The following is a 118,781-nucleotide window of genomic DNA, read 5'->3' on the forward strand; positions in this document are numbered from 1 at the left end:
GCCCACTCCCTTGACCCACCCCTTTGAGTCGACTGACCCCTTTAATTATACAGCCACTTTACTGACCCGCTCCTTCAAGTCTATACCCTAGTGAGCCTATTCCTGGACTTGACCCCCGTAGGGTACACTTACAAAGTTACAAATTATACAGACGCAAAATAATCCTTTTCAAGCCCACAATATTGGGGAGACATACTACTTTACAACCACATTTAATAAAGGAAAACAAAGAAATTGGTTCGATTCATATAAATGAATCCTAACCTTTTCCCTATTTCTCCGCATTGAATCTGAAAAGCAAAAGAAGAAAATAAGACTCACTTCTGTTCTCGAGCTATCAAAAATTGTTGCAATTGAATAGGGTCCCAAAATATATATTCGGTGTCTTGCACCTTGACAAGACACTTGCATGGAAATTTGAAATAAAAGGATGCCTCGAGGGCTAGAACTCTTGTTCTTCATTTCAGGAATTCTTTCCTCCTTAGTTGCGTAACTCTTTGAGACGTCAGGAAAAAATTCTAACTAGATCTCCACAAAATTTTGTCAATCTATTTTTAAAATAAAGTTTCATTGCCAACACTTTATCTGTCTCGCTCATGCATGTTATTACCATGGTGGACCGACTCTGAATAACATCCTGGGTATCTTCCAAACACCCTGTCAAATTTATAGCATACATAGTAGCATAGTAGATGACGGCAGATAAAGACCCGAATGGTCCATCCAGTCTGCCCAACCTGATTCAATTTAAATTTTTTTTTTTTATTTTTTCTTCTTAGCTATTTCTGGGCGAGAATCCAAAGCTTTACCCGGTACTGTGCTTGGGTTCTAACTGCCGAAATCTCTGTTAAGGCTTACTCCAGCCCATCTACACCCTCCCAGCCATTGAAGCCCTCCCCTGCCCATCCTCCACCAAACGGCCATACACAGACACAGACCGTGCAAGTCTGCCCAGTAACTGGCCTAGTTCAATCTTTAATATTATTTTCCGATTCTAAATCTTCTGTGTTCATCCCACGCTTCTTTGAACTCAGTCACCGTTTTACTCTCCACCACCTCTCTCGGGAGCGCATTCCAGGTGTTACCAGGTGGTCCACATCATGGTTGGATTGTATTTTCTTCTGCGGAATATAATAAGCCTTGGCGATTTTTAAGAATCCACCGGATGGCTCAATTCAATGTCAAATAGCACATTTGCACGCCATTGTAACATAGTAACATAACATAGTAGATGACAGCAGATAAAGACCCGAATGGTCCATCCAGTCTGCCCAACCTGATTCAATTTAAATTTTTTTTTTTTTTTTTTTTCTTCGGAGACTGCTAGAAACCTCTGCTAAAGGCAGAGGTAATCCCTTCGGATAATCCGCCATTAAAGGTGTGCAGGCTCAACCGCCGGAAAACAGTTTAGCGACCGCGCTAAAGTTTTGAGAATCTTGTCCTTACCCTGTGCTTCCACTGGATCTGAATGCAACTTACCTTGAGCAACAATTGAAAAAGGTGTGAGCTCATTTCAAAATCCCATCCCACCCCCTTCCCTAGGGCTTTAGATACCTTTGGGCTGGCTCTGCATTGCAGTAGTCCACTCCCTCCAGCACATTAAAAATTCCTACTGTTCTCCCAAGGGAGTTCAGAACAAGTTTACATTAATTTTATTCAGCTACTCAAGTATTTTTCCCTATCTGTCCTGGTGGGCTCATAATCTATCTAATGTGCCTCAGGCCATGGGGGGATTAAGTGATTTTGCCCATGGTCGCAAGGAGCAGTGTGGGTTTGAACCCACAACCTCAGGGTAAATTCAACCACGGCACCACTCTAGAAATCAAAATGTATTAAAAGGGAGACAAGAATAGGACAATCAAGCCATTGTGACATCACCAATGAGGTTGGCTCTTAGGCATTGGTGGAATGAGGCGTTATGACATCACAATACCAGCTTTGGTTGTCAGAGGCTGAAACTTTTCACACTATTTATTTATTCCATTTTCTATACTGTTCAAGTTTAAGTTTCAAGTTTCAAGTTTTATTAAATTTTGATTTTACGCAATATCAAATATTTCAATGCGTATTACATAATTGAAATGTACAATAAAAAAACTGGGGTGACAAATACAAATACAAATAAGACAAAATTATACAAACTAATCATTATGTATTATTAATACAAACTGAAACACGTGGGTAAAGAAAAAAAAAGGAATTACAAGGGAGCTCAGAAAAGTTTACATTAATTTATGAATAAGTTTAATTAATTTATTCAGATACTGCAGCGTTTTCCCTGTCTGTCCTGGTGGGCTCACAGTCTGTCTAATGTACCTGGGGTAATGTGGGATTAAGGAACTTCCCAGGGTCACAAGGAAGTGTGGGTTTGGACCCACACTCTTAAGGTGCTGAGGCTGTAGATTTAACCACTGCACCACACTCTCCCTGTTCCTTTCAGACTTACACTGTCAGCTCATGGAACCAGGGACACCAAGGCTAGGTTTACCTTCTCACCCAGGTCCACTGAAACAGGGTGACCCGGTTTCTAGTTTTTCACCATTGCATGCAGAGGCTTCTGGTTCTGACGACTCTTGTAAGGGAAATAAAATGGGACAACACCCCACATACAATGGAGCAAAACAGGACTGGATGCATAGACAGTGGAATGAAGCAACCACAGGGGCCATGGCCCCCTCTAATATTTTGCTCAATAGTAGCTGGAGATGGGTTTATTTGGTTCCTCACACTCAAAAGTTTTTCTTTTGCCTCCCCATCTGAATGAACTTCTTTGATTTGATGTGAGCTAACCAGAACCCTTTGGTTCATAACTCCTAACCACCTCTGGAATAAAGCTGCAAGAACAAACAGAAGAATGAGATCATGTCAAGTCTGGCAACAAGATCCAAAAGCCTAAAATGAGGTGGGGGAGAAGCAGTGGCTTGCTGGAAATTGGGAAGGCTCTTTAATCTTCTCCAGGAGTCTGGGGTCTGGAGAAAGTCGTTGTCTCTCAGCAGGGGGCTGGGAGGGAGGGGGTGAGTTTTGGAGGAGGAAGATCGACCAACAAAAGACCAGACTTGACCTGCCAAATGCTCCCCCATCAAGGCCCATTGGGTACCCCATGGAGAGATAATCTCAGGGGAATCCATTCATGAGAGCAAGAAACAGAATGACAGACAGGAAATCATTCTCCAGGGAGCTGGTGCTGCCAGCTAGCCCATCCCCAAACACTGCCCTCAGGCCATCTAGCCTTCCCACAAGACAATTCAGCCTTTGGTATATGTTTAACAAGATAATAGAGCTATTCATTCCATTTCTGCTGGCAGGGGCCTTCAGTGCAACCTGCTCTCCCACCCCCGACACCCAAGGAGAGGTGGAGAGGGAGGAGGGGCACAAGAAGGGTCTTGGGTTCCTTCAGTTTCTGGCTGGCTTTACTCCATAGTGCCCACCTATGGAGGGGCGGAAACCAAGAGGTATTGAAAGGTTTCCATCTGAAACAGAGTCAATGAACTGGTCTTCCCAACCTTCCTTCAGCTTCTTCCTGTATTTCAAAATCTAAGATGTAAACTCTCATTTAAAGGAGACCTGCCTTTCTTCTCTGGCTGTGATCTTGCAAGCTGGGTAAGGAGACCTGTCTTTTGTTTGGGCATTGATTCTTTCCTTCCGCCCCCCCCCACCCCCCCCAAGAGTACAGGTTGAGGAGAAAGCAGGTCTTCTTTATGCAGTGCACAGGATCAGAGGTCAAGCACAAGGCTTCTTTGATGCCTGTTTGGAATTGACCTGTACTATGGTACAGGAGTTAGGTCAAGCCTTTGCAGCAGTGATTCAAGGTGAAATATATTCATAGAACATAGAAACATAGAAATAGACGGCAGATAAGGGCCACGGCCCATCTAGAACATAAGAATAACCTTACTGCGTCAGACCCAAGTCCAGTATCCAGATCACAATGTCCTACTGGTACTTCAAGATCTCAGCGCAACCTTCAACATCATTGACCATCCACGACTCTTCCATGCTACCGATCCATGCCAGATAATAAGCTTTGAATTTACAAATCACAAGTATACTAATTGGCATTGGAATTTATTTTCAATCAGCTACCCATATGCAGTGATTAAGTGGTGGGTTCTCCCATAGGGCTTGTCCCTGGTAGGATTACATTTTTCTGACCATTTGTGAGATTGAAATTAACGCTCGAAGCATTTGATATTTTCATCAAGACACTTTGGACGCATGCTATGATTATTATACCGTGTTATTGTGTGCCAAATGCTCAGAGGGCTCCAGCGCAGGTGTTAATGTGTGCGGTACAGATGGCCGCAAATTCTATTGAGATGTATTAAAATGGGTATTCCTTCCCAATGCCCAGATTGGAATGCTATAACACCCAAAATTTCTCAGCAGGTCCAGGGGCAGTGTAGAAGGTTTTGAGAAGAGGATTTCTTGTAAATTCTTCACATCAAACTGCCGGTTTTGTCTTTTTTTACACGTGGAAGGAGGCTCTTGAAAGTTTTACGACAGACGGGAAATAAATGCGCACGCATACCTGAGCAAAACCGGAAGTAAAGCATTTTATTTGACAAACAAGAATGCTGTTTTTGATATTATAATGAGGTGTTTCGGTTCTTATTCTTTTTAATGCATGTTTTAATCTTTTAATTTTTTTGTAATATTTGTAATATTTTATTATGTAATACAGTTTGTGTGTTCTGAAATGTCTCAGCTTTTTCCTGTTGTGAACCGCCCAGAACTACTGGTAGGGCGGTATATAAGAAAATAAATTATTATTATTATTATTTCCATTCTTGTTCTTCCGCACCTAAATATGAGCCTTGCAACAATTTCATGTGCTAGTAATATTTGTGAAGATCAAAATTTAAGTGATGAAGGATATGTGCTGAGGTGTGCCGACACCTCCATTTTTGTCTGGGCATGTGCAGGAGGGCTGTGCTAACTGCAAAACCTTTGTGCACATATCAGGCATGTTCCGCCCCTCTGCCACCCCCACTAGCCAATGTTTTCTGTTCAATAGCGCAATTTAACTGCGCATAAAATTTAAATATGACTTGCTTCAATTGAAAATGTTTTTTTGAGTCGTAGGCCAATCTGCGCGTGGTTATGAGTATCAGCCCCTAAGTTTGCACTTGAGGCATTAAAGCAGTGCAAATACAATTATGCAGAAAAATTATGCACCTATGGCCAAGACCACCCAGGTCATGATAAATGCCTTACTGGGATATACTGAATCTCCATCAAGTCCAGTATCCAGTTTCCAACGGTGTCCAATTCTGGTCCCAAGTACCTAGCTAGATCCCACATCGTAAAACAGATGTTATGCTGCTTATTTTAGGAATAGAAACATAGAAACATAGAAATAGACGGCAGATAAGGGCCACGGCCCATCTAGTCTGCCCACCCCAAAGACCCTCCCCTACCTTTCTCTGTGAATAGATCCCACGTGTCTATCCCATTTGGCCTTAAAATCAGGCACGCTGCTGGCCTCAATCACCTGAAGTGGAAGACTATTCCAGCGATCAACCACCCTTTCAGTGAAAAAGAATTTCCTGGTGTCCCCGTGCAGTTTCCCCGCAGTGGATTTTCCCCAGCCATCTCAAAAATGGCCTATAGACTTCTCTTTTAGGAAATTATCCAAACCTTTTTTAAACCCTGCTAATGTTAATTTTATTAACTGTTGTTTGGCTATTTTGTCATCATGAGAGCGAAGTCATTGAGGGCGCACTCTTTTCCTGATAGTATAGACACCTATTTGAAGTGATTCACACCATAGTTTGTGCATGCACTATTGGAAAAAGAGAATGCACTCTTTGCAGATTGTATACTTTTGCATAACAATGACATTGTTATCGGCAAATGAAAACCAAAGGAAATCACATGTATTTTCTGCTAGTTTTTGTTTGTTTGGCATGGGATATATCCCATATTGTTGCAAAAGGAAAACCCTCAGATTTAACCTAAAACTTTTCCAAAGATGTTGGTGTCCCAGAGTTTTGGAGATACCACCACACAGGTTGGTAAGTAAGATTAAGATAGTGATTTGTCTGCAGGGGAAAGGGGAGGGCTCTACCCAGGCAGCTCCCCCCCTCCCCAGCTCCCTCCTGGTGTGTCCTTCCCCACTGGGGTCCCATACCCTACTCCGCCCGATTGATCTTGGCTTTGATGTATGAAGACCTGGGGGATGGGAGCTGGGAGGGGAGAGTCCTGATCAGATTAAGATGAACCTGGAAGATGGGGAGGGGGAGGGGGTTGAAGACAAGAAGGTACATGGGACTGGGAGGGCATCTCCAGTCCACCTATCAGAAGAGGGATAATTAACATGAAAACACCTCAGTTAATCAGGAAGATGAGGGGTGATTAGTGGTTCCTTTGCAATGCCAGCCCAGGCTCTGCTGCTGTCTCTCAATCTGGCTTCATTCCTGGCAAGGAGAGGAGTCCAGGCCAAGGGTCTCCACAGTACTGGAGGAATTCCATGGCCAGACACTATGGCCAAGAAGTAGGGCGGCCCTATGGCTTCTCACAGCAAGGGTTCACACTGGGCCGTGAGCTTAGCCAGGAAGCCAGCACCAGCTTCTTGGTGGATGGGTACAGCACCCCCTCTTCACAGGCCTTCAGCTTCAAGGTGGACTATAGCAGCCAAGAAACACTGCAAGGGCAACATGGAGATTTTCACCAGGCAAGGCCAGGGCCGCACAGCTGGCCCAGACCCTGGTACCCTTTCTCAGCGGCAGAGACCTGGAGTCACGGTGGCGTGGGGCCCTATGGCTCCACCCAGTCCACTCACACTTATGAGCCCCCCAAGGTGGAGATCAAGGTGGAAAGGGAAGATGGAAATCGCGGAGAGTTCAACCATCCTGCACAGATGTCACAAGGAATATTTTATGGCCTCCATCCATGGAGTACCAGTTTTATCTCTCCTCAGGTGCCTACATCTGAGCTGGTGAGTGGAGTCCCCCACTCAGCCAGGACAGCAGGGAGTACGACTAGCCGACAGATGGCACCGTCCCAGCCAATAAGCCCCCAGGAAAGCGCCGAGGGCAGCCCTCAAAGTCACAGGAGTGTCAGCAGCCCAGACTCGGAGCGGAGCACTAGCAAAGAGGGCACCAGCGAGAGTGGAGATGAGGTGAGAGGGTCTTCTAAGAAAGGAGTGCTGAAATTTAACTCGGCGCGTGCGATTCACTGTTGTTTAAATCTCCAGGTGCGAGGTTAGATGTGAAGTGGTATGGCAGACTGACACCTGTAAAGAAACGAAGGGAAAGTTCTGGAAAAAGCTGGGACTGCGTGTAGGAACCTCAGTACCGTAATAGCAGGAGATGTTGCAGGGCAGGAGTGAGTTGCTTTGACAGAGCAGTAAATGTGTTAGGGTGGGGGGAATCTCAGTACCGGAATAGCAGAGGGTTGGGTAGGTGGGGGGGGTGTTGCAGGGCAGGAGTGAGGTGCATTGGCAGAGCTGTATATATGTGTTGGGGGGGATTTCACTATTGGAATAGCAGGGGGGGGGGTGTTCAGAGCAGGACTGAGGTGCATTGACAGAGCAGTAAATGTGTTAGGGTGGGGGGGAATCTCAGTACCGGAATAGCAGAGGGTGGGGTAGGTGGGGGGGGGTGTTGCAGGGCAGGAGTGAGGTGCATTGGCAGAGCTGTATATATGTGTTGGGGGGGATTTCACTATTGGAATAGCAGGGGGGGGGGTGTTCAGAGCAGGACTGAGGTGCATTGACAGAGCAGTAAATGTGTTAGGGTGGGGGGAATCTCAGTACCGGAATAGCAGAGGGTTGGGTAGGTGGGGGGGGGTGTTGCAGGGCAGGAGTGAGGTGCATTGGCAGAGCTGTATATATGTGTTGGGGGGGATTTCACTATTGGAATAGCAGGGGGGGGGGTGTTCAGAGCAGGACTGAGGTGCATTGACAGAGTAGTAAATGTGTGTTGGGGGGATAATCTCACTACCGGAATAGCAGGGGGTGTTGCAGGGCAGGAGTGAGGTTCATTGACAGAGAAGTAAATGTGTGTATGTGGGGGGAGATAATCTCATTACCGGAATAGCAGGGAGTGTTGCAGGGCAGGAGTGAGATGCATTGACAGAGCTGTATATGTGTGTTGGAGGAGGGATTTCACTACCGAAATAGCACGGGAGTGTTGCAGGGCAGGAGTGAGGTGCATTGACAGAGCAATAAATGTGTGGGGGGAGGGGGATGATCTCACTACCGGAATAGCAGGGAGTGTTGCAGGGCAGGAGTGAGATGCATTGACAGAGCTGTATATGTGTGTTGGAGGAGGGATCTCACTACCGAAATAGTATGGGAGTGTTGCAGGGCAGGAGTGAGGTGCATTGATAGAGCAATACATGTGTTTGGGGGGAGGGGGATAATCTCACTACCGGAATAGCAGGGGGTGTTGCAGGGCAGGAGTGAGATACATTGACAGAGAAGTAAATGTGTGTTTGGGGGGGATAATCTCACTACCGGAATAGCAGAGGGTGTTGCAGGGCAGGAGTGAGGTGCATTGACAGAGCTGTATGTATGTGTGTTCGGGGGGGGGGGGGGGATCTCAGTACCAGAATAGCAGGGTGGTTTCGCAGAGTAGGAGTGAGGTGCATTGACAGAGCTGTATATGTGTGTTGGAGGAGGGATCTCACTACCGAAATAGCACGGGGGTGTTGCAGGGCAGGAGTGAGGTGCATTGACAGAGCAATAAATGTGTGGGGGGAGGGGGATGATCTCACTACCGGAATAGCAGGGAGTGTTGCAGGGCAGGAGTGAGATGCATTGACAGAGCTGTATATGTGTGTTGGAGGAGGGATCTCACTACCGAAATAGCACGGGGGTGTTGCAGGGCAGGAGTGAGGTGCATTGACAGAGCAATAAATGTGTGGGGGGAGGGGGATGATCTCACTACCGGAATAGCAGAGGGTGTTGCAGGGCAGGAGTGAGATACATTGACAGAGAAGTAAATGTGTGTTTGGGGGGGATAATCTCACTACCGGAATAGCACAGGGTGTTGCAGGGCAGGAGTGAGGTGCATTGACAGAGCTGTATGTGTGTGTTGGGGGGGGGGGGGTTCTCAGTACCAGAATAGCAGGAGGTGTTGCAGGGCAGGAGTGAGGTGCATCTGTATACGTGTCTTTTCGTTCTTTGAGATAACTAGACAGAGCTTTTTTGGCTGTTCCAACTCTTCATTCTATTGCCAAAGTTGCAACTTGATCACGTATGTTCCAAGTAGCCGGACCTTTACTATGATACTTGGTTCAAGAGTCTATCCGACTGACCTCTGATATTTTGGCATTGCAGAAACGTTTTAAAGCCTATGTTTTTCGACTTGCCTTCTCAAATTTGGTTACTTTGTAATCTTGTAATTGCTTGGCTTTTTATTTTAAGGCACATGTGTAAGTTGTTTATTGTATGCTTTTATTTTAATAATCTGCTATGTTCTGTTTTCTTATGTATGTATCGTTGTTATCCGGACTATATGTGTTTTAAATACATAAATAAATCTGTGTGTGTAGGATCTCAGTACCGGAACAGCAAGAGGGTGTTGCAGGGCAGGAGTGAGGTACATTGACAAAGCTATATGTTGTGTTCAAGGGGGGGGGGATAATCTCAGTACCAGAATAGCAGGGTAGTGTTGCAGGGCAGGAGTGAGGTGCATTGACAGAGCTGTATGTTGTGTTGGGGGGGAGAAGAATCTCAGTACCAGAATAGCAGGATGGTGTTGCAGGACAGGAGTGAGGTACATTGACAAAGCTATATGTTGTGTTCGGGGGTGGGGAGAATCTCAGTACCAGAATAGCAGGGTGGTGTTGCAGGACAGGAGTGAGGTGCATTGACAGAGCTGTATGTGTGTGTTGGGGGGGGATCTCAGTATCGGAATAGTAGGGGATGTTGCAGGGTAGGAGTGAGGTGCATTGACAAAGCTGTATGTTGTGTTGGGGGGGGAGAATCTCAGTACCAGAATAGCAGGATGGTGTTGCAGTGCAGGAGTGAGGTACATTGACAAAGCTATATGTTGTGTTTGGGGGTGGGGGGAATCTCAGTACCAGAATAGCAGGGTGGTGTTGAAGGACAGGAGTGAGGTGCATTGACAGAGCTGTATGTGTGTGTTGGGGGGGGGGAATCTCAGTATCGGAATAGTAGGGGGTGTTGCAGGGTAGGAGCGAGGTGCATTGACAAAGCTGTATGTTGTGTTGGGGGGGGGAGAATCTCAGTATCAGAATAGCAGGATGGTGTTGCAGGGCAGGAGTGAGGTACATTGACAAAGCTATATGTTGTGTTCGGGGGTGGGGGGAATCTCAGTACCAGAATAGCAGGGTGGTGTTGCAGGACAGGAGTGAGGTGCATTGACCGAGCTGTATGTGTGTTTTGGGGGAAGGATCTCACTACCACAGTGTCTCTCAAACATTCTCGAGCCGGGGCACACTAAAGATAGTGGCCACGGCTTAAGGCACCCAGAAGTGCACAGACGTCGCCATGATGACATGACGCATATGCATGACATCATCACATCAACTTCTGCGCATGTGCAGAGGCCATCCAGATGGGCCCTGAGATGCCAGTAGGGGGTGCCAGCAGAGAAGAGGGCCGGAGAGAAGGAGAGGCACTGGCGCCAGCTGATTGCCTACAGAAGTGTTTCTCAGCTACTTCAAGCTAAGTACCCCCTAAGTCTAACAAATATCAACTGAATACCCCAACCACAGACCTCCCTAGGCCCATCCAAGCTCTGCCCCTGATCTCATCCCCTTTACTAATTATAATGCAATTGTTTCCATTCATTTTTCATATACACACAAATATACACAGCAGATATAAATTCTCAAAACACATTTCAATCACTATATTGAAAATAAAATCATTTTACCTGCCGGCGATCCTCTGCAAACTGCTATAATTAGCTTCAAAGGTGAGACCGGGAGGCCAGGGGGGAAGCTGGACGACGCTAGATAGAAGGGGGAAACATGCAGTCCTTTGGCAAATCAGGCAGCACTGGCGCCATATTGCGTAGGGAAGTCAGCTGGCAGGTGCCTCTCTTCCTTCTCAGCGTGCCGCAGCACACTTGGAATCTCAGGAGACACGCTAGTGTGCCCAAGCACACGGTTTGAGATACACTGCACTACTGCAATAGCAGGGAGGTGTTGCAGGGCAGGAGTGAGGTGCATTAACAGAGCAGTATATGTATGTTGGGGGAGCTCTGTTCTGAAATAGGCAGGGTTGTTGCAGGAATGAGGTGCACTGACAGAACTGTGTGTGGGGCATCTTAGTATTGGAATAGCAGGGGATGTTGCAGGGCAGGAATGAGGTGCATTGCCAGAACTGTGTGTACTGATCACAGTAATAGAGCAGCAGGGCTGGAATGAGGTGAAAAATGTAACTACTCCCTCCCTCTCCATTATACTAAGTCCCCTCTTTCTTTTTACTAAGCCCTTCTCCTTTCCATTGGAGTTCCTTTCTATATTAATTCCTGTAAACCGTGTCGAGCTCCACTTTTGTGGAGATGATGCGGTATATAAACTTAAGGTTTAGTTTAGTTTAGCTTAGTATGAGGTGCATTAGTGAAGCTGTGTGCAGCAGAGCTGGAGTAAGATGCATTGGAAGAGATGTGTGTATAAGTCTCAGTAAAGGGACAGCAGAGGGTTCTTCAGGGCAGGAGAGGGATGCATTGTCAAAACTCTATGTGAGTGTATACCTCAGAATTAGAGTAGCAGGAATTTTGCACAGTAGGGATAAGGTGCATTAGCAGAGCTGCGTTTGATGGTCTCGGTACTGGAATAGCAGATGGTTTGCAAGGCAGAAGTAAGTAAGATGCATTGGCAGAGCTGTGTGTGAGGGTCTCAATATTAAAATGGGGCGGATCCTGCAGGGCAAGTCAGCTGCACTGGCAGAGTTGTGTACATCTGCTGGAACAGCAGGGGTGCTGCAGGGCAGGAGTAAGATGTACTGGAAGAACTAGGAATATGGTGTTCTCAGTATTGAAATAGCAGCGGTGCTGCAGGGCAGGAATGAGGTGTTTATGTTTATTAAAAACTTTAGATACCGCATGACAGTCAAAAAGGTGCATTTCCAGAAATGTGTGTATGTGATAAAGAGGATGGGGAAAGGCTAAAGCGGTTAGTACTCTTCAGCTTGGAAAAGAGAGGCTGAGGCTTCATCTAAGGCAAGGCAGATATTGGGTTGTATCAATAGAAGTTTCGTCAGCCGAAAGCCTGAAGTCATAATGCCGTTGTACAGGGCCATGGTGAGACCTCATCTGGAGTACTGTGTGCAATTCTGGAGGCCACATTACAGTAAAGATGTGCGCAGAATTGAATCGATTGAGCGGACGGCCACCAGGATGATCTCGGGGCTCAAGGGTCTCTCGTACGAAGAGAGACTGAACAAATTGCAGCTCTACACTCTCGAGGAACGTAGGGAGAGGGGAGACATGATCGAAACACTTAAGTACCTCACGGGACGTGTCGAAGTGGAAGATGATATTTTCGTTCTCAAGGGACCCTCGGCCACAAGAGGGCACCCGCTCAAACTCAGGGGCGGAAAATTTCATGGCGACACCAGAAAGTATTTCTTCACAGAGAGAGTGGTTGATCATTGGAACAAGCTTCCAGTGCAGGTGATCGAGGCAGACAGCGTGCCAGACTTTAAGAATAAATGGGATACCCATGTGGGATCCCTACGAGGGTCATTAGGGCATAGACAGGGGGTGGGTAAGCAGAGTGGGCAGACTTGATGGGCTGGAGCCCTTTTCTGCCGTCATCTTCTATGTTTCTATGATGGGTCATTTGGCCTTTATCTGCCATCATGTTTCTATGTTTCTATAATCAGAAAGTTCTATGACATCACAATGCAGGTGTAAAGAGCCTTAGCCTATAGGAAGAGGAGATGCAAATGTTAAGAGCCTTAGCCAATAGGGAGAGGAGGAGAGAGTGGTTGATCATTGGAACAAGCTTCCAGTGCAGGTGATCGAGGCAGACAGCGTGCCAGACTTTAAGAATAAATGGGATACCCATGTGGGATCCCTACGAGGGTCAAGATAAGAAAATTGGGTCATTAGGGCATAGACAGGGGGTGGGTAAGCAGAGTGGGCAGACTTGATGGGCTGTAGCCCTTTTCTGCCGTCATCTTCTATGTTTCTATGTTTCTATGAGGGGAGATATGATAGAGGTCTAAAAAATCCTGAATGAAGTGGAAAGGGTACAGGTGAACCGTCCGTTTATTTTTTTTTCCCCCTAAAACTAATAGGATTAGGGGCCATGCAATGAAGTTACTAAGTAGTAAATTTAAAGCAAATCAGAAAAAAATATGTTTTCACTTAGGGCGAGATTCTCAAAACTTGAACTCTGTCGCTAAACTGTTTTCCGGCGGGTTTAGCCTGCATGCATTTTAGCGGCGGATTATCAAAACGGATTATCTCTGTCTTTAGCGAGGTTTATAGTCGTCTCCGACGATGGCATCCTAATGTGCTCTCTAACATTGAAATGAGCCCTCCAAGTTTCCAAGTTTATTATATAATTTGATTAATTGCCTATCACAATTTCTAGGCGATGTACAGTTTCATAAATAATCACATATGGGGAACAAATCAGACAAACAATAGTCATATCGAATTAAAAATAACAAATACAAATATTTCTATATATATTGCGAAGATCTGCAAAGGGACCTAACGACGCTAGAAAAATGGGCCAAAAAATGGCAAATGAACTTTAATGTAGGGAAATGCAAGGTCATGCATGTAGGGAAAAAGAACCCAATGTTCAGCTACAAAATGGGAGGATCACTGCTAGGGGTAAGTAACCTTGAAAGAGACCTGGGAGTGATGGTGGACACGTCTTTGAAGGCGTCGGCACAGTGCGCCACAGCCTCAAGAAAAGCAAACAAAATGTTGGGTATCATTAAGAAGGGTATCACGACCAGGACAAAGGAGGTCATCCTGCCACTGTATCGTGCAATGGTGCGACCGCATCTGGAGTACTGTGTCCAATATTGGTCGCCGTACCTCAAAAAGGACATGGCGGTACTTGAGGGAGTCCAGAGAAGAGTAACTAAACTGATAAGAGGTATGGAAAACCTCTCATATACTGACAGACTGAAAAAGCTGGGGCTGTTCTCCCTGGAAAAGCGGAGACTTAGAGGAGACATGATAGAAACCTTCAAGATCCTGAAGGGTATAGAAAAAGTAGACAGGGACAGATTTTTCAGATTACGGGGAACCACAAGTACAAGGGGGCACTCGGAAAAATTAAAAGGAGACAGGTTTAAAACAAATGCCAGAAAGTTCTTTTTCACCCAGAGGGTGGTGGACACATGGAACGCGCTTACGGAGGCTGTGATAGGCCAGAGCACGTTACAAGGCTTCAAAGAAGGTTTGGATAGGTTCCTAGAGGATAAAGGAATTGAAGGGTACAGATAAGAATAGCGGTAGGTTATAGGGATAGTCTGGGACCATTGCTCAGGCAATGGGCCTGATGGGCCGCCGCGGGAGCGGACCGCTGGGCGAGATGGACCTCTGGTCTGCCTCAGCGGAGGCAACTTCTTATGTTCTTATGTTCTTATACATAGTTTAACTTATACATATAATATCAAAACAGAGGGAAAATTATTAATGGGTTGCAATCAATATTAATTTAATAACGTTTAAGGAAAAAACAATAGGAAGGGCAACAGATAAAATTTATAATAATATATAAAGTAGAAAGTAAAAAGAGACCGAATCTTTGAGATTTATTCACTAAAAGCATCTATAAAAAGGAAACTCTTAAGTTTGGACTTGAATTTATCTAAGTGCTTTTCCTCTCTAATAAATAGTGGGAGGTCATTCCAAGATTGGGGAGCTGTTATTGAGAAAATGGTGTGACGCCTCGTATTGATAACTTTCAGTGAGGGAATGGCCAATAAGTGTTGATCTTGGGATCTTAACTGTCTTGAGGTAAGATGAGGAATTAAAACTCTAAAAATCACCGAGGCATGTTTGAAGAGCGGCGTCGGCTTTTGGCGGCAAAAAGCAGCGACTGATCCGGGGGGGTACCGTTACTTGTGTTTTGACTGTGGCTAATGAAAAAATAAGAGTTATCCAAATATATTTTAAAGTGGACGGTAGTAAAATCTGGCTTCTTTTGAGTTTTGGGGGAGAGACAGGCATGTTTCTTGCGCGCTTGTTAAAAGCCAACATTTCTTCTTGAGCGCACGTATGATACCCTTGTTTTGTGTGTTTCTGGCTGTGGGTCTTGATTAAATTTTACATTAAAAACAAATTACAAGATTTACCTGAATTATAGTCTTTTTTTTGGAAAGAAAGGCATGCTTTATTCACGATTGAAAAAAGTCATAGAAACATAGAAAAAAAAACATAGAAACATAGAAAAAGATGGCAGAAAAGGGCCATAGCCCATCAAGTCTGCCCACTCTAATGACTCACCCCCCCTGCCCACTCTAGTGTCCCTCCCCCCCTGGCTTTACCCTCCTAGAGATCCCACATGTACATCCCATTTACTTTTGAAATCTAGCACGCTGCTGGCCTCAATCACCTGTAGTGGAAGTTCATTCCAACGATCGATCGACCACCCTTTCGGTGAAGAAATACTTTCTGGAGTCTCCATGAAATTTCCCTCCCTTGATTTTCAGCGGATGCCCTCTTGTGGCCGAGGGTCCTTTAAGGAAGAAGATATCATCTTCCACCTCGATACGGCCCGTGATATATTTATACGTCTCGATCATGTCTCCTCTCTCTCTTCGTTCCTCGAGTGAGTACAGCTGCAATCTATTCAGCCTTTCTTCCTACGGGAGATCCTTGAGCCCGGTGACCATTCCGGTTGGCCATCCGTTGAACCGACTCAATTCTCGGCACATCTTTTTGGTAATGTGGTCTCCAGAATTGTACACAATATTCCAGATGAGGTCTCACCATGGATCTGTAAAAGTCGACATTGCTTCTCCCCCTCCTCTCCCTTCCATTCGTCCAATTTGCTTTTTACTGCGTATTTATGTGCTCATCAGCGATAGGCACATGCAAATGTAGGAAATCTTCACTGCTGTCCTTCGATCTTATTTGCATGCGTAATTTTATAAGAACGTCTCGGGTTTTTAGATTCGGTATCAATACGACTTCGGTAGCAGACCGTCGCTTTTTAACGCGGGTTTTTGAAAATCCTGCCCTTAACCTGTAATTAAACTCTTCTTTTTTCTTTCCTTTTCTATTGTTGAATGGAGCTCTTTTTCCAAACTTGTTCTGAAATATATATTGTAAACCGCTTGGATCCTATTTTGGCTAATATGCGGTATATAAAGTTTTTAATAAATAGAAACATAAACAATTATCGCCAGATAAGATAAAAGCGTGTAGTTTAACAGAGTTTGAGAAAGGTTTGGACAAATTCCTAAAAGAAAAGCTTGTAAACCCTTATTAAGATGAATTTTTTTAAAAAATCCACTGCTTATTCCTGGGGTAAGCAACATGAAATATGTTCTACTCTCTTGGGATCTTGCCATGTACTTGTGGACCTGAATTGGCCTCTTCTCTCCTGACTTTTTTTTCTTTCCTTGAATATCTTCCCGCTACTTATCACAACACCATAGAATATTTTTACCTCTGATTATATGTATCTAACGATTTTCTGTTGTGCTTGAATAATTGTTTTTACTCATTTATTGTTCCACGATTATGGTATTGATATTGATTGTTTGTTTCTCTCCTTTTTTTGTATTTTGATAAAATTTTCAATAGATTTTCAAGAGAAAAAAAAAAAAAAAAAAAGGAAAACTGGATACTGGGCTTGATGGACTCTTTGGTCTTCTCTCCCAGTATAATAATGCTTGAATACTTACGAGTAGTACTGGAACAGCAGGGGTGCTAATTCAGGGCTACTACAGATCATTTTTATAGCGCTATGGGACCTACACAGCGCTGTAAATATTATATGCAGGCACTTTGTGAGCCTACTAAGAACAGAGAATCTGAGCTTTTTTGTTGTTGGTTTGGTACTTGGGGCTTAGAGAGTTAAGTGACTTGCCCAAGGTCACAAGGAGCAGCAGTGGGAATTTTACCCAGTTCACCAGGATCCAAGCTGTGTGGGGTGATCTCAAGACAGGGATAGTAAGGGGAGGATAGGGAAGGGGGGTGCAGGGCAGGAGAGAGGTGGTCTGGCAGGGATGTGTGTCTGTGTCTCTGGGTGTGTTTCAGGGTGGGGGTAGGGATCTCGGCCAACTGAGCCCTAAAGCACAAGTAGAGAAGTGAAAGCACTCGCAGCCACTCATAGTATCGAATCACACAAATATGTTTTTCGACTGAAATATCCTGATCCCTTAAGCCACCTTGCTTCTGCTAATCCAATAATAATAATGAAATAGTCTGTGAAATCACCACAGGTTGTGCTGTCATTTGAGGCTTAAATGATTAAGCCGAAAGGTTAGACAAACTGGGGCTCTTTACCCTGGAAAAGCGGAGACTGAGAGGAGACATGATACAGACGTATAAAATCATGAAAGGCATAGAGAGGGTGGAGAGGGACAGATTCTTCAGCCTGAGAAGGGACAGATTCAAAACGAATGCAAGGAAGTTTTTCTTCACTCAGAGGGTGGTGGACACCTGGAACACGCTTCCAAAGGAGGTAATAGGACAGAGTACAATACTGGGTTTCAAAAAGGGACTGGATGACTTCCTGGAAGCGAAGGGGATTACAGGGTATAGATAGAAGGTTACTCTACAGGACATAAGCGAAAAGCGTATGACAGTTTTAGGGTATGAGCACTATCAGGTCCTAGACCTGAGGGGCCGCCGCGTGAGCGGACTACCGGGCACGATGAATCTCCGGTCTGACCCGACAGAGGCAATTCTTATGTTCTTATGTTCAAAGAACCGGCACCATTAGACAATAACCAACACTCCCTAAGAAGCAGAAAAAACCCCCCCTAGTACAGGGGTCTCAAAGTCCCTCCTTGAAGGCCGCAATCCAGTCAGGTTTTCAGGATTTCCCCAATGAATATGCATGAGATCTATGTGCATGCACTGCTTTCAATGCATATTCATTGGGGAAATCCTGAAAACCCGACTGGATTGCGGCCCTCAAGGAGGGACTTTGAGATCCCTGAATAACGCTGTCCCTCCTTTCCTCTAGGGCAGGGGTGTCAAAGTCTCTCCTCAAGGGCCACAATCCCAGTCGGGTTTTCAAGATTTCCCCAATGACTATGCATGAGATCTACGTGCATGCACTGCTTTCAATGCATATTCATTGGGGAAATCCTGAAAACCCGACTGGATTGCGGCCCTCAAGGAGGGACTTTGAGATCCCTGCCCTAGTATATGGCCAGACTGTGCACAGTACAGTTGGGCTGCTGCTATCATTTTTCTTGCCCTGCCTGAATGATTATTGAAAAGTGGCCTAGCGATTAGCACTGACCTGGGTTCAAATCCCCCCTACAGCAGGGTTTACTAAGGAGTATCCCCTTGCCAGTCAAGTTTTCAGGATATCCAAAATAAATATGCATGCGGTGGAAGCAGTGTATGTGAACCAGTCTCATGCATATTCGTTGTGGATAAAACCTGAATGGCAATGGGGTACTCCAGGACTGTCCTCCTAGCAAACCGTGACTCTGGCCAAGTTACTTAACCCTCGTATATTATATGTAAATTGACTTGACTGTAACCACAGAAAAGCAGTACAGTATATCAAATCCCTTCATAAGCTTACTGAGACACCAATAGGAGTGTCTGAACAGCGGCTCACGACAGGAGCTCTTGCCATCGGTACCTGTGGCGGGATCGCGATTGATGTGGCTTCCATCCGCAGGTGACCCCCACTGCCTGCCCAAAAGTAAACAAAAAATTTAGGTTGACTCAGAGAAAGTCCAAAACCCCAGAAAAACTGCCAGGTTTTAGAAAACCGTCCAGACACCTGGATATCCCTCTAAAAAAGAGGACATGTTCGGGTAAATCAAGATGTATTTGACTTGTTTATAACCTCTCTATCTCCTTCTTGCCTGCTCCCGACTCGCTAAGTTATATCGATTGATTGACTTATTTGTAAATTTCGCTGTAGATGTACAGTCTCTTGTCATGTAAACCGCTCTGAACTATTCTGGTACTGCGGTATACAAAAATAAAGTTATTATTATTATTTGTAACCCTAAGACTGGCACAGCTATGGCTTACACAACACAAATCCTAATTATGAAAAGGCAGCAGCATTAATGTTACATTATGCCATGCAATGCCAATATACCTATTACCGGGAAAACAAAACAACTGGACAAAGCAATGTACTAGAGAATGATGCGGGGACAAATTTTTTCACCTTCCCCATTCCTGCAAGCTCCGTCCTCATCTGCACAAGCCTCTTAAGTAGCAACATTCTAGAGCTCAGAATGTGATGTCATCATGCCTCATTCCACCAATGCCTAAGCTCCGTCCTCATCTGCACAAGCCTCTTAAGTAGCAACATTCTAGAGCTCAGAATGTGATGTCATAATGCCTCATTCCACCAATGCCTAAGCTGCGTCCTCATCTGCACAAGCCTCTTAAGTAGCAACATTGTAGCGCTCAATTATGATGTCATAATGCCTCATTCCACCAATGCCTAAGCTCCGTCCTCACCTGCAGAAATCTCAAACCCTTTAAAATCATAAGTAGCAACATTCTAGAGCTCAGATTGTGATGTCATCATGCCTCATTCCACCAATGCCTAAGCTCCGTCCTCACCTGCAGAAATCTCAAACCCTTTAAAATCATAAGTAGCAACATTCTAGAGCTCAGATTGTGATGTCATCATGCCTCATTCCACCAATGCCTAAGCTGCGTCCTCATCTGCACAAGCCTCTTAAGTAGCAACATTGTAGCGCTCAATTGTGATGTCATCATGCCTCATTCCACCAATGCCTAAGCTCCGTCCTCACCTGCAGAAATCTCAAACCCTTTAAAATCATAAGTAGCAACATTCTAGAGCTCAGATTGTGATGTCATCATGCCTCATTCCACCAATGCCTAAGCTCCGTCCTCATCTGCACAAGCCTCAAACACTTTAATATCATAAGTGTTCGAGGCTTGTGCAGTTAAGGCAGAGCTTTCAGGAATGGGGCAGCGACAGCGACAAAACTCGTGAGGACGGCATGGGGAAATTGAGTTCCTGCGGGGACGGAGACAAATTTGGCCCCGTATCATTCTCTGCAATATACATCTGAGGAATTTGGGAAAGTCCTTGTCTGACCTTCTCATACTTCTCTAGAGTTGGGAGTGGTCCCAGAGGAGTGGAGCAGGGCAGATGCTGTCCTTTCTCAAAAGGAGGAGGTTTGGAACTACGGAGCCAGTTAGTCTGACCTCTGTGATGAGCAAATGAATGGAAACGCTTCAAAAACAGAGGGTCGGGTTGTTTCTGGAATCCAATGGCATGCAGTAGCTGAGAGCAGAGAGTTAGATCTAGGAAGAGTTTAGATTGTAGAAAAGCCTTTGACGCTGTTTTATATAGACAACATAAATAAACTGAATGCCCTTGAGTGGAAGGTGGCCGAGGATGGTGGTAAATGAAGCTCACCCTAAAAAACGGATGTTACCATTGGTGTGCAACAAGGATCAGTTCTTGCTCTACTGCTTTTAAACGTTTTTGTAAGCAATATTGCTGTAGGGCTGTCTGATAAAGTTTGCCTCTTTGTTTTGACGTGTGATAGTTACTCCAGGCGCAACTGTGCAGTGCAGAATTTTCCACCCGCTGTGCAGAATTCTGTGCAAACCTTCCGTTCTATCCCTGTCCCCTCCTTCTCCCTCACGTGGGTCTGGCCCCCCTCCCCCGGTGAGATCAGACATACCTGCGGGCCTCCCAAGGAAGTGGCGGCAGCCAGCCGGCAGAGGCAGCGCTGTGAACGGGCAGCCTGCAGCCGACTCTGTCAAGGACTTCCCTCTGCTGCATCACTTCTTGTAGATAGATGACACGCAGGGCCAGATTTTCCTATAGGCTAACTAGGCTTCAGCCTAGGGCCTCAAGATCAAGAGGGGCCTACATTCAAATTGTTAGCAAAATTAAAATTACACTATTCTAAAAACAGTGAACACTAAAACACTGAACCGAAAATAAGGAGAAATTCTACGCTTCGGGATCGGAACCGGCCGCAACGGGGCGCCGACTCGGCTTCTCCCTTTCTTTTTCTCGGCCTGGGAGGAGGATCGGGGAGGGAAAGACGTCAGTCCGGAAACAGCTGGGCAAAGCCCAGCCCCGCGGGGAGAGAGGCAAAACGTGGATCTATCAGGACAGGGTGGCCCAGACTGTCATCGGAGGGGGGGGTGAGGTGAGGAAGGACGCACTGGGGGCACTATGGACATAGGAAGGGGCAATGTTGTGTGTTATGTTTGATTAGTTATTGTTACAAGTACTATGTATGGTGCTGAGAATAAATGTCCAAATAAGCGTTCTCGACTTTTTTTTATTTATTATCCGTGTCACATTTTTTATAAAGGTTAGTACCAATAACAACATGTTTCATTTAACATACTGATATATATCACTGTAATGAGAAGGCCCTGGTAAGGCTGTCTGCAAGCAGCCCATTCACGGTCGCCGCCACTGCTACTGCTGCTGCTTTGGGAGGCCCGGCAGGTATGTCTGATCTTGGGGGGGGGGGGGGCAGATAGAGAGAAGCCAGATCTGTGTAGAGGAGGGGAGGAGGAGACGGCAACAGGGATGTTAGACCACAATTTTTATTTTTTTTGGGGGGGGGACATGGATGCTAGGCCCATGGTGATGGGGAAGAGGGGGTTTCATGGATCCTGGACTGCAAGTAGGGGGGAGATGGGGGGAGGTGTGCATGCCCTGAAATGGCCTATGCTTCTACTAAGTTCCAGCTGTCATACCTTTTCATCTAGCCACTCCCTGCTGCCATACCACTGAATATGAATCCAGACAATTCACGGAGCTACTGCCTCATGCAAGTACTGTATATCGTTTGCACATTGGGTTGTGTCAGCCTTGCCCAGAAGCTGAAGACAATATGGTTCTTATAAAAATAGATGGCTCAATATCAACCATCCACGATATAGTTAACCTCAGCCTGACATTCTCTCAGAACTTAATCACATTTCCTTTTTAATAATTCCTAAAAAAAAAAAATGGGGAAAAAACCTCAGTGTCCAAACAAGTGTCTCTAAAAAAACGAATACCCCCCACGGACAAACTTGTCTCAATTCAGTTCCATTCAATATTGAGATAAGAAGACACATCCTTATAAAAAAAAAAAAAAAAAACTCCACAAAATCTGTAATATTATCCAATGTACTTTCATGCATTCAAATAAATGCTTATATCTAAACAAACAAGTGCAAAGGGTGAAAGTCACTTATCTTATTTCCAGTCCAGTAATCCGTGGCTAACCAAACTTGAGAGCAGACTTGATTCCAAGATGGAGCATGTATCACTCTATTCCCGGTGCACAAGAAATCTTACAATGGAAGTCTTGCTATAGCGGTGGTTGGGAGCCTACAAAGTTCTTTTGCTGATTTTCAGAGTAATTCATTATAAGATCCTCCTCCTCCTCCTACTGTTTATCATGTCTATAGCACTGTACATTTTGACATTTGATAGACAGTACCTGCTTGGAAAAGCTTACAATCTAACTTGGACAGACAGACATATAGGGTTGGGGATGCAGAACCCAATGCGAGAGCAGTTAGGAGCTGAAAGCGGTTTCGTAAAGGTGGGCTTTTAACTGGGCCTTGAACAAAATGCCAAGGATGAAGTGTAGCTCTCCAAATGTTATATGCAGGCTAGAGAGGATTATCAAGCTCGGGCATGCCCAGTGGGGCCCGGGCACTGCACGTGCTCAGAAAAAAAAAAAAAAAATCTCTCTGAGCTATTGGAGAGCTTATCCGCAAATTGGGAGCTGTTGGGACAACACCCATATGTGGCTGACTCATCCTGCTTGTCCTAGGAGAAATATCTCTCTCTTTGGTGTCAGGTCAAAAGCGCGCCGGGACAAAGGCGCGCGCAGACAATTGAGCGCAGCGCGGAGGTGCGCGCCGCAGAAAAGTACTGTGTTTATGGCTCCGACAGGGGGGAGGGCGTGGGGGGGAACCCCCCCACTTTACTTAATAGAGATCGCGCCGCATTGTGGGGGCGTTGTGGGGGGTGGGGGGATTGTAACCCCCCACATTTTACTGAAAACTTCACTTTTTCCCTGTTTTGGGGGAAAAAGTTAAGTTTACAGTAAAATGTGGAGGGTTACAACCCCCCACAACGCCAGCGCGATCTCTATTAAGTAAGCTGGGGGGCTCCCCAACAAAACCCCCCGTCGGAGCCCCTAAAATCTGTACTTTTCTTCGGTGCGCGCCTCCGTCTTGCGCTCAGTTGTCGGCGCGCGCCTTTGTCTTTCGCAGAGTTGTCTATGAACCCTCTCTTTACTTGAAACCTTACAATTCTTACATTTGTTCTGAGTATGTATAAGCTGTGATTTTCACTGCTAAGTTAAACCCCAGTAAAGGAGGAAAAAGCCTCAGATCCCCGAAAGCTTAAGTGCAAAACTGAAAAAGCATACTAGAGGGAAGATACTTCAAGGGCTAAAAAAAAAAAACCCTCCTGCTTGAGCAAATTCTGGTGTATAATCACATTCTCGTTCAAACCTTCATTATCTCAGTTCATTCTTTAAATGCTGTGAACGTTAATACTCCAATCACTTATTTTTGCTCAGCTGGATCATTCAATGCACTAAGTGCCGTGTGCTGTTCTTTCTGTATCCCCCCCCCCCCCTTTTCCGAAACCGCAATACCGTTTTTTAGCGCAGGCTGGCACGCTGAATACTCTGCGCTGCTCCCGACGCTCATAGGAACAGGAGCAGCGCAGAGCTTTCAGCGTGCCAGCCTGCGCTAAAATCCGCTATCGTGGTTTTGTAAAAGGGGGATGGGGGAGGGGGTTTATTTATGTTTACACTTGGTCTTTTTACTAGTTATGCTGTTAACAAAACTGTAAGTTTTCTATTGACTTATACCAGCTGTACTCCGCCTTGGGTGAATCTCTTCATAAAGACGGTAAATAAATCCCAATAAGTAAAAATTCTGAAACCGACAGTTGCTCACTGCTCAGTGTCTGCCTCTGGGATCCAGTTTCGCTTAGAACAGTGGTTCTTAACCTTGTTGGAGGTACTGAACCCCACCAGTTTCATATGCGTGTTCACTGAACCCTTCTTTATTGGAAAAATAAAATATGATTTTTACAAATTCAAAACATAGGTATACAGTGAGGGATAAAATAATATCAATTTTGAAAACAAAAAAGTTCTCCTATATTTTGAATAATAATAATTAAATTTACTGCAAATCAGTGTGACTTCTGCTGTTGATTGATAGATCAAGAAACCGAGTACACGATCAGTCTTGATCAAAATCACTGAATAACTGATGATTGAACGTGACCGTAGCACTATATGAGTCGGAGGTGTGTTTTGACCTCCGCCGAACCCGCGAGACTGACTCACCGAACCCCTGGGGTTCGGTCGAACCCAGGTTAAGAACCACTGGCTTAGAAGCTCTGTACAGGCAATGCACAGAGCTCTGCGATTCCCTCTTCATCTCGACAATCTTGCGGTTTCTTTCCTGTAATATTTTTCTCCTCCGTTCACAGGACGCCACCATCACCACAGCTCAGCTGGAGCAATTCGCCAGGGAGCTGAAACAGAAGAGGATCACGCTGGGTTTCACCCAGGCAGATGTGGGTCTGGCGCTGGGGGCGCTCTATGGTGGGTGTTTATCTCATTGGAGTTTTAATTGAATAAAGTGGTATGGTAGCCGGGTTTAGTTCCTTTAAAAGAAAGGAAAATGAGATATCTTTTTTTAATATCCTAACTTATGCATTTTTGACTTTTGAAAGCAGAGTTTTCTTTTTCAGGACACTTGTCTCTGACTCTCGGAGACAAGTCACTTTGGGGATTGTTTCCTAAAGATTTAGCGCACGCTAACGGAGTTAGCACGTGCTAAGTAGGCCATTTTACACCAATGGCTTCTTAGCATCTAGGCTCGAATTCTCTAAATGGCGCCGTTGTTGGCGGCTACATTTCCGGTGCTTACCTTTGACGTGAATGGCACCTCCAGAGATGCCTACCTGCGCCCCCACTTTCGGCATTAGCCATGCCTACAGTGGCGTTAGGCATGATTCCGGTGCCATTTTTTTTTAGGCGCCTTAAAGTTTTTTTAAAGTACCGTTTTAAAGGGCATTTCCCTCTTAACTTAGGTACTGGTAGGGTGCTGTTTATAGAACATGGGCCTTAATCCGCACCAAGCTTAAGTAAAAGGTCCCCTTTATTTCCCTGAAGCACAAAGCAGTAGAAGGAAATCAAAAGATCTCACCTACAGGTTATTTTAAAACTTTTGTTTCTGTCTTACATCTGCTGCACTTGGGAGTGCTGCTGCTTGGTTCGCTGCCCTAGCCACGAGTCCAGTAAACGTATTGCACCTGGGAAGCGCAGTCTTGCAATGCTGTTTATTGGGGTGACATTGTTTGCAGCTTTTTGAATCGCGCATTTAAAGGGTCTGTGTGCACTCTAGAACAGTGTTCCTCAACCACCGGTCCATGGACCAGTGCCAGTCCACAGAAATTTCCTGCCGGTCCACAGGGCCAGCATGTGCATCAGGCCCAAAACAGTGTTCTTCAACCGCCAGTCCATGGTGCAATCGATGCGGCGTTATCTTCGAGCCAGCTCCCTCTTCCTGATTCAGTGCACAAAGCCACGGGCAGTGGCTCCTACGGGCATCCTGCGCCTGGACCGGAAGCCTTCTCTCTGACGTCGCAACGTCAGAGGGAAGGCTTCCAGATGAGGCACGGGACGTGCAAGATGCAATTAGTACTATTATGGGGGTGGAGTCTGGGGTGGAGATTGGGTAGAGATGGGCGGGGTCTGGCCCACGACTTTTATCCCCGTGTTCTTCAACCGCCGGTCCACAGAATAATTCTTTTATTTCTGCCGGTCCATAGGTGTAAAAAGGTTGAAAAACACTGCTCTAGAACACTCCTGAATATAATCAACTTTGGATAATACCCTCTTTTGTATGAAAACACTTTATGCCGAACTCTTAATCTCCTGCTCTATGGATGACTGTGCTTGGCCTTAGTGTGACTCACCCCAAGTCTTGGTTTTTATCCACCCATAATTTGGTAAAAAAAAAAAAGTATTCATTAATTCCCTCTAAGCAACCTAAAATGTTATTGATGGGTTATGCTTCCTTGATAGTGCTGGGAATTTCTTTCGTGAGTTGGGATGTGGGTGCAAAGTATCAGTGGTTAGGGCTCTTCAGCTTGGAGAAGAGGCGGCTCAGGGGAGATATGATGGAGGTTTATAAAATGCTGAAGTCCTGAGGTTCTAATCTTACCGTGCCTTTAACATTCGTCCCTAAACCAGTTCTAACCAATGCACATAATGGCTTTTCATGGTCTTTTCCATGCCCTGTAGCAACCTCCGAGAACAGTATGGAAATGTATGAGATTAGCTCATTAATATTAAAATGAGAATTCCGGGCAAAGCATAAAATGAAGTGCCGACATCTAACGCTCCCAAATTACCAGCAGGTCTGGAGGTGCCAGTAGGGTTGAACTGCATGTGTTAAATGCACCAAGCTATGAGCAGTGCTAGAGAATCACTGCCACACCAGTGACCCCTTTGCATTTTTACAGGTCAGGGAGGGGGGGGGGCGGTCTTTGGACCTGGATGGGGAGAAGGGAAGGACATCCTGGCCCATGGGAGCCTCCTGGAGCAGTTGATGGGATGGGAGGGCATTTGGTGGCCCCACGGATGATGGGGAGGGAAGGAAGAAGGGAGATGCCGGATGGGAGGGCATTTGGTGGTGGGGAAATTGGGAGAGGGGGTTGGGAGATGAATTGGAGACCCTCTCCTTAATTTCTGCCCTGGGTGCTTGTGTGCAGGGAGAACCACCATATCAAACATACCATGTGCCATAATATGGCTAGCATTTACTTCTCACATCGCTATGGGATGGCAGCATGGCAGTTCATCAGGTTGACTGACACACAGAACGTCTACTAAAACAAATAGCACTCTTGGACACTTCCAAACATACTTCAGGACCAAGTGCTGGGTGCCTTGGCTCCTGGAAACTCAGGCTCCGCAGTTTTTTGTACTTAAAACACAGGATAACCAGTGGGAGGGGGAGTTGGGGAGTTTTGCCTTCTCTCCTGGCTTTTTCCTTGTGTTTTTTTTCCTCTTTTTGCTCCCTGGCAGCCCCAGCTTGGTTCTGCAGTCCTTGACGTCAGTTCCTCTCCCTGCAGGGAAGATGTTTAGCCAGACCACCATCTGCCGCTTTGAGGCCCTCCAACTCAGCTTCAAGAATATGTGCAAGCTGAAGCCGCTGCTCCAGCGCTGGTTGAATGATGCCGACGCTAATGAAAATTTGCAGGAGGTATTGGGCCTGGCTCTGTCACTGTGTGCATGATCTCTGGGAGTTATTCGATATTTTAAAGCCTAGTTCAGATCCTAGTTCTCTCATTTTACCATGTATGTGCAACCTTAAAGGGTCTCACTTTGTCTTCCTGTATCAACTTCTGTCACAGGTTGTGTGAATCTCTTTATCTTGCGGTGCCTCCGCTCTAACCCTTTTTCTGTCTTTTTATAAGAATGTCTGCTTTATGGATCTCTGTGTTTTGACAGCCACAAATCTTTTTTTGTTCTGCCATCTCATGTCTTCTGGTTAAATAATATAATTTTTCCATCCAGTTACTGCAGAGTGATATTGTAAGAGGAAGATTAGAATGTGTTGCAGTTAGCCAGTTTTGTTTCATAAGTTCCTTAGACAGGAGCCTCTCCTAACTTTTTCCTTCTTGTTCTGTCTCCCACCCCCTGCAGCTGTGTAATATGGAGAATGTTCTCCAACAGGCGAAAAAACGGCGAAGAACAAGCATTGAAAATAACGTTAAAGGGATGCTGGAATATTTCTTTCTTAAATGCCCGAAACCTAATCTGGTGGAGATCGCACATATTGCTAGTGAGCTCAGCCTGGAGAAAGATGTAAGTAGCAGACCTATGTTAAAATACCTAAAGGCCCAGATCTAATGATTGTTCTCCCCACCAAAAAAAAAGTATAAATTTCAGAGCTTCTCCATGGCAGAAAGAATATAGTCTATATCAGGGATTTCAAAGTCCCTCCTTGAGGGCCGCAATCCAGTCGGGTTTTCAGGATTTCCCCAATGAATATGCATTGAAAGCAGTGCATGCACATAGATCTCATGTATATTCATTAGGAAAATCCTGAAACCCCGACTGGATTGCAGCCCTCAAGGAGGGACTTTGAGACCCCTGGTCTATATGCTTCAGATTCCAGTTTATGTTTAAAAAAAGTACGAGTCAGCATGTTGGCAGTTTCAAATCAGCCAATAGCCACCCAAGATTTTTACATCTTAAATTTTCTAGAAGTGAAAATATTCCAGAGATTAAAATAAAACCAAAACCAACCAACAACCTGAAAATAGGACAGAGCTGTGGACAGAGCTGCACACAGTATTTGAGGTTTAGTCACACCATAGAGCGATACAAAGGCATTATAACATTCTTCATTCTTCCTTTCCTGATAATTTCAAACATTTGATTTGCTTTCTTAGCTGCGAAATTTGGGGGTTGTTCAAAAACTAGACTTTTGAGGGTTTTGGGGGCTTCCTATAAGGGACCCCTCCTCCAACACCCCTTTTCTTAATTTTTGGAAGTTTTATATAGCTCTCCCAGGCCATTTTCTGGCACTAAAACGTTGCCAAGGCGGCCATCTTTGATTTCCTGATTTTATTTTAAAAGCCTCTATCTGCCGCAAAATTATAAGACTGCACTTTAAATATGCTAAGAACTTTTCTAAAAACATTGGACCAGTGACGATTTAGGTGTATAAAGCACTGGGCTTAGCCTCCTCTGGTCCCTCTAGGATCTTAAGAGTCTCAAGAAGCTCATTTGTTGTGGCCATAGAGCCCTCCAATGGTGACTTGGTGTCGGCAGCAAAGTGCAAATGAGGAGATGCCTTTGAACTGATGAGGGCACAAGAAGTTCCCCTGCAGAGATCTTCAGGAGATCCAGATCACAGATTTGACTCTGATTTATTTTCAAAATTATTTCTAATGAGTCAATAAACAAACCAAATATAGTAGACACTAAAATCAAACAAGACTCAAATTTCTCCAAGTTACAAAATGGTGTCAACACATCACACCCCCCCTCCCATCCAACCTTCCCTCCGGAGTCCCATGACCAGAAGACTAACTGTAGAAAAGAAAGGAAAATTTGCTTTGAAATACAAACAAAATAGAGTAATATGACACAGCATTAGAAACCAGTTAACAATTCAAAATACGACTCCTAGCCAATAGAATCATAGTAGACCAGAAAGGCTCCCAAGTCGCCTGGAATTACAAGCCCCTGGTAGAGGCAAAGTTAGTAATGGCACGACGTTCCCAAGATAATAAGTAAATCAATTCAGTCCTCCAAATGGACAGGGAAGGTGCATCTTCGTGACTCTGATTTTGTAAGTTTGATGTCTGAAGCTTATGTGGTTTAAAGCGTCTGTATAGTCTGGAGTACCTCTGGTGGCAATGCATGTGGATTTACCTTCGCAGCATGCAGTTCCCCAGTGGAAAGCTTTACCGCAGGAACCAGGGGTCCAGTCTGAAAAGGACTGGGATGATTGGGGGTCAGGATCAATGTCTTTACTCCCTCAAGAAGGGGATCATGAACAGATCGGAGAAGGTTATCATGCCACTGTACCGGGCCATGGTGCGCCCTTATCTGGAGTACTGCGTCCAGCACTGGTCACTGTACATGAAGACACGGTACTACTTGAAAGGGTCCAGAGTAGAGCGACTAAAATGGTTAAGGGGCTGGAGGAGTTGTCATGCAGCGAAAGATTAGAGAAACTGGGACTCTTCTCCCTAAAGCAGAGGAGATTGAGAGGGGACATGATTGAAACATTCTAGGTACTGAAGGGAATAGACTTAGTAGATAACGACAGGTTGTTCACCCTCTCCAAGGTAGGGAGAATGAGAGGGCACTCTCTAAAATTAAAAGGGGATATATTCCGTATGAACATAAGGAAGTTCTTCTTCACCCAGAGAGTGGTAGAAAACTGGAACGCTCTTCTGGAGTCTGTCATAGGGGAAAACACCCTCCAGGGATTCAAAACAAGGTTAGACAAGTTCCTGCTGAACAGGAACGTACGCAGATAAGGCTAGTCTCAGTTAGGGCGCTGGTCTTTGACCAGAGGGCTGCCGCGTGAGAGGACTGCTGGGCACGACGGACCACTGGTCTGACCCAGCAGCGGTAATTCTTATGTTCTTCAGGCGAATCTTCATAGTAGATTCTGGGTTTCAGGTAGGTGATGACCTAACAGTGTGCAGACCTTTCAAACCGGTGGATTTGATGGAGGTTATTACAGCATCTTTGCGGGAATTAAACATGGAACACCCACAGACTTCCAGAGCTCAAATTTCACTTATGAGCAGCTCCAAGACCCAGTCCACATTTTTTTTTTCTTTTATTTAATCCAGAGAGAACGATGATGCTGACGGAACCCTGAAAGGCACCAGAGGGTCTTCTGAGGGTTGCCAAGGCTGACAAAATTGTGCCCAATGTCTCCTGATTTAAGAGCATAAGAAGTTGCCTCCGCTGAGGCAGACCAGAGGTCCATCTCGCCCAGCGGTCCGCTCCCGCGGCGGCCCATCAGGCCCATTGCCTGAGCAGTGGTCCCTGACTATTTCCATAACCTACCTCTACTCCTATCCCTGTAACCCACGTCTATTTCTAGAAGCTTTTTGCCCCACCTAAGATAGATATGTTATTAGCGCAAGTAATGTAATGTAATGTAATTTATTTCTTATATACCGCTACATCCGTTAGGTTCTAAGCGGTTTACAGAAAATATACATTAAGATTAGAAATAAGAAAGGTACTTGAAAAATTCCCTTACTGTCCCGAAGGCTCACAATCTAACTAAAGTACCTGGAGGGTAATAGAGAAGTGAAAAGTAGAGTTAGAGGAAAAATAAAAATAAAATAAACATTTTAACAAGACAGCATTGATCTAAATACTTTGGAAGGTAGAAGAGAGGAGAGAAAGGAATAGAAGCAGAAGGGGGAGCCGTTGAACAGTAGAATTCTGGAGAAATTTAAATGATAGAAATAGAACAAAACAAAGACAAAAGGCAAAACAATAGATAAGATTAAAGATAAATCATAAGCTGGAAAGAAAACTAAAATAAAACTTTGTCTTCAATCCACGGTTTCAGCGTCAGTGATGAAGTGGAGCAAGTAAGTTTAGGAGGAGCGATTGACGTTTCCAGAAAGGGCTTCTTCAGGGAAGAGACTTGGCAGACAGTCCCAGGATGCCTATGTCTCCTCCCCTGCGATGTTCTCCCATCCATGCATTCCCTCCCAGACACACTGCCCGTGCCCCAGCCGCTCCAAGGAGGCTGCCCCAGATGAGGCCCACGGTGAATGCAGGATTCTCTCCTCTGCGGGAGTAAGCTTATTCCCCTTTCTAGTGGAGGAGCAATACTAAGGGATACACAGGACTTGGTCCTCAAGAGACAGTTTGAGGCTTTAGCTCTGGGTCTGAAAGCACTTGCGGCAGCAGATTCTTTTATGGGCATGCCTGCCATAACATGTTACGATGGACTCCATTTATGGAGACCACATACAGCCAAGTGTTACCGTCAAGGGTACATTATGTAGCAGATGCCCTATATTTTTCTACCCACCCTTCCCTGACCTGGTGACATCTTTCCCTCCTCTCTCTCTCCTCCCCCACCCCCATGAGTACTATATCTGGTCCTCACCCTTGCATCCCCTTTTTCCGTAGCTCTCTTTGGTGACTTGGCAGCAACAGCGATTAAGACAGGCTGCCGGCATTGGGGCCTTCAATCTGTGTGTCCTGCTTATGCCAAAACAGGATGTTGAAACAAAGCAGGTGGGACTCACAGAGGGAAGGCCCCGATACTGGCTGCCTGTCAATCACTGCCGCTGCTGTGGGGAAAGTCCTCCTTGTGGCAATAACCTTTAGAGAAGGAATAATCAAAAAATGCTGCTCTGTAGATCTTAATGTCATAAATGGAGTATACGGTATAAGAAGACGGTCAAGAAATATTGGTGCATTTGATAGTCGGATTTTGAATGGTATTAATGCAATTTTGTAGAGGAGGTTGGTAACCAATGTGCTTTTTTCAGAAGTGGTGTCACATGATCATTATTTTTTTGAATTGGTGATAATTTTTATTGCCGTATTTTGTATTATTTGCAATCTTCTCAATTCTGTGTTATGCCTTTATATAGTGTATTACAATAATCCAACCTAGAGATAATTAAAGAGTGAATTAGAATGTTTAGGGTATCTGGTTCTAACATTTTTGTTAAAATCTGATTAGTCGCAATCTGTAAAAGCAGTTTTTTTTACCACTGAGCTGATCTGGTCATGGTATGTGGAGGTGGTGGAACAAATGGACACTGCTTTTGCATCCTTGGTGCTTGCAGCAGGCTCATCTGCCCTGTCCTAGACTCAGAGGACTGCTTTGGTACGTTGCACTTATCAAGGCTACTGTACCCTTTGAAACAGAAGGGAAGATTAGATTACCTCGATAATCTTCTTTCTAGTAGAAGAGTACAGTAGACATGATAGTTCTCCCTGCTTGCTCCTCAGACATATATAGGTGTCTTGAGTTTTGTCTGTGAACAACCAAGAGATAATGAAGATGCATAATGTTCTTCGGTTAAACATGTATGAAGAGTACCTGTTAGCTCTATAGCGAAACCTTTGTTCATGCTGGTTACTCAGGTAGAGGGCTTGTTTGGTTCTACCTTGCTATGTGACCATTGGTCTAATTAATTGTCCTTGTTGCAGAGCAGGAAAGACTTGAATTGTCAGGGAGTTCCCCGTGGCCTCCTTGTTATTTTTCTTTCTTGGAGGGCTAGCCATTGTTTTGGTACGAGCTGAGGCACTGCCCAGTGACACAAGGAGGTGAAGTTCAAAATGTAAATGCCTTCTGCAATCCTCATGGGTGAAAGGAAGAAACCCACTTCTCTAGATTACTGTACCCTTCTACTAAAAAGATTATCAGGTAAAACCTAATCTTCCCTTTGATGCCCAGTCAACCAGTCTAAGATCCTCTTGTGATTTAACGACTTTAAGTCATCAGCAAATTGAATTACCTCACTAGTTATTCCCATCTCTACATCATTTATAAATATGTTAAAAAGCAGCGGTCCCATTACAGACCCCTGGGGAACCCCACTATCTACCCTTCACTTTTGAAAATACAGACCTTGGATTGCAAGTAACTTGGTATGCAAGTGTTTTGCAAGACAAGCAAAAACATTTTATCAAATTTTAACTTGATATACAAGCAAGGTCTTGCATTACGAGCACATATTGTATACACGCACAACTGAGCCGATGGTTCTTCTCTCTCTGACGCTCCGGGAGTGTAGTGACTGTTCTAAATGAGCGAAGTCTTGCAATACAAGTACGTATAGTATTTTGTATTAATGTTTTTGGGTTGTAGAATGAATCGTCTCAGTTTCCATTATATCTTATGGGGAAATTCACTTTGATATACGGATTGTTTTGGATTACAAGCATGTTTTTCTGAATGAATTATGCTTGTAAACCAAGGTTTTACTATGCTGACCATTTAACCCTACTTGTTTTCTTTGTTTTCTTTTAACCAGTTCTTAATCCATAATAAGACATTACCTCCTATCCCATGGCTTTCTGATTTGCTTAGGAGTCTTTCATGGGATACTTTTGTCAAATGCCCTTTGAAAATCCATATACACAATATTGACTGGCTTACCTTTATCCACTCCTTTAAAAATGTAGTAGTTTGGCGAGGCAAAATGATTTCCCAAGAATAAATCCATTTTGCCTTTGTCTCATTAATCCATGCTTATGTATTTTTTGATATACAGGATTAAAATAGTTTCATGTTAACCTCTGTATATTGACTTTGTATACTTTATCATGATATTACTTTGTTGTAATGGTCAATATACCTTTGTCTATTGAAAAACTTTAATAAAGAATATTGAACTTAAAAAAATGGTTTCTTGTATAGTGAACAGCAAAAATAAAAAAGATCACTATTGATCAAAGGACAAATACCAATCACACAATTAAGTTCCATAAGAAGACATGATTAGACATTTGCTTTATTTTTCTGGGTTAAACAGCTTTGGAATCTGGAGAGAGTAACTGGAATCCAAAGCATAGGTTGTGTTCTTCCAGCCAGCTCTGGAAGGTGCAGGTAGGTTGGTATTATTGCCACTCACTAGAGGTTCAGAATTTGAGAAGGAGAGCGGATGTTTCTAGATCAACACAATTGCGAAGAAAGAACTTACTTTCGCTTAAACCTAGTTTTGGTGATTGGTGGATCTTTCTTAAATTTCCTTGCAACTGTTGTTTCATATAAAGAAAATTCCTATGTTATTCTTGATGCAATATATTTTGAAATTTTTCTTGTTGATAAAGCTCCTGTTTCAGAGTAAATAATTTTCTTGGAGGAATAGGGGTTAATTGGAATTTAAGTTTTCAATGACTTTCTTGTTAAGTTGCTTGTTTATTTGCTTCAAGATATTTCTACTATTAATGTAGGCTAGAAAAGAGTTAATTTGTGACTATATTGCATATGTGATTTGTTATTTTCCTTATTGATCCTGTAATTAAAAAATAAATTTTAATTTAAAAAAAAAACAATTTTTGAGAGGGAGATGATTTACTGAAACACCCTGCCCATTCCATAACATTAAGAAATGTTCTGATCCATCTTATTTTTCATTTCTGTGTTCCTCAGGTCGTCCGAGTCTGGTTCTGTAACCGGCGCCAGAAAGGGAAACGCAACCTCTGCCCTCCCCAGGAAGAGTGTGACAGCAGCAGCAATAGCAGTGGTGGCGGCAGCCTGTACCCCACACTCCCTCAGCATCTCTCAGGGGCCCCTCCACTGCAGCCAGGGCTTGCTGCCCCATCGGTGCAGGGCTATCCCGGGCCCCCCTTCCCCACTCTCTACCCTTCCCAGTTCCATGACGGGTCAGTGCCTGCAGACAGAGCCATGAGCTCCACCTAAAATATGTCTACCCCCACAAAAAAAGGTGAATGATGGAACATTGCAGACTTTCGCTGTCTCTAGCTGTCATGCATTACAGCCTGAAGCACATGGTGTACAGGCCTACTAGGGAGAAGCCCGGCAAGAAAGGAGGAAAGTTTTGGGGTTTTTTTTCATGTTTTACTTAGACCTGCATATTTACTTTAAATATATACATATATATATGAAATACATTACTGACCACAGAACAGGAAAAGAGCCCACATAGCCAACAGCCAGAGAGAGACATAATCTTAGCGTTTCATTAGTCAGGCTCCCATCGTGCTGTCTTGTGGCAGCGTGTTTTGTGTCTGCTTCATGCAACACACGTGGGGTTTTTTTTTGTAAATTTGTGTCAGCTCTAGGATTTCCCCCAGGTGCTGTGGCTCAGCTGTGATACAGTCTACCCCCAGCTATGTCTCTCTCTGCTTGGATGCTTCTGAAGTGATATATGTGTGCACTCTCTCTCTCTTTGCCTTGTGACACACCTTAGCTGATAGATCTGTGTCTCTAAGGCTTTGGGTAGCATAACACACATTAAGTGTCTGTCTCTCTCTTTTGAAATATGGGTTACAAAGATGTTAAATTTTACATATTTTATGATTCCACTATGTTTTGGAAGTGGGACAGTTTCAAACTTTAGATTTGTGGTCTGCTTTCATTTAGACTGATTTAAGAATAAACACCCGTTACATATTATGTCTACCATTTCTTAACCATCACTGTGGGGTTTCTCCCTGCCCTCTTTCAGCTTCTGACCCAAGTGTTAATAAAATAAAGGAGGGTTCAGAATTTGGAATATGCTTATTCTTGAAAGGGACAGGTATGCCTGCTTTATTTAATAAGGAAACCCCATATAGAGAGGATTGCAACTGGCTAGGAAGAGGCAAGGCACAGAAGAAAGTTAGGAATAATATTAATGAATTGATATTCAGCTGTCACGAGCATTATTTTTAAGATATTCAATGCTGGCCACAGTACATTTTTACCAATACCAATCTCCAATGCCACAGCCTTGCATATTCTTAGGCTAGAAACAGGTAGAACACTAACCGAAAGCACAAGGGGGGACAGTCAAGAGTCACGTGCCATAATGAATGCCATTCAAGAGAGAGAAAAGGCAGCAGTTTTTCTGTGAAACCATGGGATCCTGAGGTCCACTTTAGAAACCACTGTCTACAAGCTCTGCTACTGGGGCAGCATCACATCAGTAACTTGCAGGCTGTTCATACAAACAAGATTAGTATGCACAGATCTTTCTAAAGCACACACCAGGCTCTGGAGTTTTAGAAAATTGGGGGTGGCGAGTCAAGAGTAGGTAAAAATGTATCAACTACCTCCAGCACCAAAATGAAAAAAAAACAACAAATTAAAACATTATAATTTGGTATATAGCAAATTTATCATTTTGTACTTACATATACAGACCTTTGCTCTTGATCTAAAGTACTAGTAAATAAGTTATATTTAGCAATACTTTAGACCCGGAATAAAAAAAATGTAAAGCCCAATATTGGTAGGAGCTGGAGCCAGAGTCAAAGGGTTGGTGTACTAACGCCAGAGCTCTGGCACATGTAAGCCTCACATTTAAAGGGACCTACAGGATCTCAAGAAACTGCAAATAGCATCCATGAACTGGTACTGTAGACTGCTTCCTTGAGGCACTAGAATTACGGTCCCTGTGGCTGAACCACCACCAAGTGTAAAAATTAGCTGTAGGAAAGACCTTCAATTTCCTTCTACTTGAAATTAGGGCTGGCACCTGAAATCTTGATTTAGAACTACCTAACGGTCCAGGACAGGCCACAGAGGAAGACGCCTGTGCAGAGCTCTGCAATCACGGGTCTCACAGCATCCCCAGCCAACAGCAGGAACAGTACGCAAACCTGTATGTTCTACACAGCAGACCAAAGCACTTAGGGCTATAAATGGCACCTTGGCACACCCACATTATAGGCATTGATAGGCACAGTTGTCAATAACTGCACAGCGCTAACAGAATTACAACTAGCAGCTCCTAGGCATCGTTAGATATCCTAGAGGTAGTTGCCAGTATATTAGGCCGCCTAATGGCACTTAAGTCAACCACGCCTATTCTCTGTCCCTATCCATGCCTACTTTTCAGGTAGGCGTCGTTAGGCATTGAAGGGTACATCGACTTAGGTTCTGAGTTCCCCGTGAGACGCTGTTATTTATTTTTTTCATTCATTAACTTAAATGGCACAGTCAATTACCATAATGTGGATACTCCAAAATTTTAACTCAAGTGAGGGGAGGTTATATAACACAATTTTGTTAGGTGTCATCGAGTCCTAGCGACTCGAATTGCAGATCTAAAAAGAAAATCGGGTTTATGCTAGTCCAGAATGGTCCTCCAGCATCATCCCCATGGTTGTTTTCAACGTGTCCAGCCATCTGATCGCAAGTCGCCCTCTTCACCCGGTTCCTTTGACCTTTCCAAACATGGTGTCCTTCTCCGGTGATCTCTCTCTTCCAACGGTGTAACCAAAATAAGGCGGTCATAGCTTCATCATCTGGGCTTTGAGCGACATAGTCGGTTTTATTTCTTCCAAAATCGATTTGTTAGTAATTCTGGCGGTCCACGGCACCTAAAATCCTAACATAATACCACATAGAAAAAAAACCTGCCCTGATTTCATCAATCTATATTATAACTAAGATTTGTCCTTTTTATAAATAGTTGTTTTATCTATTGCACATTAATCACATGGTAAAAAAATCAGTAATTAGGGAACCTTAGTAATTATCCAAAATTAACTTTACTGGGGTTATATCTTACAACAAATGCACCTAACAAAGGTGCTCAGTAGGAATACCCTATATATCATATATTCTTCTATAGAATGTGCACACATATGTGTGTACATTCTGTGGCAGTATGTGTATGTGTGTGTGTATATATATATATATATATATATACATATACATATATACAGTGGTACCTCGGTTTACGAGTGCACTGGTTTGCGAGTGTTTTGCAAGACGAGCAAAACACTCAGCAAACTTTTGTCTCGTAAACCGAGCACTGCCCCGATAAATGAGCACTCAGCAATGGTGGCCCAGGGGCGAGTACTTGCCTGCGGGTGCTGCACAGAGATTCCAAAGTGGTGCCTTCCTTGCCTCAGGGTCCCCATGCGGCTGCCCTCCTGCTTCAGCGATGCCTCTGCCATCCGTCAGCGCTCTCCCGGCTCCCATCTAAGCTGGCCATCCTGAACGAGCATGCGCACGACTTCTCTCTCCTCTCCTAAGTCAGCCGCTGCACCAACAACACGCTCACCACGTACAAGCACGCAGGACGTCCTTATACGTAGTGAACGTGTTTGTCGGGGGAGTGGCTGACTTAGGAGAGGGGAGAGAAGTCGTGCGCATACTCATTCAGGATGGCAGACGGTTTAGATGGGAGCCGGGAGAGCGCTGATGGACGGCAGAGGCATCGCCGAAGCAGGAGGGCAGCCGCATGGGGACCCCGAGGCAAGGAAGGCACCACTTTGGAATCGCTGTGCGGGCACCCACAGGCAGGTACTCACCCCTGGGCCACCATTGCAAACTTCGGTTTGTGGAACGAATCTTCTGAGTTTGCATTAAAGCCTATGGGGGAACTTTGCTTTGAAAAACGAGCATTTTGGATTACGAGCATGATCCTGGAACGGATTATGCTCGTAAACCAAGGTACCACTTTATATATATATAAATCCGCTGAAGAGAAACAAAAATGAAAAATATAAATCCCTGAAACCCAGTGTAACTTTTCAAACTTAATGTCTCATGTGTCTATTAAAGTTGTATGTATGAAAAATAGAAGCTAAATGCATTGCTTATCTCAAAGGTGTGAAGACTGGTTGCCCGACAGAGTACCATTTAAGCTAACTGAAACAATTTGGGTTGTGCACGGATTTTAGTTAGGTGTTGCTAGGCATCCGCAATGAAGTCACCTAGCAAGCACTTAACTAGGGTGCACTTTATAGAATCTGGCTCTCGGCGCCTAGGCCAGGGATGGGCAACCACAACCCTCAAAGACAGCATCACCTGGTGAACTAGGAAGTAATCCTGTAGTCAGGCCTGTTCACCAGGGAATGCAATATCCTCTCACATCATGATCGAGATGATAATGCAGGGATGAGGGATTTAGATGTGTTAGAAACAGGGCCAAGTTTTGGGAAAGGGACTGTTTGGTTTGATGTGGAGTATCCTTGAATACTATTAAAACTGGACATTTAGGGAATGCCAATAGAGAGGTTTCAAAACGGTGGGGGGAAAAAAAGTCACGAATGTAAGAGTAAAGGATGCAAATTATCCCTGTCAACTTCTAAGCAGCCAGTAGATGCAGGGGAAAAACCCCCCACAAATTTGAACTCTCTGTTAATGCCTAAAATTAAGATGCGAGAATTAGTATAAAGCAATAAATGAGGAAGTAGATATAATAGGTATCTCAAAAACCTGGTGAAAAGGAGGACAAGCAATGAGACCCTGTTTTATCAGAGTACAAATTACATCACAATAATAAGAGTGGATCAATTTGGAGGAAGTTATGCTATATATTGAAGAGGGAACCAAATAAAATAAAATTTTACTTGAACCAGATAGGAGCGTGGAATCCTTATGGATAGAAATTCCATGTGTGAAGGGAAGGAACAGACCGGTAGGGCTGTACAAATGTCCGCCAGGACAGAGCAGACAGACATATGCTTGCTTCTGGGATCAATAGCATGTGATGTTGCTACTATTTGGGGCTGTGCCAGGTATTTGTGACCTGGATTGGTCACTACTGGAAACAAAGATACTGGGCTAAATGGACCATTAGTCTATTAAGACCACAACCCAATCAGGTTTCCACAATGAATATACCTGAGATTAATTTGCATGCAATGGAAGCAGCCCAAACAAATTAATCTCATGTACATTCATTGCGGAAATTTTGAAAACCCAACTAGGTTATGGCCCGCAAGGTTTGTGGTTACCCACTCCTACACTGGAGGAACCTGGACAAGTAAAAGGGTATCACCTAGAGCAGGGGTCTCAAAGTCCCTCCTTGAGGGCCGCAATCCAGTCGGGTTTTCAGGATTTCCCCAATGAATATGCATGAGGTCTCCAGGATCTCCCCAATGAATATGCATGAGATCGCCAGGATCTCCCCAATGAATATGCATGAGATCGCCAGGATCTCCCCAATGAATATGCATGAGATCTCCAGGATCTCCCCAATGAATATGCATGAGATCTCCAGGATTTCCCCAATGAATATGCATGAGATCGCCAGGATTTCCCCAATGAATATGCATGAGATCGCCAGGATTTCCCCAATGAATATGCATGAGATCTATGTGCATGCACTGCTTTCAATGCATATTCATTGGGGAAATCCTGGAGATCTCATGCATATTCATTGGGGAAATCCTGAAAACCCAACTGGATTGCGGCCCTCAAGGAGGGACTTTGAGATCCCTGACCTATAGCTTCTGGACCGACTTATCTCAACATATTGAAGCATATGAACAAGCATAAACCGCAACTCCTTTGGGAGGTGTTAGCAATGCATGGCCAAGCTCACTGTAGTTGTACCAGTTTCTGGGTAAGAAATACAGGGGAAATGAATGGTTTGAGCACCTGGAAATGAAAGGATTCACCATCTGAGCCCAATTCTTTGTGCCATGAAGAAAAACCAACAACCACATTACCCACAAGAAATAAACACAAACCTTGTGCTTGAAATAGAAAAAAAGGGGTTAGAGGTTTTGGTGGTTTAAATTCTTAGCTGCATCTGTACCGTGGCATGAGATGATCACGCAGACATAGCAATGAGTGGCACACTTCTCATGAAAAGAAAGTCACTTTCTAACCCTGTCTCCAATGACAAAATGCAGTTTTGTTTAGAGCCAAAAGAAAAGTTTGTATTGTTCGTGCGATATGGCTCCATTTGCATTATCAATAAAAAGATTTAAACATAAATAGAAAAAAAGGTTTATTGCTTTTGTTTTTAAACCTTCACATCAGAAAACCCTGAGCCATTAATATATGCCAAAGAAGCATGGTAGGCTGGCTTCCATTCTCTTAGCAGTATGAACCACCCCCGTCTCTCATCTCTTTGGATACTGGCTGTGTACGCAGTAGACAGCTATTGCAGAATGACACAGACACAAAAGCTGAGAGGGTGTGCTTCTTGTAGCTGATGTCCTTGTGTATAAGTAAGGCCTTTGAATGCCGTCTTTGTGCATGGGGCTGGCTCCAGGGCACCAAGCTCAAATCCAGTTGCAGTAGACATTCAGTTATCAAAGTGACACTGGAGCACAGATAAAACAGCATTTTTCTGTAGCATGTGTTAGAATTAGAAATCGCATTAGCTAGTGAACGTAACCTAAAGTTCTTAAAACAAGTCAATTGCACTGATCCGCGATGACAAACTAAAGGATTCCATCACACAAAACCAGAAAACCCCCCAATATACCTACATCTCCGATTCCACTTCAACCCTGCAGCGATTAAACGTATTTAATTGGCCCCGTTTGATGTATCTTTTTAAACTAATTTCTTAGCGGTAAAAGCTCTGCACACTATTTCAACACACACAGGCAGCAGTTAAATGCTTTACACAGAGCTCAGGGAACCGCCTCTTTCACAAAAATAAAGAAACTTCACACCAGAGGACTAAATTATGACAATATACTCAAACCCTCTCCTTTTTTTTTTTTTTTTAACAAAACCATAGTGTGGTTTTTAGTGCTGGCAACAGCTCCGACGCTCAAAGAACTCCTGAGCGTCAAGAGCTGATACCACTGCAGCTGGCGCTAAAAATCACGCTGGTTTTGTAAAAAGGGGAGGGGGGAGTAATCAATGGACAAATAAATGCATTCTAAAATAACAGAAGCTTGATGGTTGATGGGGGAGGCAACCTACTAAGCAAGTAATTGAGACAAGATTATGTTTGGTACCAGAATCAGAGCACATAAGAATGAATTCAAGGTTTCCCCACCTCCGTTATTACAAATCAAGAGTCAAGTCTAGGCATTGGCTTCAAGTTGAAGGGGTTTCATTTTGGCTTTTGAGAGGAACAGGGAATGCACAGTATGGGCACAGGCAGCGTTAGTTTGGCTTCTAGAACTTTTAAAGCAGGCTTTCTTCTAGGCATGGGGAATGGTTACAATGCACAGTTCATCCACTTCCACAAAATATAGTCCACGAGGCAGTGCCACAGTAGAGGGGGGGGAGGTGAATAGGGAAGAAAAACAGATTTTACTCTTTTTTGTCCATTTGAAATTCTTTTTAAGTATTATAAACTCCCTGATAAAAAGCGCCAGATGAAGCAGCAATAAAGACCAAATTGATTTTTCTGTGATCTTGCTCACAGCTTTCTTCTCACCTCTAGAAGAGCAGAGGTTTGCTTTCATTGTCCTCACTTAGATTCAAAGGCCTCCATGCTGAATCCCTTTGTTTTAAAATGACCAAATCTTCCACAGCCAGCTCTGTGTATTCTTACTGTAACAGCTCTAAATCACAAGAGGCCATTTTTAATTTTGAGTATGGCTCAGAAGTCAGGCCTCACTGGAGGTCACAGTTGTGCAAAAGTGGGGGTTTAATAGGCCCTGAAAGAGCACCGAAGCTTCACTGGAACTGTAACCCCCCCCCCCCCCCACTGAAGCTGTAAGGATAGAATTTACTTCCAGCTCTTCTCCAGGGCCAAAGGCTCATCCCTCACAGTGCAGGTCTCAGGAAATCTCATGTAGCGGCCATGTTTATGTGCAGCCACAGCGGAATTCTGAATCCTTTACAGCACTGTAACTGCAGCCCACACATGCGACATGATACCAGGAATCACAGTCGTCACACTGCACCCAGGCCACAGTGTCATCTTGGGGAAGGCGGCATCTATCAGCTGCACAGGGCTCTGCCGCAAAGAGGGTCTGAGAGAAGACCTGGCAGGTCTCACGTAGCGGGTGCTTTCGTGGGCGGCCACGGCGCTTCCTGTAAGGGCCAGAGAGGACAAAGGATAACTCATGATCAAGAACAGTAGAGGAACACCAGTCACCAAATACAGAAACTACTGAAAGGAGAGGAAAGACAAGAGAGAAAATTATTGAGAAAAAGTGGCAAGAAGCAAGAGCAGAATGTTTAATCTGCACTGGATGTACCAAACATTAATGACAAAGGTTGGTGACAATTTCTAGGCCAGGGTTGTCCAACCTTTGCAGAATGGTACTTCAAGTGAAATTTTCTCCTCATTTAGGGGGGGGACCAGAGAATAATTTTCAGAATATTAGACAGCCAACCTTTATATAGTTTTAATATCATAAAAAACAAACCTTAAAGGTGAAAAATCAGATTTACAACTTGCTTAGTGTAGCAGCATAACTTATTTTGTGATGCTTTGAAAAGGGATTTCAAACATGGTGAGAGGAAAAGGAAGTTCAGACACACTGAAGGAAAGGGAGAATAGGTTATCCCTACCAAGTTCTGTTTTTTTTGGTTTTTTTTTTACACCTCCTCACCAGTGACATAATAAACCAGGGTGGGGGCAGACTGCCCTGGGTGCCATCTTGGTGGGGCGCTGGTACCTCTCTGCACCCCCACATCACGTTCGTGCCCTCCCTTCCCATTCCCACCTTTTTAAATCTTCATCAGCGTAAGCAATTACTCTGGTCTGCTGATCACACCGGCCTAGCTCCCTCTGAAATCACTTCTGGGTCACGGGGTCAGGAAGTAACACCAGAGGGAGAGTCAATGCCGGTGCGAGCAGCTGCTTGCTCTGGCTAAGATTTAAAGAGGTAAGGGGCTGGGAAGGGAGGGCATGAATGTGGCATGAGGGGGCACGGAAGGAGTGGGGGTATGTGAAGAGGAGGGCACCACTGCCCCAGGTACCCCCTATCTCTGCTACGCCAGTGCTCCTCATCCCCCACCAACAACCCAGCATGTCTCATTTCACAAACACATCCACCCCGTTCTCCATCTCAACCCCTCCCACTCTCCAGCCAGATTTCCACAGTCCACTACCCAATCTGGCATCTTGGCTTGCTTGCAATCTCCACTCTCCCACCCTGGTTACTACCATAGCTGCAAGGTGCCAGAAGCTGACTTTCCAGTGTCTGCAATTCCCATCCTGCTTTCCCCAAGTCTTGCAAGAAAGTAGGAATTCGGACATCATGCAGTTCAGTTTCCTTGAGAAAAAGGGTGCTGAAGAATCAGCTTTCAGCCTCTACCCCTCTTTGGTACAGTTGGTGGGCTGCAGAGGAAGCCAATAGGCCATATCTTGGGCAACGCTGTAATAAACAGATCTCTTGAAGATAAGCTTTTGAAAACAAGAAAATCCACTGAGTAATAACATCTATATTGAGTAACAGCCAAATCAGACAACACCCTACAGAAACAAGAATGTGTCAAACAGAAGTGCAAAACAAACTGGCATTTCAGAATGTAAATATTCTCATCATTCTAAGCCTGGCCTGTTTGGTAACCAGGAGACCATGTGCAAGAAAAGCCTGGACAAGCACTCGTCTCTGGCCACTGGCTTAGCATCAGGCAGATTCCTAAAAGTTATTCTCTCCTTTGCCATCTACTCACCGGCCAGGTGTCACTTGTAGAGCTTGTGGTGTTCCCTCTCGGTGCCGCTCATTCTTTCTGCTATCCCCTAGCCTCCTTTTGTAGCTGCTCCCTCCTCCACGGGCTGCAGGGCCTGGCATCCGGCGGCAGTGTACCAGCTCCACTTCAGACTCCGACCTGCAGAGCCGTTTCCTCCTTTGCACTGCTGGCTCCTCCAGTCCCTGGACTTCATCCTCCAGTTCTGGCAGGACCGTATGCACCGATTTGCGCCGGCTATGTGCCGCCACTGCTGCTTTCTGGTTCATTGTGTCCCCTTTAGGCAGTGGCAGGGTAGACCGGGGAGATTCTACTGCCTCTTCACGCTCCAAGTGAGGCGCTTCCCTCCAGGTGCGAGAGAAAGTCAGTGGCTGTGGCTTTAGCTTGCTGATACTGCCAATTGAGTTGAGTATCAGAGTAGCCCCTGATGGGAACTTTTTGAAATCCTTTGTGCGCCTGTCCGTAAATGGTACAGGTTTGAAGCAGCCGCCTCCAATACCGCCACCGCTGGAGTCCAGCGTTTTGGGTGTAGTGATGGCGTCAAAGTCCCGTGGGCAAAGCCGAACCTTCTGGAACATGAAGTAGAACTCTGGCTCTTCCTGCTGCTGCAGGGTCGGTGTTCCCTCAGGGATCTTCTCAGCCTCTTTGTGGCCAAAAATCACCATATCACTGTCTGATAGCTCCACCCGAATGCTACGATGTACACGGACATCATTAACATAAGTGCCTGAGGGAGAGAAGTTAAAGGGAAGACATTAAAGAAAAATTAATCCACTGGACAAAGATTTTACTACTAACGAGAATACTCTGCATTCCAATTCTTTTAAGCAGCAGTCCTGGAATTTGGCCCTGTACGTGTCAACTCTGTTGTTACTGCAAGGCTATCAAAGTGAGAGCTGGTGGTAGGATGGAATTAGAGTTTGCATCTGCAGGTATCACTGCTCAGTACATCTGGCACTAAGCTCTGGGATTATGGAGCAAAGATCTATTGGTCTCACCATCACAGCTTCTCTTCCACAGTTGCTTAGTTGACAGCCCAGCTAGGTCTAGGTGTAAGGAAAGGATAAGGGACAAGGCAGATTCCTGTTTAGCCAGCAGAGGTGTGTCACTGGGAGGGGAAGGAATGACATATCCACTGTAAAGTTTAAAAAGACTGCACAAACCGCAAGGACTCGTAGTTATGCCAAGTAGTACAAAACATCCTGGCAAGACATGTAGCAACAAGGAAGCCAGGCAGCTGACAAAACCAGTTCACCCAGTGTCTGTTTGGATCAGAAGCTCAGAGTTTTCAATAGAGAGATCACTTTTGGTCTGGGCAACATCTATGCAACATAACTCTAATAATGATGATTAATGCTAGACTGAAGCACACATGCCAATTACTCATTTTAGCACTTGGCACCGACACTAGCACTTCCACAACATCTTAATATCCCTGGTAAAATTCAGATAGCAACCTCAGTCCCAAAACCCATTTTTGTTTTCAGGCATTTGAAGGACTATAACGGAGAATGTGGGTTGTTGATTTGAAAAGGTGCTAGTGTATGCTATTCTTTTTCTCTGTTCTCATCAAATTTTAAGTAAACTACCTCGAAATTTTGTATGAAGAAACATAGTGCAAATAAATCAGTTTATCTAGCTTTCCAATTTGGGCACAAGGGTAAAGCGATGTCTCACCATCAAATACAGTTTCACAGCTAATGATTATATCTGAAGCATGGGGAGGTAAGGTCCAATGACAGGTCACGGATCAGGGGGGCCGCCGCAGGTGGGGACTGCTGGACACGATGGATCCCTGGTGTGACCCGGCAGAGGCAATGCTTATGTGCTTATGAGTCACTTGGCTCTGCTAAAGCTGACACATCAGGAAATAAATCCACAAGACTGACAAGAATTGCACAAATCATTTTGCATATCAATCCCAATATATCAGGAAACATTCAGAGTTAACTGCAAAATTTGTACTTGAAAATTCTGTGGCCAGATGATATGTAACTTTTGGCTAGTCAATGTCTAGCCTACAGCTATGAGAAGAGAGGGAGGGGCTTTGGCGATAAGAGGGAGACGGCATAACTCAGTGGTGCCCAATAGGTCGATCGCGATCGACCGGTAGATCGCCAGGGCAAAGTGAGTCAATCAAACTCACTTTGCCTTGGCGATCTACCGGGCCGATCAGTCTTCCTCTCCCCGACGTCAATTCTGCCGTTGGAGAAGAAGTTCGGACCAGCCAATCGCTGCCTGGCTGGGCGGAACTTCCTTTACGACGGCAGAATTGACATCGGGGAGAGGAATGCTGGTCAGCCCGCAGGGAAGCAGAGATAGCTTGGTGCGGCAGCGGTGGCGGCTTTGGAGCCTGTTACCCGATGGCGGCGGCTTGGGGCCTGTTCCTAGATGATGGTAGCAGTGGCATGGTGGAGGGTAGGGAGAAAAAAAGAAAGGGGGCAGGCAGGGAGACAGAAGGAAAAAAGAGAAACAGAAAAAAAGAAAGGGGGCATGACGAGATAAAGAAAAGAAAGGGAGGCAGGGAGAAAGAAAGGGCAGGGAGAAAGGAAGAAAAAGTTGGGGGAGGGAATGAGGTCTGAAGGAGAGGAAGCCTAAAGGCTGAAAAAAGGGAAGAAAGATTGGATGCACAATCAGAAGAAGAAAGTGCAACCAGAGACTCATGAAATCACCAAACAAGGTAGGAAAAATGATTTTATTTTCAATTTAGTGATCAAAATGTGTCTGAATTTATATCTGCTGTCTATATTTTGCACTATGGCCCCCCTTTTACTAAACCATAATAGCGTTTTTTTAGCACAGGGAGCCTATGAGTGTTGAGAGAAGCGCGGGGCATTCAGCGCAGCTCCCTGCGCTAAAAACTGCTATTGTATTTAGTAAAAAGGGAGGGGGTATATTTGTCTATTTTTGTATGGTTGTTACTGAGGTGACAGTGCATAGAGTCATCTGCCTTGACCTCTTTGAAAAAAACCCGGAATAGGAATGATAATTAACATTTTCTCAGCGTACAGTGTGCTTTGTGTTTTTTTAAAATTTTATTGTTGGTAGATCATTTTGACTTGGTCATTTTAAAAGTAGCTCGCAGGTGTGGGCACCCCTGGCATAAGTTAACTGGCACAGGTTTCACATTATCTTAAATAAAATTGTAAAGTTAATCAGGTAAATTACTTGTGCTGTTCAACCGCACAGTTTCAACTTAGTCACATCAGCTGGTTGTTAAGCTGACAACTTTCTTGCCAATCACTGTACACTGTTATTTATTTTTTTGTGCTCAAAATGCACAAATTAAAATAATAATTTTTAAAAACCCCAACTGAAATACATATAGGTCCTGCAAAAATCCACATGGTTGGGTTACTTTCATATTATATCTTAAACTGATCATAGCTCAAGCTCAAGCCCAAGCCCAAGGCTGGTCTCTCACCGACATTCTTGTGACTGAAGGCAAGTCACTTAAAACCTCTGTTGTTCCAGGTACAAAAACTTAGGCCCTCTTTTACTAGAGGTTTCTACCGCAGCCTGGAGTTCTAAATGCTCCGAGGCTCATAGGAATTCTACGAGTGTCTGAGCAGTGCTGGAGCATTTAGTATTCCAGGCCATGGTAGAAACCTCTACCGCGGCTAAGTAAAAGATGGCCTTAGATTGTGAGGGTCAAATAAAGTACCTTTCTTGTTACCTATGGAGAGCCAATTAATATACCACTGCCTTTGGAACAACACTCTTGACTAGAGTTACTAATGTGCCTCAATGTTAGAGGATATATAAATTTTAAAAATAAATGTATATTAGCAATTAGCTGTAAATACAACAACAAAGGTGACCAATTGGTGTTCAGTCTCTTTATTGGTAAATAGATTCGGTGTTCAGTCTCTCTATTGGTAAATAGATTCAACACTATCGTGTTGCCTCAGGAGTCTTGTAATTTCCAAGAGAACTTCAATACATACCATAATAAACTGCAGCTCTATTGCAAGTCTATTTACCAATAAAGAGACTGCACACCGATTGGTCACTTTTGTTGTATTTGCTGTTCACCGTTGAGGGCAGTTGCTCCTGTTTGTATCCAATATTAGCAATTAGCTTGCATGATTAGTAAATAAGCCTCACTGACAGTAAGAAATAAATACATATATTAAAATGTGAATACACAGAGTTAACGTAGCCACTGAAACATAAGTCCTTCTGGGAAGGGAAACCCCCTTTGTGCCAACTACTTAGATTTTAAACATACTATATTTTTCCACTCCATAAGACGCACCTGACCATAAGATGCACCCTAGGTTTAGAGGAGGAAAACAAGAAAAAAAAAACAAAACAAAGCAAACACATTCTGAACCAAATTCTCCTTGCCAGGCTCTGTACCCAACCCCATACTCCTTGTCAGGCTCTGCACCCTGTTCCCCCCTCCCTGCCAGGCTCTGTACCCTGTCCCCCCTCTGGTGGTCTAGTGGTAGGCAGGAACAGGGCACAGGGTAGGCAGGCCTAGTAGCTTAGTGACTGGCAGGCAGGCCCCATACCCCTCACATACCCTAAATCATCCCCCATACCCACCACATGCCCCCCAGTACCATAAATCGTCCCCCATACTCCCTACGTACCCCCCTCAGTACCTTTTTTTAATAATACCCCCTGTACTTTTTTACATCCCTCCCTCCCTAGATGGTTATCCTGGTATTTAAACATCCCCCCACCCCCCTGGTACCTTGATGCAATCCTGGCGGTCCAGCGCTGCATCGGCAGCCTCCCCTGGTGGATAGCCACCCAAGTCCCCATCTGCTGTGGCAGTGAGAGGCAGGCGCAAGCCCGAGTGTGTCTGTCTGTTCTCATGCCGCCACCCGAATGGTGTCAGCTCAGTCTAGCGCTTCATCGGCAGGCATCCTCATCTGCGCTGGAAGTGAAAGGCAGATTGCGAGCCCCGAGCACACCTGCCTGGTCTCGTGCCATCGCTCGAATGGTGTTGTCAGCTCCTGCGAGTCTTGCGAGAACCAACAGCACCATTTGGGCAGCAGTGCAGGACCAGGCAGACGTGCTTGGGGCTGGCGCCCGCCTTTCACTTCCGCGGAAGATGGGAGAGCCTACCGATGCAGTGCTGGGCCGAACCAACACCATTCAGGCGGCGGCACGGGACCAGGCAGGCACGCTCGGGGCTTGCACCTGCCTGGCAAATAGGGACTCTGGCGGCCGTCCATCAGGGAGGCCTGCCAATGTAGCGCTGGACTGCCAGGATTACATCAAGGTACAGGGGGTGGGAAAAGTGTGTCTTATGGAGCGAAAAATACGGTATTCAAAACTTCGAATCCAAACCTTTCACATAGCATGGAGGATGAAGGCCCAAGCAAAATGCTGGCCTCTTTCACACAGCATGAGGGACCCAGCCCAAACAGATCTCAATTCTTTTGCAAAGGAAAAGAGAATGAAAACTGAAAGGTTGTTCTTTACCATGTCTGCTGCAGTCCACGATGTAAACTCTCCAGTCTCCACTTCCACTCTCCTCCCTCTCTGCATGGATCTCTGCATGGACCTGGGAGATCAGGTCTGGGTTTTTCTCAGAAACCAGCAGCACATCACAGACGTCAGGCCGCCGTCCCAAACGGAAGACACAGTGTGGGGTCTCTGGCCGGAAGGTGTACAGATCTTGGGAAACTGGGCTTGCTGAGCCAGGGGTGCCCACCAGCCCCATCCTCAGGAGCTGGAAGCAGGGCTGCACTTCCGACAGCATGGTGTGCAAAAGTCTTAGAAAGGACACTGCCCCCTTCTACAAATTATATTAAAAACCCTCTTTGTCTTAAGTTTAAAAATACTATAGAACTAGCAATAAATAAATAATAAATAGCTAGGGCAAAGAGCCACACAATTCACCAAACCATAAAAAGGCCTAGAAGGAAAAGGAGCCTACTTCTTCCTTCATGTTTTGTGTGGCGATTAGCTTTTCTTGCTCATACCTTTTTAATAGTAGCTCAAGGTGAATTATATTTGGGTACACTAAATACTTAAGAAAAAAGGAAGGCAATGTAATACAGAGATTGTGCATGCCACAGCTTAAGCCGACCTTAAGTTCCTCCCAGTGCTTTAGCACCCTCCCTGTTGTCTGCTACCTAATGCAACTATACCCTGCAGGTAAAATTACCTGAGACTCCATTTTAACCAATATTGCTATAAAAAAAATGAATAAGAAAGATCGTATCAAATCACATTAGACCGAAATAGGCCTTACTTGTCTCCCTAGACCTGGGGGGGGGGGGGCTGCAAACCCAAAGATTTGCTTTCCTCAATAGTATTCAGACCTAGGCCAATTCTAGGATGGGGGGGGGGGGGGAGAGGGGAAGAACCAGAATAACTCCTTGCACTCCGATTCAGAAAGTCTAAAACCGAGCCTAGGAAGATAAACCTTGCCCACCCCGCCCTTTGCGTCTCACTTCCCAGGTTTAATCTCTTCAAACCGGGGCCACGTGGGTCACCCATGCACCTACCCCCCGAGCATCCTTGTAAGGGAGTGGGATAGTAATACCTGAGGAGGTTATTGGAATTGGGGGGGGGGTGGAGACACCCGACGACTCCTCTCAGAAGCAGTTTAAGCCCCGGCCTGGACCGCTCCCCCCGCTTTATACTGCCCTGCAGCCAAGCTGGCGGGTGAGGGTGCTGCCTGCGCACGAGCCTCCGGCCGAACGTTCTATCCAGAGCGCGCGCGTGCGCCGCGGCTCCTCCCAGCAACCCTCGCAGGCACCCGTTGGGAGGCAGGGACGTCGCTACGCGCGGAGGCCCTTGAGCGCGCGCGCATCTCCCCCTCCCCCCCCCAAACTGACACGCCGGCTCGCGAGGGTGGCTTACGCGCAGGCGCGTGCCCCTCGCACAGGCAAGAGACGCTCGGCGGGACGCCTGCGCTTGCCTAGACAGTACGGCTACCAGGGACCGGCGTGACCACCCACCTGTCGCGAAGAGGGGGAAGACCCTCCTTTATCGATCTGCCCGCTACGGCCGTGCTAGGGCGACCGGGGCCCCCGGCCAGTATGCGCGCTCGCCCAATCGTGCGTGCGGTCGGCGGAGGAGGGCTTTGAATCTTGGCGCCAAAACGTGGGCAGGCGGTGACGTCAACGCGAGCCCAGTTGGAGGCAGCCAATCTTTGTCCGCCTTCTTGGCGACCTCCCCCCCTCCTTCTCCCGCCAAGCTACGGGGCGCATGCGTGCTCCCGGTCCGAGGTGAGCGGCGGGCCGGGCGGGGGCGGGAGAGGCGCGTGCAGGGTTGCAGGCGCGTGCGGAGAGAAGGGAACGCCGGGTAAGCGCGTTTGGGGAAGTTGATGGGCCGTTGCTAGGAGATGGAGTTGCCGGGCTCTGGGCCCGCGCGGATTGGATTTGCGTGCGCAAGCGCGATCACGTGGAGCAATAGTAGCATTGTCAGGCCCACTTCCGGTCGAATGTAGCTTGGGTGGCTGCGCCTATAGTAACATATACTGCAGGATGGCCATTTAAAATGTGTTTCCCCCCCCCTAAGTATCTTATATGGAAGCATAGGCACTTATAGCATAGCATAAATAATAGATATCTTTTACTGGCGTATAGTTGCTTCACCTGTGACATATTGGAGCAAAGGTTGTTGATTTTTTTTGGGTTCATTGAATGCACAAACTGTGGAATTTGTAGCAGATGCTTTTAGCGCAGATGGATTTTACATTTCTGTAAAAAAAAGTCCACAAACCATATTTAGATGATTAGACTTGAGAAAGGTAACTGCTTATCTCTCTGGGCGTGCACAGCAAGGAATGCAGTATTTATGTTGACATCTGGACTGGACTAGTTACTAGTCGGAGCCGAGATGCCGAGGGGGGGGGGGGGTGGATGTCTGTGGTACCTTGATCTGACATAATATGGGACATTTCATTATTTAACATGTATTTTTCCTCTGATATAGTATGCCTTTGAAACTGTATTGCTAGGATTTTTCTTCCATTATGTGATTGGGAATGTTGCTGAATGAATGATCCTAGTATGAATATTTATTTAGATTTTTATCCCGTCCTCCCAGTAGCTCAGAACGGTTTACAAGTAAATATTCACAATGGAGTGAATTGGACATACAAGATTATAAAGTAGATTTAAATACTTGGACATACGAGACTGTGCAGCAGTTTAAGAATTGGGACTACACAGCAGATTAAGAACAGTAGTTTAAATATAAGTAGTTTAGTTTAGATACAAGTTATTTGAGTATAGGCTGAGAGTGGACTATACAGAAATTTAGGCAGAAGATTAGAATGGAGAAAGAAATATAGAGGTGGGGTTTAAGGGGGTTGGATACAGGAGCAGAAATATATACATCTCTAGCAATCTGTATCAGCTACAACACTGATCTTAATCTGAGCATTTAGTATCATGGGAAATATGTAGCAACATGTAGCAATTTGCAATCATTCAGTCAAGCCTCAAATGAGTTTTCCTTTTTTGCATGCTTCTCCTTTACTTAGGAGAACAATATCTCTAAAAAAGAAATGGATGACCGAAAGAAGGAAAGAGAAAATCTTGAACCTCCAGCAGCTTTTACAGTACCAAAGCCAGCAGGTAACACTGGATTCTTTTTGGTCCACTGTTTATTCCAGGCAATGCTATAAAGGATTTTGCATATGTAAAGCAAATTGCTGGTAGCACATCCTGTTAAAAGTGCATATTTGGATTGGATTAATTACTTAATATATCGCTTAATGTATTTATATGGTTTACAAAAAAACATCTGCTATGCGCAGGCATTCCTAGGGGCATAGTTTGCAAGTGTGGAACAAAGCTGCAATATATATTTTTATTTATTTAATTCATTTCTATCCCGTTCTCCCCAAAGAGCTCAGAACATGTATGTGTGTGTGTGTGTGTGTATATATATATATATATACACACATATTTGTGACCATTATTAAACCCAGGTACTCTAACCACTGTAGCTATATCCTCTGGCAACAAATTCAAGAGCTTAACTATTCTTTGAGTAAAAAAATATTTCCTTCTATTTATTTTTAAAGTATTAATTGTATTAATGTGATTTGTGGATTTTGTACATTTACACATGTGAGAGCCCGGTGATAGTGTATGGAATATGAATAATAGCTTTATATGACGCTTATATTCTGCTGTGACTCTGAGAGTCTAGAAACAGCCCTCATTGGAAGTCCTACAAATACTCTGAGATCTTCCTAAATTCTGAGGGTTATTATATCACTGTAGTTAAAAGAGTGTATACCTGACTGGGCCTCCGCGTGTGCGGATCGCCGGACTTGATGGACCATGGGTCTGATCCGGAGATGGCAGTTCTTATGTTCTTATGTTATCTTATTTCGTTAAGTGCCAATTTGCAGAAATGAAATTCTATGTTTTGACGTTGTTTCAGATCATTCATTGAACCATATCCAGTCATTCTTGGTTGGCCTGAGAACTTTTCAGCATCCCCACGTATATTTTTTTTCCCCAAATTCTTTATTATTTTTAAATCTTACAATAAGCGAGGAGAAATTAGATCTTACCTGCCAATTTTCTTTTCTTGAGTCTCTCCAGTCCAGTCTAGAACTCACACAGATGCTAGTTTCAGATGACGGTTGTGTTGGGGAAGAGGAAAGCCTTAGGGTCTCTTTTTTCCCGTCTGCCATACTCTGCGAAGTGTGTTACAGTTAATTGTTTTGAGTTGTCTATCCTTGGTTATCCCTCATTTAAGAGGGGGAATTCCTTGTTCATGCTTTAAGAAAATACCGGCTAGCTGGAAATGGTGTGTATGGGGGAGGTTTGAACAGGATATTTATAGAGCAGGGGCATAGCCAGAAGTTGATTTTTCGGGGGGGGGGGGGGGGTAAGCATTTCCTTTGTCCCTCTCTCTGTGCTACTTTCTTTGCCGCTACTACTACTTATTATTATTTCTGTAGCGCTGCTAGACATACGCGGTTCTGCACATTAGAACATTCAAGACACGATCCCTTTTCAGAAGAGCTTACAATCTACTCAACAGACAAACATGACAAATAGGGGGAGTTCATTAGGCATAAATGCCTTACACTGAGGAGTATAGTATTCGATCTTTTTTTTTTATCTGAGGTTGGTAATAAAATTAAAGTCAGTGCTACAAATGTCAGATTTCAGAACTGTTATCCATAAGAATTGTCATCCTGGGACAGACCGAAGGTCCCTCAAGCCCAATATTCTGTTTCTAACAGTGGCCAACCCAGGTCCAAAGTACCTGGCAGAAACCCAAAGAGTAGCAACATTCCAGAGCTGAGATTGTGTGATGTCGTAGTGCCTCATTCCACCAATGCCTAAGAGCCAGCCTCATCAGTGATGTCACAATGGCTTGGTTATCCTCTACTTGGCTCACATAAGAACATAAGAATTGCCATACTGGGATAGAGCAAAGGTCCATCAAGCACAGTATCCTGTTTCCAACAGTGGCCAACCCAGGTCCAAAGTACCTGGCAGAAACCCAAAGAGTAGCAACATTCCAGAGCTGAGATTGTGTGATGTCGTAGTGCCTCATTCCACCAATGCCTAAGAGCCAGCCTCATCAGTGATGTCACAATGGCTTGATTATCCTCTACTTGGCTCACATAAGAAAATAAGAATTGCCATACTGGGACAGAGCGAAGGTCCATCAAACCCAGTATCCTGTTTCCAACAGTGGCCAACCCAGGTCCCAAGTACCTGGCAGAAACCCAAAGAGTAGCAACATTCCAGAGCTGAGATTGTGATGTCATAATGCCTCATTCCACCAATGTTTACAATCCAACCTCATCAGTGATATCACAATGACTTGATTATCCTATACTTAGCTCACATAAGAACATAAGAATTGCCATACTGGGACAGAGCGAAGGTCCTTCAAACCCAGTATCCTGTTTCCAACAGTGGCCAACACAGGTCCCAAGTACCTGACAGAAACGCAAAGAGTAGCAACATTCCAGAGCTGAGATTGTGTGATGTCATAGTGCCTCATTCCACCAATGCCTAAGAGCCAGCCTCATCAATGATGTCACAATGGCTTGATTATCCTCTACTTGGCTCACATAAGAACATAAGAATTGCCATACTGGGACAGAGCGAAGGTCCATCAAACCCAGTATCCTGTTTCCAACAGTGGCCAACCCAGGTCCCAAGTACCTAGCTAGATCCCAAGTAATAAAACAGATTTTATGCTGCTTATCCTAAGAATAAGCAGTGGATTTCCCCAAGCCATCTAAATAATAGTCAGTGTTTGGTCCTCACAAGGATCGATAATTGCTATTCTTTGTATATTGGAATTTAAAAAAAAAAAATATATACACTGGACTACGCACTTTACAAATGGTACAAAAAGTGGCAGCAAAAGTGATTGGAGGCCTAAATAAGTATCAACATATGACACCAGTCCTGAAACAAGTGCACTGGCTACCGGTGAGTCACAAAGTACTTTGTGTGATTTTGAAGAGTTTGTACCCTCACAAAGAGTATTGTGGGTTAATGCCGAAAAATGTGTAGCAGTACCAGATATGTGGTAGATATCTTATGCCACAGCTATTGACAGCTCATTCTCAAATGTTGGATCACGACTGTGGAATGCCCTTCCTGGTACATTGTGATTTTGTGCAACACTCTCAACAGTTCAAAAAAATAGTTGAAAACTCTCCTTTTTGGTCACCTAATAAAGACTTTTTTAAAAATTTATTGCAACTTAGTTTTTACTAACCTCTCCCCATTTTTACAAAATGGTAGCATGGTTTTTAACGGCGGTAACAGCTCCGACGCTCATAGGAATTCTATGAGGGTTAGAGCTGTTATCGCTGCAACCAGCACTAAAAAAACTGCACTACCATTTTGTAAAAAGGCGAGGGGGGTAAATTATATTTATGAAATGATTCATGAAAGTATTTTGTGTTGAGGATATTTATTTACTGGATTGTGTATGTGAATTAATGTAAGCCACTTAGTTGTAGGCGGGAAATGAATGAATGAACAAATAAATAAAAGCAACTTCAAAGAAATGGGCCTAGAGTCTGGATTTGAATACAGCCAGGAATAGAGCTTGAGGTAGTGATTCAGTGCGTTTGTTCCAGGCATAAGATTCTGTTGCTGAAACACTCACCAATCTTGCTTTTGCTGCCTGGGAGCCCAGTCCACAGTGCTTGAGCAGCAGAAGTCATCAGTTCAAATTCGTGAACTGAGCATGTGTGGAAGTGATATCGGTTGCCAGAGCACCTTAATACTACTACTACTGCTTATCACTTATATAACGCTGAAAGGCGTACACAGCGCTGTACATTTTGACATTTATAGATGGTCCCTTGTCGGAAGAGCTTGCAATCTAACTTGGACAGACAAGATATGACATAGAGGGTAAGGGATGGCGGACCCAAGGTGAGAGGAGTTAGGAGTCGAAAGCACTCTCAAAGAGGTGGGCTGACATTTATAGATGGTCCCTGCTCGGAACCTGAACAAATCTTCAAAGGAGACCAAGCAGAAAAATTAACATCCATGGAGGTAAGCCTTGAAGACGAACACAAGCAGATAGAAAGATTAAAAACTGACAAATCCCCGGGCCTGGACGGAATCCACCCTAGGGTACTGAAAGAACTAAAGGAGGAAATAGCGGAACTACTACAGCAGGCGTGATCCCGGAGGATTGGAAGATAGCCAATGTTACGCCCATCATTAAAAAGGGATCAAGAGGTGACCCGGGGAACTAAAGATCGGTGAGTTTGACCTCGGTTCCAGGGAAAATGACGGAAAGCACTGATAAAAGACAGCATTGATGAGCATCTAGAAAGGAATAAACTTATGATAACAAGCCAACATGGGGCTTCTGCAAGGGAAGATCGTGCCTAACGAACTTATTGCATTTCTTCTAAGAAATTAACAAACGGATGGACAAAGGGGACCCTGTAGACATCGTATACTTAAATTTCCAAAAAGCCTTTGACAAGGTACTCCATGAACGCCTACTTCGGAAACTGAAGAACCATGGGGTGGAAGGAGACGTACACAGATAGATCAAGAATTGGTTGGCAGGTAGGAAACAGAGGGTAGGAGTGAAGGGCCACTACTTGGACTGGAGGAGGGTCATGAGTGGTGTTCCGCAGGGGTCGGTGCTCGGACCGTTGCTGTTCAATGTATTTATAAATGATCTAGAAACAGGGACAAAATGCAAAGTAATAAAATTCGTAGATGATACCAAACTATTTAGTGGGGCTAGGACTAAAGAGGACTGCGAAGATTTACAAAAGGACCTGAACAAACTAGGGGAGTAGGCGACGAGATGGCAGATGAAGTTCAATGTAGAGAAATGTAAAGTCTTGCATGTAGGAAATAGAAACCCGAAGTACAGCTTTATGATGGGAGGGCTGTTATTGGGTGAGAGTACCCAAGAAAGGGACTTGGGTGTAATAGTGGACAAGACAATGAAGCCGTCGACACAGTGCGCAGCGGCCGCTAAGAAGGCAAATTGAATGCTAGGTATAATCAAGAAAGGTATTACAACCAGAATGAAAGAATATATCCTGCCTTTGTATCGGGCGATGGTGCACCCGCATCTGGAGTACTGCATCCAATATTGGTCGCTTTACCTTAAGAAGGATATGGCGATACTCAAGAGGGTTCAGAAGATAGTGACATGTTTGATAAAAAGGTATAGAAAACCTGTCATACGCTGAAAGACTGGAGAAACTGGGGCTCTTTTCCCTGGAAAAGCGGAGCCTTAGAGGGGACATGATAGAGACTTACAAGATCATGAAGGGCATAGAGAAAGTGGAAAGGGACATATTCTTCAAACTTTCAAGAGGGCATTCGGAAAAATTAAGAGAGGACAGATTCAGAACCAATGCTAGGAAGTTCTTCTTTACCCAGAGGGTGGTGGACACCTGGAATGCGCTTCCAGAGGGTGTGATAGGACAGAGTACAGTATTGGGGTTCAAGAAAGGATTAGATAATTTCCTGAAGGAAAAGGGGATAGAAGGGTATAGATAGAGGATTACTACACAGGTCCAGAACCGGATGGGCTGCCGCGCGAGCGGACTGCTGGGCATGATGGACCTCTGGTCTGACCCAGCAGAGGCAACGCTTATGTTCTAACTTGGACAGACAAACATGACATATAGGGTTGAGGATGCAGAACCCAAGGTGAGAGGAGTTAGGAGTCGAAAGCACTCTCAAAGAGGTGGGCTTTTAAATGAGCCTTGAACACTGCCAGAGACGGAGCCTGCCATAGAGATTCGGGCAGCTTGTTCCAAGCATATGGTACAGCAAGGCGGAAGGGATGGAGTCTGGGGTTGCCGACTTATTGCTGCTCAAGCAGTGCAGGCTGGGCATCGTTAAGGAAATTCTTTGGCTGGCGGGGTTTGCGCACCCCCCACCAGCCATATACTGGCTGTCACAGTGTTGGAGGGGGTCTGAGTTTAACATGGGGGGGGGGCAGGCCCCTGAAGCCCCCTCTTGCCTACCCTAGAGTGATGTTTTAAGCCAATAGTTCTTATTCTTCACCTGCTGATAGAAGAGCATATACGCTCACATCCGAACTGGTTTGGAGGGACTTGAGGAAAGAAAATTAGCATGTAAGGCCTAATTTCTCCCTTATCCTCATCATCTTGCAACACTGAGAATATAAAACATTTGTTGAGCTCGTACATGGTCAAAGGTTTCTCCTAGGACTACTGCATTCAAAACAGATTATATTGGGCTGAATTGGAAACAGGTTAAGTTTCAAGTTTATTAGTATTTTGATATACTGACCATCACGTGTATCTGGTTGGTTTACAATAGTAAAAAAATAGAAAATATAAGTACAGTATAATAAATATTATATATAAATATATATATATGTAATATAAGTATAGGAGAAAATAAAATCTCTATGGAAGTAGAGGGAAGAGAGTCAAAACTAAGACTTGATTACAAAGGATACGAAACAAAGGAGAAAGAGGGGAGGGGAAAATTTGTAAATTACATTGTATAAATAAAAATAAGGGAAGACGGGGAGGATAAAACAAAACGAAAGGACAGGGTATCGCTTAAATATATGCTGTATTGTATTTGAAACGTTTTTGGTTGTGCAGCCTGAGAGAAATTGGAAGAAATATTTCTGCCAGGGGGAGAGTATTGGAAGAGATGAAATTTATAGTAAATTTCAAACAGAAACTGAACCAGAAAGTGTGAGGCTTAAGAAAGTTATTCAAACTGTGGTATTCAAAGGGTTGGATTACTGCAATATTGTGTTTTTTTTTTTTGGGGGGGGGATTCAAAACTCAATAATACGGATGTTGTATGGGATTGGAAAACGTGAGCATGTTACAAGACATTATATTGCAATGTACTGGCTAACTATGGAGCTTTGAGTAAAATACAAACTACTGCTGATGGTTTATTTGAGTTTTAGTAAAATGGCGCCTAAGTATTTATGTGATTGGCACTGTATGTCCCATCAAGACAATTAAGATCTTCCACACAGGCAAGTTTATTGTTCCATCTTCAAAAAGCCTTCATTATGAGGATACAAGGCCCTCTTGCATAGGACCTGGAGACTGGAACCGATTACCTGTGTATTTATAACAGTTGAAAGATTTGCAGGAATGTGCTATAAAGTATGGTAGGTCCTTTTTTATTTTTATTTTTTATTTATTCATTTTTGAATTCTTACAACAAGTGAATTAAACATATTATAACCAATTTTCGTATATCACTTGTATTTACAAACAAATCATCTTGTAATATAGAATATATACCCCCTTTTTATCAATATTCCTAATTCCATATGATATACATTTCCCACCCCTCCCATACATATCTACTACCCATGTGCTAAGATGTCTGATCATTAGAATAATTAGTCAATGGTTCCCAAATTTTTTTTAAAATTATGAAGATTCCCTTGTTGTATCGCTAACACCTTTTCCATCTTATATATGTGACAAACTGAATTCCACCAAAATGTATAATTTAATTTAGTATAATCTTTCCAATTTTGAGTAATTTGTTGCATGGCGACCCCTGTTAATATTAATAATAACTTGTTATTATTTGCAGAAATCGGACTCTGAGTTCTCATTGCTGTGCCAAATAATATAGTGTCATAAGAGAGTCCTACATGGTTTTCTAATAATTTATTAATTTGGGGCCTAATGTATGGTAGGTACTTAATGCGATGTAATAACTGAAACATGTAATTTGGTGAGAAGTATGATTGTTATGGGCAAGTTGTTTTGCTAATCGTTGTGTATGTATGTTTAGTTGTTTTATTATGTATGTACATTTTGTAACCCGCCTTGGATAAAGGCAGGCTAGAAATGAAACTAAACTATGGTTTGCTCTTGCTTTTTAGGTCATATCGAACTAATACCCCCCTCACATTTTCAGAGAAAGCCTCCCCCTGCTTTGTCGGTGCGAGCTCCTCCTGCAGGGCACACTGGGAGGGCCACCCACCCGGTGTCTTTATCACCCCCCGCTGTGGCTCTCAACCCTTGGACCCCAGTGTGCCAAGAGCTCCTAGCCCTGAGGAGGGAAAATGAAAATCTGAAGGCAGCACAGAGGAGAACAGAAGAAAGGGATGTTCTCCAGGGACGTGGCCAGACAGACTTCGAAGAGATGGCCATCAGAGCCAGGTATGGCAGAAATTTGGTAGAGCTTTTCAGTGCCTCTCAAATTGCCTGTCTGGGCTAGCGATTTCCGTTGCTTTCTCTACCAATTTTATCCTAGTCCTTGTGAGGAGGTGATTGTGTTTTCCTTCCACCTGCCTACAGCCAAAGGGGTCACCAACCCCAGAATTGATCCTGGTGGGACTCTAGTCAAGATTAGGGTTGCCAGATGTCTGGTAAAACCCGGACATGTCACTGTCTGGGTTTCTGGACAGACTTTTCAAAACCAGGCAGTTTGTCCGGGTTTTGGAAAGCATATGGAGGGCCTTCAACAAGCATGCACGGATGATGTCATATGCATCCACACATGCTGGAGGTTGGGAAAAAAAGAGACAAGATTTTTGGGGGGCGGAGCTGCAGGTGGAATGGGGTGGGGCTGGAGGCGGAACAGGGCAGGGCGGGAGGCAGAACAAGGCAGGGTGGAAAGGGGCGGGGTCATGCAATAGCACTCGTCTAATCCTCCACTGCCCCAGGATTGTGTGGAGCAGTGGTTAGAGCTACAGCCTCAGCACCCTGCAGTTGTGGGTTCAAACCCCACACTGCTCCTTGTGACCCTGGGCAAGTCACTTAATCCTCCACTGTCCTAGGTACATTAGATACCTGGGACAGATGGGGAAAATGCTTGAAGTACCTGTATGTAAACCACTTTGAGTCCCAATCCCTTATCTCCCTAATTTCCTGTGTCCTGGTATTAATGTTTCTGTGTGCGCCTTATACAAATACCACACTTATTATTAGCACTCTACTTAAATAATGATTTTTATAGATTTCATTATATTTAGAATGCATGGTGTTATATGGGGAATAATTGGATGTTGTACACAGATAATATATTACTGTATAATAATTAGAATTTGACACTCTAACCCTGACTCTTTGTCTCCTGCTCCAGATCACAGGACAGAGATGCTGATTTCACAGCCCCCCAGCACAAGCTGGAACTCGTCAGGAAGGCAGAAACCATCTCCCAGCAGTCCAACAACAACATCTGGTGGCTGGAGGCTGAGGCCCAGAAGCTCCGAACTGTCACTACCCATTTGGAATTGGAGAGGCAAGAGCGGGAAGCCACCCTGGCCTCTCTGCAGGAGGAGGCAGAGGGTTTGCAAGCCAAGCTGAGAGCGTCGGAATTGGAGCGGGTCCTGCTGGAGGAGAAGGCCCTACGCCAGAAGGAGGAACTGAAAACTCTGACCAAGGAAAGGGACCGGGCTCGGGCAGAACTGGAGAGGCGAAAGGAGGACATGGCGATCCTAAGGGAAAGAAAGCAGGAGGCACACAGACTAAGAGAGGAGCTAAGTGAGATGACAGGGAAAGAGAGCAAGAGAGAGCAGGAGATGCACAGACTGAAAGAGGAGCTTCAGATGACACAGAGGCGCCACCAGGAGGAGGTGAGGAACTGGAATTATATTCTGTCCTGCAGCATACATCAAGGAGCTGTTACAAAAAGCTTTGTTTTCATCTTGACTTAGTAAAGGAATCATTGTGCATGGTGTCAGTTTTACATCCAACACTTTTCTCAGAGGAACTGTTACTTTAAAACCAATGCCATACTTGTTAAGAGTTAAATCCTACGTTTCTCTCTCCATCCAGCTCCTAAAAGCAACAGAGGTCCACAGCGAGGAGGCTGTTTCACTGCAGCACAAGGTGCAGAGGCTGGAGGAAGAGCGGGAGAAGGTACGGCAGGAAGTAAAGCAGCTCCGGACAGAACTCCTCTCAGCCAATCAAGAGAGAGAAGTTCTCACAGAGCAACTAAGGTAGGTAGACACCCACACACAGGTGCGTACATACGGTGCCGTCTGGTTAACCAGCTACTGGGCAGACACTTAGGGCTAGTCCCAGTTTTATCAGTGTCCCTTTTTTAATCTCAATGCATTTTCAGTTTCTGAACTTGTCAAGTATATCTGTCCATTGTTTTTAATAATCCATGTACATCTTCCCTATTTTATATTTTATTCAATTTATAAGGAAACCGCTTAGGCTCCTTTAGCAGTTTGTCAAATATCATAAAACTTGAAACTTAAACTGGCTGAAACAGGGACTACAAATCACATAATGTACTAGTTAATATGTGTCAAAATAAAGGGAAAAAGGTTCCAACCTAAACTGCAGTAAGAAACAACCGAGAGCAGACAAAACAGAACTGCAGATCTATACAAGACGTAGGCAAAATTTATTGTGACAAAATAATTATATGCAAACCCTTTTACCAATCAAGGGACCCGACACGGTCCGTGTTTCGGACAAACCTTCGTCAGGGGTCCATGGTAAAAAAAGGGGAATAACAAAAAAAATCACAAAAAATTGTGGAGTAGCAGCAAAGTATAAGCGACGTCGAAATTCGCCACTGACGGCTTTTTGCAGTGGCGAATTTCGACGTCGCTTATACTTTGCTGCTACTCCCCAATTTTTTGTGACTTTTTTTGTTATTCCCCTTTTTTTACCATGGACCCCTGACGAAGGTTTGTCCGAAACACGGACCGTGTCGGGTCCCTTGATTGGTAAAAGGGTTTGCATATAATTATTTTGTCACAATAAATTTTGCCTACGTCTTGTATAGATCTGCAGTTCTGTTTTGTTTGCTCTAGTTAATATGTGTTCCAGTTAAAAGATCCAGGCTGGGACCTGCACTTTTCTTCCAGAAGCCATGCATGAGGTTTTCTATGACCTATTTTTGGTATTCTTTATGATGCTCAAGTCCAGTTTCTATTCCGATCAGCAGAGTTGAGGGAGAGGGCTTCTGCTGCACTTGCAACTCAGGTAGAGAGCATCCATTTTTTTTTCCAAACAGGAACACCGGTTGGCAGCAGTTTTGTCTCCTGACAGAAGATTTCTTTAGCACTGGACAAACCAGGGCCATTTCCATTCAAAAAATGAGAATTGAAGAGAGACTTAGTTAAGCTACAGAGTTCTAAATCTAATTTGGTGTTTATATTCAATTTTAAATGTAATGTCTACAGAGGACATCAGGCACTTCTAAGCAGCAATCCAACCCTTATGTAGTATGTCAAAAAAATTAAATCATGACCCAGGTCAGGATCTCGCAGCAGAAAATCTTGGTACATCAATGAGATTTAAAAGCCCAATTTCTGCAAATAATAATAAACTTCTATTGATATTGACAGGGGTTGCCATTCAGCAGATTACAGGAAATTGGAAAGATTACCCTAAACTAAATTATACTTTTTTGGTGGAATTCAGTATGCCATATTTATAAAATGGAAAGGGTGCTTGCTATGCAACAAGGAAATTATCAGAAGTTGAAAAAGATTTGGGGGCCATTGATTATTTATTCTAATGATCAGACATCTTAAACCCCTTAGTAATGGATAAGATATAGGGGGGGTGGGATTATGAATGATAATAATTGTTAATTATTAATATATGGGTGGGTGAGGTGGGATTCTTTTATATTTAAATATTTGGAGGAATATAAATAAGATTGTCAAGTGATTAGTTAAAAATCTTTCTGATTGATTATTATACGCTTGTTGTAATATTTGAAAATGAATAAAGATTTATAAAAAAAAGAAAAGAAAATCTTAGTCCATAAACAGAACCAAATGCCTCCAAGGCTGAGTGGGAGAAGAGCATCAGATTTCAACATCCTTTGCAGGAAGAAATGCTTGACTTGAAAAGATGGAAAAAGCAGGTTACACCCTCCCAGAATAAATTCTAACATAAAAGATATCAAACCACTCTTCTCACATTCCCAATTAACAATACAACCTGCTTCATCCCATTGGAGGCTAAATCGACTATCATCTCCCACCCTTACAATTCCTAACACAATAAGCCACATTAATTCAGACAAGTAATAGCAGGCCATGCCACATGAAGTCCAAAGCAAGTGATAGATTTTTGAAAGGAAAACCCTGATGTAGTCAGCCTTTAGATAAAAAGTCTTCGCAGACTCCAGCTTATCCAGAACACTGCGGCTAAGCTGATTTTTGCTAAACGCAAATATGACCACGTCTCCCCTCTACTTACCAATCTTCACTGGCTCCCAGTACTTTCCAGAATTCATTTCAAATGCTCCTGCCTGGCTTTCAAGATCATTCACGGCATCCTTCCGCTCCTAATCCCTCTATCCTTCCTCGCCCCGACACCAACTACTACCAGATCTGCCCACAGACATAAACTATCCTTCCCCTCACTACATGGCATCCTCCACGCAGGTAAACTGGGTAGATCCCTCCTCTCCAAAATCACCGGCCTCTGGAACGACCTCACTGTCCCGCTGCGGAACCTGGACTCCCTCCAACTATTCCGAAAACAACTGAAAACCTGGCTTTTCTTTAGCATATAATAATCTCTTCTGATTACATCCCCTCTTTTTATGCTTTGTAAACTCTTTCTCTTCTCTCTTCCCATATTTTTTAAACTCTGTAAACCGTGTCGAGTTCCACTTCAGTGGAGAAGATGCGGTATATAAACCTAAGGCTTAGTTTAGTTTAGTTTAGATAAAAAAAAGGCTGATCCATACTCTCAAGCTAGTTGTTGGACTATTGGGGCCATGAAAGAATTTGTAATTCTCACTGCTCTATGTAAGTGGCTGAAGGTACACGTAGTCTATTTTAATTTATTTTTTACATTTGCCTCCCTTCCTTTTTTTTTCCCACTTTTTCTGGGGCCTTAAGGGGAGCTAACACAGAGCTGGATTCCCAGAAATCTCTGGTGCAGCAGTTGAGAACATATGTGGGGCAGCTGGTGCCGGATGACACCAGGGTGGAAGAGTGGCGACAGGAGAAAGAGCAGCTCATCGCTACAGTGCAGGTGAGATTGGGGGCCACAATTTGGGGTCTCCCATGGCAGCATTTCATTATTTAACACCCAGGAGAGGAAGGATTGCTTTTGTACTGAGTACAAGGGTATGGATATATCTTATTAGCAGTGGTGTGCGGTCACGGCCTTCAGGGGATTCGCCCCACACACTAAAGGTCCTGAGAGCATTGCTCTGAATTTGATTGGTCGAGCAAGCAACAAGCAGAACAGTTCTGTCAGGGCCTTCAGGGGGTTCAGAGAATCCCCAGCCCAAGAGCCCTGCTTTTTTTTTTTTTTTTTTTTGTTTACTTTTCGTCTGATGCAGTTTGGTTGAGCAGGCTGCCTACTCAACAAATCAAACTGCATCAAACAAAAAGTAAAAAAAAATAAAAAAGCAGGGCTTTAGAGCTGGGGATTCACTGAATCCCCTGAAGGCCCTCACCGCACACCACTGCATATTGGATACTGTAAACATATGTATAGAAACATAGAAACATAGAATATGACGGCAGAAAAGGGCTGTAGCCCATCAAGTCTGCCCATGCTAATGACCCACTCCCAGACTTCACCCGGCTAGAGATCCCACATACATATCCCATTTCTTTTTGAAATCGAGCACGCTGCTGGCGTTAATCACCTGCAATGGAAGTTCATTCCAATGATCGACCACCCTTTCAGTGAAGAACTACTTCCTGGCGTCGCCATGAAATTGCCCACCTTTGATTTTCAGCGGATGACCTCATGTGGTTGAAGGTCCTTTAAGAAAGAAGATATCGTCTTCCACCTCGATGCGGCCCGTGATATATTTAAAAGTCTCAATCATGTCCCCCCTCTCTCTACGTTCCTCGAGCGAGTATAGTTGCAGTTTATTCAGTCTTTCCTCATATGGGAGGTTCTTGAGTCCCGAGACCATCCTCCTGGTGGTTATTCGCTGAACCGACTCGATTCTCCGCACATCTTTTTGATAACGTGGTCTCCAGAATTGAACACAATATTCAAGATGAGGTCTCACCATGGATCTGTACAGGGGCATTATGACTTCGGGCCTCCGGCTGACGAAACCTCTACGGATGCATCCCACCATTTGTCTAGCCTTGGATGCAGCTTTCTCCACCTGCTTGGCAGTTTTCATGTCTTCACTAATGATTACTCCCAAATCACGTTCTGCCCTAGTCCTAGCTAAGGTCTCACCATTCAGAGTATAGTTGTGGAGAATCTGGGGTTGATGTGAGAAGGAAGCAAAACCACAAGCTGCACCAGTAAATCTGACATCCTTTCTTGCGAACAGCAAAAATTACCCGACAGGCCCTGCAGCTACTTCAATACAGACACAAGAAGGATATGTGTTCTCAGGCTTCACCTAATGAACGCTAAATCTTCCCACAGTTTCTGCTTAAAAATAAGAGAGGTGAAGTTATCGTGACAATTAGACTATCCAGGATTTCATACAGATTGCAGCCGACAGCGGCCCTGTTTTCAAGATAGTTCTAAGTCTAATAGATGCTGGCACTGTCACGTTGAAGTCGGAACATTAGACCACCTTTTATTCTATTGTCCATTCATCTTAACATTCTGGAAGTCAATTTGGCCTCAAATCAATAGGATGTTAGAAAACCCGGTAGCCTTGACATATGATACTATTTTATTTGGCACAACTATGAGAGCAAGAAGTCAAATTTCGGCAAGCAATAACAAATTACTGTTTATTTTAACTGGAATAGCAATGCAGCAAATAACATATAATTGGAAAAAACATGACATGTTAAACTACAATTTCTGGTGGAATTCTGTATGCCATATATACAAAATGGAACTCACCATTGCAACACAAAAAGGCTATGTGAGTAAATTTCAAAAAGTCTGGGGACCGTTAACAGATTTCTGTAATGAATGATTAACTTTTCCCATGATAAGATATTTGAATAGAAGGGAATGGGGTGGGATTTATTTCTGATTATTACATACTATATCAATATTTGAATGAATTTACAATAAAGTGGATTTTATGTATTATTGATTGGGAGGGAGGGAAGGGTGGGGGATTATTATATTCAATAAGAATTATATAAATTTAGATTTCTTGCATAATATTATAACTTTATATAATATTAATTTTTTAAAGAAATGTTAAATTTGATGTTAATATATGAGTTAATCAAGTATGTATATTCAAGTTTCAAATGAGTTTATTTGGAACACTTGTTGTAACATAAGAAAATGAATAAAGATTTATAAAACAAAAAAATAGCACTTTTTGACAGCTGTCAGTGATTTCTCAGCCCACTATTATGTCGTCCCCGTTTCCAGGTCGTTAATAAATACATTGAACAGGTCGGTACTTGGAACGCTGCTGTTCAATGCATTTATTAACGACCTGGAAACGGGGACGAAGTGTGAAGTTATAAAATTTGCGGATGACACCAAACTCTGTACAAGGGTTAGAACTACAGTAGAGTGTGAGGACCTACAAAGGGACCTAAACAAACTGGAGGAGTGGGCGAATAAATGGCAGATGGACTTCAATGTAGGGAAATGCAAGGTCATGCAGATAGGGAAAAAGAACCCGATGTTCAGCTACCAAATGGGGGGGGGTTAGTATTAATGGGAAGTAACATTGAAAGAGATTTGGGTGTGCTGGTGGACACAACAGTGAAGCCAACGGCACAAAGAAGAACCTCGAACCCTTTCGCCTTCCCCCCACTCAAAGGCACACAACGCATGAAAATGTTTGACAACCTTCTGGCAACACAAGCAGCAAAAATCAACCATTCCATCTCCAATCTTATGACAATATCAGACAATATCAAAACATTCAGAAAAGAAATCAAAACCCTGCTTTTCAAAAAATTCATCCAAATATCTTAACCCCTCCTCTTTTACCTCCAGAAGATTCACCTACCTTCAGATAACCTTCCCCCAAATTACCCACCTTAACACCTTCCAATTAAACAAATACCATCAATAGATTGTAACCTACCCTCTCTAACTGCATTCCATATGTATTTTTCATACAGTTCTTCACTGTCAGTTTAATTTCCATCCTATAAGTTCACATAGAATTTTTCTTTTTTCAACCATCTTTATTTTCTCTTCTTTATTAATTTCCAGGTACTTTAGTTAGATTGTGAGCCTTCGGGACAGTAAGGGAATTTTTTAAGTACCTTCTTACTTCTCATTTATAATCTTAATGTATATTTTCTTCAAACCGCTTAGAACCTAACGGATGTAGCGGTATATAAGAAATAAATTACATTACATTACATTACAATGCGCAGCAGCCTCGAAGAAGGCAAACAGAATGTTGGGTATTATTAAGAAGGGTATTATGACCAGAACGAAAGAAGTCATCCTGCCGTTGTATAGGGCAATGGTGCGCCCGCACCTGGAGTAATGTGTCCAGTATTGGTCACCGTACCTTAAGAAGGATATGGCAATACTTGAGAGGGTCCAAAGGAGGGCGACAAAAATGATTAAGGGCATGGAAAACCTTTCATACACTGAAAGATTGGAGAGACTGGGGCTCTTCTCCCTGGAAAAGCGGAGACTCAGAGGAGACATGATAGAGACCTACAAGATCATGAAGGGCATAGAGAAAGTAGAGAGGGATAGAGTCTTCAAACTTTCAAAACATATAAGAACAAGAGGGCATTCGGAAAAGTTGGAAGGAGTCAGATTCAAAACGAATGCTAGGAAGTTTTTCTTTACCCAGCGTGTGGTGGACACCTGGAATGCGCTTCCAGAGGACGTAATAGGGCAGAGCACGGTATTGGGGTTTAAGAAAGGATTGGACAATTTCCTACTGGAAAAAGGGATAGAGGGGTATAGTTAGAGGATTACTACACAGGTCCTGGACCTGTTGGGCCGCCGCGTGAGCGGACTGCTGGGCACGATGGACCTTAGGTCTGACCCAGCAAAGGCATTGCTTATGTTTTTATGTGTCTGTCGTATAAATACAAGTGAGAGGACTTTGCTTTCTTTTGCTTGGGGAAATAAAATGTGTTGGAATGGAGGAGTGAAAAGTATTGTACTGTGTGTGTGTGTGGGGGGGAGGGGGGAGGTGTTGGGAGTGACTCAGAGCATGAGGTCCAAACAGATTTATTTATCTATTGGGATTTATTTAACTGCCTTTATAAGAACTTAAGAAGTTGCCTCTGCTGAGTCAGACCACGGGTCCATCACGCCCAGCAGTCCGCTCCCACGGCGGCCCATCAGGTCCATGACCAGTAAGTGATCTTTTTGTCTATAACCCTTTAATCCCCATTTTTCTTCTATCTCAACCCTTTCATGATCCTATCTCTACCTCTATCTATATCCCTCAATGCCCGTATCCTTCAGGAACTTGTCCAATCCCTCTTTGAATCCCCTTAATGTGCTCTGTCCTATCACATCCTCCGGAAGCGCATTCCAGGTGACCACCACCCTCTGAGTGAAGAAAAATTTCACCCAAGGCGGTATTCAGCAGGTATCATTCAACATAAAAGTTACAATTTTGTTAACAGCATAAAAGTAGTAAAAAGGTCAAATATAAACATAAATACAGTACAGGGAATGAAGTAGAGTTAAAATCAGTAAATTGAAACTTATTAACAAGGCTGGCATGAAACAGTTTCAAAAATATACTTACTAACAGCATTGAAATTCAAATAAGAAAGATATAATGCATACTAAAAGGGAGACGTAATGCTTAAGCATTTAATAAGCACAAATCAGAACATTAAAATAACATAGATAACAAAGCTAATGCTTTTCTGTATATCCTGTAGCCGAGGGCTCAAATGCAGATATTAAATGGGAGTAAAATGGATGGTACAGAGCGCTTTGGGATAAACAGATGGGAGGCTAAACTCAAGGCAAGTAGTTTATACAGTTAAACATGATATAAGGAACTGATTTAGTTAATGTGTGTGGCAAGCTAGTCCTGGTGCAGAATGAGTGTTTCCATAGTGACCCTCTAGACCGGCACAGATGGATATTTCGCACTCTTACCAGCAGATGGCGACTGAGAACTTCTGAGCTTCAATCTGAGCTCTAAGTGGGCTGTGCAGTCCCCGGGAGGCCAGTCTGTTTTCAGTCTCAGCAGATGGTAGCAGTGGTAAGCCTGTGTAGGCTCTCTCTCTGGAGGCCTTGTATTGAGATAGTTTAGGAGAAAAAGAAAAAAAAAAAACCACTCTCTTTTCATTGGATTTGGTCCTGGCTGCTGGACTGTTGAGACCCACGGGGGTCTCTTTCGCCCTGGGGTGTTAAACCTGGGTGGTCGAGTCCATCCCCCCTCCTCCTGGTTCCCTGTCTTTGGGGCAACAAATAATTTAAATCAGAATTGGAAGCTGAGGGCATCAGCTGCACTGACTCTGTTTGTTAGCAGACAGTCAGCTTTGAGTGTCTGAGGAGTCTGCCTATTTCAAGTACTTGGAAAATAAATAAAGAGGTCTTACATGTTTTTGTGTCAAAACTATGTAAAGAGATGCTGTGTTTAGCTCATTCCTCACAGGAACAGGTGATTCTTGTATTTTTTTTTTGGCCAGGGTGATTGTTGTCCTCTCTGGGTTTTCCGTTTCCCTACCGGGTGTCGGCGTTGGGCTGTGGATGCCGCAGGGCGGTGTTCTTTCTTTGCCAGCCAAGACCCACCAACACTTCAAGCAACATCTTCGGGGTCAGGATCGGGACTTCCATTGATGACTTCCTTGGGGACTGAGTCAGCGGGCAGGCATACTGAAGGAGAGCACTCTATGGCAGCAGCTTCATTTTCAGCGGGAACTGCCACCATTTTGAATTCCACAGCGGCGACTGAAGTCCCTCTTCTGTTGGTCCTGTGCACTCCTCCTCTCTGCCTCAGAGCGGGCCGACACTGCCAAGCACTTCAGGAGTGGATTCCCCACACCTCCACCCACTAATTTTGTTTTAGTGATGCATAAAGCATTTTACCTGAAGAAGTCCTGTGGGACTGCAAGATGCCTCTTCTTTTTTGCCTCAGAAACAGAGACGATTGAACTGGGAGGAGGAGGTTCTCCTTGATGGGAAGATTGAGGCAGATAGACATTGGCTGGTGGAGGATCTTGACTCTCAAAGCTGTGAATTTGCCTCTCATGAAGTAGAATGCATAGAAGAGCTGTCTCTTGGGGAAGATTCTTCAGCGGTGAGGATCTTTCATCGGGAGGAAATGCAGGAGCTTATTGCACAAGTTTATTCAATCTTGAAGTTTGAGGAGGCCTGAAGAGATTCCTTGTACAGTGGACCCCCTTTTGAAAGGAATCCGGAAGTCCTCTTGTTCTTTCCTTATGTACCTGGGCATTAGGGACATCATTCAGGCACAGTGGAATGCTCCGAATTGCCTAATCCATGCTCCATCTGTACCCCATTCCTGACCAGGACAGGGAGTCTTTGAAGCCGATGACTGTGGATGCGTTTGTCTCTGCCATCACTAAGAAGTGTATCATTCCTGTTGATGGTGGCATGGCGCTGATGGATCATCGGGAGTTTTGATGTTGTGGCACTGGAAATGCAGGCTGCCATTTGTGTTTGGTTGCTAGGGCCTGTTTTTGCTGGACTCGGCAGAGCGTGTGCTTGATACAGACTCAGATGATTGGAGTTTGGTTGACCTGGAAGTGGCTGAGTTGGGTTCCCCCTTTCTGTTGGATGCTGTATTTGATCTTCTCCGTGCTTCTTCTATGTCTATGACTCTTAGTTTGACTATCCGTCAGGTGTTGTGGCTTGGGGGGCTGGTTGGCTGATGCAGCCTCTTAAGTCTAAACTTAGTAAGTTTCTGATTTTAAGGTTCTCTTTTGTTTGGGAGGAACCTGATAAGCTGGTCAAGATTCTGGGTGAGACTAATGTGCTTCATCTTCCAGAAGACAGACCTTGTTCTTCTTTCAGGAGTACTCCTGGTAGAGAGAAGTTTAGTGAAACTAGAAGGTATAGGCTTAGTAAAAGGGGCGATTCACAGTTCAGTACATTCTTTCAGAGGGTTGAGTCCTTTTTTTTTGGTGGGGGGGAGGGTGTCGAGGAGGAGGCTAATATTCTGGCCCCTCTTGTGACCACCTCAGGTCAGGCTGCCAATAAAGGTGTCGGGGTTTGCCCTCTGATTCCCATAGGGGCCAAGTTAGGAGATTTCTATCAGGGACGGACCCAGATTACAACAGACCAATGGGTTCACAAAGTGGTTTGGGATGGCTGTGCTCTGAAGTTTGCTCATCCTTTGGTAGATGCTTTTGTGCAGTCCTACTACTGCTACTATGAATTATTTCTATAGTGCTACCAGACGCATGCAGTACAGTGGGTGGGGAAAGGAGGGCACCCTTCCTGGCCAGAAAGAAAATAAAGCAAAATTACTCTATCAAAACCTCTGTTGAGTTCTTTGCAGACTTGGGCAGCATTTTTCACAGTGGCATAGCCTAAAGGTAGGCTCTTGGAGCCCCCTCCTCAGTTTCTGCCCTGGGATCCTGCATGTTTAACACCAACCATGATTCTGTCTGATATGTAATGTTAAATAGTGATCATACCAGTTGCAATGTAATATTAAATAATTATTCCTCTTTCATAATTTGATATTGAATAATGACTCCATTAATTACAATGTAATGTTAAATAATGATTGTCTGTGCTACAATTAAATGCTAAGTAACTGCACTGTTATAGCATAATATTAAATGTAGACTGTATCATCACAATCCAGTATTAAGAAGGTAATTAGTAAAACTACATAGAGCGTGGTGTGTGTGGGGGGCGAGCAGAGAGGCAGTGGCGTGCCAAGGGCGGGGGGGGAGGGGTGCGGACTGCCCTGGATGCCAGCCCTAGGAGGGTGCACAGCCGGCCGGGTCCAGAACCTCCAAAGCTGCTCTAAACGGCACCTGCACCTCAGCGCGGCTGCCATATTTATTCCAAAGCAGAGTCAGCAGCTGCGCTGAAGTGTAGGAAAGTCCCACGATGACTGCATCTGCCGCATCTGCTCCAGAAGACGTAAATGACATCAGATGGGGTGGACCGGCAGCCGCAGTCATCGCAGGACCTTGCCGCAATTCCCTGCGTCTGCCGACCCACCCCCTCCAACGTCACTTATGTCTTCCAGAGCAGAGGCAGCAGAAGCAGTCATCGCGGGACCTTGCTGGTTTGGAGGGAGAGAAGAGCATAGAAGGGTGGTGGAGGGAGAGAAAGGGGCAGGGTGGTATGGAAGGGTGGTGGATGGAGAGAAAGGGGGCATATGCTGATGGAATTGGTGTTCAGGGAAAGAGGAGAGAGACATAAGGGGGAAGGATACTGGATGGAATTGGGTTGGAGGAAAAGAAAGGGGGCAGATGCTGATGGAATTGGTGTGCGGGGAAAGGATACTGGATGGAATTGGGGAGGAGGGAAAGAAAGGGGCAGATGCTGATGGAAGTGGGGGGAAGGGAGAGGAGAGAGTGAAATGCCAGACCATGGAGGTGTGGGAGAGGGAAGAAGAGGAGTGGAGAGAGATGCCAGACCATTGGAGGAGGGTGGGGGAGGGGGGATAGGCAGGTAGGTACAAGGTTTTTTTTTTCCTGATGAAAGCCTAAGTGAAGTACCTTGTACATGGTTGGATGAAAATATATTGCTGTATGGCTTACAATTTGAATGGCTAGATACTTATCTTTAATAATACAAATGTTACAAGTAAATTTAAGTTTGGGTATGAAGTGTATTGCAAAGAGTGGGAAGCGGAACAACAAGAGGTTGTGATGTGATACTGTAAGGGAAAATGCTGAGGGGAAAATGCTTCTTTCCTGAGAGTGTGGTGAGTGCCTGGAATAACTGATCAAGTCAAAAACAAAACACGGAGGAAAAACAATCCAAAAAGGAAAACGTGAAAAAAATTCACACGGAATATAATACACAACACGCTTTCATGAAAAAGTTGTTATATTGAAATCAAAAAATTAATCAAACTTATTTTCATATAATTTATCTAATAAGAAGGTTGTGCTCAGAGACATGGAGGAAAAAAGGGGAACTAGTTCCCCAAAAATCCTCACCACTGAATCATAGCTGTACCTTCAGATAAACAGTAAGTTACTAATGACAAGGCATCAAAAAATAAACATCACTTAAAAAAATATATATATTTATTGAGTTTCTAAAGCTAACAAAAATGCAATACAAAATCTATACAAATAATAGTAATCATATATGCACTTATAATCAATCAGAATCCATACAACATTAAAAAAAACCCATCCAACCAACATTTTCATAAGGGAATAGAACCATACAAAAGAAATACCCCCCTCACTGATCAGCAGAAGTGGTAGGAAATCAAAGTTAAGATTTTAAGAACATGTAGATATATAGATGATTGTCATAAGATATTATTTTCATGTGGTATATATTAGTTGTATATGAATTTGGGAGGGGGGTGGGGATTAAATCTTCTTGGTGTATGATATTGAAAATTTTTCAAGTGATGTATTATATTTGGTTGATATTTACTGTACACTTGATGTAAGTTTAAAAATGAATAAAGAAATAAAAAAAAAAAGAACATGTAGGAGAGATATAATAAAGAGGACAGCAGTACGGGTGAAGAAGAAAGATTACTGGAGATATAGCAGGGCCTTTAATCACATGGTAGGGTGGGTCAGCCAGAGGGTCCTCGAATCAAGAAATTCTAACCTATCGCTCACTAACTCCTTAAACATTTATATTCACAGCAATTGGAAAGAGAGCGGGAAGTATTAAAGACCTCCATGGAGCTCCTGAACATCCGTCTGTCCTCCCTGACAGACATTCTGTCCATCCAGGAGGAAGAACTGGCCAAAAAGGTAGGAGAAAAATAATGGGAGTTCTGTACAGTGCCACTGAGAAGTGAAAAGGGGGTAAGAGGAGGCAGCACTGTACATGGCCTTTGACATTGAGCAAGGGGAAGGAAGGAGGTAGAAGATGCTGGAATGAAGGGCGGTGGGTGGACTAGGGGAGTTTGCTGTGTCACTTGTTGATCTCCGTGGACAGGGAGGATGAACAGACCCATGTGGAGAGTGTCAGCTCATAGGTCTAGATGCATTGCACCAGGCAATCCCCCACAAAGCCCCTCAATTTTTCATCTCTAAACCAAAATTCTTACCTACTTAATTTAGCAAGAGCCCTTTCCCCTGCCATGGCTGATAAAAAAAAGCACTCAGTTTGTCCTTCAGGCACAGAATGGGGGCAATCCTTTAACCCAGTGGTTCCCAAGCCTGTCCTGGAGGACCACCGACCAGTCAGGTTTTCAGGAAAGCCCTAATGAATATGCATGAAAGAGATTTGCATGTAATGAAGATGATAGGAGTGCAGATCTGCCCCATGCATATTCATTAGGGCTGTCCCAGAAACCCGACTGGCTAGTGGTCCTCCAGGACAGAGTTGGGGGACCACTGCTTTAACCCAGGCGTTGATTTATGTGTGCTTCATGCCAATTTGAATGTTGAGATCTGCAAATATAGTCAGACTTTCACTTCCTCTTCTCTCTCTGTGTTTTCAGGCCAAGCCAGAGTCCATGGACATGGATTCAGAGAGAACATGTGCACTGCTCACCCGCTGGCGACAGAAGGTGTTTGCACTTATGGTGCAGCTGAAATCGCAGGAGATCCAGCACTGTGACGATGAGAGGCAGATTCGCATGAAGGTAAAACAGACCCTTCCCCTCTCTAAACTAAACTAAACTAAACCTTGGGTTTATATACCGCACCATCTCCACGAATGCGGAGCTCGGCACGGTTTACAGGAAGAAAGATGAGAGAGGAACTACAGTGGAGAGATTAAAGAGTTAGGTGTAAAGGGGGAAGGTGAGAGGCCTAAGAGGGGGGGAAGTGTTACAGTTTTGAGAATAGCCAGGTTTTTAGGTGTTTGCGGAAGAGTTGATGTAGGTTCTGTTCAGAAGGGTACAGACTGACTTATTTTTAGAGAAATGAGTTTCATTGCAAGTTGAGTATCAATGAAATTGCAAATTGAGGCTCAAAGGGAAACTCTCTACAGCTTGATCTATATTCTGCACTTACCTATGAGGTTCAATGTGGATCGCAATAAAATAATCCAGCTGTAATTGGATACCGATGCCCGGATTCTCTAGATGGCACCGATATTTGGTGGCACCTAAAAAGCAGCTGCAAATCACCCAACAGTGCTTTATAGAGAATCATACCTCTGCGAAAGATAGGTGCTGGAAATATAGACCAGGTTTTTCCAGGCTGACATTTCTGTCGTCTGTCTTTGTCGTGAACTGCACCTACATAGGTGCTTTAGGCTGCCTAATGCCACTTCTGGCGTTAACCACTCCCACGGTCGCGTTAGGCATTCTTTTTTTTTTTTTTTTTTTTAATTTTTTTATTCATTTTTTTCATATTACAACAAGTGTATCAGAAAAATACATATAATCTTATAAACACACACTTGATTTTCCTTCATGAATACTTTAAGTACAATATATCATATTTATATTTATATTTTTATAATGTTTTAGATAATATGTAAATCATTTAATATGTATAACAAATATAAATAAAATAACCCCCCCCAAGCCCTCCCTTCCTATTTCAGAAACTCTAACCTAATACTTAAAAATGCATTAATTAATTCATACATATTGTAAGGTAAATAAAATAATACCCACCCACATCCCCACTTACCAAATCTCTTATTATGGGAAAATGTTATTAATCATTACAAAAATCTGCTAATGGTCTCCAAATCTTCAGAAATTTACCAAAATAACCTTTCTGTGTTGCTATTGTGCGCTCCATTTTATATATATGGCATACCGAATTCCACCAAAAGTTATAACTTTTTTTTTTTTTTTTAATTCTTTATTCATTTTTAAACTTTCAACAAGTGTACAATATAAGTAATACATAGATTTACTAAGAACACTTGATAAATCTATCAAGATAATAACAAATGTATATATATCTAAACCCTTCTCCCCCCCTCCCTTTCCATACAATTTACTTAATTGAATCAATCTTTATCATAGTTCTTTTAACCTTTTTCTTCATTTATACAATCCCTCCCCTTTCCCTTACATTCATAAATAATGTTAATAAAATGGTGTTTATTCATTACAAAACAATGTCAATGGCTCCCATATTTCATAATTTTTATAATTTTATAATTTCCATTTTGTATTGCTATTGAACGTTCCATTTTGTATAGATGACACAGTGAATTCCACCAGAAATTAAAGTTAAGCCTGCTGTGGTCCTTCCAATTGGTAGTGATATGTTGTATGGCAACCCCTGTCATAATCAATAAAAGTTTGTTATTACTTGCCGATATCTGACTCTTTTTCCTCATAGACATGCCAAATATCACAGTATCATAAGTTAATGCTACAGGATTTTCTAATAAAGAATTTATTTGATCCCAGATCGAATTCCAAAAGGTTAATATGTAGGGCCAAAAAAATAAAAGATGATCCAAAGTCCCTACATCAAGCTTACAATGCCAGCATCTATTAGACAATGAACTATTTAATTTATTTAATCTAACAGGGGTCCAAAATGCTCTATGCAAAAGAAAAAACCAAGTTTGTCTCATAGATGCTGACAGTGTAGATCTTATTCTCCAAGACCAAATTTGTGGCCATTGAGATGCCAAAATTTGATGATTAATCTCAATGCTCCAAATATCCCTAAGACCATTTTTAGGTTTTTTATTAACCAATTCACTAATAACTTTATACCACTGTGCGGCCTGGTGACCCAGAAAATCTGCCTGGAAGCATAAAAATTCCATGCTGTATTGAAAATTTAAAGTTTTCCATTCAGGGAACCCTGCCTGAATGGCCTGCTTCAATTGCAACCATTTATAAAATTGTGATTTATTCAGTCCAAATTTATTTTGCAATTGTGTAAACTCAAGCATTTTTCCATTTGAAATAACATCATTTAAAGTTCGTATTCCTGCATTTAACCAATGCCTCCAGACAATCTTAGTTCCGCCAATCTGAATCTTGGAATTTAGCCATATAGATTGATTTGTCGATTTACTAATAGGAATTTCAGTTAAATTACTTACATATCTTAGAGTTTTCCATGTATCTAATAAAAGTTTATTTTCTTTATACAATCTGGGCATCTTGATACTGAGAATGTGACAAAGATGTAAAGGAGATAGGAGTTGCCATTCCAAGTATAACCAATCTGGAGTGTATTCAATGAGATCTGGGAGGACCCAATACATACCTTGACGTAAAATATAGGCCTGATGATACCTATAGAAATTTGGGAAATTTACCCCACCCTCCTTAATTGATTTCTGAGAATTTAAAAGAGTAAAATGGAGATGCTGAGAAACACCCCAGGTGAAGTATGCATCCTCTGAGAGTGGTGATACTACCTTTGCTTGTATTAGGTCTTGGAGCTGGAGGAGGAACTGGAAACTAGGAACCAGAGACAGGCAGTGCTTCTGCACAGCCTCCAGGATCGCACAGCTGAACTGGACATGGAAAGGGTCAGCCATAAGGTAAGACCACGGACAGTGCATCACACCCGGAGGTCATTTCCCTTGTGCAAAATTGAAATTGTAGCATCTTCCACCCAATAACTTAATTTTCTGAAAACCATGGAATGGAAAACCCCCCAAAAGTTGGAAATATAGCTCTGTAGATTTTTAACCCAGAAGGGTAAGTCTAAAGAGCAGAACAAAAGTACAAACAGCCTCTTTGAGGGCTATTGCCAAATCCACAATTGTGTACTAGGTCCACAAATGTGGAATACAAGTCCTGACAGTATTCGTTTAATTCCACTGTTTTTATCCTTTCGTAAGCTATTGAAAGCTTTTTTGTTTAGAGAGGCTTTTGGAAATGTACCAGGAGATACTTTTGTGGTAGATGTTATGTAGTCTGGTTTTGTTTTAATTTTGTAAATTATTTATTTTTTTAAGGATTTTATTTCGTCTGAGTATTAATTTTTTTAAAATTATGTTTCTTTTAATCTATGAATGTATATTTTGTAACCAGCATAGATATTGTGATATGCGGGATATAAGTATTTTAAATAAATAATCCCCCCCCTTTTTACAAAACCATAGCGTGTTTTTTAGCGCCAGATGCGGTGGTAACAGCTCCAACTCTCATAGGAATTATACGCTACGATTTTGCAAAAGGGGTGTGTGTAAATAAATACATTTCTGCTCGGGTTTATTCCTCCTCCCCCCCAAAAAAAAAAAAATCACAAAAAGATAAAGCATGTGGGAAAACTAGCAGCAGTTATAGAATTGTGCAAGTGAACTGACTAATTTTACCTACAACTTTATAATTTAGCATGTCTGTGCTTTCATTGCTAAGAATTCCACAGCCAGAAGGTCAGATGGGGGTGGTAGCAGCAGGATTGCAAGTTGGGTTGACAGTACAATGCTCTCATCCATAGGGAGCATCACCGTCTGGTCTTCTATGAACCCCGTTTCAGTTAAGCTCTTCACCTCCTCTCTCCTTCTCCAGGTGTCAAAGGATGAACTCTCTCATGCACAAGACGTTGTGATGCGCCTCCAGCAACAGACAGATAAGGCTGAAGAGATGGGGCATCAGCTAAACAGTGTTGTAAAGAGGTAAGAAACAGGGGCAGTGGGGATCCTAAGTTGTCACTCTCTTTCCGTCATCTAGATCAGTGTTCTTCAACTCGGTCCCAGAGTACCCCCTTGCCAGTCAGGTTTTCAGGATATCCACAATGACTATCCATGAAAGAAATTTGCATATAAGGGAGGCAGTGTAAGCAAATTTCTTTCATGCATAGTCATTGTGGATATCCTGAAAACCTGAGTGGCAAGGGGGGTACTCCAGGTCCGAGTTGAGAAACACTGATCTAGGTGGGTCCAGCAAATTAACTATAATAGAGGAACACCTCTCAAAAAGTTCACATATAATTGGTTCATAGACAACTCGGCGAAAGACAAAGGCGCGCGCCGACAACTGAGCGCAAGATGGAGGCGCGCGCCGAAGAAAATGACAGGTTTTAGGGGCTCTGACGGGGGGTATTGTTGGGGAGCCCCCCCCTCCAGTTTACTTAATAGAGATCGCGCCGGCATTGTGGGGGGTTTGGGGGGTTGTAACCCTTCACATTTTACTGTAAACTGAACTTTTTTCCCTAAAAACAGGGAAAAAGTGAAATTTTCAGTAAAATGTGGGGGTTACAACCCCCCACACCCCCCACAATGCCCCCACAACGTGGCACGATCTCTATTAAGTAAAGTGGGGGGTTCCCCCCCACGCCCCCCCCCCCCCGGTCGGAGCCGTAAAAACAGTCATTTTCATTGGCGCGCACCTCCGCGCGCTTTTGACCTGACACCCATATAATTATACGCACCCCCAAAAAAATCTTCACATGATAAAACTAAGCAGGGTGACTTATAACATGAAATATAATATTTCAAAACACTTATTTGAGATGCATGCTCAGAAACCAGGTGCCCGTATATATGATAAAATCCCTAAAGTGCTCTTTTCCAATGATTGTACACAAAGTTTAAGAAGCATTTCAAAGACCTTAATAGACATTTCTGCCATCTTCACTATAACAATCACTTTATCTGACATTTCTCTAGCAGTGAAGCACCAGAACAATAAACTCATAAAAACAAAACAGTATTCTCCCTTTAGTGCAGACTAAAACCCTCAACTGTGATCTAGTTTTACCAAAAATATTGACTTCTTCAGGAGGAAAGGCTGCAGAGGGGTCTTTGAATTACCTCTTAATTTTTGTTTGCAGTGACTGAAACCAAGATCTTTAGTGATTTTATGACATATATGAGTAAATTTAAAAGATTACTGAAAAGATATTTATTTAGCAAGATGGAATACAGGACTTAAGTTTCCCGTTGTAATGGATGAGCGCTTGACATGGATCAGTTTTGTAACTGTCTGTTTATATTATGTATTGTTATATTATTGTGTATGCACTTGCTGTGACCTGCTTTGTATAAAGCGGGATACAAATGAATTGTAAACATGGTTCCTGAGCAGATGTCACATTTTTGAAAAAAAGTATTTTGAAATATTGTATTTCATGTTATAAGTCACCCTGCTTAGTTTTGCCATCTAGATGGAGAGGGAAAACAGTAGATCTGTAAGTGATACTTTAGACTCTGCCACTGCAGGCCTGAGAGGACCCAGTGTTCCACAGCAGAGGTCCTTCTATAGCATGAATTCACACAGGGATGGATTGATTTATTTATTTAAATTTATATATACTCTCCCCTCCATATTTGCAGGGGTTAGGGGCAAAGCCCCCTCACGAATAAGAAATTTTGTGAATAACTTTAGGGCCGACTCTGAACCACTTCCACCTCCTGGTCCTCTGCTCTCCTTACTTTTAAAGCCTGGTGGTATAATGGCGAAGCAGGGCAGGAGCGATCTTCTATGCTCCTGCCTTGTGCAGAGCCAGGAATAAAAATGGCTGCCATGAGTTCCCACTGTAGTCTCACGAGAGCATGGGAACTCAGGGCAGCCATTTTTATTTGTGGCTCCGATTGGGACAGGAGCTTAGGAAGATTGCTCCTGCCCCGCTTCACTGCTATACCACCAGGCTTTAAAAGTAAGGTATGGAGAGGTCCGGGAGGTGGAGTGACTTAGAGTCTTGCAAATAACCAAATTTGTGAATCCTAAACCCATGGTCACAGGACCAGGATGTGACATCAGAAGGGAGCCAACGCCGGCATGAGAGGTGGGTGGAAGATGCTGCTTGTGCTGGCAGTCGTTTCAAGAGGTACAAGGGGGGCAAAGGGAAGAGTTGGGAGGGGCACCCAAGCAGTGAGGAAGAGTAGGGGTGCAGAAGGAGCGTGTGTGGGGGGTGCAAGGCACAGTGATGGGTACTACTGCCCCGGGTACCAATCTCCCTTGCTAGGCCACTGGTTCCGCTAGGCATGATTCTATAAACAGTGCCCAGAGGTTGATTGACAACTGCTCTGAATGGCGCCTGGGAATTAAATGTCGTGTATAGAATCAGGGCCATATGGTATATAAAACAGAGTAATCTAAAAAGTTTAACGAAAAAGTATAAGCTGTTGTCAGCAAAGACTTGGTATCCAAAACCGCCTTCAATTAGTATTTGAGAGATCAGGAAGTAGAGAATGACATGGTGATAAAAATTCATCACTGTTCCCGTCCCCGCAGATAACTACGGGAAACAATCCTGTGTCATTCTTTAGTGTCTATCTCAACCTCAGCCCTTCTATACCAGCATTCTTCAATGGAAGGCTTGAGGGTCAGTGGCTGGGCCCTTTCATATTCTGATTCTTATGTGAGCCATTGTGACATCACTGATGAGGCTGGCTCTTAGGCATTGGTGGCATGAGGCATTATGACATCACATCTGCTTTGGATACCAGAGACTCTCATTCTTTAGTGTCTTATCTCAACCTCAGCCCTTCTACACCAGCATTCTTCAATGCAAGGCTTTGAGGGTCAGTGGTTGTGCCCATTCATACTTTGATTCTTCCCTCTCTCCTTAAAAAATGACATGGGGATGGTTTTCAGTGGTTATCCACGGGGACGGGGACAAATTTTGTCACCGTGTCATTCTCCATCAGGAAGACAAGGTTGTTGGGGGTTAGAAGAACAGTGCATATATGTGATGTATGTCAATTTGTGCATGTTTCTGTCTGCACTCAGAACTCTATTCACATGCCTGTCTTCTCAGTTTCCATCAGATCGTTGTGGGTCAGGAGTCTGTGATGAAGGCAGCTGCATCACGCCTGCAGGCGCTGGGCCAGAGAATCACCTTTGCTTCGAAAAGAATCGACACGATTCAAGGTCACAGGAAAGGAGATGAGGATCTCTCCTTCTCTGCATAAAAATATCAAGGGGGGAGCCTTTCCTTTCCAAGGGGATGGTGAAGTTAACATCTCTGTAATGTGTACATGCTTTCTGGGGTTCAGTTTATTTATTTATTTTTATACTTCTTTATTCATTTTTAAAATCTTACAACAAGTGAATTACACTTAATAAAACAATTTTCGTACATCACTTGTATTTACATTCATATATACCCATTCGTCTTAATATTTTTTTCTACAGGAAAATCCTATTTTATCCGTGGAAAAAAAGCTTTTATAAAAATTATCCCAGTGAGTTATGCACCTGTGAAGTAGGTGTGGTGAATGATAGTGCCTATCTGGGATGTTAGCCCAGATTGTGATCGGCCTTGAGCCAGAAAGTTAAGTTAATATTATTTATTTAATAATTTTTATGCCGCTCAATCACAACATTCTAGGCGGTTCACAATCCTTTTTTTTTTTTTCTTTATTCCTTTTTAATCATTCAACAAGTGTACAAGAAAAATCATACATAGTCTCAGAAACAACACTTGATAAATCCATCAAAACAATAACAATTGTGTATATATATATATATATATAAATCTAATCTAATCTAAACCTTAAGTTTATATACCGCATCATCTCCATGAGAATGGAACTCGACACGGTTTACAAGAACTTAAAATAGTGGGTAGAGAAGAAGAAAAAGGATTACATGAACTATTTTTCTTAATTCATTTTACCCTCTCATAAAGTTTACAATCCTTAAAAAACAAACAAAAAATTTTAAAATGTACAGAATTCAATATAAAAAAGCCTGTGAGAGATTAAGGAATTTTTCCCTCACCAATGCTACAGTTCTGCCTCTGGACAGCAGGGGGCATTAGAAGAATGTGGGGGAACTACCAGTTCCAAGATTCACTGAGCTTTTGCAGCTCAGTGCTGAGAGACATTGAAGAATGTATCCTGCTGTTAGAGGGGCAGGGCTCAGGCAGGGAGGAGTATATCTGCCCCAAAGTAGAGTCATTCAGAGAGGGACTTCCATCTTTCGTAGCTGTAGAAGGAGGCATGAAAAGGACTGGAAAGTGTATGAGAATATCAAGGGGATGACTGGTCTCTGCTGGGTTATTGTGGAACTCAGTGTTGGGATAGAGTAGAGTTTTGTGATAAATGAAGACTGAAGTGTGGAACTGAATTGAGACTGTTTTGTCTTCCCTAAGCTTGTGAGGGAACAGGCTCAGGTCTGTAAAAAGAATAAATGATTGTTTATTGTACCTTCCAACCATATCTGTTTATGTGAGTGGGCTCAGGATCCAGGCAAACCTGGACTGGACTCTGCCACAAAGCCAAAAAGCCTAGACTTCCATCACTTCTTCCCAGCAAATTTATCTTCTTTTAATTTCAATGTTTATCAAAGGCCTGTTGGAGATGTGACTTTTGGTAATTGTTGGCAAACCCAAGCAGCTCCAGGAGACAAATTGCTGAGATGATAGCTAACTGGGCTTGATGAACCATTGGTCTGACCCAGTAAGGCTATTCTTATGTTCTTACGTGAACCAAGTACAGTGGTACCTTGGATTCCGAGCATAATCCGTTCCAGGAGCATGCTCGTAATCCAAAATGCTCGTTTATCAAAGCGAGTTTCCCCATAGGAAATAATGGAAACTCGCTTTGATGCGTTCCCCCCACCGAGAACCGGCATTGCTCCCCTCGAAGGCCCCCCCCCCCGCGATCAGGCACCCCTTCCTGCGATCCGGCACCCCCCTGCCTCGAACCGGCACCTCCCCGCCACGATCCGACCCCCCCCGACACGATTGGGCACCCCCCGCCACGATCCGACCCCCCCCACCACGATTGGGCATCCCCCGCCACGATCCGACATCCCCCCGACACAATTGGGCACCCCCCCGCCGCTTCTTACCCTCATCTGGGCACTCTTGAAAATCGGCTTCCTTCTCTGCTGGGTCTTGAGCATCTGAGCATGCTCAAGGCCTGCGAGTTCATGTTCAGAACGGGGGGGGGGGGTCGGATCGTGGCGGGGGGGTGCCCAATTGTATCGGGGGGGTCGGATCGTGGCGGGGGGGTGCCCAATCGTGTCAGGGGGTTGGATCGTGGCGGGGGGGGTGCCGTTTCGAGGCAGGGGGGGGCCGGATCGCAGGGGGGGTGCTCGTAAATCGAGCCATGCTCGGTTTCCGAGGCACCGATTTTGCAAATGTTTTGCTCGTCTTGCAAACCGTCTTGTAAACCGAGGTACCACTGTATAGGACAATTAAGCCATTGTAACATCACTGATGAGGTTGGCTCTGAGGCACTGTGGAATGAGGCATTTTGACGTCACAATCTCAGCTCTGGAATGTTGCTCTCATTGGGATTTTGGGCAGGTACTAGGGACCTGGATTTGCCACCGTGAAGACGGGATACTGGGCATGATGGACCATTGGTCTGACCCAGTAAGGCTATTCTTATGTTCTTGGTAGTGTCATTACCGGGTTCCGTGGATGATGTTGCTCGTGTGTAAGAATATTATGTGTGCTTATCCTTGAAGAATGATCAATTATCCCAGAGTTATCATAATAAACTACTGAATCTTGTAAGACTCTGCGTCAAGCCTGGTTATTGGTTATAATCCAATAACATACCATAGTAATATAGTAAATGACAGCAGATAAAGAAAGACCTGAATGGTCCATCCAGTCTGCCCAATATTCACCCTCATTATACATTCATGCTTAAATTGTCTTTTCTTTAATATTTCTGGGCAGTAGACAAGTTTCAACTTTATTGACTTTTAATATACCGACCATCAACAAGTATCTAGCCGGTTTACAATAAAAGATTTAAAATAGAGATAAAAAATTATATATATAAAAGAAGATAATAAAAGTGTACATTAAGGACATTAACTGGACGAACTTGAAGGTGGGGGTAAGAGGGGAAGGGAGGGGAAAAGTTACATAATTAGAAGAAAAAGAAAGGGAAAACCGGGAGAAGAAAAAAAATTTTTTTATATGATACTAGCTGATGCCCCGGCGTTGCACGGGTATTAAATTATAGCAATAACACTGTAAATGGATTCAAATAAAGATACTTTATAGTGGTGAATGAAATTATTTGTTTACAGCTTTATAAAAAGTACAATATTCAAATTATAATGTGAAATATTTGACAAAATGAATATAATACAACTAACACAAAACTTGATTATAAACAACATTTTTAGTTTCACCTCCAGGAGCAAGAACATATAAATTCTTGGGTGAAGAGACCCCCAGAACATATCACCCCAGGTAGTGAGGGATCTGCATACCAAGTTTCGTTCAAATCAGTCAAGCCGTTTTTGAATTACTGTGAGAATGGCAGCTTTTTACATTTTTTCCATTGACATGAATGGGTGAAATCTGAAGTTCTGTTTGTAGCTCCGCCCACGTGTGCAGGTGGGCCGCGAGACCCCCAGAACATATCACCCCAGGTAGTGAGGGATCTGCATACCAAGGTTCGTTCAAATCGGTCAAGCCGTTTTTGCGTGATCGCAGCACATACACACACACCTCCGATTTTATATATATAGATTGAGATAAGGTGGAGGAGAGGATAAAACATGTAGGATGGGATCGTTTCATAGAAGCGGTTGGTTGAGTAAGATGGAGATGCTTTAAGAGCAGGTTAAAGCATCACGAAATAAAAAAGTCTTTAGGCTTATCTTGAATCTATCAAGTTGTTGTTCGAGTCGGAGTTGATGTGGCAGAGCATTCCACAGTGGTACTGTCTTTAGGTTCCCACTCCAGCCTATCCCAACCATCCAGTCATTGGAGCTTCTAGCAAAGCCTTCCTCAGCTCATCCTAAACCAAATCACCATATACAGGATGCCCAGTACCGGCCTTAGCTTGTTTTATACCATTCATTTTCTAATTAGAGCCTCTGTGTTCGTTCCCCACTTTTTCGAATTCCGTCGCCATTGTCATTTCTACCACCTCCCTCGGGCGGGCATTCTAGGCTCTCTGTAAAAAATAATTTCCTAACATTACTTCTAAGTCTGCCACCCCACAACCTCAATTCATGCCCTCTAGTTATACCATTTTCATTTCTGTGGAAAAGATTTGGTCCTATATGAATAAAAGACGCAGCATTCACCCTCCCACCCATGTGCATGCAGAAAGCAGTTAAATTCCACCTGCCACCTTTAGGTGTTCAGTTTGAATACTTTTGTTTCTCAAGAGCTCTGGATGGAAAGTATGTTTTATTAGAGTTTTTTTTTGCCTTGCCTTAGGTCTGGTGGCCCGGAAGTCGGCACTAGCCAGGTTACAGCTGGAGGAAAGAACCAAAGATGTGGCCGCAGCAGAAGGTGACAGGTTAGTGGCAAACAACCAGTCCTAGGATGCTTGCCCGTAGGGGCATAATCCAATTAGAGCTGTGTACAATGGCTTAGTAAGGGAGGGAGGGGGATGTGGATCACTCCAGACGCCATCTCCTCCTCTCCATCCCCCCACATACCTCTTTAAATGTTTGCCGGCTTGAGCAGCATCTTCTACTTGCTGCTCGCACCAGTGTCGGCTTCCTTATGATGTCACTTCCTGGACCAGGGCATGACATCAGAACGGAGCAGACGCCGGTGCAAGCAGCGGGTGGAAGATGCTTGTATTGGTGAACATTTCAAGATGTACACTGGGGCAGGGGGGGTATTCAAGCATCAGGGAAGGGTTGTGAGGGCACCCAAGCAGCAGGGAAGAATGGTGGGTGGGGTGGGAAAAAGTGTAGGGGGGCACATGGCATGGAGATGCCAAGTGCCGCTGCCTCGGCGCCAACCTCCCTTGCTATGCTACTGGCTTTGTAGCATCCTTAAATGTTTGTTTGCTTTTTTACTGCTAATACTATTTGTATTTCATTATGCCATAAAAAAGATTTGAAAAATAAAATAGCTGATCTAATAATCACTGCACAATATTCTACACTCACCCCATGAAGTTTATCCCTTTGGATTTGTCCCATTCTTCTCTGGTGATGAGACAAGGGGTGGATGAATAGCCTAATGCTTAGTGGCCTAAGAACCAGGGGAACTGGGTTCAATTCATACTGGGCAAAATAAGGTAAAAAATAAGTACCCATATATTGTAAATTACTTTGATTGTAAAGCTCCAGGTTGTCAAGGTAGGCTGAAGCTATCCTGTCTTTATCTCCAATGCATGTTGGACTTGCAGTTCTTATTTTTCCTAGGGAAAGTCAATCACAGTCTCAGCATGCAGAGGCCGGGTTGGGGCAGGTACACGTCGGGGCTTGCTAAGTTTTCGTTCTGGCTCCTGGAAGTGCCTCCATTTATGGAGCACTCTCTAGTCCCACTGGGGGCCCATATTTTGTAATTCTTGCTGACCCCAGATTTTGTCCTTTAGCTGTGGCCCCTCCTATGAGGATCTGCATGCTGAGGTGGAGCTCCTGCATCAGGAGAGAGACAGCCTCTCTGCGGAGTTGAAGCGCAGTGCTCAGATCATCGAGAAGAAAATTGGCGAGGCCAGAAAGAAATGTGAGTGTGTGTTATAAATGTCTCAGGGAGGGAAGGAGGAGGGAGGATGCCTAATAGAAGACTTAGGGAGAAGATAGGAGGGGGAGATCCAGGGGGGAGGCTTTGACAAGGTGGAATAGTCTAATTTTAGCATCTCTCTTAGGAGACTTTGTGGGTGGGATGAGTGTTTCTTACTATGAATGAATTAGAAAGGGTGACATATAGGAGGTGGATCATGATGGAGGAAGACCTGGGCAGCACTTGAGAACCACTGCAGCGCTGGGGATGCATTTAAATTTTAAAAGGTGAGTTGGAGGCCGAAGGGAAGGACTTCCCACCTGCAGGGGCCTACTGGAACTGCCCTGCTCAACCTCCCATTAAACAGAAACACAAGATGGAGGTAGGAAGGGAGAGACACAGGATGGGAGGGCAGTTGGGATGAGAGAGATGGTGGACCTAGTGGTGATGGGGAGGGAAAGAGAAAGGGAGAGATGGTAAACCTGCTGGTGGTGGGGAGGGAAGGAGGAGAAGGAGGAGGAAGAAGAAGGGATTGATGCTGAATGGGAGGGTAGTTAAGAAGAGATAGGGAAAGATGGTGAACCCTGGAGTGGTGGGGAGGGAGAGAGAAAGAAAGATGGTGGACTTGGGTGTATGTGAGAGGGATGCTGGATGGGAGGAAAGTTGGGAAGAGAATAGGAGAGATTGTGGACCCAGTGGTGGTGGGATGGAGAGAGAAAGGGAGAGATGATGACCCTGGGGGTGATAAGGAGGAAGAAGGAGGAAGAGATGCTGGATAGAAGGGTAGTTGGGAAGAGAAAGGGAGAGATGATGGACCCTGGGATGGTAGGACGTGAGAGATAAAGGAGAAGATGGTGGACCTGGGATGGGTAGGAGGATAGGTGGCAAGAGAATGGGCGAAATGGTGGACCCAGGGGTGGTGGGGAGGGATAGAGAAAGGGAGAGATGGTGGATCTGGGGGTTGTGAGGAGGGAAAAAGCTGGAGGAAGAAAAAGAAGAAAGGAGAGATGCTGGATGGGTGCTGCGAGCATAGTGAAGCAGCACCAGAGTCAGGGAATGAGAAGATTAGAAAGAAAATCACCAGACAACAAAGGTAAGATAATTTATTTTATTTTTAGTTTAGTAATTGAAATATATGTCAATTTTGAGTATTTACATTGCTATCTCTAAATTGCAAGGGGTTCTTTTTAATCATGATTAATCGTCATATGTATGAAATGAAAAAAACATTGGCAATTAAAAAAGGATATTTAATAAATTTAAATTTTTTTTTTTTTTTTTAATTCTTTATTCCTTTTTAATCATTCAACAAGTGTACAAGAAAAATCATACATAGGCTCAAAAACAACACTTGATAAATCCATCAAGATAATAACAATTGTATATATATATAAACACATTAAAAAAAAAATTTAAAAATGTTTGGGGGCCATTAATAGATTATTATAATAAATAATTTGTATTTATCCCCATTTATTATGTGTATTTGGTGGGTGGGGGGGTGGGATTGGTTTTAAAAAGTGTCAGATATTTATAAAGATATCTTTATGGGGATGGGAGGGATAATTCTTTTTGTGTGAAATTTGTAATATTTTCAAGTGGAAATGTATATTATGAATTGATTTATTGTACACTTGTTTTAAAATTTAAATGAATTTACCAAACTTATCAATTAATTTCAATAAAGAAGATAAGGTAGATTCTGGATTTTTCAAATAAAGCAAAATATCATCAGCATAAGCCGAAATTTTATATTCCATATCTGAATATGGAATACCTTGTATCTCCCTCGTTTGCTGTATTGCTAACAATAAGGGTTCTAATACAACATCAAATAACAAAGGAGATAAAGGACAGCCTAACTAATATAACTAATATAATATAACTAATAACTGGAAGAATTACAACAACCTAAATTATACATTTTGGTGGAATACAATATGTCATATATTCAAAATGGAAAGAACAATAGCAATACAAAGGGGGACATATACTAAATTTATAAAAATATGGGGGCCATTGGCAAAATACTGTAATGAATAAATAGTAGGATTTTTCTTCTTCTTTTCTTCTTTTAGGGATCTTTTTTTATGACACACATAGAGGGGGGGTAAAGAAAATAATTTCTACATAATATGTTATAATATATTATACAATATGCAATGTATGAATGAAAAGTAATAGAAGGGTGGGGGGAGGGAGAGGGGATAAAATTTATTTAGAATATATTGTATTAGATATAAAAATGTTATTGAATATTCATCAATTGTATTCTAACATGTTGTACATTTTCTATAAAATTTGAAAATTAAAAATATATATTAAAGTAATAAAAGGGTGGGGGGAGGGTGAGGGGGAAAATCAAATTTAGATATATAATGTATTAGATATAAAAGTGATAATATGTATTTATCAATTATATTTTAATATTTTGTACACTTTATGTAAAATTTGAAAATAAAAAATAATGGAAAAAAAAAAAATAAAATTTAAATGAATAAAGAGATATTAAAAAAAAAAAATCATGATTAATCGTGCAAAATTAAAAATTTTAATCGATGTACAGCCCTAAATTTTATTGATTTAGTTATATTTGTTAGGGTTAGGGCAGTAGCCTTTCATGAAATAATATCAAGACATGGGAACTGTAAAAACTTAAATAATAAAGGCAGTAAAATATTAAAACTCTTTGTAACAATAAATCACAAAAGGAAGGGAAAATGTGTAGTGTAACAATAAATTCCAAATAGACTATACATGAATCCGAGACATATAAGATTAATTCTACGTGTCCAGATTATAACTTACTGCTTTAAGTGATACCTTTCACTCCCTCGCAGTTGAGGTGGAGCTGGATGAACGGCAAGCTTCCATGCGGCACCTGCAGGAGGTCCTCGAGGAGGAGGCTCGATTACAGCGCTTACTAGCACAGGAGCAATGTGCAGTGCTAAAAGAGAAGGAGGAGATAGAAGAGGACTTGAAAGAGCAGCTGAGAACATCGGAGCAGGACCTGAGGGAAAGCAGGGAGCATGCAGAGGCACTGAGAGAGGACCTGTCCCAACAGCAGGAGCAGTATGAACAAGGTACCCAGGAAATGTCCCCATGTGAACTCCCCCGCCCTACCCCACACACATACATACCATTTCTGCATCTAAAGGACATCCTAACTTTGACAATGGCGTTTGACACCCAGGGCCGATCATTTTTAACACTCGCCACCTCTATATAAAAAAATTATTTTTAATAATAGTCCATGAGTCGCACAAGGATGCACCTAGGAAAAGACAACATCTTCAACACTGTAGTGAATACTAGTACATCAATACATCCCCCTTCTCTCCTATGTACATGATTCATTTCAGCTTCACCCCTTGTCCATTTTGCTCTCTGTCTCTACCCCCTCCCCTATGCGCTGGCATTTCTTCTTCTTTTCTTCCTTCCCACCCCACCCCATGATCTGGCATCCCCCCATGCCCTGGCATTTCTCTCTCTTCCTCCTTCATGCTCTGGCATCTCCTCTCCTTCTTTTCCTTTCCTCCCTGCTTTCCCCCTTATCTGGCATCTGTCTCCTTATCTCCTCTCCCATTCCCATGCCTTGGTATCTTTCCTTCCCCTTCCATGGTCTGGCATCTCCTTTCCTTCCTTCCTTTCCCTCCCTCCCTCTCTTCCCCAGAGTCTGGCATCATCTTTCCTCTCTTTTCCCTTCCTGTTCTTCCTTCTCTCTCCCTCCCTTCCTCTCCCCAGTCGGGTGCAGCATGTCTCTCCTCCTCCCCCCCCATTGGCAGTGCAGCCTTCACAACTTGCTGTTCTTGCCGGATTTGGGTCTTCCTCTCTGCTAGGTCACGCCTACTTTCTGTTTTCATGAAGGCAGGACCCAACAGAGAGGAAGGCCCAATACCGACAGAGCATCGAGCTTCTCGTAGGAAAACAGCCCCACAGAGAAGAATCTAGCAAACAGAATTCTGGGATATCTTTTGAGTTGGCAGTTTTCCACTGCATTTTTGGTACTTCCAGCTGATTTGCAATCAGGGCTGTGATCTGCTGCTATGAGCCTCTATTCACAACTCCTTGGGTATTTTTCTGTTTTATATCCCACCCGATTTGGTCATTGTATTTTTTCTTCTTATGTTCTGCCTAAGTCCTCAGTCTGGTCTTAGTCTGTCCTTCTCTCAGCCCTTCAGCAGAAAGTCACAGAAGTGGAGGCTCAGATGCAGGAGCAGCTGACAGAGATGGAAAAGCGGCTGCAGGAGGCCAGGAGAGAGCATACTAAAGCAGGTAACGGAAACAGGTTGTTGGCTTTTTTTTTTTTTTTTTTTTTTTTTTGAGCATCCTAAGAAGAGTCCAGCTCTTCAAAATGTCCCTTGTTTCTGTCAATGGGCTCAGCATTCAAAACAGTGTGTGGCACAGTGGTTAGAGCTACAGCTTCACTACCCTGAAGTTACAGAAGTTTAAGCATGTAACTTTTGCAGACTGCTTATGGACCCATGACATGAAAACTCAGCTGCTCTCAACGTTTTGGATCTGCTACTCTAGTCACCTTTTCCCAGAGACAGTTGCGTGTTAGATAAGTCTGGGATCAAGTAATCGAATCTGAGATTTACGAGTCGCGCTGTGCCTGAAAAGGTTCAAGGTGACTTAAGACCTGCATCTGGAGAGTAGTTACTGGGGACTATGACTACGGTAATAATCATCTGCTGATGTATTTTGTTTCCATGATCATACACAAGTAGGTCAGATGACTTCGCAAGAAAGTGGATTTGTTTGGGGTTTTTTTTCTCATTTGGAAGACTAGACATCTTTTTTTTTTTTTTTTCCAAATCTTTATTCATTCTTTAGCACTCTCCAGACCAGTAGAGGTTAACTTTACGAATGGGTATATATCTAATCATGACCAGCAGGTGGAGACTGAAAACAAAACTTTGGGACAGTATATCCTAGCCCCTCCTCTCTATTTCCCTCAGTCTTCTTTCAGTCTCCAGCAGGTGTTGAGTGATCTGTACCCATCTCCCTTGGTAGGGCTGTTGGAATTTGTTTAGGGGGTTTATTGTCCCTGTTTTTAGCCGGACGGAGCTTGGGCGGACTCTGTTTGGGGGTTCGTCCGACCTCGGGGGTGTTAAACCCGGCGGGTCACGAGCGGGGTCCCTCCCCCCACTTCCTCCACCTCCCCACATTTTTTTAGAGGAGCCTCAGCAGTAAGCCTTGCCCCCTAAGTCAAGCAAGGCATATTGCTTCGAGAGCCTGTGGAGTCTGTTCTGTAAAAAAAAAAAAAAAAAATCCTGAGGTAGTGCTGGTCTGAAGGGTTGTTTCCCTTTAAGAAAACTGTATTTTACTGTATTTTTTCATGTAACCAGCACTTTTTTATAGCTAGGTCGCGTATGGAGCAATTGTGCCCTTCTCCGGGGGAGTAGGACACAATTTTAGTCCAGCCGCGAGGCACTCGCGGCCGGCCTGAACTCGGCGGTTTGGGTCGGTGAGGTGGTGGAGCTCCGTCGGCAGCGGCTGCAGGCGCCCAGAGCTCCCCGCCGATGGTGCCTCGCGAGTCGGCTTGGAGCAGTGGGGAAGCCCGGTCTTCCACAACCGCCCACGGAGGGATTCCCCGAAGGATTCCCTCTCAGCTGATTTTTTGACAGCTGATGCCGGCTTGCCTGCTTTAGCGGCTGAGACTATTCAGGTTTCTCAGCCGCTTCAGGCTATGGAGGGAGCTTTTTTGGCGGGAAAACCGCCATCTTCTCTGTCTGGCCCCTCCATTTTGTCTTCCACCTCAGGTGACCTTCCCCCTGTTTTGACTATGCAGGGGCAAGGTTCTGCTGGGTCCCCTGCTGTGGCAGGGAGTCCCTTGGGACCCTCGGGGGGGTTTTCTCCTGAATTTTTCTTTTCTTTATGCAGAGCCTATTTTCAGGCGGCTGGGGGTCCCGGTTGCGCCCAGGGGGTTTCGGGGGGTGGGTTTTCCTCCGCGCTCCCTGCGGCTTTGCCTCTTTCGTCTGGCGTGACGTCCCCTCCGCCGCCTCCCTTGTCCAAGCGTCCGCGGGTGTCGTGGGACGAGAATTTGTGGTCGGAGGAACGGGTTGGTCTGGAGGAGGACCTGGACCCTTCTGAGGAGTTCCAGGACTCTCTGGAGGGGACGGAAGCTGGCGGCGGGTTGTCGGATTTCCCGTTCTCCAGTGACGAGGCGTCCGTGGTGCGCCTTTTTCAGAAAGATGAGCTGCCTGACCTTATTCAGCAGGTTTCTTCGGTTTTGCGTTTTGAGGACGCGCCGCCGGAGACTCCGCGTGTGGGGGACCCCCTGTTACGGGGGATCCGTTCCGTTTCCCGCTCTTTTCCTATGCATCAGGATATTCGGGATATTTTTCTGGAGCAGTGGAAAACGCCGGAGACGCCGTTTCGGCTGGCGCGCAGCATGGCTCGCCTGTATCCCATTCCGGAAGGGGATCGGGCTACGTTAGCTTCGCCAGTCGTGGATGCGGTGGTCTCGGCAATTTCCAAGCGGCATACCGTGCCTGTTGAGGGCGGTTCTGCCTTGCGGGACTCTGAGGAGCGCAAATTGGAGAGCATCCTTAAGCAAAATTTTCAGGTCTCTGCCTTTGGGGTCCAGGCGGCTATTTGTGGGGGATTGGTCGCTCGCGCCGTGTTTCGGTGGGCGGAGCGGGTCTTGGATCGAGAGTCTGACGACTGGTCTCTGGTGGATCAGGAGGTAGCGAAGATTGAGATGGCGGCCTCATTCCTCTCAGATGCTCTATATGACTTGGTGCGGATCTCGGCTAAGTCTATGGCTTTTGGCGTGGCCGCAAGGCGTGTGTTGTGGCTGCGCGCTTGGGCGGCGGATGCTGCGTCCAAAGCTAAGCTTACTAAATTTCCCTTTCGGGGGTCGTTTTTGTTTGGAGAGGACTTGGATAAGTTGATTCAGACTTTGTCGGACTCGAAAGTTCCCCGTCTGCCGGAGGACCGTGCCCGTCCGGCGTCTCGGGGGGGTGCGGCCCGGGGGCGTTTGCGGGATTTTCGCAAGTATCGCCCTGGGCGTGGGGCTGCTTCTTTCCAGTCTCCGGGATTTTCCCGGGGTCGGTTCTTCCAGCGCATGCAGCCCTTTCGGGGGGCCCGTCGGGGGGCAGGGAATCCCTCCGCCGGTTCCCCCGCTTCCCGTCCTGCACAATGACGCCTTGCCGGCGCCCCCTTTGGTTCCGGTGGGGGCCCGGCTGCGCGAATTTTTCCCCAAATGGGCCGAGATCACGTCCGATCAGTGGGTCCTGGAGGTGGTGCGGGACGGTTATGCCCTGGAGTTCGCCCGCTCTCTGCCGGATTTTTTCCTCGCTTCTCCATGTCAGACTCCGGGGAAGACGCAGGCTTTTCGCCAGACCCTTCAGCGCTTGCTAGATCTCAGGGCAGTTGTTCCGGTGCCCCTTCCGGAGTGGGGCACGGGCAGGTACTCCATTTACTTTGTGGTGCCCAAGAAGGAGGGGACCTTTCGGCCCATCCTCGATTTGAAAGGGGTCAACAGGGCTCTCAAGATTCCCTCTTTCCGTATGGAAACTCTGCGGTCGGTCATTCTGGTGGTTCAGCCGGGGGAGTTTCTCACTTCTCTCGATCTGACGGAGGCCTACTTGCATGTTCCCATTCGGGCCTCTCATCAGCGTTTCCTGCGCTTTGCGATCTTGGGTCGGCACTTTCAGTTCTGTGCGCTTCCCTTTGGGCTGGCCACGGCTCCTCGGACGTTCACCAAGGTGATGGTGGTCGTCGCGGCAGCCTTGCGGTCGGAGGGCATCCTGGTACACCCCTACCTGGACGACTGGTTAATTCGGGCAAAGTCGTTGCAGGAAAGCTCCCGGGTTACTGCTCGGGTGGTGGAGTTTCTCCGGTCGCTGGGCTGGGTGGTCAACCTTTCCAAGAGTCGGTTGGTCCCGGCTCAGCGTCTGGAGTACCTAGGGGTGCTGTTCGACACCTCCTTGGGGAGGGTCTTCCTCCCAGAGGGCCGGGTGAGCAAATTGCAATCTCAGATTCGCCTGCTTTTGGCGTCCCGGTGTCCTCGGGCGCGAGATTTCCTCCAGGTCTTGGGGTCGATGGCGGCGTCCCTGGACGTGGTGAGGTGGGCGCGGGCCCACATGCGTCCTCTCCAGTATGCTCTGCTCCGGAGGTGGTCTCCCCAGAGGCACGGGATGGATGTTCCGGTCCCCCTGCGAGGCTTGGCGCGCTGCAGTCTGCGTTGGTGGCTCCAGACCCCTCACCTAGTTCAGGGGGTGGGTCTGGATCTCCCGCAGTGGACGGTGCTCCTGACGGATGCGAGTCTCCTGGGTTGGGGGGCTCAGTGTTTGGGTCACTCAGCTCAGGGCACCTGGTCCGCGGAGGAGGCCGCCTGGTCGATCAACGTGTTGGAGACCAGAGCGGTCCGTCTGGCGCTGTTGGTTTTCCACTCCCTGTTGCTGGGCAAGTCGGTCAGAGTGCTGTCGGACAATGCCACGGCGGTGGCTTAGGTCAATCGTCAGGGGGGCACCAAGAGCACTCAGGTGGCGCAGGAGGCGGCTCTGCTCATGGTTTGGGCGGAATCCCATCTGCTGGACCTCTCGGCCTCTCATATAGCCGGAGTAGAAAATGTTCAGGCAGACTTCCTCAGTCGTCACTTTCTAGATCCAGGAGAGTGGTGTCTCGGCGCCGAGGCGTTTCAGTTGATAGTGCAGGCTTGGGGGCAGCCCCTGATGGACCTGATGGCCACGGGTGGCAACGCCAAAGTGCCCCGCTTCTTCAGTCGTCGCAGGGACGGTCTGGCCGAGGGTCTGGATGCTCTGGTCCAGCAGTGGCCAACGGAGGGGCTGTTGTATGTGTTCCCTCCTTGGCCGCTGGTGGGCAGAGTGCTTCTTCGCATTGTTCACCATCCGGGTTTGGTGGTGCTGGTGGCGCCGGATTGGCCTCGCCGTCCGTGGTATGCGGATCTGGTGAGGCACCTGGTAGCGGATCCTCTTCCTCTGCCTCTCTCGGACGACCTTCTGATGCAGGGTCCCATTCCCATGTTCGACCCGTCTCCCTTCTGTCTTACGGCGTGGCTCTTGAAAGGGGTCGCCTTAGCAAGAAGGGATATTCAGACAAGGTGATCTCTACACTGTTGGGGTCCCGGAGGCTTTCTACCTCTCGGGCTTATGTGCGGGTTTGGCGTCTCTTTGAGGAATGGTGTCGGGCGCGGGGAGTGACCTCTTTTCGCGCTTATCTGCCTAACATTCTGGAGTTCTTGCAGGATGGCCTGGATAGAGGCCTGGCTTGGTCTTCTCTCCGGGTTCATATTGCGGCCCTGTCGGCCTTTCGAGGGTTGGTGTCAGGTCAGCGTTTATCGGCTCTTCCTGATGTGATTCGGTTTTTGCGGGCGGCCAAGTTGCTTAGGCCTCCCCTACGGCCCTCGGTTCCCTCTTGGGATCTTAATCTGGTTCTCTCTGTTTTGGTGCGTCCGCCTTTCGAGCCCTTGGACGACTGTTCTTTGAAGGACCTTACTTTGAAGGCGGTCTTTTTGGTGGCCATTACTTCTGCTAGGCGTGTTTCTGAGCTGCAGGCTTTCTCTTGTAGGGCTCCCTTCTTGGAGTTTTCTAGGGAGCGGGTCGTCTTGCGGCCTGTTCCTTCCTTTCTGCCGAAGGTTGTTTCTCCTTTTCATGTCAATCAATCGGTGGTTCTCCCGGTCTTGGGTGGTCGGGAGGGCTCTTCTGAGCAACGGCAGCTGCGCAAGTTGGATGTCGGTCGGGTCCTTCGCTCTTATGTGCAGCGGACCCAGGAATTCCGGAAGTCCGATCATCTCTTTGTCCTCCTGGCGGGTCCTCGTCGGGGAGCGGGCGCTTCTAAGGCTACTATTGCGCGCTGGATCAAGGAGACGATTGCTTCCGCTTATCTTCTGAAACAGCAGCCTGTTCCGGAGTTTCTCAAGGCTCATTCCACTCGGGGTCAGGCGGCTTCTTGGGCTGAGTCGTCGCTCGTGCCTCCAGTGGATATTTGTAAGGCTGCGGTTTGGTCCTCCTTGCATTCCTTTGTTCGTCATTATCGGGTTGATGTGCAGGCGCGTCGGGACGCGGTGTTCGGTGAGCGTGTACTGGTATCGGCCCTTCGGGGGTCCCGCCCGTGAGAGGGACTGCTTTGGTACGTCCCATTCGTAAAGTTAACCTCTACTGGTCTGGAGAGTGCTAAAGAAGGAGAAATTAGGTTCTTACCTGCTAATTTACTTTCTTTTAGCTTCTCCAGACCAGTAGAGGTCCCCACCCTGTCTGTTGTTGTTGTTGTTGGGGCTGTTGCGCGGGCAGTTTTTGGTTTTTGCTGCGGGTTCTAGTATTTTTCTAGGGCCGGGGAGAATTGAAGAACAGCGGCTGTGGCTCGGCTGGCTTAGCTGGCGAGCTGTGGGGACATTCTTCCTTCGGGAATTTCTCCTCTGCATTTTCCAACAGCATTTTGGGTATGTTATTTGTTACTCCTTTTGGAGTATTGTTTTTTCTCTCTGTTGTTTTCCAGTTCTTGGTTCTGCTTGGCTATTCGGCAGACTGAGGGAAATAGAGAGGAGGGGCTAGGATATACTGTCCCAAAGTTTTGTTTTCAGTCTCCACCTGCTGGTCATGATTAGATATATACCCATTCGTAAAGTTAACCTCTACTGGTCTGGAGAAGCTAAAAGAAAGTAAATTAGCAGGTAAGACCCTAATTTCTCCTTTTTTCATCTTACATCAAGGACACAATATTACATCAATTGAATCATATACATCACTTGAAATTCTTTCTATGTATCATCTTAAATACATAAATTTTTTTTTTTTTAATCTTTATTCATTTTCAAATCTTACAAGTGTATAATAATCAATCAGAAAAATTTTTAACATATCACTTGACAATCCTTAAAATATATAAATATAAAAGAATCCCTATATATAAATATAAAAGAATTCTTTCCCACCCACCCATTTATTAATAATAACACAATTAGCAATTATTATCTTTCCCAATCCCACCCCCCCTATATCTTATCTAACACCAAGGTGTTTAAGATGTCTGATCATTAGAATAAGTAATCAATGACCCCCAAATCTTTTTAAACTTATGATAATTTCCTTGTTGCATGGCAAGCACCCTCTTCATTTTGTAAATATGACATACTGAATTCCACCAAAAGGTATAATTAAGTTTAGTATAATCTTTCCAGTTTCCAGTAATCTGTTGAATGGCAACCCGGGTCAATATTAATAAAAGTTTATTATTATTTGCAGAAATTGGGCTTTTGAATCTCATAGATGTACCAAATAATATAGTATCATATGAAAGGGCAACATGATTTTCTAACAATGAATTAATTTGGGACCAAATTAACTTCCAAAAGGCTATAGGGACAGAAAAAAATTAAATACATAAATTAACTCCCTCCCCCACCCACCCTTCTCACAAATATTGTAATCAAAAATATCTTATATGTATTATATTCATAAATATTGATTGAACCTATAATATAATAATAATAATAATAATTTTATTTCTTATATACCGCTGTACCGTGAGGTTCTAAGCGGTTTACAGTAGAAACAGAAGAAATGCAATAAGTAAGATTAATTAAGATGAAGAGAAAGTACTTAGAGTTCCCTGACTGTCCCAAAGGCTCACATTCTTGCTAAAGTACTTGAGAAAAATAAATTAGTTAGGTTATAAACATAGAGTAGAAGAAGGTAGGAAAACAGTTCATAGGAAAATTAATTTCGAATACATTATATATTATATATTCAAGGCGAAATACAAATTATAGGAATTACCAAAAGAATTGCGTAATAAAGATTATCTAGATAAATTACATAACAGTGATTCGTGTACATTACATGGTGTGGTAGAGGATTCAATTTTGAGAATTACATATCAAGGGAATCAATTGATAACAGAATATAACTATATACCACCTCCGTCCCTTAATTATAATTATACTTACAGGAAGACTAGACATCTAATTAATTACCATGCTTCCATACAGTTGTAGCTCTGCGACAAGTGGAGCGCCAGACGACCCGGGAGAAGGAAAGGACACAGGAACTGTTGAAAGTGCAAGAGGCTGCTCAGCAGCAAGAGATCCAGCGGCTCAGCAAAAAGCTACAGGATCTGGAGCGAGATCGGAACCTCCTTATGGTAAAGCTCACTGATTCTTGGGGGGGGGGGGAGGGGGTAGTTTTATAAAACCTTTTTCTGTTTGTAAAATCTGTATCACACGCTCACTTGCACGCCCTCACCCCATATTGAAATTTTAGCGCAAGAAGTATTTTCCACCCTCTGCTTGTTGCCGGCCTTGGCTCCCTTCTGATGTCCGACAGCAGAAGATGCTACCCACGCCGGCAAACATTGAAAGAGGTACGTGGGAGCGGAGAGGAGAGGTGCCGGCACCGGTGAGAAAAAAAAAAAGTCTGCTTCCAGAAGGATTCTAGCTAGCAATACTGCTATCTGCTGAGACAGAAATCTCTTTCCCCTGGAATGGATGTCTCTATGAAAACTATTGGAATTTAGTCATCCACTCAGGCAGATTTGCTGTTCTCCACTTACTCGGGTACCAAAAATACAGCGCAGGCCTGCTTGTGGAAAATCTCACCGTCTTTAATTCAGAGACTGAATGGCTTGATAAAAAGGGAAGGCCGCGCAGGCTCTCGGAGCATTTCCAGAGTGGGTTCCCTCACCGAGGTAGGACTAGGGAGAAAAAAAACTCACCACTCTCAAGAGCCATGGAATGTAGGAATTAACCAAAGAAAGCTCTACTCTCCACAACAGTGAGACTAACGAAGGGCCAGTCCTTATGGATACTCCAGCAGAGATCCAACTCTAGGTGCTAAAGACTGAGGGCCAGATTCTCTAATATCACCGGTAAAATCTGACGGGTCGCTGTAGCAGCCGTAAATCTAATGATTTGTTACATAGTATTATTACAAATAAATAGTTTTTGGCCGGGAAGAATACACATTATTGCCTTTCCTATTTCTTTATTCATCATATTTTAAATGGCTCCATTGTTAATGCCGTTATCTCCACCCCCCCCTAGGAGGTTTGTGGACTAAATGGAAAAATATTGTAATGAGTAGACATCACTTTTTATGGGAGATTATATTTCACGTATTGGGGGGTGGGGGGTGGTATATTTTCCATTGAGAGTTTGTTTTTATTTCTTTTTTTTTTTTTTTTTTTTTAAATTTTTATTTATAAGTTTTCCATTCTTACAATATTTGAGTAATATAATATACAATAAAGTTTTTTTACATATTTAAAATATTGTCATTAATAATACATCGTATTTAAAATATGATATGATAAAGATTATACATTAGCATATATAATATAATTCCCATCCCCTTTTTATATAGTATATTTCCATTAATTAGTCAAATCCCACCCCATTCATATATAATTATTTATCATTGTGCTAAGAACTAATCATTAGAATATTTTGTCAATGGTTGCCAAATTTTATTAAAATTAAGATGATTTCCCTGTTGTAACGCTATTATTTTTTCCATTTTATAAATATGACAAACAGAATTCCACCAGAACGTATAATTTAATTTGGTGTAATCTTTCCAATTTTGAGTAATTTGTTGCATGGCGACTCCTGTTAGTATTAGTAATAGCTTATTATTGTTTGCTGAAATCGGACTCTTAGTTCTCATTGCAGTACCAAATAATATGGTGTCATACGAGAGTCCTACATGATTCTCTAGTAACTTATTAATTTGGGGCCAAATTAAATTCCAAAATGCGTTTACAAAGGGACAAAAAAAAATTAAATGATCTAACGTCCCTATTTCCAATTTACAATGCCAGCATCTATTAGATATAGTACTATCTATTTTTTGCAGGCGCGTTGGGGTCCAGAATATTCTATGTAATAAAAATAACCATGTTTGATTCATAGATGCTGACCTTGTAGATCTTAATCTCCAGGACCAAAATCGTGGCCATTGAGATTCAGAAATTGTCTGACCTATCTCAATACTCCAAATATCCCTAAGACTTGTTTTCTTTTTTTTATTTAAAAATCCATATATCAATTTATACCATTTTGCGGCTTGGTGACCCAACAAATCCGTCTGGAAACATAGAACCTGTAAACTATATTGATTATTTAGATTTTTCCATTCAGGGAACCCTACCTGAATGGCCTGCTTCAATTGCATCCATTTAAAATATTGTGATTTATTTAATCCAAATTTATTTTGCAATTGTGAAAAACTAAGCAGTGAACCTTCTGATATGATATCATTCAATGTTCTTATTCCTGCATTTATCCATTGTTTCCAGACGATTTTAAATCCGCCAATTCTGATCCTGGAGTTTATCCATATTGATTGATTTAGAGATTTAGCAATAGGTTCAGGTGATAGATTACTAATATATCTCAATGTTTTCCAAGTGTCAAATAAAATTCTGTGGTCTTTGTATCTTTTAGGCATTGTTATAGTTATTAACTGTTCTGGATATAAAGGGAACAGGAGCCGCCATTCTAAATATAGCCAATCTGGTACATTTTCTAGAAGCTCTGGAAGGATCCAATACATACCCTGTCTTAAGATATAGGCTTGATGATACCTATAAAAATTTGGAAAATTTACCCCCCCTTCCATAATTGGTCTTTGTAATGATACTAAAGCGATTCTTGATCTTTTCCCACACCAAACAAATTTTGTAAGAATATTGTTAAGTTTTTTATAAAATGACCCCTGAAAAAATATTGGAATCATACTCATTTGGTAACAAACCACAGGCAATATCATCATTTTAATTGTTTGAATTCTTCCCCACCAAGAAAGATGTAATGGATTCCATTGCTCACACATTTCTGTTATTTTTTTCAATAAAAGTTTTTCATTCTCTTTGACTGTGTCTTCAATTGTATTTTTGATCATAATTCCTAAGTATTTTATACCATCATCTTTCCAAATAAATGAATATGGGTCAAATAATCCTTTGGTACAATGAACATTTATTGGGAGAATTTCAGATTTGTTCCAATTAATTTTATATCCAGAAAAAGTACCATATGTTTCTATTAAATTAAGTATACATGGAATAGTAGTTTCCGGTTTTCTTAAATATAATAATATATCATCTGCATATGCAGATATTTTAAATTCAAAATTGTTAAATGATATTCCCTCTATCTCCTTAGTTTTGTTTATTGCAATTAATAGAGGTTCTAGGACAATATCAAAAAGTAAAGGAGACAGAGGGCATCCCTGTCTAACTCCCCTGTGCAAGTTAAATCTATTTGATAAATTATTATTAATATATAATCTTGCTCCAGGAGAGCTATACAATGTCTGAATCATTTCAATAAAACCGGATCCTATACCAAACCATTGTAAAGCTTGGTATATAAAATTCCATTCCACTCTGTCAAAAGCTTTTTCTGCATCTAAAGATATTAAAAAAGCTGGATCATTTATATTTTTTGCTAAATTTAATGAGTGGAATGCTAATCTAGTATTATTTGATGAATGTCTTTTAGCAATAAATCCTGTTTGATGTACATCAATAATGAAAGGGAGAGCTTTTGCCAATCTTAATGCTAATACTTTAGCCATTAATTTGTTATCCACATTCAATAATGAAATAGGCCTGTAATTTGAAACCAGAGTAGGATCTTTGTTTGGTTTTGGTAAGACTATAATTATTGATTCTGCCATAGTACCAGAAATTTTTCCATTCTTTATTTGATATTGATATAAATTTAACAGATGTGGTAATATGATATTTTGAAAAAATTTATAAAATTCAACAGTATACCCATCTCCACCTGGAGCGGATCCAACTCTAAGAGACTTCAATGCTGTTTCTAATTCTTTTAATGATATAGGTTCTTCTAAACTTCCTTTTATATGATCTGGAATATTTGGTCCAATATATGAATTTAAAAAAGTTAATCCGTCTTGTTCTTTATTTTTATAAGAATTGGAAGTATATAATTCTTTATAAAAATCAAGAAATTGTGTTATAATATCTTTTGTGTTGGTATGTGTGTTACCTTTTGTATCTTTAATTGCAATAATCTTAGATTTTCTTTTCTTTGCTTTTAGAAAGTTTGCTAATAATTTACCAGCTTTATTTGAATTTCCATAATATTGTACTTGTTTGTTGAAAATGTCTTTCCTCACAATTTGAGAAGAAATTTCATTGTATTTAACTTTTAATTTTAATAATTCTTGTAATGTATTATTTTCCCATTTCTCAATTAATTTATTTTCTAATAATTTAATTTGCTTTCCCATCTCAATAAATTGTTTTTTTTTTTGTTTGTTAATAAATGTTGAATATGAAATAATATTTCCTCTCATAGTTGCTTTAAAAGCATCCCATAAGATCTCAGCATTAATATCATCTGATTCATTAAATTGAAAGAATTCTTGCATTTTTATTTTGAAATCTTCAAGAAATTTTGAATCCGCTAATAAATCATTATTAAATCTCCAAATTAAATCAGAGTTTTCAGCATCATAATTTTGAAGATTAATCCACACACCAGCATGATCTGAAATTATAATGGGATCAATTACTGCTTTTAAGACACGCTGCGCTATATTATTAGAAACAAATATATAATCAATTCGTGAAAAGGATTTATGGACCTGAGAACAAAAAGAAAATTCCTGATCATTAAAATGAAGAATTCGCCATATATCTACTAAATCACAAGATAGTATCAAATTATCTAAGCCTAATGATTTCATAACTTTACTTGGTTTTTTATCCAATATCGGATCCATTACAGCATTGAAATCCCCTGCTACTATTAAATTAGATGTAGCCAGTGGTAAGAGCAATTGCTGAATTTGTTTAAAAAACTCCATTTGATTCGTATTAGGAGCATATAAATTGAATAAATTCAGGGTAGTATTTCCCAGAACCATTTCGACATGCACCCATCTTCCTAAGGGATCATAATTAATTAGTTTAAAATCTGCATTACATTTTTTATTTATTAGAACAGCCACTCCAGCCTTTTTCTTTAAAGCCGGTGCAAATAAACATTTAGAAATAAAACCTCCAGATAATTTTTTTGATTCAATTTCCGAAAGATGAGTTTCTTGAATAAAATAAATATCCGCATTTTGATTTTTAAGGAACGATAATAATTTCTTCTTCTTAATAGGATGATTTAAACCATTGACATTCAGCGAATACATTTTTAGATCCATCTGATTAATAATTATACTTAATCAATATTCTATGATTGTTTACATGATTAGCTCCTAGCACATTCATTGAAAATTTATCCCCTAACCCACCCATTATTTTCCCTCCCCTCCCACCCATTATCTTATTCTGATTTGGAACACGCATTGGTCATGCAAAACCTACATCTCCATCTCCATCTTGTTTTTATTTCTTTAGGTAGGGCGGGAGGGAGGGGATTAATATTTTTATTTCGATGATTTGAAAATGATTTATGAATTTTAATTTCAGTAGGGTGGGGGGTGGGGATATATTCTTTTGTTCTTGATGATATGATTAAGATTTTCAAGTGTTACATTGAAATTTAATGGATATATTATTGCACACTTGTTTATGATTTAAAATGAATAAAGAATTTATAAAAAAAAAAATATATATATATTTTTATTTTGTGGGTTTTTTTTGTTTTTTTTTTCTCTGTTTTTCTATAAACAGCTGTATTTGTTTGCATGTAAAGTTTCAAATATATAAATAAATTATAAAAAAGCATGGTCTGCCAGGAGCTTCCTCTGAAATATACCCGATGATGTCCTCAGATGCACTTGCTGAGCCTGCAACTGTTGCCTAAACCATCCAGGATGCTGCTCGCACCACAAGCTCTCCTTGTCCAGCCGTACTGTATAAAAAGATACCTCCTTCTACTTACTGGTAGAAGTCCTTGCCTAAGAAATTCTTGTCGTAGCCAGACACTCTCCCGCGAACATAACTTCCACACCTTATCCTGAATTTCTTCCTCACACTAGGTATCCACATTCCCTGTCTGCTAAAATTCCCTCTTCATAATTGTATCCTGATATTTGCTGGTGTCCGACTATTTTCAATTGTAAGATGTAAAATAGTTCATTTCTTATAATTCAACCTATGTATAATTTTCCTTTCAACCACCTTGTATTCATCTACTGTAATTCGCTGATTGTACAGCTCTTCTTCTTTGTGAACCGCCTAGAAGTCGCAAGATTGTGGCGGTATAGAAAAATAAAGTTATTATTATTATTATAGCCACATACCAGAAAATACAGATGTGCTCAAGGTTCATATCTTGGTTTTACATTTAAATGTGAGAAACTCAATCTGAAGGAAAATAAACCAGCAGGGGGAAGGAACTTGGACTCTTGTTATCGCCTTCTACTGAGGCCTGCACTAGAACTGCACCCCCCCCCCCTCAAATTATCTCTGGCACATGGGCCAAGCTGGTAGGAAAGACCACTTCTTCGGCCTAGCCCTCTGAAACAAGGAGAAAGGGGGATGGGACTTGATATACCACCTGTCTATGGTTACATTCAAAGCGGTTTATATATTCCACAGGTTGGTGCACTAACCACTCTGCAGCCTCTAACTCAAACCCCCCTCAGGACTAGCCAAAGAAATGTAATTATCCCTCCTCGCTGGAAACACATATTCTCACTTGCTTCTGTTAATTTGCTAATGTAGCCTGGAACAAACTCTGCAGAAATCTTCTGACATCTTGAGGTGAGGAAACAACTTTCCATCTCTTTCAGTGGTGAACAAAGTGGTGGTGGTGTGGTAGAAAGGGGAAAAAAACTGACTCCTTTGACTACTACTACCGCTACTGCTACTACTACTGCTGCTACTACTACTACTGCTGCTACTACTACTACTACTGCTGCTACTACTACTACTGCTACTACTACTACTACTGCTACTACTACTACTACTACTGCTGCTACTACTACTACTGCTACTACTACTGCTGCTACTACTACTACTACTACTACTGCTACTACTACTACTACTACTATTACTGCTAAATATAAGAGATACCATCAACAACTGTTATCGTACCAAGCAGCCACATGGGGCAAAGACTTAGAAAAACTAATTGCATATACAACCAATTATGGTGAATTTAGGAAACACCTAAAAACATACCTGTTCTTGAAATACTTAGATAACGAACCAGAACATCAGCCCCCTTTATAATACCACAACATACCCAAATCATTAAATTATAAACCCCAACCCAATCACCAACCATGAACACTATATTCAATTTAAGGAACATTTCTAATCATGTGTAAGCAGCACGGCACACAAACTGCTGTTAATATTTATTAATGTTGGAACTACCAGATGTACAATGTTATACCCTTTAATCCGCTGTATGTACAGTCTCTCTTTATTGTAACTACAGTTTATCTATATTGTAACTACAGTTTCTCTATATTGTAAACCACTCCTCTTTATTGTAAACCGCCTAGAAGTCGCAAGATAGTTGGCGGTATATAAAAATAAAGTTATTATTATTATTATTATTACTACTGCTGCTACTACTGCTACTACTACTGCTGCTGCTGCTACTACTACTGCTGCTACTACTACTACTACTATTATTTCTATAGCATACCAGACTATCATCCCTCTCCAGATCAAATTCAAGTTGTTGCCCAGTTCTCTAACTGGGTCAGAAGCTGCTTCAATAACAAGTCTAGAAATTGCATGGTGCGCTCATCATCATCCACTGGAAACAGACATACTGATTATCAGATGAAAAACACAAGACTGGGGTTTTTTTCGTTGTTTTTTTTTCTGTCTCCATCTGCTGGTCAGCAGGTACAATCCATAAGTTCTGAACTGGTCTGGTGAGGACACTTAGAAAATGAAGGATTCACAGGTTTTGTCTTTCAGCCTGAACAAAAGGGTTGTCAGTGTCTAAGATGACTATAATATTTGAATACATTCCCCAAATTCCGTCAAGTAACAACAAACTTTTGTTTATTTTAACTGGAATAGCAATACAACAAATAACATACAATTGGAAAAAATATGACAGGTTAAATTACAATTTCTGGTGGAATTCTGTATGTCATATATACAAAATGGAACTCACCATTGCAACGCAAAAAGGTTATGTGAGTAAATTTCAGAAAGTTTGAGAACCGTTAACAGATTTTTGTAATGAATGATTAACTTTTCCCATGATAAGATATTTGATTAGAGGGAAAAAGGGGTGGGATTTTATTTCCGATTATTATATAATATATCAATATTTGAATGAATTCACAATAAAGATGATTTTATGTATTATTGTATTGGGAGGGATGGGGGATTATTATATTCAACAAGAATGATATAAATTTAGATTTCTTACATAATATTTTAACATTATAGAATACTAATTTTCTAATGAAATGTTAAATTTGATGCTAATATGTGAGTTAATCAAGTGTGTATCTTTAAGTTTTATATGAGTTAATTTGATACACTTGTAACATACAAAAATGAATAAAGAATTACAAAAGGAAAATGAATACATTCTCCCTCCATATTTGCAAGTCTGTAAATCACCGCGCCTCCCTCCTATCCCCTGGACCTTTCCATACCTTACTTTTAAAGCCTTGTGGTCTAGCAGCGAAGCGGGGCAGGAGCGACCTTCTATGCTCCTGCTCTGTGCAGAGCTGCAAACAAAAATGACTGCAGTGAGTTCCCACGGTCTTGGCGAGACTGCAGCGGGAACTCACAACATCCTTTTTTTGTTCACTGCTGTGCACGGGGCAGGAGCATAGGAAGATCACTCCTGCCCCGCTTCACCGCTAGACCACCATGCTTTAAAAGTAAGGTGTAGAGAGGTCCAAGATGTGGGAGTGATTCAGAGTCAGCCTTAGAGTTATTCACAAATTTTTCTTATCCGTGAGGGGGCTGTGGCCCTAACATCCATGAATATGGAGGGGGAATGTTTATGCTGTTTTTGTCCTTTAGAAAATTCATTTAGCTCATATCCTAGATTTTTGTTTTCAGGCTCTGCACCCTTAAGATGGCTGATTTGTATGTTAGTGAAGTGCTTTAAGTTTTAAAGCTGTTTGTGAGATGATTCATGAGATTACATCTTAATCTATCTCATAATCTTCAATCCCTTGGAAACTTGCTTTCAAATTTTTTTTTCTATTGCTTCCTGTTAACTCCTCTTTTTCCCTACCACAGGCAACGCTGAGACAGGAAGGCCTCTTGAAACAGTATAAGGAGACTAGAAAGGCAGTCCTTCAGCCTTCTTCAGCCTGGTATGAGCTACAAGCAGGAGACATGCCTTCCACTCAGCTCCAAACTTTGAGGCCTGGTGATGAGATTCCTGCCAAAGGTATGAGATTTGAATCTGCATTCTGCACTGCCTAATGCTCATAGCCCCAAGAGCAATCAAGATAACTTATAGCGAATGTAACTACTCCGAATATACAACCTAGCTGTAAAAATAACTTCACCGTAAAGTTATCGTCTAAAATGTAAATGTAACATGACTGAAAATGTATAGTCTATTATGTAAATGTAACATTAACGAAATTGTAACTTCGCTGTAAATGTACAGTCTCTTCATCTGTTAACCACATAGAACTTCCATGGTAATGCGGTATACAAGAATAAAGTTATTATTATTATTATTATACTAATCTAATGTAATCTTCTATTTGTGCATCGCACATACCTATACTGGCTCAAGGCGACAGATCAAGGAGGAAGGGGGAAAGCAATAGGGGAGGGGGTAAGGAGAAAATAAGATAGGGGACACAGATGTAGGGGGAGTTATACATAACTAAGTCTGTTAATTGTCAAAGAGGTGAGACTTAAGGTTTTTTCTGAATGTAGTATAGTTTATCTCTGTCCTGATAACTTCTGGTAGGTCATTCCAGGTTTTTACATCCAGATAAGTTAGCATAGAGTGGAAAATTCGCTTGTAGTGGAAATTTTTTGTGGATGGTAGATTTAGTTGGATTCTGTTAAGGATTTTTTTTTAATGTCGATCAAACAGAGAATTGGATTAGAGGGGCTGCTGAGCTTCCTTATAGGATCTGGTGACCTTCCTTATAGGATCTGGTGTAGGATACAAGACGATTTTGAAAATTATTCGGGATGATATTGGGAGCCAATGTAGTTGGCTGATGAAGGTTGTGATTGAGTCAAATTTCTTTAATTTGTAGATTAGTCTAACTGCTGTGTTCTGGATGAGTTGTAGTTTGTGGATGAGATAAGTGTTGATGCCAAGGTAGGCGGAGTTGCAATAGTCCATTTGAGGTAGGCCATCATCTGAACGATCAGAGCAAAGTGGTATGGGTAGAAGTATGATCTTGTGAGTCGCAGTTGACGCATAGTGTAGATGGTCTTTTCCCAAAGGTTAGATATTTGTGGTTTCATTTTGAGAGTGTCGTCTAAGATGCAGCCTAGTATCTTGGTGGATTTTTCCATTATGAGAGTAATGCCTGATGGAAGAGTGAGGTTAGGTATGACATTCTGTTGTGTGGTACGGAAACCAATGGCTTTGCTTTGGTCCCTGTCTTCTATATAAGCATATACTGGGCTGAAAGTATGTTCCCATTAATAACGATTACCAAATAGAAGGGAAGTTTGAAAATAGTAAAATAACTACCCCCAATAAAGTTCAAAATCCACTATAGCAAAAAAAGTAGTATCAAACTCTATAAATTTTCAGCAGAGACCCTCTGCCCATTTCAATACAAAAAAACTTACAAAAGATTTCAATAAGATTTATATAAAGAATTTGAAATATATTGCTTTTTAAGATACTTTTCTTGTACATTTTTTTTGTATTGAAGAGGGCAGAGGCTCTGATAAAAATTTATAGAGTTTGATACTACCTTTTTTGTTATAGTGGATTATGAGCCCATTACTTTTTTATTTTTTATTTATAATTATACAATCTTATTTTACAAGAATTAATTCTTGTACATTAAATACAGGAAAGAAAATTTTAACGCAATAATACTTTTGCCACAATCATCATAATAATGATAATAAACCCCTTCTTAGACCACAATAAACAGGGGTTGACCAAAACTAAAATTAGAGAGAAATTTAAAGGAATAATACAAAAAAGAAAGGCATAATGTATCTAGCGCCCAATTATTATTATCCCTTAATCCTTAATCCTTGATGATCTGCTTAACATCTAGAAATTCCTTCAGATGGTTAGGAGAGAAAAAAACATATTTAACACCTAAGTACCTAACCAGGCATTTGCAGGGATACACCAATAAAAATGTTGCTCCAATATTTATAGTCTGTTGTCGCATTGCAAGAAAATCTTTCCTCCGTTCTTGTGTAGTCTTAGCTACGTCAGGATATATCCATATTTTCCATCCCCCAAATAATTTTTGGGAATTTTTGAAAAACAATTTCATAATCATATTCACATCCTGTTCAAAAACAAATGATACTAATAATGTTGCTCTGTCCATTTCAGATGTTATCGTTTGTTCCAATAAAGCCGTCACATTTGCAAAATCTATCACATTTGTCTCTCCTTCTCTTACTTTCCCAATCTCATTTCCATCTTCATTTACCTTTCCTTTTCCATTTCCATCAGGCATCTTTTTATTTGGTAAATAATAAATTTTATTAATTGGAGGAATACAATTTGAAGAAATTTCCAAATTCTCAATAAGGTATCTTTTCAGCAAATCAATAGGTAACATTCCTGAAATTTGAGGAAAATTTAGAAAGCGGAGGTTCAAACGCCTATTAAAATTTTCAAATTGTTCTAGTTTCTTATGAATGATAGAGCTATCTTTAATTGAAGCCAATTTGAATTGTTGCAATTGTTGTATGTCCCCCTGCATTTGCTTGGCTTGGCCTGTAAACTCCATTTTCATAGATTCAACTGACCCAGTCAAAATTTCCAGTTTTTCATTTAATTTTGTTACCTCATCAGTTGATTTTTCAATTTTCCCTTCCATCCTCTGCAACAATTGCCAGATGCTGTTCAAAGAAACCTCCGTTTGTATATTCTTAAATTTAACCTTTCAGGAACAAGGCCCACATTTTTGCTGTCTTCTCTCCCTCCCAGTCATGGCAGGAAAATTTGAATCTTATGAATAAGGCATGGCAATGTGGATCAAACTATGCTTTAAACTTCTCTCTGCCTCTCTTATCAGCCCATGTGTTGCTCCTTGTGACCCAGGGCAAGTCACTTAATCCCCCCCCATTGCCCCAGGTACATTAGATAGATTGCTGGGACAGACAGGGAAAAATGCTTGAGTACCTGAATAAATTCATGTAAACCGTTCTGAACTCCCCTGGGAGAACGGTATAGAAAATTGAATAAATAAAATAAAATAAAGCTGTAAAAGCAGACTCTTAACATTTTCAGAAAGCAATATAATGAACTCTTGTTCTTACCCAGAATCCCTCTCTGCACTGCTGGACAACTTGCAGACACTGGGAGCAGCCATTCTGTGTGAGGAAGATGATCCATCCGAGGAAGAGGAAACATTCAATAAAGAGGAAGAATAATTCTCTGGATACTATCTTGTCCGGAAGAGAGTACAAGGAGGCTGTCCCAGGGCATGTCAAGTCAGAGATATCCCCAGTAATTGACTTGTGTTTACAGCACATTTAGACTTGGGCTGCAGTGCTCAAGACCAGAGCTGCAAATAAGCAGGCAACTGCATATCATCTGCATGTCCTTTAGAAGTAGACTCTTCCCCACCCCGCCGTTTGGCCAGTTGGAGTCTTTTCAGTTAGTCATGCCCCGTTCTGCCCCAGCCCTGCCCCCAAGCCTCTTCTCCTTGTTTGGAGGGCCTCCAATTACGCGCATAGGTGACGTGATGGTCATGTCACTGCGTTGCATGCGCAGACGCAGCCCTGAGCTTAAAGCTTTTCAAAACCCAGATAAAGTGCCGGGTTTTGAAAAGCCTTCCGGACACCTGAACAGTCTTCTAAAATGAGGACATTGTCTGGTGACGGGAGTAATCGCGCGAGACAACGGCGCGCCGACAACTGAGCGCAAGGTTGATGGCGCGCCGAAGAAAAGCACTATTGTAAAGGGCTCCGACAGGGGGGTGTTGGTGGGGAACACCCCTTACTTTACTTAACAGACATCGCGCTGGCGTTGGGGGGGTTTGGGGGGTTGTAACCCCCCACATTATACTTAAAACGGAACTTCTTTAGCACTCTCCAGACCAGTAGAGGTTAACTTTACGATTGGGTATATATCTAATCATGACCAGCAGGTGGAGACTGAAAACAAAACTTTGGGACAGTATATCCTAGCCCCTCCTCTCTATTTCCCTCAGTCTTCTTTCAGTCTCCAGCAGGTGTTGAGTGATCTGTACCCATCTCCCTTGGTAGGGCTGTTGGAATTTGTTTAGGGGTTTATTGTCCCTGTTTTTAGCCGGACGGAGCTTGGACGGACTCTGTTTGGGGGTTCGTCCGACCTCGGGGGTGTCAAACCCGGCGGGTCACGAGCGGGGTCCCTCCCCCCACTTCCTCCACCTCCCCATATTTTTTTAGAGGAGCCTCAGCAGTAAGCCTTGCCCCCTAAATCAAGCAAGGCATATTGCTTCGAGAGCCTGTGGAGTCTGTTCTGTAAAAAAAAAAAAAAAAAAAAAAAAAAAAAATCCTGAGGTAGTGCTGGTCTGGAGGGTTGTATCCCTTTAAGAAAACTGTATTTTACTGTATTTTTTCAACTAACCGGCACTTTTTTACAGCTAGGTCGTGTATGGAGCAATGAGCACTTCTAAAGGGAAAAAGTGCTCATTGTGCTCCAGACGCGAGGCACTCGCGGCCGGCCTGTGCAAGCGGTGTTCAGGCCGGTGCGGTGGAGGAGCTCCGTCGGCAGCGGCTGCAGGCGCCCAGAGCTCCCCGCCGATGGTGCCTCGCGAGTCGGCAGGGAACGGTGGAGAAGCCCGGTCTTCTCCGTCCGCCCACGGAGGGATTCCCCGAGCCGCCGACGGTCGGGTTTTAGAGGATTCCCTCTCAGCTGATATTTTGACAGCTGATGCCGGCTTGCCTGTTTTAGCGGCTGAGACTATTCAGGTCTCTCAGCCGCTTCAGGCTGTGGAGGGAGCTGTTTTGGCGGGAAAGACGCCATCTTCTCTGTCTGGCCCCTCCATTTTGTCTTCCACCTCAGGTGACCTTCCCCCTGTTTTGTCTAAGCAGGGGCAGGTTTCTGCTGGGTCCCCTGCTGTGGCAGGGAGTCCCTTGGGACCCTCGGGGGGTTTTTCCCCTGATTTTTTCTTTTCATTATGCAAAGCCTATTTTCAGGCGGCTGGGGGTCCCGGTTGCGCCCAGGGGGTCTCGGGGGGTGGGGTTTCCTCCGCGCTCCCTGCGGCTTTGCCTCTCTCGTCTGACGTGACGTCCCCTCCGCCGCCTCTCTTGTCCAAGCGTCCGCGGGTGTCGTGGGACGAGGATTTGTGGTCGGAGGAACGTGTCGGTCTGGAGGAGGACCTGGACCCTTCTGAGGAATTCCAGGACCCTCTGGAGGGGACGGAAGCTGGCGGCGGGTTGTCGGGTTTCCCGTTCTCCAGTGACGAGGCGTCCGTGGTGCGCCTTTTTCAGAGAGATGAGCTGCCTGACCTTATTCAACAGGTTTCTTCGGCTTTGCGTTTTGAGGACGCGCCGCCGGAGACTCCGCGTGTGGGGGACCCTCTGTTACGAGGGATCCGTTCCGTTTCCCGCTCTTTTCCTATGCATCAGGATATTCGGGATATTATTCTTGAGCAGTGGAAAACGCCGGAGACGCCGTTTCGGCTGGCGCGCAGCATGGCTCGCCTGTATCCCATTCCTGAAGGGGATCGGGCTACGTTAGCTTCGCCAGTCGTGGATGCGGTGGTCTCGGCTATTTCCAAGCGGCATACCGTGCCTGTTGAGGGCGGTTCTGCCTTGCGGGACTCTGAGGAGCGCAAATTGGAGACCATCCTTAAGCAAAATTTTCAAGTCTCTGCTTTTGGGGTCCAGGCGGCTATTTGTGGGGGACTGGTCGCTCGCGCCGTGTTTCGGTGGGCGGAGCGGGTCTTGGATCGAGAGTCTGACGACTGGTCTCTGGTGGATCAGGAGGTAGCAAAGATTGAGATGGCTGCCTCATTCCTCTCGGATGCTCTGTATGACTTGGTGCGGATCTCGGCTAAGTCCATGGCTTTTGGCGTGGCCGCAAGGCGTGTGTTGTGGCTGCGCGCTTGGGCGGCGGATGCTGCGTCCAAAGCTAAGCTTACTAAATTTCCCTTTCGGGGGTCGTTTTTATTTGGAGAGGACTTGGATAAGTTAATTCAGACTCTGTCGGACTCGAAAGTTCCCCGTTTGCCGGAGGACCGTGCCCGCCCGGCGTCTCGGGGGGGGTGCGGCCCGGGGGCGTTTGCGGGAATTTCGCAAGTATCGCCCTGGGCGTGGGGCTGCTTCTTTCCAGTCTCCGGGGTTTTCCCGGGGTCGGTTCTTCCAGCGCATGCAGCCCTTTCGGGGGGCCCGTCGGGGGGCAGGGAACCCCTCCGCCGGTTCCCCCGCTTCCCGTCCTGCACAATGACGCCTTGCCGGCGCCCCCCTTGGTTCCGGTGGGGGCCCGGCTGCGCGACTTTTTTCCCAAATGGGCCGAGATCACGTCCGATCAGTGGGTCCTGGAGGTGGTGCGGGACGGTTATGCCCTGGAGTTCGCCCGCTCTCTGCCGGATTTTTTCCTCGCTTCTCCGTGTCAGACTCCGGGGAAGAAGCAGGCTTTTCGCCAGACCCTTCAGCGCTTGCTAGATCTCAGGGCAGTAGTTCCGGTGCCCCCCCCGGAGTGGGGCACGGGCAGGTACTCCATTTACTTTGTGGTGCCCAAGAAGGAGGGGACTTTTCGGCCCATCCTCGATTTGAAAGGGGTCAACAGGGCTCTCAAGGTTCCCTCTTTCCGTATGGAAACGCTGCGGTCGGTCATTCTGGCGGTTCAGCCGGGGGAGTTTCTCACTTCTCTCGATCTGACGGAGGCCTACTTGCATGTTCCTATTCGGACCTCTCATCAGCGTTTCCTGCGCTTTGCGATCTTGGGTCGGCACTATCAGTTCTGTGCGCTTCCCTTTGGGCTGGCCACGGCTCCCCGGACGTTCACCAAGGTGATGGTGGTCGTCGCGGCAGCCTTGCGGTCGGAGGGCATTCTGGTACACCCCTACCTGGACGACTGGTTAATTCGGGCCAAGTCGTTGCAGGAAAGCTACCGGGTTACGGCTCGGGTGGTGGAGTTTCTCCGGTCGCTGGGCTGGGTGGTCAACCTTTCCAAGAGTCGGTTGGTTCCGGCTCAGCGTCTGGAGTACCTCGGGGTGCTGTTCGACACCTCCTTGGGGAAGGTCTTCCTCCCAGAGGCCCGGGTGAGCAAATTGCAGTCTCAGATTCGCCTGCTTTTGGCGTCCCGGTGTCCTCGGGCGCGAGATTTCCTCCAGGTCCTGGGGTCGATGGCGGCGTCCCTGGACGTGGTGAGGTGGGCGCGGGCCCACATGCGTCCTCTTCAGTATGCTCTGCTCCGGAGGTGGTCTCCCCAGAGGCACGGGATGGATGTTCCGGTTCCCCTGCGAGGCTTGGCGCGCTGCAGTCTGCGTTGGTGGCTCCGGACCCCTCACCTAGTTCAGGGGGTGGGTCTGGATCTTCCGCAGTGGACGGTGCTCCTTACGGATGCGAGTCTCCTGGGTTGGGGGGCCCAGTGTCTGGGTCACTCTGCTCAGGGAACCTGGTCCACGGAGGAGGCCTCCTGGTCGATCAACGTGTTGGAGACCAGGGCGGTCCGGCTGGCGCTGTTGGCTTTCCACTCCCTTTTGTTGGGCAAGTCGGTCAGAGTCCTGTCGGACAATGCCACGGCGGTGGCTTTTTTTTTTCAATCGTCAGGGGGGCACCAAGAGCACTCTGGTGGCGCAGGAGGCGGCTCGGCTCATGGTTTGGGCGGAGTCGCATCTTCTGGACCTCTCGGCCTCTCACATTGCCGGGGTAGAAAACGTTCAGGCGGACTTCCTCAGTCGTCACTTCTTGGATCCGGGAGAGTGGTGTCTCGGCGCCGAGGCGTTTCAGTTGCTAGTGCGTGCTTGGGGGCAGCCCCTGATGGATCTGATGGCTACAAGTGGCAACGCCAAAGTACCCCGCTTCTTCAGTCGTCGCAGGGACGGTCTGGCCGAGGGTCTGGATGCTCTGGTCCAACCGTGGCCAACGGAGGGGCTGTTGTATGTGTTCCCTCCTTGGCCATTAGTAGGCAGAGTACTGCTTCGCATTGTTCGCCATCCGGGGCTGGTGGTCTTGGTGGCTCCGGATTGGCCTCGTCGTCCGTGGTATGCGGATCTGGTGAGGCATCTGGTGGCGGATCCTCTTCCTCTGCCTCTCGAGTGCGATCTTCTGACGCAGGGTCCCATTCCCATGTTCGACCCGTCTCCCTTTTGTCTTACGGCTTGGCTCTTGAAAGGGGCCGCCTGAGTAAGAAGGGATATTCCGACAAGGTGATCTCTACACTTTTGGGGTCCCGGAGGCTTTCTACCTCTCGGGCTTATGTACGGGTTTGGCGTCTTTTTGAGGAATGGTGCCGAGCGCGGGGAGTGGTCTCCTTTCGCGCTTCTCTGCCTAACATTCTAGAGTTTTTGC

The 118,781-nt window shown here is 43.8% G+C and overlaps 3 protein-coding genes across 6 annotated transcripts; 2 read left to right on the forward strand and 1 right to left on the reverse strand.

The window, feature by feature from the left end:
* Positions 1–6,469: 6,469 nt before the first annotated feature.
* Positions 6,470–35,617, forward strand: POU5F1 (POU class 5 homeobox 1). Its single transcript, XM_033915725.1, has 5 exons — positions 6,470–7,120; positions 24,571–24,685; positions 27,226–27,356; positions 27,800–27,961; positions 34,767–35,617. The coding sequence occupies exons 1-5, from the start codon at positions 6,470–6,472 to the stop codon at positions 35,034–35,036; spliced, it is 1,329 nt and encodes a 442-aa protein (XP_033771616.1). The 3' UTR covers positions 35,037–35,617.
* Positions 35,618–41,017: 5,400 nt separating this feature from the next.
* On the reverse strand, positions 41,018–51,652 carry TCF19 (transcription factor 19). Its single transcript, XM_033916294.1, has 3 exons — positions 50,079–51,652; positions 44,625–45,366; positions 41,018–43,031 (listed from the first exon to the last, which is right to left on the reverse strand). The coding sequence occupies exons 1-3, from the start codon at positions 50,356–50,358 to the stop codon at positions 42,803–42,805; spliced, it is 1,251 nt and encodes a 416-aa protein (XP_033772185.1). The 5' UTR covers positions 50,359–51,652; the 3' UTR covers positions 41,018–42,802.
* A 56-nt stretch (positions 51,653–51,708) lies between these two features.
* CCHCR1 (coiled-coil alpha-helical rod protein 1) lies at positions 51,709–114,222 on the forward strand. 4 transcript variants are annotated; one of them, XM_033916292.1, is made up of 18 exons: positions 51,709–51,835; positions 53,098–53,191; positions 60,945–61,224; positions 62,150–62,642; positions 62,845–63,008; positions 65,892–66,027; positions 75,675–75,785; positions 76,481–76,624; positions 79,348–79,458; positions 80,435–80,541; positions 83,628–83,740; positions 88,014–88,095; positions 89,131–89,261; positions 92,099–92,341; positions 93,432–93,533; positions 101,218–101,369; positions 110,391–110,544; positions 113,599–114,222. In XM_033916292.1, the coding sequence occupies exons 2-18, from the start codon at positions 53,122–53,124 to the stop codon at positions 113,706–113,708; spliced, it is 2,703 nt and encodes a 900-aa protein (XP_033772183.1). In that variant the 5' UTR covers positions 51,709–51,835; positions 53,098–53,121; the 3' UTR covers positions 113,709–114,222. The 4 variants fall into 4 exon arrangements, with proteins under 4 accessions (XP_033772183.1, XP_033772181.1, XP_033772182.1 ...); XM_033916290.1 differs by having other exon boundaries at positions 51,791–51,911; XM_033916291.1 differs by lacking the exon at positions 51,709–51,835 and adding an exon at positions 51,935–52,225.
* The last annotated feature ends 4,559 nt before the right edge of the window (positions 114,223–118,781 follow it).

The sequence above is a fragment of the Geotrypetes seraphini genome, chromosome 12 (genome assembly GCF_902459505.1).
Source record: "Geotrypetes seraphini chromosome 12, aGeoSer1.1, whole genome shotgun sequence".
Lineage (NCBI taxonomy): Eukaryota > Metazoa > Chordata > Amphibia > Gymnophiona > Dermophiidae > Geotrypetes > Geotrypetes seraphini.

Bases quoted from the DNA above. Each gene is read 5' to 3' on its own strand.
- POU5F1 (XM_033915725.1), top strand. From the start codon at position 6,470: ATGGCCAGACACTATGGCCAAGAAGTAGGGCGGCCCTATGGCTTCTCA. The intron at 24,686-27,225 runs GTGGGTGTTTAT...CTCTCCCTGCAG, and splicing joins GGCGCTGGGGGCGCTCTATG to GGAAGATGTTTAGCCAGACC. The intron at 27,962-34,766 runs GTAAGTAGCAGA...TGTGTTCCTCAG, and splicing joins AGCTCAGCCTGGAGAAAGAT to GTCGTCCGAGTCTGGTTCTG.
- CCHCR1 (XM_033916292.1), top strand. From the start codon at position 53,122: ATGGATGACCGAAAGAAGGAAAGAGAAAATCTTGAACCTCCAGCAGCT. The intron at 75,786-76,480 runs GTAGGAGAAAAA...CTGTGTTTTCAG, and splicing joins AGGAAGAACTGGCCAAAAAG to GCCAAGCCAGAGTCCATGGA. The intron at 83,741-88,013 runs GTCACAGGAAAG...GCCTTGCCTTAG, and splicing joins AAGAATCGACACGATTCAAG to GTCTGGTGGCCCGGAAGTCG.
- TCF19 (XM_033916294.1), bottom strand. From the start codon at position 50,358: ATGCTGTCGGAAGTGCAGCCCTGCTTCCAGCTCCTGAGGATGGGGCTG. The intron at 45,367-50,078 runs GTAAAGAACAAC...TCTCTCCCTCAG, and splicing joins CGTGGACTGCAGCAGACATG to GCACTTATGTTAATGATGTC. The intron at 43,032-44,624 runs GTGAGTAGATGG...TGGCCCTTACAG, and splicing joins CTACAAGTGACACCTGGCCG to GAAGCGCCGTGGCCGCCCAC.